At 46.3% G+C, this 144,179-nt stretch overlaps 1 protein-coding gene and 1 long non-coding RNA gene across 4 annotated transcripts in view; one reads left to right on the forward strand and one right to left on the reverse strand.

Moving 5' to 3' along the window:
* The window catches only part of LOC134523918 (uncharacterized), a 14,061-nt gene extending 8,055 nt beyond the window's left edge, over nt 1–6,006 (forward strand). For both annotated transcript variants that reach the window (XR_010073439.1, XR_010073438.1), the window contains exon 3: nt 2,384–6,006. This is a non-coding gene — a long non-coding RNA (uncharacterized LOC134523918). The remainder of the gene's footprint in view (nt 1–2,383) is intronic.
* An 11,942-nt stretch (nt 6,007–17,948) lies between these two features.
* BRINP1 (BMP/retinoic acid inducible neural specific 1) lies at nt 17,949–108,773 on the reverse strand. 2 transcript variants are annotated; one of them, XM_063353068.1, is made up of 9 exons: nt 108,402–108,773; nt 82,733–82,777; nt 79,333–79,600; nt 46,554–46,744; nt 41,209–41,378; nt 39,783–39,888; nt 32,336–32,572; nt 26,602–26,824; nt 17,949–20,284 (listed from the first exon to the last, which is right to left on the reverse strand). In XM_063353068.1, the coding sequence occupies exons 3-9, from the start codon at nt 79,548–79,550 to the stop codon at nt 19,144–19,146; spliced, it is 2,286 nt and encodes a 761-aa protein (XP_063209138.1). In that variant the 5' UTR covers nt 79,551–79,600; nt 82,733–82,777; nt 108,402–108,773; the 3' UTR covers nt 17,949–19,143. The 2 variants fall into 2 exon arrangements, with proteins under 2 accessions (XP_063209138.1, XP_063209136.1); XM_063353066.1 differs by lacking the exon at nt 82,733–82,777.
* Nucleotides 108,774–144,179: the final 35,406 nt, after the last annotated feature.

Here is a 144,179-nt window from a genome sequence, read left to right on the forward strand (position 1 = left end):
AAGATACTCACTATCTCAATATCGGCCCTAGCGAAACGTGTATTATCCATTTGTCCTTGAAACCAGCCATCCCCTTGCGAAGTGATTAAAGTAGTCTTGTGCCGGGTGAACCGTGCACATCTTTTTTTTTTTCTCCAGCTCCCCCCAAAACATATCATCCCCCCTGCCTTCCTACTAGTCACGACAGAGCTCCTTCCTTGCAATTTATTACGTTTGCGCTCATTTATTTTCCTTCAGACAGTCTTTGAGACAACTGCGTCCAGTGACCTCTGGCAAAGGAATGGGAATAGCGCACACTTTTATCCTGGCACTAGGCAGCAGCGGTGACAAATCGGTTTACTTTTCTGCCTGACACTGGGGGTTGTGAGGAGGGAAAGGGGGGGTTTAGTACCCTGGACTTAGGCATCTGAAATATGCTTTGTAATCTCTCCTCTCTGATGTTACTTAAAATACGTATTTGGGCTTGTCTGTTACTATCTGGGAATGCGGAAAGTTTTGCCTGAATGGATGGAAACTTCTGGTGGGAAATAAACTTGTTATCGTGATATGCTGGGATTTTTTTTTATTATTTCAACAGCTAAATATACATGGTCGGTTGTGCATGGATGTATTCAGCTATGCTAGGAAAAGGAACAGCAGACACATGCACAACCACACTTTCCAGCACGAAAATATCCAGCCGTTTACCAGCGAAAAGAGATTAGGAGGTGTGCGCAGCCACAAGCACTTCTCAAAGCCTGGGGGAACATTCTGGAAAGAAAGTACTTTTCCCACTTCACTCCTCCTAAAGCGAGCAGAAATAGCCCAGCAGATGGGGGACTCTGGGCGATTCTGGGCGATTCTCCTAAGTGCAAAGTGATAATAACGCTGATTTTGGTTTCATTATTGCGTGTTTTGCTAGCACCCCTCCTGCCCCCCCAGCGCACATTCCCCCACGGGCCTTTGGGGGGTGCCCAGCAGGATGGCACAGGAGCTAAAGCAATGGAGATAACTTGTGTGGAGTTCGAAATACTGACGCCTTTTGCAAAGCCTGTAAGATCTACTGGCAGAAAGCGCTCCCTAACAGCTGGGTGTCGTTGCCTTTATTATATTCCTCATTGATTTAAAAATCAAGGAGAGGTTATAGCACTTGAGGACTTTTCCGTAAGTCCGCATCGCCATTCCTGAAAGGATACTTGTATGTTTGACTGTTCATCTGCCGTTCTGGCTGGGCTACTTGCCGTTGTTCTGAGGATGACCCACGCGGCATACCGTTCATCACAGTTCAGCGCACCATCAGGACGGCGTTTTCCCTGTTCCCGTGTTGCTGCTCCTGACCTCAAAGGGACGATCTCGATGCGGCCCCCTCAGAAAAACCGCCTTTTGTGTTCCCTCCTCCGCTTTCTTTTTTGTGGCTGATGTTATCTTGTGTTATCTTAATTACACGCTTTAAGGATGCCTGCTGCACAGATCATTGATGGAGTTTGATGTTTGTTAATATCACGTTGCGTTATGAAAATCTGGTACATTAAGACCTTGGTGTCTTTCCAAATTATTCTGAAGATATAAAAAACTTAATAAGCAATCCACTTTAACTAATGCAGACTAATAGGTTGAGAAGGGGGGGGGGGGGGAGTTTGGAAACGTGTTTGTTTGAGGGGCTGTAAGTAAAACGATTTAAAGAGCCCTTGATCAGGACTTGCTATTCAAGGTCAAGATTTAGTGTCAAAATTCGGGTTAGTACTGGGGGGGGGTAGTAGGTATCAATTTGTGGTCAAATCAAGTCAACCTACACGCTTGTATTTAATTTTTCCCCAACCAGCAATTTGTCTTTAAACGCAAACACTTAGCTAAATCAGGTGCAGATGGTTGTTTTTATCAAATGAATGCTGTTTTATCACTTTAAAAGCTTTTGTTTTTAGTCAAGTGAAGGAAGTGGGCAGCACTCCCTTGTTTTTGAAAGAAGAAGAGCATATGCTTTTTAATTTGAAATGTAGCACTAATAGCATTATCCACAGGAGGATAGGCTGTGCTATTGTGGATTGTGGATAATGCATTTATGCTCAAATATCCTTTATTCCCTCCTGAGTGAAAGAATTTAACAGCATATTGTATTACCATGCCATGGAGAATATCGTTTACTCCGAGAGTGACTTTTTTGATGGTATCAACTCTGGTTTTGTTTTTGTTTTGTTAATTTTTAGGGAAATTCTTGATGAATTTGCAATGTTCCTATAACACTGTGTTGAAAAAAAACAAACCCCAACCTACCATGAACAACGAAAAAGTACTGTCGAGGGGAGATCTGGAGATAATGCAGACAAGAGCCAGAGACAGTTTCAAAAATAGCTTTACTGACACGTCCTTTTTTTTTTTTTTTTTTTTCCCCCCCTGCATTTCTCAGTCTCTGCTCTCTTCTCACCAGAAGTTGGTGCTCATGCTACAACGGTGCCAAGCCGGGGATGCAACGAGAGAGAAGCAGGCTTGAGACAAGCCAACTCAGTCCACTTGTGACTTTCTGTAGCAGACTCCTTTTCCCCAGGGCGGTAAGACAAATGGTTTAATAACCCAGAATGCTGTGCTCTTTGCTTCAGCAAAGTTGACTCTCTGCATTCAACCTTATTCACAGGTATCTCCAACAACCTCCTGGGAAAATGCTGAACAAACGGAGATCACGGCTTGGAGGCCCAGGGCTGGCCTTGCATTGTTTGCTTTTTATTGTGAGGCTTATCTTGCTGTGTCATATGGTTAAAAACTGGAGCCTTGGCTCCAAGATAGCGGTGAGAAGGCAAGAAAAGCTCGTGCGCATTTGTCTTCAGGTCAGTTTTATAAATGAATGTACTGATGCCGCCCTCAACAAAAATGCAAGGGAGAAACTATGAGCAAGAGAGAACAAGTCCTAACTTCTTTTCTGTCGTGTGTTTTTCTGGAAATGAAAAAATTTGAACACTGCTCGCAAGCTCTCTCACCAGAGAACTGGCTGCACTCCAACAACCGTGTGAAGTGCTGGACTTCCACTCCGGGACGGCGAGCACGGCCGTAGCTAGCCTAGCTGGAGGTACATTCGGAAAACGAAACCAGGTTTTATACTCAGTTCCCATCTGTCCCAGGATCTTGGGATGTCCTAGTAGTGTCAGGGACAGAAAGCCAAGCCTGTTAGAGATATCGAAATAGAATCAGGTGACGAAGGATGAGAAGCTCAGAAGGCTCCACAGGGTGCAATGTCCAAGTGGGGTGGCAAAGGAGAGGGAAGAGGTTTTTGAAAGCAAGCTGGACTCTAAGTGCTTACCCACCACTTAGTAGGAAGAAACACGAAAAGAATTCCTGCTGTTTCCCAGGAGAATTCACTGAGGCCACAGCTTGAACCTGAGCTGACTCACCGATGGGCAGCAATTACTTCAGACCTGTTTCGGACAAGACAGAAGGTCCATCCTGCAGCTCCACTCACAGGATCACAGAGCAGCGGTGGTGTGGTGTTCATCGCAGTGCTTTATTGTGAAGCGTGGTAATATCTGGGTCTTCTTCAGCAACATGAAGATTACTTTTACTCAGTTTTAGCCATGTAAAAGTGTAGATGTCTAAGCCAGTGATCTAACCCTTCTCTACAGGCTGTGAAGAGAACGGGAGACATCTCCAGAGAGTGAGTCACTTCTTCCTATGTACAGTGTCTAAAGTGGGTGGGATGATTCATCCTCCAAAGGTAACAGTCTCTCTTTCTATGGCTTACATGACTAGTTTCAACTGAAAGCCTAACTTTTTGGTGTCAGAAATTAGCCATCTTCACTGTTACCCACATTTGTCTCAAGTTATTTTCAAAATGCAGAGCGAGGTGAGAAGGCTTACTTCTCAGTAGATGGCCCCTTCACAGGAGCGTTTTGTGCTTTCTCCTGGGATCTGCACATCTTGGTCCTTCGGAAATGGCACTGAAATGGTTTGCTCAAGTTTCATGGAGTCAGAGAAAATAAAGTCTGTTGGAAACATAAAGAGAAGCCACTTGACCCATCCCAAATCCACAGGCAGAAGGCTGCGGTTACGTTTTGTTTTCCTTAATGTTTCCTCCTTTCAACAATATCTTCCAAGTCAGTAAGAAAATTTCAGTTGTCTTCAATGGGCTTTCATCCAAGCCTGCAGAGAGAGCAATAGAGAAAATTCAGTTGCAGAGGCAAATCGAAAGAGGGGAAAGGTAATGACACGAGAGAGCTAAAAGACGTAATCGTGAGAGGGGGGAGAGAGGGAAACAAAGAGAGGTGCTTTAAAGATTGAGAACTGCAGGAACACAGAGACATCGCTCGGTGGAGAGGAGATCTGGGCAAGGGGAGAGGGACAAACTCATACCCTTGAAATACGCATCTCTCCAACACTGCGGCATCACTTCCATTTGAAAATGCCTAACTGCTCTTCAGTTTAATCATTGCTGCACTTCTGGGTATAAGACGAATAATTAAGCCTGGGAGTAGAATACAGCAAGTGTTAATAGGGCAGAAGGTACTGCAAAGTCCTTATGAAAAGCTGCGCTTGCAGCACAAAGTGGCTGCTGTTCTCTGCATCCCCAATCACAAAGTGAGGAGCTTGAAAGTACTAAATTAAATGAAGTGCGTCTGTATCCATTCCGCTGGACTTTTTTTCCCCTGCGTTTGATAACTGTTGCTTGCTAAATAATACCCCATCTCTAGCGAAGGAGGAAAAATATAATTCTAAATCTCCCTTCCAAATCAAACCAAGGACGGACATCCTGCACGGCCTTCCGAGCCTACCCCTGCGGACTCCCACAAGCTTAGTCTTCTCCCTTACATAAGTCAATATTTAAAGAAAATGTCTGGTGCCTTAGAGACGATTCAGTCTGAAGCGGCACTGTTGTGGAGCTCGTCCTCTTTGATGAGTTCAAGATTGCTTCCTGTTGCTTTCAGACAAAAAAAAAATGAAGAAATAAATACCCACTTCAGACCACGAGAGGCAACAATTAAACAATGTCTGAGACAACACTGGGCCAGCTACGCTGCCCAGACACCTTGAAGTGCTGGAGTTTGCACATAGCTAGCTATGCGAGAGAAGACGCAGCAAGGAAATGCTGGAACTGGAACAAGATGCAGCCGTTTATCCACGTACGACGCCAGTTACTGCAGTTTGCTGCTCTGTCTGCTGTTTCCCCCTCAATCTTAAGTGTCTCTCCTCCCCAGAGCACACTTCTTCCTCCGACTGTGGACCACCAGGACAAAACAGAAGCGGCTCAAAAGGGAGCAGTTCGCATTTGAAGCATCCGAAACCTGTTTGTGGACGGCGTGCAAGGAGCGGTGTTCATTCCTGCGGGAGATCAGACTGGGCGTCACGCTAAACAGCGAATGCAGAGCTCCTCTTTCAGGGCTTCGTTTTCCGCGTGCACCCAATTAAACAGAGCCGTATAAACTAATCAAATTAGGCTGGGGAGGAAGAAAGACAGATTGTTATTTTTAAATACTTGGGAGACCTTTGGGAATGGGAGGTCATAAAGGTAAAGAGGGAGGTCAATAAATAGAAAGGAGGAAATTATTTTTAACCATTGCAGATAAGGTATTTTTAGAGCAATCACCTGAAGGCTCCCTGAACTACACAGAATGATAAGCACCGCTCACCACGGCAGCAGTAATGGGAGCTGAGCTGCAGCCTGGCTCAGACCCACGTTCCCTTGCTTCTTTCAAGTGAGTTTTCAATGTAATGATTATTTTTTTTTTCCTTTTTCTCCCACCTCCTGTCTTTACTGCCATCACTGAGGGTACCTCAGAGAGTCTGGCTCTCCTATGGACATTTGAGGAGGTTTTCAGTTGCTGCTAAGTGGGTATTTTTCCCCCTCTGTGGTTTGTTTTTCATCCTTTTCTTTCGCCTGCCCTCCTCTCACCTCCGCGCTCCGTGGAAGAGATGAAGAGCCGAGCCTCCACAGGCAAGCCGGTGTGAAGAGAAACCAGAGGTTGACTTCCAAAAGGGCTGGGGGACCTGGGGGCCGGGGGGAGACATCTCTGGCTCAAACACCGTCGAGGGATGCCACAGGCAGGGCACGGGCCAGGGGTGCTGCCCCATCCGAGTCCTTTGCAACAAGGAGGCAGCAGACGCAGGCAGAGCTGCCCGAGGAGTCTCCGTGCGTCCGTCTGCGGTGGGAGGGAGGGACACCGCTGGATTTCTTATTTCCCTTTAGGCCCTTTTTGCACACTATCCCACACAGTTTCACCAATTATCTATATCACACTTTGTCAGCAAGGAGACAGGATCAACACCTTCGTTTTTCATAGCCTGGACAATGGTCCAGGAAAATTTAGGCGAAGGAAAACACCTTCGGACCAGGATAAATTTAGGATATGCCTCCCACGGACATTCCCCACTAATGCTGCAGACAAAAGCATGGGAGGCACTGACCATACTGTGTAGAAAAAAAATCTCTACTCTTCTTAGAAAGGGCTAGATCTTCAAGATGATTCAGCATAAATAAGGCTGTGCCATAATGCGTAAGCTGTGAATTTAAAACAGATGTTTTCAATGGCAAGAGAAGATGTCTGAGTGTCTTCCTAAACCTGAATTAGTATTTTTCCCTCCTGGATGCCAAGCTTTTGAATGTGTCAGTATGTTGACACGTTGCCACAATTTGGGGAAAACAGCCGTTTTGGAGCCATCTTCCTATCTGCTGTCTTAAGTCGATCGTCTTACTGCACCTTCCCCGGCCACTCCTCTGCCTTCCTGTTTTTCCAGAGCGAGGGCAACGAGAAGGGATTTTTTCTTTCTTTCAAGGATCAAAGCAAAACAGAGACGATGCCAAATGATAAATATTTGACTTTGAAACATGAAAAAGAGGAGGAAGAGCAGCATCAAAGGAATAAATCTCTTGGGATGTCCTGTAGTCTGAATGTACATTTTGTATTGCTAAGACAGGAGTTGTGGATGCAGTGTGTGAAGATGTGGGTTTTACAAGAAAATAGAATCAGCCAGGAGACCTCTGGGAAATCACAGAACGTGTGTACACTTTATGGTTTGTATAAAATTAAATGGTTTTTTTTTCTTAGAGATATTGATCCTTGTTCTTTTATTATTATTATTATTATTATTTATTTTCCACCCTTATTTCATTGTCCATATCCCTGTCTTTCAGGTCCCTTGTTTGAACTGGTCCTATTTATGTGAAACAGGTTGATAACTCTCAGCTCTTCTGTCTTTTGCTCTCAATAATTATAGGTCTCCTAGGAAAGCTGGCCTTCAGTAGAAATTTTGTAAAGGTTTTGAAACATTTTATTAGAAAAGATTTGGATCCTGCACAATTATCAGTTCTGAAAGGTGCTTTGCCCACCTCCTCCAGTGGAAGTGCTATTGATCATCTCACAAAAGGAAGGAATGTACTTACAGAGAGAAAAGTTGAGGTCTGGTTACTTTTTCAACATCAATGACAAAATTGCATCTAATGTTCACCTCATTCACCTTAACTCCACTGGTCTGCACTAATTAAGGTGGAGCAAGCAGTGCCGGTTAATAAAGAACACTGTAATTCAGCTTATGCTGGCCAGTGATTGCAACAAGAGAAAAAAACCCAATAACTGATTCAAAAGATGGGCTTTGATTAACAGAAATATCTGGGGCTTTTGTTCACTGATTGTACAGCACACCCTGTAAAACCCTGCCACTAGAAATGGCTTAGATGTAAGACTCAAAATACCTTCTCTCCCTTTTAAGTGGGGCTCTAACTTGCAAAGTCCTGCTTTAAAATATTGCAGATGGTCACCACAATTCTGCCTTCTATTTTGTAAAAACACCGTTCTACTTGGCCATATGTACCGCCGTATTGCTCCAAGGTCTTATACCCAGGGCAATCACGTCCCACCCGACAGCTGACTCCTTTTGGAACAATCACCTTGTTCCCCTGTAAGTCAAACACCAGTGCAGTTTACAGAATATTTTGATCCTGGGACTATTTTAGATACCCACGTGTATAACAAGTTTGGTTCTCTCTATCCAGGACAGTTCTTCACCACTATCAGAACAGACTTTGCTCCTTCACATCACTACCTGCCGTCCTCACAGCGTGTCCTGCAGTAGAAGCCTGTTCTCTGTGCCGTGCTAACAGAGCTGCAACACAACTCCTTTGCTACCTCTGGCACTTTGAGGTGAAAAAAATATACACACGGAATAATTTTCTGGGGAGGTGGGTAGCCACACAAGGGCAAGAGACAACCTGGGTGCTGCGTGATGCCTTGCCCTCACGGCTGATTCCCTCTATGGAGGGAGCCACGGTAAGTGGGAGAGACGCCAGCTTTGGCAGACTGGCCTGAAGATCAGGGTGGGAGCTGCGTCACGTGGAGCAAACCCACGGGCTTCTCACACCCCAGCCCCGTCTGAGTCCTCGCATTACAGCCGTGCAGGCAGGAGACAGTGTAATCAGGGATCACTCCTTCCTCCGGGGCCACTCAGGAGCAGTAAGAAAGGTCTACGTGTACTCAGTGAGGCCAAGTTTTCACACCCCATTAGCCCAGATGTGATGAACTTGACTTCCCATAACTAGCTCTGCTGATAGAGCTGACCAATTTTTTTTCCCCCCAGCTGAACAGTTTTCTCTTACAGAAATGTGAATTCAGCAAAATATAATTTTTGTTGACATTTTTAATGGGAAATTATTGAAACACTTCATTTCCATTTTAGCATTTGGCCAGTTCTGTCTCATCTGGCATGAAATCCGGGAGAGAAGCCCTTGCCTCTTTCAATCATTTACCAGTTTCCCTTCAAGAAGGCTGTCCTGAGATTCCTGAGCTGGAATATGATGGGATGCTGCCTTTCACTCTAAACTTTGAGAATGGCACTTTCCATTTAACTTCATAACTTTCCTTCTCAGAATGAAAACATTGTTCCAGAAAGCTGCATTTCCAGGGGGGAAAGGTGTCTCACACCAGCTGAATCATAGAAAGGATGGTTTGACTCCAGACTTTTAAAGAATTAACAGTTGCCGCAACAGGACTCCCTCTTATGCAGCCAAGGCGGTGCAGAGAGGAGTTGGTACAGGGAGCCCTGCGTGGTTTAGGCTTTTTATAGTGACAGATTTCTTTGCATAATGCATTTTGGGTGAAGCTTCAGGTTTATTTTGTACTTATCTGATGTCAGGAAAGTATATATTAAGTCTTCAAAAAAAAAAAAAAGGCAGGTTTTTTAATCAGCTTATTACAGCCTTCTATGTATAATAAAGGAGTTATATGGCAGTAAACCTGGAATCCTGCAGGAGTTTGTTGTAAAGTGACAGATTCAGGTCAGAGCTGTTAATGAACAGCCAGATTGATGTGTGATGCATAACGATGGGAGAAATGGCATTATTGTTTTATAGGAGAGTGCAGAAAGGTAGGATATGCCAGGTTCATTAGAACAACTGGGTACCCTGGAGTTTAATACCGTGCCTCTGGCCAATCCCTGATATTTCAGAGAAACTACAGCTATTCTACAACCGGTGAATAAAGTAGGCACACGTTACACGTGGTTTTGGCTCCTTAGCTTCCTTCACACCAGCAGGAAACCCTAAATTTCCCTGTTGACTCTTGCTTTGTAGGTACAGACTTTGAAGACCACTGAAATGAGCTGGGTATGACCCAAACAGTGCTGTAAGAAGCCCATTTTTTTTCTTCCTTTGTTTCTGCCACTGACTATGTGACCACAGGGAACTCATTCAACATCTATTTCTAGCGTCTTCCTTGTTTTAAACAAATACTTTTTGGAGTATGAGTTTCTCATGCCCATGTCATCTAGTTGGCTTTTATACCATTTCTTGTTCTAAATTTGCTGGTCTTTATTTTCATTAAGTGGATCCTATAATAAATGCGCAAGTAATGCTGACCTGAAGGAAATGGTGTTCACCTTATAAAGAATATCGGAGAGATAAAAAAACACTTTATGAGTGGGAATATATGCAGAGTGGCAAAAGAATCATAGAATCATAGAGTAGTATGGGTGGGAAGGAACCTTTAAAGGTCATCTAGTCCAACCCCCCTGCAATGAACTGGGCCATCTTCAAATAGATCATGTTGCTCAGAGCCCAGTCCAACCTGACCATGAATGTTTCCAGGGATGGGGCATCTCCCGCCTCTCTGGGCAGCCTGGGGCAGTGTTGCACTATCCTCATTGTAAAAAATTTCTTCCTCGTATCTAGTCTAAATCTACCCTCTTTTAGTTTAAAAGCATCACCCCTTGTCCTGTCGCAAAAGGCCCTGCTAAAGAGTTTGTCCCCATCTTTCCTGTAGGCCCCCTTTAAGTATTGAAAGGCCACCATAAGGCCTCCCCAGACCCGTCTCTTCTCCAGGCTGAAAAAGCAATGGCTCCTGTTCAACATTTCCTGGGAAGAGAGGGCAGCAAAAAACCACCCTAAAAAAACAGATGAAGGACTGGTCCACCTTCATGGGACTGACCCTTGAAAACCCCCTGGGAACTTCAGCGGGTGCCACATGCATCTTCCTCTTAATTAGTGCTCTTCTGAGAAGCTATTTGAAACCAGATCTCCTTTTTACTATGTCTCAGTGAAATGCCAGCTCCTCTGGGGTCTTCGTGCATGACTGAGGTCCCCCAGTGCTTCATCAGGGATATTAATTCTCATTAAGCAGTGATGCAATTGGTGTGCATGTGGACACACGTTGTGCACTTCACTGGCTGCTCCAGAGGGCAATGTAAGTGTTCATCTGGGTCTAAAAGGCTCCGCGTGTGCTCCATCGCAGCTGCCTAGGCTTACCGAACCCAACCCAGCCACTGAGAGTAAAAAAGGAACTCAGGCTAAAAAGTTGGGTTTTGATCTTAGGACTCCTGGGCCTTGACAGTCCTGAGATCTGGGATTCCCCCAGAGCCCAACACGCATTACCAGTTATTGAGAACTCTCAAGTCGAGCCAGAAAAATATATGGACGTGATCTTAACTCATATGGTTTTGAATAGTCCCTTTGACTTTCATGCACCTGCCCGCACACATGCAGACACAGTATTGCGATCCACCATGCTCAGCACCTTGCAGGACTGAGCCCTTCGGTAATCCTTCTAAACCCAAGTCTATTGACTTTCAAAGCAGCCCGCGAGGGTTTCTTATCTACATTCCCTGAACAAGCTGCTAGCTTAGGCTGAGCCTTTTTGCATTAGTCTTCAACCAGAGTTGATTTTGAGCAATGAACACGATTAGATTTTCATATCAAGAGAGACTGAAATTATGGAGATAGTTCCCATGTATCAGGAGTGAACTCCCTCCATGGAGTAGCTTGTAAAAACACAAAAAGATCAGAATTAGTGCCTAAATCCAGTCCAGCCAATATCCAGGTTTTGCTTTCTCATCCTGGAATGAATCTTAACAGAACCCTGAGTCTAAATGTCTTAGGGAAGTTTGAAAACCAGATCTCAGTAGTTAGATGCGTGACATTTGTATAATATGATCCTGTCATCACATTGCAGAACAAGATTCAGTCCTAAATTACACCACAGCCCAACTCAGGGAGATGCTGCACGCTGTCAAGAAGCCTGCCCCAGAAAACAGACTGAAATAAGAATTGCTTCATCTTTAGAAAATTTCTTTTACAGGCTTCTCTGCACCAAAACCAGGCAAAGGCAGTTCTTTCGGGCTTGACCTAAGCATTTGGGATGTCACAAGTCTGAAAGAAAATCCACATTGTGGTAGCACAGCATTATACGTCTTTCTCAAAGTCCCTATCAATGCATGTAAGAGTGGGACACTCAGACACCAGGGACTGTCGGTGGGAATAAAAGCACACCTGGAATAACCCTTCCTGCCCTGTCATCTCTCCTCCTCTTCATAGAATGGTCAGTCTTAAGACCGAGACTTGAGACAGACTCTGGTCCCGGTTCGGTGCAGGTTTTGCCATAGCAAGCCAGTCTCCGACCATCTTGGGCTTCCCTTTCCCACCTGTAAAAGTCAGGCCAGCCCTAAACTGCTCATGTCCATGGGAGTGACAAGCTTCTATCAGTTCTGTGTATGCCCAGGACCAAACGCGACGAGATCTGGCTTGCAATCAAGACTTCAGAATATAGATTGATAGATATCTATTAAGGAGTTAAAAGATATCTAATATAAATGTATCAAAACTTAACTAAATACATACCCATACGTAGAAATACAAAAGGTATAAGTTGTGTTTCTCTCTTCCCGATGTCACATGAACTCTCCTGGCTTCCTCACTTGAATTTAGCAGCATCATAATCCAGGCGCTCTATCCTCTTCCTGGCAGCGGCTTTGAGAACTCTTGACCTTCAGCTCCCCTCGGCACACCCTGTTCAAGGAGATCTGTGAGCGCCTTGGAAAACCATCCCAGTTGAATTTCTTTTTCCTGTTTAGACACATCGATGTTCTCGACAACGTGACTGACTATTAAAAAACAGGGCCAGCTCAGATACTCAAAAACTACTATCTATCCCACGCGTTTCAATCGGAAAATCTAGACTTTAAATTTCTCTTTTTTAGACCTTTTCTTAGAATTTTAAACTTTTTCTTAGAATTTTAGACCTAAATTTCAGTCAAAATAAGTCAGTTAGTTAGACATTTTCTACCGGAAGCTGTTATGTTGTTGAAAACTAAGGCATCTCACAGCAATTTATCACTGGCAAAAGCATCCCTAATAAACAGAATGAGTCCGCGTGCTTTTCCCGTTCCATTTTGCTTCTTTGGTTGGTTCAATTTGGTTGACTTTTTCTGTGGCATTAAAATATTATTTTAAGCTGCACTTACATGATGTGTGTTATGTATAATATCTAACAGGCTGGTTTTGTTCGTTACTGAGCCAAAACTGAAAAGAGGAGATGATGAGACACAAGGTAGGTTTGGGGAGAGAAGGGAGTCCTCCCTGAGCGGTGAGGTCAGTAATGCAATTTCTTTTGTGCCTGCCTATATCTGTTCAGGGTCACCTAAGCAGATCTCGCTCCTCCACAGGTTCTACTGCCGTGATTATTTTTTCTAGCAATACCTTTTGCAGTTCTCCTGGGGAGGGACCCATGGCTTGTTTTTTCGAGGTCTCTACGCAAGGTCAAATTTGCTTCTTGTCTGAAAAGCGAGTACTGGAGGCCAACAGGAACCACGCAGTGATTGCGCTGCTGTACAGATAAACAATAAGGACGTGGACACAAAATAGTGGACCTGGGGCTGTTCCTGTAGATGTCTTTAATAACCCTAAAAGCCATTAAGATGTTTAGCTAGCTACATCCCACCTCACGTGTCCTGCAAAACGTAATCTAGCTCAGACCGGGAAGATATTCCCCTTGGGAGACCCAGTCTCACCACAGTGTCCGGTGGTATCTGTTCGTGTTTATCCGAGCAGCCGCAGAGTCGGTAGGCTGGGGAGTACCGCTGCTCGCCTCTTTTCTTGTGGTCGGGATTCACATGGACAGTCCTGTATTTGGGAAGGTTTGTTTTGCAAGGGTTATAGACCGGTACCGTTTGTTTGTGTGTTTTTTTCTTGCTACACAAAAGGAAAGTCCTGTTTGTACCAAGCACCCGTCTTTTGTCAGTTGAAAATTCAGGAGGAAGGACTGAAATTTCCAACAAGGTTTTTATAGAGCTATTAGTACTCGCTGTTTTCCATCGTTATTTCATTTACAGAAGAAGAATAATCCTGATGACGTTAAGAGAAGGTAGTTTTAGATTATGGAAAAAAAAGATTACTGGAAGAAGTCACAAAGAAAATATGAAGGGGTGTTAATTGAAATGTGAATTAGAAAAAGTATCTTGGACAAGAAGGTCTATAATCTGACTGGGTCCAGCATGTCTACTGTGCAATTTCAAACTTTCCAGGATAGAAAGAACATGGAAATATCTCCCTCGTGACCTCCTTATGCCTTATCTCATCTATATCCTTTCTGCCTCTCCCCTGACACACACCACTGGCCAACCTCCTCTTCTTCAGATAAGAAACCTAGTCCTTGGGCCATGTTTTCCTTTCAACAAGCACCTGGGTAGACTCGTCAAGGAAGGCCCTTTAGCTGGAGGCAGGAGCACACAGTCTGGATTGCCACTCAGCACTTCTCCTCCAGCACTGGGAAATGAGCAGCCAGGCTGAGGATCTTGCTACACCCTGGTGCAGGAGATGCCATCTGCCAAATGTCCTCCTGAGTGGTGTTTTAGCAAGTGGGCTAAAAAGAACATCCTGTACGTGGCAGCTGAAGTCCGTCACAGCTGTCACAGGAACATACGCACGCAGCCTGGGCTGGAGGTGGATTCTGGCTCTGGAGGGAGGCTGGGCAAGTGGCCAATAAGCCTCCCTTACTTGCCCATGTTTCCCTTTGGAGAAAGGGATTCCTGGCTTAGTGTGGTCAGCGATGGCTCTGGGGAGCAGGACAGCTCCAGAGAGCATTGGCATTCACTCATCCCAGGTGCAGCTCAGTCACAGAGATGCTAACTCCATTAATTGAGTTTGCCAGGGCCTTGTGGCCAGCGTTGATTTCTTTGAGGTCGCTGGCATGAGTCCCACTGGCTCAAAAAGCAGCAGATCTCCTGGGTTCTTTTATGCAAAAGCAAACAAGCTTCCTGGGAAGAGGGAAATAAGTGTGGAAATTGTCTCCATCCTTTATTTACTTCCCTGCCTTCTGCCCTTGTCGCCCCCTTCCCCTAACTTGGCCACGCACCGCCCATGCCTCCAAGAAGACATTTCGGCTCCAGGATGGTGGTGGTTGGAGCTGTGGAGGGGTCACTGGGCCTGTGCCCTTTGCCTCTGAGGAGGGCAAAGCTGCTGAGGTCCAGATTCTTCCTGATGATTTCATGTGATAGCTAATTAATGGCCTCCCCACGTTTCCATGGCAACTCCATGCTGTGCTCTTAGCCCTGATCCAAATGGGCATTCTGTACACTTCTGAAGCTGTAGCATCAGCATATTAATAAGACTTGCTGACGTCCTTTGCTTTCTGCCACATCGGCTGGTTAAGTCTAAATTAGAATAACTTAAAAAAAGCACATTTCTTAGTAAGCTCCCAGTGCATTCTCTCATGTGACTTGAAGTAACTGATCCCAGAAGTCTTCTGCATTTGAGGGGAAGAAGCAGGTAGATTCTGCTCTACCTGCCGCTTTTTGCCGTGCTTTGCCTTTGGGACACCTGGCATCTGGTTTTTCTTTTTTTTCTCTGGGTTATTTGGAAGCTCCAGCTTTCATGCAGTCCCCAGTTTAATTGCAACAAGTATCTACGATGCTTTGGTAGGACCTTCTCTGCGTTAGCTGAGCTGGGCAATCTTATGGATTGCTCCCTAACTCCTTCTTCTACAGGGGAAGATGAGCTTCATTCTCATACAGTCGGAGAATGATTACTTATATTTCAAAGTAGGAAGGTCCCTTTTATCATTAAACTCTATAACAATACCTACTGATCATGCAATTTAGTGAATGTAGTTTTATGGGTGAAAGGATTCTCTGGGCCCTGCCTAATTCTCCTCTATTAATTACCCTCCGTTCTACTCATTGTCTTGTTAAACAGCTTTTTCTGACCAAGTAGAAGACTTGGACTTAATTTCCTCATAAGCCCATTGACACCACTGTAGGACTGGGGTGGCCTCTCTGGGGTGGTATGAACTACTTTCTCTTATCCAGACAGAAGTTTCCCAGATGGCTCCACATTTTCTATTGCCTGCAGAACAAATACCCTAAAACAAACCTGTGGGATTTGGTTCTGAATCTGGGTGTTTCAGGCTGACCCCTTACCTGGGGAAGGGCCTATGGGACTGAGCAGTGAAAGCAGAGCATGTGCCCTGTCTGTGGCAGACGTTTGTTTTCCAGCATCAACAGCAGAGTGTAGCACGGTCCAGGCCACATTTGGTTGAGTTGTTTGGTTTGTTTTTTTCCTTTTTCTCTCTGACATAAACTTTGAGCCCAAAATGCTGGCTGAGCTGCCCAGATAGCTTCATTTTCCCCTACCCTGAAGGACAAGGAAATTTATTCTTCACATTTTGGCTTCATTCCATCACAAAATTTTACCTAGCCATGTTGCAACATGACGGCAGGTGGTTGCGTCGATATGCCATCATAGCCTGGTGCCACGTTGCACCACCAGGTACTCCCAAGGTAAGTTCCATACACTGACAGCATATCTATGCCAAACTTCCTTCCAGCTCCCTACGCTGGTTTTCTACATTCCAGCTTCACCGCTCCCAGCCACGGTGGAAATGCTAGCTCACGTTGGACAATGCCTCTCTAACTCCGTGGCCGTCTCCCATTGCTTGGGTCTGAACCGGACAGCAGTGATTTAATGTTCTCTTGGCGCCCAATGTCTTGCTTAAGGTTTGTGGTGTTGCCCCCCTTGCTGAAGCCCAGTAATACGGGGGGCTGACCATCCCAAGGCATCGTCGAAGATACATGACAGCAATTGATTTGATCCCTAACAGTCCCACAAATACAGGTCAAGATTTGGCTAACGTGTTGCTAGTTACCCACGAGATCTGAGATCTAATTGCAACTTCTTTGGCTTCTGGTCACTAGAGCTGGATACTTATCTCATAGGAAAGCAATTTATCGAATTAATTTCACTTTGTGTTAGCACATTCACTACTCCCGGCCATGAACAAATCCCACCATTGAATGCAGACTGCATCTCAGGCTGTAGGTTGCTCATAAGCAGTATTCAGTATTTTTAGAGCAATAACTATCGTTCTTTTCAGTGTCAGCTCTTTGGGTCATACATGTAAATTAAATAGTACATTTCTATTCCCTGCTTGGATGGATGTAACTGTCAGGAACATTATTTCTAGTCATAATTACAAATCTGACATTCATTTCCCATGAATACTCTCTACTATTTGCTTGAAACTAACTTCCATGCATACTATTGCTGGTGAATTTTCTCTTATCAGAAAGCTGACACAGGAATGTCACAACTGTAAAGAAACCTCTTTGAATGGTGGGGCCGGACCTCTACTACACAAAGCAAAGACCAATCACATGAAATATAAACACATGATCAAACTGGGAAAAGTAGGTAACCTTGCACCATCTTGCATGGGCTGACCAGTAAAGATAGAGAGAGATCTTAATGCAAGTTAAGGAAGACACAGAGTTACTACTAACAGAAATTGATGGACGTCCCTAGGAACATCTTTGTCGTTTAATTTACCGAGCTCTTGTTCAGCTGCATGCACTTCCCCACCTTTTGGTAGGCAGACAGGAATGGGCGCGTGTTTTTGTAGCTAGGACTCCTTTTTGTTTTCTTACTAACTCACCAGAGAGTTTCTCTTAGGCCATCAATTGCCAGTTCAGCAGGAGAGTTCAGTGAATGCATATTTTCCTTAAGGTATCTAATTCCTTCTCAACCAAATCCACACAAATTAAGCTAAACCTGAAGCCAGGCTTAATTGTCTAAGTCCCTGGTGTCACATGAATAACACCACGATGCATTTAGCTCTTTCCAGCAGAACTGGTATTATTCTCAGAATCTGAGTCAAAGTCTCCCAATAAGAAATTCAAAATTTCTACAAGAACTGTTTTGAACTTGATTGAATCAACACGTTAAATCTTGAGCCAGGTATGAGTCTCGGACTTTGGGTCAGGACTGTCCCTCCTGCTCAGGCCCGTTTTTCCCCAGGATACTCCTCCAGCTCTAGAAGCCGGCAGGATTAGATTTATTTCTCCTATCTAGGAAGGCAGAAACTCTAGTTTCTCACTAGCACTTCTCACAATCAACTTCAGCTAAAACCCAATGAGATTAAGAGAAACACCCCAGTACTCACCTCCCGCTGTGTTCAGGCCTCATCACCCAGCTCAGTTGATCCTACCTCCACACATTCCATTCAATGTATTTTTTTTTAAATCCAGACACACATGAACACACACACACACACACACACTCCACAAAATTCTACCCACCTTTTAGTTATTTTTTTGATAATTCAAACTCAGGGCAGATTTCGTTATCGTGCTTTTCCCTCCCACCCCTCCCTTTTACTACTTTTGTGGGTATTTTAATAAAATTTTCTCATCTGTTTTCTGTAATTATTTTTTTTTTTGCGGACAAAGCAAGTGTAAGTGAAACAAGGATATTATTCACAGCCACAGAAACATACAAAAGTAAAAGGATTTTTTCCTCCCCCAAAGAACAAAATGGGCATGTGTACCCCTCAGTGTTTCGGGTTTCCTTGGAAACGTGTTTTCTTGCATCGTGCTTTGGTTTTTGTGGTGACGAGGGTTCGCCAGTGTTATCGGGAAACCCAGAACCTGAGGCAAAAAGCCAAACTCAGGTTTGCCTTTAAGTCTAGGTTTATCAAAGTGGCATATGATTTTGGCTTTCTCTGTGTTAGGGACTCTGGTGAAGTACCTTAAAGATGAGCGACGCTGGATCTACAGGTGCTGACCCTCAAGGCGTTAACCTCTGACATGGCTGAAGGCAACAGCAGTCTGATGCAGGGCATGGACTCCAGCTCAGGAAAGCCACCAAAGGAACCTGACACGTCCCATTCTTCAGCAAGTGCTGAGACTCTACCTCTGGTGAAAAGTCTTCCAAGGTGGAAATCCCAAAGTGAAGACACCTGAGACCTGCACCCACCCACACCCCCCCTCTTACGTGTCTTCTCACCAAAAGGGAATTGGTTTCACTCTCAAAGGAGACTGCCATCACCTTCTGTCCTCCAGCAAAGCTCAGCACAGGCTGTGTGAATAACTCAACGTAAAGCTGGCATAAATCTCAACAGAAGAAATATCTTTTATCTTTAACCATTTACTCCCACTATAGGAATAATGGCGGTTCTTTTACATTTACAGATAACTCTTATTTGTTTGTTTGCTTTGATTTTTTTTTTTTTTTGTCTCTTTGTCTTGGCACCTGCATAGCAGAAAACTTTACAGTTCATTACAGAAGTTTGCCCCTCTCTCTGCTCCTCCCTTTATTTACTCCACTGCCCCTGAGGACTAGCAAGCGACACCCCCAAGGTCAAGAGAGAGTAAGGTGTTACCCTTTTATGACGGATTATAGAAATAACAAACATGCCTGACAGTTTTATACAGCTGCTAGAACGGGTTTAGTTTTCAACAAATGAAGAATTTCCTCTTTTTTTTCTCTTTTGTATATTAATTACATTTTACAAATCTTGTTTTTCCCCCCTTTCTTTACTTTCCCCCCACTTTTCTTTCTTTCTTTTTATTTTTTTTCTCTTTTTTTTTTTTTTCTCTTTTATTTTTTTTACAGCAAAAGGATCAATCACCAACATGTCCACTGAAAAGTCCGGGTTAGCAGAGTTTGGCTGTCATCTGGTCCGACTGTTTGAGGATCTCGGTGTTGTACAGGTCTAGAGCGTGGTTCACGCGGATGATCTCGCTGTTGGTGAGTTTCAGGCGGTGCTTGAGCATACAAGAGAACAGATCCAGCTGGGGCTTCCCTGGGGCCACGGGAGGCGCCAGTCTATTGATTCGGTCCCGAATATCCAGCAGCAAGAGCATGACGGAGGAGGAAGAATAGAACTGCCCACCTTGCGTGTACGACTGGTTGACCTGCTGCACAGCACTGCGCAGTAGGTCAGCATTAAAACGCAGGCTGTAGCCGTACACCTGCACGTCTGAGATCTTGATGTAGAACTGACGCTTGGTGGGGTCAGAAAGGTCCACGGGCCCTTGGCCAGTCTCATTACGCAGCAGGGAGGGCAGCCGAGTCCGGCTGCGTAGGTAGATGTGGACAGTCTCGAAAAAGGTTTTCCACCGGTTGCCCAGTAGCAGGGTCCAGTTGTAGCACTGGCTGTTTTGGAGGCGGATTTTCTCCCAGCGCGGGTAGCCGTACTCCCCAAAGGGCATGTTCCAGCCCTCAGAGTGACTCCCGCTGAACGGGTTGACGTAGACAAAGAACATAGGGTCCAGGCTGCTGTTGCGCATCTGACAGATTCGCATGGAGATCCCGATCACCATGTGGATGAAGTCCATCCGGTTCTTGTTGCTCTTCAAGGTGAGGGACATGCGTTTGCGCCACCTGGGATCAAAGAAGGTGTCCAGGCGGATCTCGTTGCTGATGAAGGTGGTGTGCACATACAGGCGAGAGTCCATTTTCTGCAGCAGGTACTTCAGCTCTAGGTCCTGGAAGTCCAAGTCCGTCTCAAAGCTGATGAACTGCTCGCTCCGCTCCGAGTCTACGTTCTGAGGCTCGCAGCGACCCCGGTAAAGCTTATAGCCCTTGTTGCATGAGCCGCAGAGAGAGATGTTGGCCAGGCTGCACATGGCACAGCTGTTGTTGCCCCCGATGATGCAGGGGATGGGGCGCTGGCACAGGCTGGTGCCACCATGGCAAACGCAGCTCCGTTGGCTTTCCAGAAAGGTCCCCCAGAACCCATTCTCATTGCAGTAGAGCAGGGACTGGACCCGAGTAAGCCATTCCTGTATTGTCCTGTGGGTAGGAAGAAGAAAGCATTAGCGTTGTAGAGCCTCAAAGTGTCTTTGGTGTTGGCATCTTACTGGAGCCACAGCGTTTTCAGGGATATATCTGAGACAGAGCTCTCAGAACATTTGTGTCCTGCCATGGCACCTGGGAGCTATTCCAGTCTATTTCTAGACTGAATCTTTCTTATGCTGTTTACTCCTTTGGTGGAGAACAAAAGCCCTCTAAGAAATAGCTAGATGGTAGGATCAATTGTCTGAAGCCTCTCTCCACGCTGTTCTAGGAGCTGAGACTGGCACAGTCTTCTGCCAAGGATCCCATCAGTGCCACAGTGACAAAGTTCAACCATGGGAATGGAGCTGATAAAGCCACGCCAGCGGCGGGGGTGCTATCAGACATCGCGGGTCGGCATAACTTCTAGGCTAGCAGGAGAAAACTCTTTTCCATGTCACTGGCAATTCCCCCCCACTCTCCAAAACCAGACCTGTAATGGGATGGGGCAAAGCCAGGAGTAACCTCTGCTTATGGTGCAGAGCACAATAACAGCAGAAAAGAGGGTGGAAGTCAGGGTGCATAGAGGCGAACCTGCTAGAACAGCTTCTCCTTTAAAAAATCTGCGGCTAATTAACCTCCTTTTACAGCCTTTCCCCTTAACAAGCAGCCACACTTGCCCATTCCCAAGCCCCACCACTCTCATAATTGCTATATCAGCACCCTCACCTCCACGTCCTGCAGCCCTGGAACGACTCCTAATGAATGACACCGTAACCCATGTTTGCTTTTCGGATAACCCACTTTTGCAATGTTGCCCTGCTGCCCCCTCTTCCCCCCCTGCCCCGGGGAAATCTCAGCACAGCGACTCCTTTCTCAGCGGCCTTCGGCAGAACGCCTTGTTCAGCCGCCTGCTCCCTCCCCTCCGCCTCCCCCCCCAGCTAATGAATACTTCATTGTCTCCTCTGGGCAAAAAGTTCTCGGTAGCGCTGCAGCGAGAGGACTGGCTAATGACAAATTAGGATTCAGTCCCTGTAGAACGGGAGGAGTGATTATGGACAGAGGCTCTCAGAGCTGGATTAGTGAAATTCATGGCACCTGCATCGCCTGACCTCCGAATAATCATTAAGCTGTAGGCTGTATCAAAGAAGGCATTAAATGATACAGCAGCAAAGAACAGCAAGATGATTAGGGGGAGGGAGAGAGTGGAGGGATGAGAGTACGAAACAGAGGAAAGCGCTGGAAGGAAAGAAATAATCAAGGAGCAGAAGCAGAAAGGCTAGAGGAGGAAAGAAGGGGAAAATGTGCAGGTAAAAGGAAAAATGAGAGAGAAATGCAGTGGGCAGGAAGAATAGGGATGGAGAAAAGGGAAAACTGAAACAACAGCGACAACCGAAAGACAGAGGACAGGCAGGAATGAAAAGAAGTAGGAAGAAACTGAGTGAAAGGAGGAGAAAAAAAAAAAAGAGACAGAGCGAGGCAAAAGGAAGTGCATTAGCAGGAAAATTCTGAAGTCTTGGATGTGGGAAGAGACAATTTTCACGTTCCTCCTGTGGTATGGGGCGACAGCGTCTCTTTCCCCTGTTCACAGCTACCAGGAGCTCTCCTGCCAGTGGAAATGACAAGGTTGGCTTGGGAGCAAGGCAGTGACCTCTATAAATACGTGCCATAGAGGGAGATGGTGACAGCCCTGGTCTCTAGAAAAAGTGCACCGGGCTCCTCCTGGTTTCCAGGACAGCTCTGTTTGGGAGGGAGGGGACAGCACAGCACAGCACAGCGTGACTCGTGACTGCAAAACATGTTGCTGACAGCAACAAGCACTCTCAAAACCATCCCCTGGGGACCGAGTCTGCCTTCTGCTCAGAAGTGAATTTTTCCTGGCTTTTTCAGCAAGACATATATTTTTTTACCCCATCTGAAGCCTTGGGATTCCTGTTTAGAAAGCCAGCCAAGTGCACTTGAATTTAGCAAGGCTCCCAGATTCCGGGTTTCAATCTCCCTCAGGGGCTGTGAGTCCACCTTCATTCCTCCGTGCACCTCCTTGAAAGCTTCTTTCTTTACTTCTAACCACGAACCTAAGCATGAAGCCGAGGGATGATGAGCAAGTGGAGGATGGGCTAAAACGGAAGCATCCCCCCAGTATACGCCCACTGGCTGCTGGGTTCACTGGGCTGGGGGAACTGCTGACGGGAAGCACAGGGCTCCTGCAGGCTGCCTCTTCCCGCGACTGGGCTTGATGACAGCGATGAAAATCAGAGGTTGCTTTGGAGGGAGTTATCTCCTGCAGCCCCAAACTTTGTCCCTGGCTCCCGCTGTAATTTCTACCAAGACAAGGACAGGGAGAAGCCCCGTGGCACAAAGAAAATGAAGGGCTGAGGCAGCAGGCTGGTGGCAGATAGGTGGGAAATGTCCAGCTCCACCACGTATCGTCTCAGCATCCCTACCCCTGTCCATGAGGTGAGGACGTTATTTCCCTGATTTCCACAGCTCTCTCCGTGGTCACGTTTGTAGCTTTTTGCGGGACTGGGCTTCCAGATGAGGTGGTAACGGTTGCCCGTAGGACTAAAGGTGGTTTCTGGGGTGGTTTCCTCATGCACAGAATTCCCAGCGTATTTGTGCAGTGCTGGCTCGATGCTTTACACGGGTTTGACACACTGAGAATGCCATTGAGTTCACGGGATAAAGACTGCCAGGCTACACAGCAGGGGACATGATAAAAATTAGCCAGATGACCATATCCTGGCTGTCTTAGGTGTGATCTGTCTTAGGAAAAAAAAAAATAATAAAAATGCAATCCTTCCATCCTTCTCTTTTACTAACAGTCGGCAGAGCAAAACGAGAAAGGTGTCTCATCTGATATCTTGCAATCGAAACTAGTAATTTTCCCATTCTGCGGATCAACTTTGTAGAGGAAGGGTGGGAGATCAGGAGAAAGAGGGTTGGTTTTCTGGGGGGGGGGGGGATGCGCGTATATGTCTTAGCATTCAGCAGAGACACAAGTAGGACCAAAAAAAAAAAAAAAAAGGAAAAAAAGAAGGCTACCCACCATCTGCTGATGGCAGCAATAAAGGACGTAATTAAATGAAAATGCAGAATCCGGGGCAGAGCTGGGCATCGGCTACAAACGTGACAATGGGAAGTGTGATAGAGAGGGGAAATGCGGTATAAATTACCCCATTTTGTCTCGCAACTGGGCCAGGATGAGAATATACGCAGGACCAGTCACAGCCCTTCAGCTGACGGGAGGCAACTTCTTAAAACACCCCCCCTGCGATGGCTCAGGCTCGGGCGAATGGAACCCAGAGATGTCAGGGCCCAAGGAGGCTGAAAAAACCCATTGTTTAAAAGCTGAAAGCCAGTAGCAGAGCAGCCATTAGTTTCCATTTTAATTATTTTTCTCTTTCATTAAGGAGTCATAGTTTATCTTTCTCCCTCTTAATATCACCGCAGAAGTTATTTTGCCTGGTGTTTGCTACCTCTGCCAGTTGAAAGTATTAAGTACCGGAGCATGTGAAATTAAAAAAAGGAAAACTATGTCTCCAAAGGTCACTGTCAAGCAATTTTGCATGCAACTTTAATATCTTCCACTCCAAACTAAAATGAGAATAAAAATGACAGCCAGGCAAGGCTGTGAGTGAGAGAGATTTCGCGGGGTTTTCCTGCTGTCGTGACGGGGGGCGCGCAGTCCCCTGGCGGCGCTGGGCGCTGGGCACCGGGTGATCAGGCAGAGCTGTTTCGCCACTTCAGACCCATCTCTTGTGACAAAAATACCCCATGTTTTACAGGACGGCGTTGGGCGTTCAGATCAGAAACGGAGGTCAGGTTATACAGAAAGGTGATGAATAATTTTCTTTCCTCCTGACTTGTCATCTTTTCAGGATTAATCAGCGCGGGGGAGGGGAAGAGGCTGCTGGGTGTCCCTTGAGACAAAGACACAGCCTTGTTGTGGATGGTGTCTGAGATGATTAGAGAGCCATACCAAAGCAAAAACCAACCAAACCAAACAAAAACACCCAAACAATCAAACCCACAATCCAGCAGGGCAGATTTTTTTTTTTTTTTTTCAATTGCAAGAAAAGAGGTAGGGAATTAACAAGGTCTCCTTTGCAAACTCGTCTTTCACTTTCCAACCAGCCCTAGCTGCTGTGGAGGTACTTTTGGGCTTTTGGTATGCAACAGCAAAGTAAAAAATGCTATTTTTATTCTCAGCAGCTGCGAGATGTATTCTTAACTAATGACAATTTGGCTGGAGCCCAGAACATGTATTCCCCCCCCGCTCCTCCTTTGGATGTTATTTATATTTTCCATCCAGAGGTTTAAAATGCAACTATAGGTACTCATTCAACGTTGAAGCTTTAACAACCGAGGAGTGCTTTCTTTTTCAAACCAATGAACCTGCCTGCAAAGAGGTGGTTTTTAAGCAAAAGCAGTGCAGAGCAAATATATATATAAAAATATATATATATTTTTTTTTTTTTCCTTCTTAGCAATTGCAAAAAGTCATGGAGAATCACCCTAATTGCCAAAATCCCTACTCTTTCTTTCTTTTGGAAACACCACCTCTTCCTTTCCCTGAGGACAATCAACAGCAGCCCTATTTCTTTTTTTTTTTTTTTTTACATTGCTTTGGAATATATAAAGTAGGCTTACTATTACGTGTATTAAAGAGAGAGGCTTGCTCTTAATAGAACCTTTCCATCCTTTCAAAGCCACTGGCATGCTTGATAAGCGTCTGTCGTTCTGTACAGTAACAATTAGAAAATTAGAGTATTTCCGAGCCCCGTAAAAGCAGGATGAAATGCACACCTTCTTCCACTGCACATCTGTCTACCCAGCCCCTCCCCTGCCTCGCTACAAACGCGGAATGACAAATAAGAAAAGAAATGATAATATGCCTGGTGGTGTTGACTTAAACAAATCAAGCACATCAGTCAGTTAAAAACCCAGCTGCCATCATCCCATTTTGCCCTCCTTCCCCCAGATTTTATAGTATTAGTCGGAGGCTTCCCTTCTGCGTGGCTGACTTTTTAAAATAGACGAGAAATGCTAAAGATGTATTTCTCGCAGTGCTTTGCAGCAACATGGTTGGCTGGGTATTTGCTCGCTGCTGCTTCACTTCGTTGTTGTGGTGGTTGTGGCACAACTCAAACTAATGCCTGGACACGCTTGTGACTCCTCCACCAGTTGGCTTCTTCGTAGCAGCTCCGCCAATTGGCAGGAACGGGCCAATTTTAGGAAGTTCTCCAGACTTTTTTTTTCATAATCTCTTAAACTTAATAGATATTTCACCTCATCCCTACTAAGGCCATCAAGTCTTTGTCCAGAAACATGAGATTTCTTGGTAATTAAAGAGATGTTAAGCCCTGGAAGAGTTTGCTGAGCTGCAGAGTAGCGAAATGAAAACGCAGTGTGCTCTCAAGGGGCTGGATGATAACAGGAGACAGCAGCCAATCAGTTTATTTCCTCTTGAGACTAAATATTTAGGTAATGAAGGAGGTGAAAAAAACAGTTCCTCTACAAATATTAACTTGGTCTGACCCTTCCATGAGGAGCAGGGAAGAAAAGGCACTTGGACTCATTTTTTCAGTGCCACTTCACCCCAGACAAAGTAGAAAGAAACGGCAAGAAATGTTTATTAAATTCGATGGATGCAAGCCTCCAAAAATGATTGGAAGCTAACTTAAACTCAGCCGTAGGTCAGGGCTGAAAGGAGCCAGCAGGAGGTGACTATTGGATATCAATAGCTGCTGTAGCTGTAATGGAAAATCTGCTCTCCCCATCCGTAATACTACTGCTGGGCTTCTGGTCAGTGCGGGTGTGCAGGTTCACTCCGCGTCTCGTAGAAGAGAGGTGATCTATTCCAAGGGAAACTAAAGCTTCTCTCTCTCACTCTGGCTTTATTCATTGAGGAGCACAACTCAAAAATGGGCTGAAGCATCTTGTGCTCCATATGGCCACTTTAACAGCAAATAGAAGCTTAAAGCTAGCCTCTGGTACGCGATGCAGGATCGTTTAAAAAGCAGCTTAGTCTGCTTGGCTGTCTGATGCCAGCCCTGCCATAGTCTGCAGAACACTCCAGAATAAGTTGGGTGCCCTTCACCTGGGTAGGTAAGACCACACAGAAAGGATGGGAACGTGCTTAGGTATGGTATAAGGGTTACTTACGCCTCCAGAAATTTCAGCCCACTCCCAAACTTCACCATTTTCCCCCAAACCTCCATGTTAGCACGCCCCATACCCAAACACTCAGGCTGCTGGGTTTAGGTCCAAGGCCAGGCTCAGCTCCACCAGCCACCCATCCCAACACACCCAGCCCCAACGAAGGATGAAGGTACCTTTCTCTAGGCAGCTGGTGGTTAGGATTGTGCCGACACCGGACACTGAGGCCAAAGAGTTTGCGGGCAGTGCGCTGGATCTTCTGGCGCTGGGCTTCCAGGGAGCTCTGCAGCAGCTTGTAGCGGTTCTGCAGATCCCAGTCGTTCCCCCAGTGCTGGTGGATGCTCCCAATGGTCAGGAAGTGGTTGCTAGGTAGCCTTTTCATGAAGGATTTAAACTCATCTGGAACACAGAAAAAACATGGAGAAATACAGACGTTTCTAAACTATAACAAAGTTACGAAGCTTTTCATTAGGAGGATGGAGAAACGGCGGTGATGTACGAGGCCATCAGTGCGCTGCTAAAGGAAGGTGATGTCCATTAATTCACTGGTCTGTCATTCTGCCCCGGGAAGCTCAGTAATTCCATGGCTGTTGCTGCTCCCATATGGGAAATGAAACCCGGAGAGTATTGGGGTGAAACAATCCGGTTAATGTGTACAGGGTAGAGAAAAAAAGAGAGCAAATTCCCTGCAGCACGGGTTATGAACAAAACGCGGGGAGTTGTAATCATTGTCTGCTAAAGAGTTCTCATTTAAATTGTTTTTCAGCTGCTCCTAAAATGCCTTTTGTTGTTGAACTCAAATCACTTTGGCTGTGTTGTTAAAAAAAAAAAAAAAAAGACTAAAAAAAAGCTTTAAAAAAATCCCCAGAGGAAGGGTTTGGATTGCGTTAAAATGCCCTGCTTTCTCATTTTTTAAAAAGAGCATTCTGATTCTTTTTTTCTCATTTAACTTCATTTGAAGTTAAATGAGTTGCTTTATGTAACTATGAAAATAAAGTAAAATAGTTTGCAGGGCTAAAGTCAGAACAAAATGTGTCAATTTTAGCCAAAGGAAAAAAATCTAATTGATCCAAAAATATGTTGTTAAATGTTGTTTTGCGATCACTTTATTTCCATTTGATTTTGTTTGATAATGAAAAAAACATTATGTAGGGTTTGAGGTTTTTTCATCACAAAACAGAAAATCTGGTACTGTTTCTGTTTATGACCACCCCTTTCCTCCTCACTGAGAAGTAGAGTTTGCTTAGACTCTGATTGCCGGGCTGGGACATCCTCATATGGAAAAAACAGATGGTTCCAACTTTCTCAGTAGAAAATAACCCAATTTTTGATAACAGAAAAACTGCGTTTGACACGCTGAGACCTTCAGAAATGCAAGGAGTGAGCCAACAAAACCCCCATAAAGTGCAATAAAGACAAGAACAAAGCTCTGTACCAGGGCAAGAACAACCCCAACAACAACATCAGTGTAGACTTGGAAAGAATAACAGCTGCTAGAAAGGCCCTGGGGGTTACGGTGGGCACCATGCTGAAGGTGGGTCAACACTATGTTCTCACTGGAAACAAGACCAACTGCATATTGGGCTAAATCTGGTAGGTCGGGGAAGTTAACGTTCACCTCTTCTTGGCACTATTGGGGCTGCACCTGCATTTCTCTGCCCAGCTTTAGGGACACCCAATTAAAGATGACTGTTGGGGAGGGCGCAGCTGAGGGCTACCAAGGTGGTCAAGTGCCTGGAGCCCAAGACCTGCAAGGTCAGGTGGAGGGAGCTGCATTTGTTTAATCTGGTGGAGAAGGGGCCAAGGGGCAATCTAATTACTGCCTACAACTGCTTAAAAGGTACTTACAAATTCGAAGGAGAGAAACTCTTCTTATTAGAGACAGATGATATAACAAGGAGTAATAGACAGTTTGCAGCTTGAGAAGTTCAAATGATTTATTGAAAAGCTTCTTCACTTGGAGGTAATGCAGCACTGGAACACGCTGCCCGGAGACGCAGAAGAATCTCTCCTTTTAGACTCTGCTAAACAAAACCACGGCCGACCTGATCTAGGGTTGGTGGTAGTTCTGCTTCTAGAGGGAGCTGGACGAAAGCCCTGCCGTAAACCCCACAAGGTATCCAACAAGAAATGCAGACATCCTTTGCTGTAAGTTATCTACATTATTTTTCTTCCTTTCCTTATTTTTTTTTTAATTCCTTCACCCCATTTTCAGAAGGAAGAGGACAATAGGGAAAAAAAAAAAAGGCAAAAAATGAAATCTTGTAAAGGCTGATATCTTTTCAAATAAAAGAAGTAATCCATAGAACCATTGGAGAAAATCAGACCAGATCATTTACAACCTATTCTACAAAGCTTATATATATTTGCATAACAGATTTCCTATTATTCAGCAACTTGCAGTTCATGCTTAACTGCCTAACAAAGAATATCTGTGCATTAGTCAGTACCATCATTACATAGACGATAAATGGATGTTCATGTCCTACTCATCACATGGTGAAACCGAGCACCTAATAAAAATAATTATCACCATTGCACTACCAAGATCCACGGGACATCTGCTTGTTTCCTTTCTTCCCCAAAGATAACGGAGAGATTTTTTTTTTTTTTAATCATCTCTCAGGTTTTCACTCCATTTGTAATGCTGCTTTCAGCGCCCTTCTCCTCCCCAAAAATGATTCTCTCCTGTTCAGTGGTCCTCTGAAACTATCATCATGTATAATTGCTTCTGTTGACCATGCTGATTACTCCTGGTACCTTTCAGCAGTAAAAGCCTTGCATTTGCTTCCCGCCCCTTATAAATCAATTTCCTCAAAAGCCTGTTTGTGCAAAAGACCAAGCTTTTTTTTTTTTTTTTTTCTTTCCCCCCTCTGATGATGAATGTGCTACATTTTTCATAGAGACGGGCAAGGGAGACATTTCAGTGCAGTGTGCACATTTTGATACTGCAGTGCAACGTTGGGGGAAAAACAAATGAGCAAAATAAAAGCTGGATGGGTTTGGGTTTGGGGGTTTTTTTGTTGTTGTTTTTTTTTTTGTTTTTTTTTTTTTTAAAAAAAGGGGGTGAAAAAATACTTTGCAAAAAGAATAGCTGCTTCATTATTTATTTATAACTATCCCTGGAGGCCCCAACTTAGACTATGGCTGCGTGGCGCTAAGCCTTGTATCTTCCTGGGAATGGGTCGTTCTTAACCCCGAGAACTTCCAAGCGACTAATGAGGCTGTCTGCGTTTGGTTTTATTTTATTTATCTGCAGAGAAAATGTTGATGGGGGCTAGGACTACATCTCCCATAATGCAAAGTGCCCCCCCCGCCTTTTTTGCAGAGTCACCCCGTCCCTGCAGGCTGTCCCCTGGCAATGACTCGTCACCGCAGGTGGGCACCGGGCAGAGGGTCCAGCCTCTGGAGAAGAATGGTGGCATCCCAGCGACACGGCCATGTCAAACAAGCTTTTTTCAAAGATGAAACATTCACTTCTCCGGTGCTCGTGTTTGCAGTTAAAAAGAAATACCACATTTTCATCAGAAAGCGATAGTACTGAAAAAAAAAAACCAACCAAAAAACAACCCACCCACCACCCCCCCATGACTTTTAATCAAAAGGCTGTTCTAAGATCCAGAATCACAGTCCGGACACAGAATTTTTTGGCCAGCCAGACTAAAACGCCAAGAACCAGGCAGCATTATTTTTCTCAATTTACACATGAGCAATGGAGCACAGGACTACGAGAGCGCTCCTGAGCTGAATTAAAGCAGCATCGGCTCACCGCGGCCTCCTTGACTTTGAAGATGCTCTCCCAAATCACACCAACTCTTGATTTGCCCCACGTGATATTTTTATTTTTTTTTTTCAAATTGACCTAGGAATCCAACCCAGATCAGAAACAGAATATAGATCTTTTAGGCTATCAGCAGCTTCCTGTGCAAATGGTATTTGCTTTCAGAGCACTCGTGCGCCTTTCAGCCCACTTTATTGGAAAAACCTTCAGATGTCATTAGAGATTTCCTTCCTGCTGTTCATTATGGAGAAAATCCTCTAGTTATTGGGAATATTTATTAAAACAAAGCAGCAAAATACTAATACTACACGCTTTTGTGATAGCAACTTTCATTTCAAAGGATAAGTTCACGCATGATGCAACAAAGTGATGAATGAGATGCAGCAGCTTCAAACATAAAGATAATCACTCCATCTAGCCCCGAAAAGCCTCCAGGCCTGGGTGGAATATGGCTACAGCACAGCCGAGAACTGCACTGCAATATGTCACTTTAACACGGCAAATGAAAAACACCTTCCTCTGTCGAAATCTCAAGGGAAGGGAGACTGAATATAATTATCTACCACAGTCTTTGCTTAGATCAAGCGCAACAAGTACAGAACGTAACAGTAAAACAATCACTGTGGGACTGTAATTCTTCTCTCTCCACAGGGCTCTCACCTTCTAAGTGCCTGGGTTAGATCCCCTGGGAGTGTACGGGGGTTTGATGAGTGGTGGCCAACGTGTGGCTCTTGAGCATCTTGTGTGAAGATCCTCTGCCAGAACTAGCAACTAGTAACACTTAACTAGCGGCAGAGCTGTGCCGGCAGGCCCTGCCAGTAATCCTAGTTTGAGTAGTGCTGAGCTAGCAGAAGCCTCTGAAACCCACGTTTCAGGTTTGCCCCGGTGTGCCCACCTCATCCATGAATGTATAGAAACTTCCAGAAAGCCACTGACCTTTTCAGCTACTGACCTGCTTCTGGAACTGCCCCAGCCTTGTGGCTCCCCACAGTATATGGGGGGGTTCTCGTCAAGATGGTCATCAGCCTTGGGCCATTAACTACCATCTGACCTCGCTCAGCTGAGCACCAAGTTGACAGGGTGAGTTGGACATAAGAACCTGTGCAACAGGAGACACACCAGCAGGGTCCACATACTGAAGCAAGCAGCAGTCCTCAACAGCCCGTTGAGGAAACATCGTAGGCTGCTTCGTTTCAATCATTAAGGGGATCTTCAACATGAAGAAAAGAATTGATGCTGGGAAGACTTCTGAAGAAGAATTCTTCAGTGCCTTGAATGAAGCTAGACGGTCCTTTCCTCATGTTTTTCTTTCCTAACATGGAGACCTGGACAGTTATGACAATAACCATTAAAGAAAACGTGTTGGAAAGCAACTGGCTAACACTAAGAGAGGAGAGGCAGCGCAGGGATGAGTTCTTGCTTAAGTTCTGCTTCGTGCCCGTGTGGCTGCAGGGTAGGCAGACCACTTCCTAAAGGCAAGGATGTAACTGCACTGATAATATTGCTCTCTCTCCTACCTCAAGCCCTTGAGAGTGATGTTGCACACCTACTATGGGTGTTACCAGCATCAGTGTGGAACAAACTCTGCTGGCACCTCCAGCGTCACACTGGGAGAAAGTGAAGGGAGAAGAGAAATATTCACACCAGCAGACATCGGCACTGTAGGAGAAAAGTCATTTTCCCTCCTCCTCTCTATCTCAAATGAGGTGTCATCTGGCCTGGGCTCTCTCTCTGTGAATTGCCTTTCACCAAAGCAGAATAAATCATTCATGCAAATCTGAAAAGCAATTTCTGCATCATTCATATTGTGGAAGTTTCTCTGTAGAACTATTAAAGACAGCTTCTGAGCTGGTTTAGTATGAAAAATCAGATTTTTAATCAAACAAACTCTTCCATGGAAAATGTTCCCTTATACACAGAATTACGTGTGGTGTATGCTTTTGTCTGTACGTACATAGAGAAAAAAAGGCACTCCCTTAAGACTAAGATCACATTTTTGGATTCAATACCCTCTATTGTTTAATCCAAACTGGAACGTTATATTCAGGGAAGAAAGGATTCTTAACTGGTATAATCTGACACATTTTGTTTGAAATAAATCAATCGGAAAATACGTTTTGCTCAGTTACCTGAATTCTCCAGATCTTTATAGGCTTCTGTCCAGGTCTTGGCCATGTTCGCTAGTGTGTACTCCATGATCTGGATGTCGGTGATGGGGCAGTTGCACTGCGGGAACTCCTCGGCACACTGGCAGCCGCACTGGCTGTTCCGGCAGATGTACTCCCCCTCCCCATTGCACATGATGTAACTCAAGGCAGACTGGACAAACTTCTCTTGTAAATACTGAGGGAAGATGATCTGGAGACCTGGCGGGGAAACAAGAGACAGGGATGTAGCGGGGGGAGGAGGAAAAAAAAAAAAAAAAAAAAAGAAAAGAAGTAATTTCAGGTATCTCTTCTTCTTTTCAAAACCTGTTTCATTAACAGCTTGGGAAAGTGATGCTGAGGAATTAAGAGCTGCTGGGAGATTTCTCTCGGAGCTGTCATGAGTCAGGAAGGTGGGGTATAAATTTCATGCCTCCAGTGCAAGTGGCGAGTTACCTGAGAGCATCTGCTCTGAGAGAAGGGTGACAAGTTAAGCCCCCTTCCCAACACCCAGTGCATCCCCTTCATCCCAGACCTGGATCCCAATACAGCAGACAGCACCTGAAACCAAAGCCTCCCTTATTCCCAGGTGTGAGGTTTTGATTTGGGGGTTATTGGGTTGTTTGGGGGTTTTTTGATACTCTGCAACCAAGTGCTAGTTCAGAGGTGATGAGCATTATCCTGTTCTGAGCTGTTTTGAGAGAAAATAAATAGGTTTGGTGCCACAGAAGCAAGGAAACCACACACTGCAAGAGAAAAAAAGAGAGGAAAGAAAACAGAAGAAAGGAAAATAATGCGAGGAAGAATTTATAAAAGAGTCTTGCAGAGTTAAGTGCCCAGTTCCCACAGTATAAATACAGGAGCTGGGTACCTGAGTCTTTTCAGCTCGCTCCCTGCTAGGAAGGCTACTTGCCAAATCCTATAAAAGTGCAAATGGATTTAGTGCCAATGATTTCAGTAGTGCTCTGAAGATTTACATTAGCTGAGAGATCTAGCCCCGTGTCTCTTTCTCCGTAGCAGGCATTTGTGTACCCATCCTTCGGCGCAGGCATTAGCGTTGGTGTACGCTTGCTCGGGTACCAGAGGACATCCCAACAGTTAGCGTTTGCCCTGTGTACAGTGTACATGTTTTTCCATCCTGTCCTGGGTGGAACCTGTCTCTGGGCTCCCTACTGATGTCCCTGAGGATTCACAGCTGTTTTCTTCTACCTGGCGAGTCCTGCTTGTCAGACTGGGTCAGCATCAGCGGCGCGGGAGGCAGAGAGGACAGTAACTCCGAGCCAGGCTGTCGCGGGAAGCCCGGCCCGCTCGCCTTGCTCATAAACGGCCCAGGGATTTCGGAGCGGCAGATAAAGGAGTTTATGGCTTGAACAGCAGCGCTGAACTCCAGTGTAATGAAGGCGCGCGGGTCAATTACCCATCTGTTTGTGTTTCTATTGTGCTGAATTACTGTATCCGCGGCTGACAGCTCATTGGAGTGGAATGAAAATAAGACAATAATTCAGAGGATGGGAGCGTGCAGGAAGGGCAGGAAGGGCTGTGACTCCTTTCAGGAGTTCAGGCCCATCTCCGCCATGGGTCATGTTCACCTCAGGCAAGAGAAAAGCGGCAGGCAGTGCCCTAGGGACCCCCATTACCCTTTTGCTTTTGGTTCCACAGAGACACCTCCAGCCTTGACAAGGTCCCTCTGGAAGACCAAGTCTGGGGGGGATGAGGAGGGTGTTGAAGGCACGGGGGCCTCTGTCTCCTCTCCCCTCCTGCCATTGCCAGGGCACAGTCTGAGAGCACCATGCCCGGTGGCAGCGAGCTGCCCCCTTGCCTGCCCTAATTCACAGCCGAGCGAGAGCAGGGGCAGCCTCCAGGCAGGATGAACGCAGAGCAACCTTCAGCTGGAAAAGATGCTTGTGACCCTTGCGCAAGGCAGGATTTCAAGCCCGGCGTTTGGAGGCACTACGCCTGCACAGATCCTGCTGCCTTTTCTGCAGTGCTGCTGTGGGGAAGGCAGGGAACGTGCAAGGAGCTGAACACAGTCTACAGCATCCCTGGAACAGCTCCAAACTACTCTGATGAGGATCAGCATTTTGAGGTCCCTTTGGTCTTTCCTGAGATGTTTCTTGATAAGAAGCTCAGCTTTCCTCCCGTTGTCTTCAGGAAGGACCGAAGTTCAGTCTCTTGTAGGGATTTATCTGAAACAACTATCACAGAGGAATGGTCCCTTTTCAGGCCTTCACACCGACATTAGGGATGGTCCCACCTGCCAGACTCCAAGACTTTCCTTCAGGATGGAAAGAAGTGCAGCGTTACTGCAGGACTGAGATCCCCAAAATGGGCTTGGAGAGCCTGAAGGCTGCTGTACTCACTGAGCTTGTGAGCACACAGGAGAAGCGGGCTGGACTTCTTGATGTGCACTGACCCTGTTTATTCATGGTCCAAGTCCCATGAATAAATCTTTCCACTCTCTGCTTCGCGGAGGAGCAGCCTGCCCTGGTTGCTCCTCCAACCTTTGAATACGAGGCCCAAATACCTGCAGGCTCTTCAGCTCACCATATTTTCTCTTTGAATTTTAACTTGGATAACAGCACCGACACGCTGTCTGGTCCCAGATACTGGCTTTGGAGACTTTTTTCTGGAGGGGAGAGGGGTTAAAAAAGCAACTAAAGTTTCAGGGAAAACACTTCTGATCGCAAGGAACATCCGTTGTGTACCTCAGCACATGCAGAAACGGGAATACCCTGCCATCCCCAACACTTAACCCGGTCCCGTCCTGCGCTACAGACTGCCTCATGTGCACGTTTGCTTTTTGTCCGTAAAACTCATGGTTTCTAAAAACATTTACAGGATAACCTTCTCTTGTAAGAAATAATCTCATGTTTAGGAGGTAATCAGATCCCCTGTACACTTAGCACCAATTCAACAAAACACTTTTATAAATACTTAACTGCAGTCAGGTAAGCGGTTCTGCTGGAATCCAAGCAGTTAATTGCAGCATTTAACAAGCAGCACATACTCAAGTAAGTGCTTAGACTAAGAAGAAGTGACACTCAAATCCAGCTACTCATTGAAACACGAGTGCGTACACCAAATGCAAAGCCCTAACTTTAAAACTGCAAACACGCTGTAGGGATTACATGTGACTTCCTCGTGGAAGAAATCTGTTTTAGGGTTACTGAAATACAACCATGCCGGCTTTCACATCTGTACTTTGGCATACATATATATAAACACCCACACGTTTAGCATCACACCCAGACACGGGCAGATTGATATCGATATTTTTGGTTTTGTATTGAGCATCCTGGTGACCAGATCCCACCAAGTACTGGGCCAGTAGCATCTCACTCAGTCCTGGTACCCTCCTCCATCAATCATATAGTAGTTCTGTATCATGCCCAGTGACTAAATATTGCTGAAATTGAATCTATTACAGCTGTCAGTAAAGCACAGGTGGGATCAATCATTTTTAAGGTAAGCTTTATAAGCATGAAATTGTAAGAAGGCCATTCTGGTTGGGGCAGCTGCTCTGGGTGTTTCGGTTGCCACCTTTAAAGCAGGAAAGTTGCAGTCCCAAGGACCGTAAGAGCACACCGGCCCCACAGAGCAGCTTGCAGCCGGCCGCGCTGGCTGGGAAAGCCCTGCTGCCAGCCGTGACCTTCACGAAACATCCCAAGATGCTCTTTTGTTCTCTAAGAATTTTCTTTGAATACTGCAAACATCATAAAAAAAAAAAATTAAAAAAAAATTGATCTTTCAGTTTTGTCTACTGATAAAGCAACCTCATGTCAGCAGCCAAGCAAGGGGGCAACCTGCTCTTAAAAACCGAGATATTGGATAATTTTCATGGGGTGAACAACTCAATCCAAGGCAGGGTAGAGCAAGGAATGGGTTCATCCTCCACAGAAGCCTCAGAAGCGGATAATACGTGCAGGAGGTAAGTTTGCTGGTGACAAGCGCTAGGGAGAATATCTTAGTTTTGGAGGTACCTTATTGATCAGAAGGAGGAATTCTGCCACTCCGTAAAGCATAAAGCTCCTCTTTAAAAATGAAGAGCAGCATAGATTCGGTGTAAGTTTGTCTTAGATAACTACAGGCAGAATATGAAGAGTCTGACATGGGAACATGTCCTTAATTCACCTAGAAAAACTATTAGAGAGAGATGTTTGGATTTGGACTGTATATAAAAGGCTTCCCGCATTAAAAGAGGTAAATTTCCCCAGCTCTAAATTAGAGCTATTTGAAACATTTTCCGCAGAAGAGTTCTCTGTTGAAAATGCAGTTTCATTGAAGCATTTTGTGAGAGCATGTTGACTCCAAAAGCACTTCTTACAGGGAAAGGTCTAAATGCATATTTTGTACTTCCTCATTTTGTTTCACTGGAAAGCTGAAATGTTCTGTGCTGTCATTACTGCTCTGCCCATCTCGGCAGAGGCTTTAATATTAATTGTAATGTAAATGTGAATATTCTATTGCCATATTTGAGGTAACAAACTACCTACTATGCAATATTTCCTGTTTAATGTCACAATGTTTAGAATAGCACAGAAGGATTTTACCTTATTGAAATAGTGCCATGTTGCAATATTGACATATACTGTCACACTGCCCAAGAGGATATGTCTCTGGAATTTTAATTTCCCGAAACTTTTCAAAATGTTGGGGTTTTCCACTCAAATTTTCCAATTACAGCCTAGGACACTTTTCCAGGGAACACAAATTCCCGTTGCCCACTAGACTGCTGTAGAGCTGTTAGCATCTTCCCCTCCCGTCCTCTGGTTTACTCCTTTTCCAGGCAGCTCAAGCATTAGACGCGCTGGAGACAGAGGCAGGGAAAGGGATGGTTTTGTGCTGGTGGAAGGGACAGGAGGATATGAAATACAAATAAGTGCGGTCACCCATGAGATCCTGGCCCACAACAGGATCTCCCCAGTCCCACGAGGGGAGGCTGCATCACCACACAGCCCTCCCCAGGCACAGGACAGGGAACCTGCCCCCAGGTCGTGCAAGGAAAAAGGGAAACCTTCTGAGCTGCTGTTATAAATGTACCTGTACAGGTACCCCTGTGCAGGCGTCTGACACAGATACACACGCTGGGTCCACAGGGATACTGGTTAGTGATGCTTTTCTCACCACAAAAGACATTGAGGTGCTGGAGCGGGTCCAGAGAAAGGCAACGGGAGCTGGTGAGGGGTCTGGAGCACAAGCCTTGTGAGGAGCGGCTGAGGGAGCTGGGGGTGTTCAGCCTGGAGAAGAGGAAGCTGAGGGGAGACCTTCTCGCTCTCTACAACCCCCTGAAAGGAGGGAGTAGCCGGGGGGGGTCGGTCTCTGCTCCCAAGGAACAGGCGATGGGACAAGAGGAAACAGCCTCAAGTTGCACCAGGGGAGGTTTAGATTGGATTTTAGGAAAAATTTTTACACTGAAAGGGTTATTAAAGCATTGGAGCAGGCTGCCCAGGGCAGTGGTGGAATCACCATCCCTGGAGGTGTTTAACAGACGGGCAGACACAGAGCTCAGAGATATGGTTTAGTGACAGTTTTTGTCAGAGTTAGGTTGATGGTTGGACTGGATGATCTGAAAGGTCCCTTCCAACCTGGGCGATTCTATGTTTCTACGGACACCCAGCGCTGTGCATGCATCCAGGTCCTCCCCTAAATCTCCGGACTGGCTGACCTTCCCAAAACCTACATGCAGGCATGAAGGTAGCTTAAGCTCTGGGTCCAGCCATTGCATCTCCTAAAGGGCACGTCTTTGAAACCATGACTCTCAGGGCTGGGCAGCAACAAGCAAGTTCAGACACAGAAATTCTCCCTGTCACAAAGATGCTGCTCTTTTATTGAGCTGGCCTCGGAGACAGAGTGACACGAAGGTAGTAACATGGATTTCTGTCAGCAGCTCATGCTCGGCTGCTAATCAGATCAGAGGAGACTCGGTCACGATCCATTACCTGCAGCCCTGTGACTAATTCCTAATGAGGTCTCTCAGAGCACAGGAAGGATCCTGGGTAATTATCCCAAGAACCACACTCCAGATTAGGCGGAAAACACTCAGGTGTAACTTTAAAGGTCACTTTGTTCTGTTAGGAGGAGCTCTTACCTTCCTCCCTTCCCTCACTGTCGCCCTTGGCTTGGGTCTGGCTTCTCCCTGCACTGGGTTATGCCATGAACCTCCATGAAACCCACGTGTGGTTGATCCCTGAGGTCCTATGTCTGCTCCCATCAGAAGTCACAGCCCCATCCACCTTACATCCCCTCTCTTTCCTAATTTTTCCCTCTTCCTCCACCTCCTTCCCCCTCCCAAGCATCTTGCTTTTTCTCTTCTCTTGTAGGATCAGATCTCCAGTAGAGATCTGTTGATTTACCTACTTACCAGTTTGTCCGCCTATAAACTGAGCTGTGTGCTTATTTAGCTCTTTACCTAGTTATCTGATGTGTCATCCTTGGGTTTTCATTACCAGCAGTCATCATCACAATATATAAAAAGCCTCAAATTGTTTATTGTTAATTAGTTAAGAACCAGAACTGAGTGACTTAGATAATCACTGGAATAGTGAAAACAACCTGCCTATTATTTTTAAAGGCAAATAATAACAATAATAATATATCCACAACATGACTCAGTAAATGAAACCCAGTTTCCGTGAAACCAAGATTAAAACAGCACATGCCAAATTATACTCAAAGCGGAAGATGTAACGTAGCCCATTCATCTGAAAAATTAAAATTTGTGCAAGTACAAGGATTCCAGAAATAAAACCATCTGGGCAAATGAGCAATTAAATCCCACATTTCCTTATTTTGTCAAAAACTTGGGAATAACCTTAGTAAATTACACACCCAGTGAATTTCGTCCTTCTACTGAAGCTGACTTCTTGCTAACCAGCATGTATTTATTTATTAATTCAGTCATGACCTCTATCTGTTGACTTCTGGACTAGTTCCTCATCTGGGACTGAAGCCATGGCTTCCAGCATCCAAATAAAACCTCTGTGACTTTTCCCAAAGATTACGGTCATTAGAGAGTCCCAAAAGATGATCTGCAAACCTCTTACGCATATCAGCAATTTGGGAGGGACCGAGAGACGTGGACAGAATGCCCCTTCAATATTAATGGAAAAGGTCACGTTTATTTATATCAGTGTATGTACAACACACAGAAGGCCATCAAAATTCAATGGTAGGGTGTGCCCAGACACTTCACTGGTGTCCAGTCTGCAGTGCCTTGCACCTTTAGCTCGGTCCCTGTCAAGCCCTGGCTCTGCTGCGCATCATATGAAGCCACCAGAAGCCACCGGTCCTGCTCCAGGGAACTAACAGCGAAGAAGGCAATCACAGCAAACAGAGGAGGGTAAAAGGCTAGAAAAAAGGCCACCCCTCTCTCATTTCATCCCCACCCTCCTCCATTCCCTCTGTTACCACCTCCCCCATTCCTGTGCCCTACCTTGCAGGTGGAGTTTGCTCTCAGTGCTTTGCAGAAGGACAGAACTCACAGAGTCCAGATTGTCGTAGCTGTTACAGCCCAGGGGGCCAGTCCGAGTTTCTGTTACCTGTGGAGGATGTAGAAAAGAGAGAGTGTCGCCGTCGATGGCAGCATCACATCTTCCCCAAGCACGTTCAGACTTTGTAATATAATAACCCCTTGTCACCAGCTGATGCAATCCAAAATAGCTGATGCAATCCAAAACGCATCTTCCCTAATTGGGCAAAAATGCCCCACACTGGACAGACACGGCTAATGTTTGGCACACTCACAAGCCAAAAAGAGAGAGTGAACCGTATCTGCTTTCTTTATGGCACTGCATGTTATTTCGGGCTTGGCAATGAGGTCCTGCAGATTGATGTTTCTCATAGAGGATCTCCATTGGAGAACATCAGAAGCCAGTAGAGAAATTATTCCCTGGCTTCTCTTATTGGAAAGCAAGATACAGAGATGGATTGCCAGCCCACAATGGTGCCTAGTGCTCCCACAACATATGTGCACGCCATCCTTGTGCTGAGGATAGATGGAGGCACAGATGACCTGCAGTGCTGTTGCTGCGGTTGTTGCTGTTGGTTTCCAGCCATGGAGGAGAGCTGCCCTTCCTGAATTCACAAAGGGTGATTATCTGCTGTCACTGTTTCAATATCTCAATTCGATTTCCCATCCAGAAGGGAACAGACTCAGCCATGAGACACCACAGAACAATAACAAGAGCTGAAACCTTTCAGAAATGGCTAACAATGACGACTCCATCCACATCGCCTTCCCTGGAGTGAACTCTGCAACAATAAAATCCCTCCCCAGTATATGATGATTGCTTTCAGAGAAGGCAGCCTTTGTCTGCAGAGCCATTTTCCCCTATTTTGTATGCTCTGAGCAGCTCCCCTTCCTTCCTGCTGCAACCCCCAAGCTGCCTCTCAGCCTGTTTCATTCCAGATGCCACACTGAGTTTTTCACCTTTTCTTGTAGTAAATTCAGCTGAGAGATGTTTAACAGTCTTACACCCAACAAGAGGCAAATACTTCTGGGATGCACGGGGTTGTCCACTTCCTTCCTGCCTTCCCCTTCCAAACTCCATTGCTGATCTGGATTTATCTGTTCCCTCTCTCCCTTCCAGAGGTCACTGCCACACATTGGGGAAGTCTCCTATCCAACCTAGCCATCACACTGAATGCCCACCTCTTTTCAGATTTCACTGGCCCTGGGGAAATCAATTCTTCAGTAAGGTCTGCAAGAGAACAATTTACCCTGAGAAACCAGTGCAGAAACAAAACAACTTGTGATGAAAACAGACATCGCCCTGGACTGGCAAAGTCCTGCCTCAAGTCCCTAAGGCGTTGGTACGGACACGCAATCTTCTTTCTCTTCCCAAGGCAAGATACAGTACCTTGATTGCTCCGGTAGAGATCTGGATCTCATGGAGTCTCCTCATGGTGCCATCACGGTCTACAAAGTAGGAGGAAGCGAGCTGGTGCAATGCTTCTACGCTCTGGGTAGCGTTTCCTGACTTTCTGTCGAGGCGGCTTTTGTCCATATACATGGTCAAGGCCTCCTCTCCTGCATCAGAAAAAAAAAAAAAAGGAGATTTCAGTAAGGCCCAGGAGGCTACCACAGAGGGTCATCTTAACAGGAACACACGATGTCACACGTCGCACCTAAGGAAAGAAAAGTCTGACACCTAAAATACTCTTAAATGAACCCACCCTTCCTCACCGGTGCCAGAATCCCAGTGCAGTGTACGTGACCCTCCTTCTCTATTCATCCAGAAGGGCCAGCTCCACCGCACTTGTAGATCAGCTCCGCTGAATTGAGCGGATAACATTTCGGACATTTATTAGCCAGCACAGCTTTACCACAACTGTTGGAAAGGATTCAGACCATTTGCCCCACTTGAGGAATGCTTTTCTCTCCGTGGGCAGTACCTCTGGAACGACGCATACCTGACAGAGAAGCTGCCACTTTCATGCAGTCGTGCCTGACTTGATTTCTAGAAGGAACAAATGACGATTTAAGCTGCAAATAGGTGGGTACAGAGGACAAACAAATGCCAGTTGTACCTCTTTAGCTTCCAGTGACCATGGTATGAGTAAGGGCAGGGGGGCGAGTGAAGGAGAGCAATCAGAGGAAAAAGCAAATGCAAAAGTGAAGTTAAACCAACCACCCTTTCTGCCTTCCCCCCAGTCTCATTCAGGGAAAATCTTTCATCAGAAAACATTGTGCAAGGTAAAGGACGAGAGGTGATTTTGAGCCAGTAATCACAGAGAATCTGGGAGCGAAGCAGTTAAAACCCGGTAGCAGCAAACATCCTAGCACTAGCAGAAACCTGACTCTAACAAAAGAGATACAAAAAGGACATGAAACTAAGAATTAATATTTACCTAAAAAGTTCAATTTGTGCTCTACGAACCAGCTTAAAATCCAGTTCCTTTCTGAACACAAGGCTGGCATTGCAGGAGGAGTAAAAAGGTAGGATACTCTCCTGCATGCTTAACATCTGAAATTCTGATTTTAATTGATGAAGAGAAGAGACGCCTAGGAATGCGCCATTCCTACATAGCTCTCTTAATGAGAAGGATAGTACTTGTTCTGATTTGATAGATGAACCTCTGATGAATACATTGCCTCCGGCAATGATAGCATGGTCCAGAAAAATGCACCACCACTTTTTACACCAAGAAATATTTTGCTCTCCAGCATTTTTGCCTTTTTTTTTTTTGTGAGAACAAGCACTTATTTTTGTTTAAAATTTGTATTAGCTGACATCGTTTGATTTGTCCAAATAATTTCTTTTATTGCATACATGCATAAAAGAAAACAAATCTCAGTAAGCCCTCCCCCTTGCTTTCCCTGGAAATTTTCCAGCTTTTATCTGGAAGCCAAAATGCCTGAAAACAAAACAAAAATATTCTGGCCGAAAATCAAAATATTTTTATTAGATTTCAGTGTTTCAAGCGATTGGTATGTTGACGATTGAGCTTTTGGCTTTCAGATGAAAAACTGAAGTGTTGTAGTGGAAAGAAGATACTTTTCATCAAAAGAATTGATCAGTTGAAATCTTTTAATTGGCTTCATGGGAGCGAAGTGGAGAAGTTCGGCATGTAAAACTTTCTCTCTTTAATATTTTGTTAAAAATAACATACTACCCGTTGACCACGATCAAAGTTGCAGTGCTAACAGTACCGTCATTGTTACTTCTCACAAAAACTCCTTCCCTGGAAAGTGACCAGCTTTGATTTCCTTTATCACCATCAACATTATTATGCGTTGAGCGGCATGAGGAGACCTTGGCAGGGATCAAGGCTCTGTCACATCAGGCTCTATCCACACAAACAGCAGAAAGATGGTTCCTGTCCCAGAGGATTTAAACCCCACGTATATGATGAGACACAACAGTTGTATACAGCAAACAGCCGGCGAAGCACAAGGTAACGAGATGACTGTGATTAGTGCGAGAAACAGCGGTCACCGCACACCAGATGCCTGGCTGCTGTCAATGCATTTTCAGGTTTCAGCTTTGAGGCAAGTTTTACAGGGGGGTTTGAAGGAAGGTCAGGCTTTGTGAATTTTCATGAGGTGACTTGTTTGCCACCGAAAGGACGTCTGCATGGGAGTTAGCCAAGAGGCTTGGAGGAAGATAGGCTGGATCGGCCTGAAAAACTTGTATTTTGAGCCAAAAGTTTAGCATCTCTCATGTAATGGCAGTATTTATCTGCACAGAGATGCAGCAGACATAAGCGATGCTTTGCCTCCATTTCACAAGGCTGTGAAAGGAGAGAGAAGACCTGGGATTGTTCTTCCCTTAGCTACAATTCTCAGAGCAACCTGTGGGATCCAACTATCAACTCTTCCTCAATTCCACCAGTAACTGGAAAAACCACTTCTTTTCTGGGAAAAGAATATCATGCCTTCTTTCAATACCCAAGGCACAAAAATCAGGACTTTTTCAGTCCAGACCAGTTCATTTTAGTAGAGGAACACCGAAACTGGAGATCCCTTGGACAGAGAGCAAGCAGGAAGCGTGGGCTGAACTGCATCAGACAATAACACTGGTTTCAGATCACCGGGAGATCCACCATTAGCTTTTGGTCCTCAGACAACACGAAGGAGGCAACGAGCAGCTCCCAGACATCAGAAACCTGTGCTGTAAGGGCAGTAAGGACCAGTGATTTCCCCACGAAAGCTGTCATTTCTTCCTCCCTGAGGCGTTTGGACCTCTCCATTGGGAAGAAGAGGAAGAAAACAGGAAAGTAAAGCCCAAGATATTTGATACTTCCCCCGAGGGACAAATACTGTCCCTAGGAGCGAAGGATGCTGAGCAGAAATAGTGTTGCTGGAAACCTGTTCTGTGTACATGTGTGCAGACCTGGAAAAGCACAGCATCCCCACGGAGAGTGCGCATGAGAAAGCAACCCTTAGATCAAGAGAGGTTAATAGACTTTTGCTGCATTATTAAGTCTTAATTTCTCGTTTATTAAGCGGATGCTATGTTCAAAGTTGCCTTTCCTTCAGGGCTTTGCCTGCAAATTGGCTCTCAGCTCTGTGTGCTCCATCCCGCAGCGTGGATGCCCTCAAAATGACCCTTCGCCAATCCCTTTGTCAGGACTAAACTGGAGCAGAGCTGGGTTTTTTTTTTTTTTTTATTAGGCTCCAGGGGGACCCGGCTGCTCTGTAGGTTGAAAGGCACCAGAGCTGTTCCCCATGTGGCCAGGTGTGAAAATAGCTGCTGCATTCAGGTGGGCTGGCCCGATCCATCACCCAGCCTCCCGGGGTCCGTGCGACAGCTGGCCTTTAAAAGCAAAACAATTTCCTGTGTGTTTGTCACTTGTTTGCAACCTAGTAAGACAGCAGGCTAAGTCCACAAACCGCTGTAATGCAAAGCGGAATTCTTGTAACTTTTCTGAGGAGACCCGAGGCCTCGGGAGAGCCAGGGTGCCAGGACATGCACGCTTTTACATCCCAGTTGTCTTGTTTAGCCCACAGACTGTGATCAGAGCGCGTCCTACTTGCATAATGCATGCTCAGCTTCATCGGCATTTTCTCGGGGACTGCCATTGCCAAGATAAATCCTTCTTTTCTCCCCCACCATTGCTCACCATGCTCGGGGCTGGTGGAGCATTTAGCACTCCTCTCCAACACCAGTTCTTCTTATACGAGCCTCTGCATATTTAAAATTGTTGCGTTGTAAAAATCAGGAGAAGAAACAAGCCCCTGTGAATAATTCACAACCTCACCCAGGCAAAATTAAAAATATATTTTGCCATCAAAGGTCTTATTTTGAATTTCCACAGATCTAAGTAGCAAGAAGCAAAAAAAGCCTATCAATGGAACTTAAAGTAAACCCACAAAAAAACAACCTCTCAACATTTTGCTGGATTCTTACTTGGCTGGCTTAGGCTCTGTAAAATATGGTTCTGAAAAGCAATTTCCTCAACAAAAAGGAGCGTATCTTTACACAGGTTTCATTAAGGCCTGATGCAGGCAGTCACTCGCACTCTTCAGTGCATGGAAACCTGCTTTCTCTCACATTTCTTGCGGACGGAGCAGACGGTTTGAATGCCTGGACTGGAAGCGCAGCCCGAGGTTCTTTGAAGGACATTTGCCACACGAGAGGCCATTTGACTTCACTGGAATCACGCCAATTTACCTACCACCTCATTTGTGCATGAATCATATGCACACATCTAATCTCATCTACGTCTCATCCAAGTGTCTGCAGAACGCTTTGGGAACAGACAGATGGCCAGAAATTCCTCAAAGTTCAGTACAAACTTCACAATGTGGCAAGGCTGGAGGTCAGATACATTAGAAGAAGCAACAGCAACAAACTCTGTACTCAAATTAAGACCCTTTACCACTGCAGAATCTCTTACAGATAGCAGTTCTTGAAAGAAAAGTATTTAAATGCACACCCGAAGGGTAGAAAGAGTACAGAGATGGGGAAAAAAAAAAAAAAAAAAAAGATCAGCAGCAGATATCAAGAGGAGCTGCTGATTTTCACTGCTCCTGTTTTCAATACTGAGTACTTGAATTGTTTAAGCAGCACCAACAGCAGTGCACGCACATGGATTAATGGCCCTACAATACTCTGTCTTATGCCATCACTGACATATTCTTCTTGCACACGCAAACCTCTCTGCAGTCCTTGCGTGTACATTTTGAATTTTACTTAACTATTGTTTTTTTTCCAAAAGTCTACTCCACGTTACTGCTTTCACTTAAGCATTCAGCACAGGCCTTTCTGGCCGCCTCTTTGCTGCTCTAACTCCTTGAACTCCCTTTCCCTGAAGCTCTTTAAAATTCCTCTAGTTCCAGAAAGAGAGGACGTCTTTTTCCTCCTGCATTTGGTTTCATTCTGAAAAAAAAAAAAGAGGGATCAACACACTCTATTGTCAAATTAAGGACAGAGGCGCAGGAATGACAGACAGGCTCCCCAGCTAAATGAAGCATGTTTATCTTGACGCACACGGGTAGACACATGCGGTTGTCAGAGGAGCACAGGTACCACAGATGCCGAGCTCGCACGCATTGCGCTGTGAATTCATTTCCAAAGGCTATTCGTACTCTGGGGATTTTCACACCATCTGATGACGAGACAGGCTGTAGCTGGGGTGAGCTGCAGCCTGGCTCTACACGACTGGCCAGCCTCCAACACAACGTGGCCAAGGTTTGGAGGTGCCATCACCACCCCACCACTGCCACCCGCAGAAAAAACCAGCCCCAGTTGCCACCTACCTCCCAGGGTGGCAGAGATGAGGATGTGGGTGCCGTACTTTTTGATGATGGTATCAATGAACTGCTGCGTGGTGGGTCTCCTGCCCAGGAGGCGGATGCTCCTCTGAAACTCAGGCATCAGGGGCAGTGGATTGTGGAGCAGGTCCCTCCGCTCGATGGCTGTGTTCCTCACCTTCCAACGGGCAAACTCCCTATGCGACAACACAGGAACACAACAGGGGTGAGGCTTCAAATCCGGAGGGGCAGGGAGAGCCACCAAGGGCAGGGAAGGAGGATGGAGAAGGGGACAATCCTGTTGGACACCCCCACATGGATGCAGACGTGAGGCCACAAGGCTGGACAGAAGGGGAGGGGGAGGAGAAGAGGAAAAGCGAGACATTACTGCACAATAACAACACACTTTGAGGATCAGGGTCTGGGCTGACGAGGAGGCAGTGTCAGAGTCTCCAGAGGTGCCTGGCAGAGGGCTGCATTTCCCTACGGAGAAAGCAGCCCAGTCCTTTCACCCTCTCACGCTTTGGGATTTTACACTTCTCCATAAAGCAGGAAATTCTGGTTTCTGTCAGCAAAAGAGCTGGTCAGTCAGACCGACTGTAGATGCAGACCAGCCTGGTCATTGCTATGTCCCCGTGTCCACAAGCCTTCCTTGTGGCTACTGCTTTTGCAAAGCAAGGCTGAAGGAAACACACTATCTCCAAACATCTTAATCTTTCAGCACCGGGGAATACAGAAAAGATCATTTTGAAAAACAATACGCTTGATAAGCCATCTAGAAGGATCGATTCAGATATAAGCAGAGGCCAGGATGAAAATGGAGGTTCTGTTTGTTTTCTTTCCTTTTTTTTCTTTTTTTAAAAAAAAACCCCAAACTATAAAGTGATTTTCAAATCCCTTCCTTTAAACTGATACCAACCGGGGAAAAAAATAAAGCTAATGTTTGCAAAAGCAGCGCTTTGCTGCGGGTATCCATTTTGAAACAACGCAGAGGGAAATGCCTAGAGAAGACCCTGCACACCTGCGATCTAAACATCAGGCCTCTGAAATACATCACCAGCTGAGCACCTAAGATATGAGAAACCTATCAATGTCCTTTGAAACAATATTGAGCGAGGCCTTCTAAAAAGAAAGGATATTATTTATAACTACTCTCCTACGACGCACCTGCACTATCTTAAGCTATCTCCCAGCTAATCAAGTCACAAGTTTCTCTGTCACTTTTCATTCATTTATGCCTCTAACTCAGGTTTAAGACCAAAATTTCATTTAAATAATAGGAAAGACAATACCTGGCACCGAGACGGCACTTTCTATCAATGTGTGTCAGCCAGCACCAGCAATCCCACTTTGCCGGTAGAGAACCTGACGTGCAGGCAGATTTAGGAGATGCTGTACGTCAGTTGTAAAGCCAAGATCACAAACCAGGTTGATTCTATACCCGGTCCGCTTCATCTGTGTTAGGTTATTTTTACTTAATGCAGTTATCCGTTTATTTATTTTGATTGCACCCCATCACAACACCCCAGGCTGCCTAACAGCAGTTGCGTTCATTAAAATAGCAAAGTACCAGCTTTTAACTTCGAAATATCTCATTACACCTGAGCTAGTGCCCCCTCTGTAGCTCCCAGGCTTTCACAAGCCAAGTAAAAGTGTCAAAACAAAACACCCCTCTTAACACACCCTAAGAGTCATTAGTGTCAAACCTTAAAATCCCCAGAAATATAGGTCTTTCTTAGAAAAAAAAAAAACAACTCTGCCAAAAGGCAGAAAAAAATAAATCCTAAACACAACTCCAAAAGACCTCTATACCAGGATCTTAATACCAGGAGTGGAAAAAACAGGCCACTGACTCCAAAGGTTGGATAACGAGTACATTACCAATATCCATATATTCACTGCATGGAACAGAATATAGATTTTGTTTTTCTTCTGTCCCAGACTAGCATAAAAGTGTAGTGTTTAGTATCTGTGGAAGAGATATGTTTGGGTGTCCCACAGTTGATTTTAATGATAGAAAAGCCTTAAAAGTAAAGACAAATAGCTTCTCTCTGACATACAGAGAGAGGTTGCTCTCATCATTCTCGATTAGAGTGGCAGTGCCAAACCTCGCTATAGAAAGAAATCCCCTTTGTGTGAAGAAGGAACGGTCCCTTCAGCAGTTACGCTACACGGGAAGATGCAGACCTGGATGCTGAAAGACAGGCAAAGGTTTATAATAAATAGAGATTCTCATGTTCCTATCATAAAGATCATAACTAGCGAGCATAGGAAAAATGCCATCTGTGCTTCCTCTCCAAAGAGACAATTATTACTTCCTGTAAAACTCAGGTACACTTTTGCTCTCAGATTACTGTTTCCTGCAACCATTATCAATAAAGTCAGGAGGGACTAGAGCCCTCCAGAGCCAGCGTGTCCTCAGAAAGGGCTAGGGGAATGCCTGAAGTTCCCCAACAAAGTACAGAAAGCTCGCTTTTGTTACCGTCAGGTTACCTGTTCCAAAGCAAAGACCACGGGGTCGAAATGCACAACTGTTCAAGCAGGGCCCTATTGACATATCAACACCCACACCCTGGGAGCGCCTCCATTCACTGTGTGGAGATGGGCAGGGCAAACAGTTACGATTAGGACCACACGCTGGAAAGTGGTTGGCAATAAAGATGGGAGAAGGTAGGAACAGAAATCAAAAGTTCGGTAGAGTGTTCAAAGGGAAAGTGGATTCATTTTTTTTTTTTTTTACATCAGGTCCAACATCATCTCGTGACACCACTGGCAGGAGGCAAAAGGAGGAGTTTAAAAGAAATCATTGCTATATCTTCAACTTTGCTTGCTGCCACAGGACAGTTCCAGTCACAAATCATAGAATCGGTTGGGTTGAAAGGGACCTTCAAAGGCCATCTAGTCCCACCCCCTGCAGTGAGCAGGGACATCTTTAAGGAGGGACATCAGGTTGCTCAGAGCCTCATCCAGCCTGGCCTTGAATGTCTCCAGGGACGGGGCCTCCACCACCTCTCTGGGCAACCTGGGCCAGTGTCTCACCACCCTCAGTGTAAAGAACTTCTTCCTCATGGCTAATCTAACCCTGCCCTGCTCTAGTTTAAAACCACTGTCCCTCATCCTATCGCTACAATCATGCGGGTGGCAAGACCTAAGCAGAATCCACATCTAAAACTTCATAGCCAAGGAGACTTTTTTCACTCAGTTCTCACCCATGCTACCCCTCCCCAGGGCTTCCTACTCCCAGGGCATATCATCGATGTGGAAGCCCAGTTCTATTATACTCTCCAAATGCTTGGATGTGTGGCTTTCATAGCTGATGAGAAAAGCTGAGCAAATACGTTATGATGAATAATTTATGCAACTAACGTAGATGTTTATCTTCTGCTCATAGAATATCCATGAGCCAGTTGCAATTCCCTCTAATTTATGCATTATTTGAATTTACTTAGTGACATTTTTCAAGCTTTTTTTTTTTTTAAGGTTTTGCGTAGTATTTGGCTGTATTCTCTCTTTGTGTGCTGTTGATTGGCTGTGACTGGTCACGCAAATGATACAGGATTGTTAAGCTGATAAATGACCACAAATACATTTTAAACTTGGCTTCTGCTGTTCCAGAATATTTTACATTGAAAGCAACCCCTTAAATGCTAGCAATCTTCCGTGCAACCTATAGAACTCTGTGCTGCAAGATACACCTAAGGCCAAGATTGTGGTACAGTTTTAGAAAATAGGCCTAATATTAATGGATAGGCGCTAGTGAGATCACTCAGAATTATTGAGGTGATTTAAAAAAAAAAAAAAAAAAAAAAAAGAGATTTGCAGGGAACAGTATAGCTCCGGCCTTAGGGAATGATCCAGCCTGTAACTCCTGAAGTCTGTGACAAAACACCTCTAAGAACAGGTTTTCAATTTGTTTTCAGTGTTAGACTTACTTGCATTTTCTGCAGAAGCTAAAACTGAATCCATGGCACTGGGCTAAGTAAGCATACTCTTGCCTGTTTGTCACCACTGAATCCTTGAATCTTTGGAGGATCTACCAAGGCCTTGCATTCATGGATGTGTGCAAAAGGACACTGAAATCTTTCCTCCCAGAAATCCTTCTTGGATGCCATTTCACTGATCATCGCTCCTCAGAACCACCAGTAACAGCACAGTGCCAGTGCCGCTGCCTGGAAAGCACAGGTGAGGCCTCTACAGGTCTCGAGGCACTTCATAAAAGAGAAATATTGCACTGTTACTTGCTTATTTTCCAGGTGGAAAAGTTGCAAAGACTTGACGAGGATTATGATGGCACCCCACGACAGGTTAAGGATTATTGCAGAGTCTTCTGACCCTCGGGGGAAATCCCTAACAAGGACCTGAACTTCTGCTGGTGGGGAAGCTTTTAAGGGCTTCGGAATGATGATAAACCTCTTAGCAAGGAGGAGGAAGAGTCTGTATCCCTGATGCAGAGACGGGATAAGGAGAAACTATGACCTAACGTCTGAGTAGTGCGGGAGAGGCACTTGTTTATGCTCTAATGTCTCGCCAGCGTAGACAGCCCATGCTAATGTGGAGCGTACCCAGGAAAATGCCTGCCAGGTCAGCGGAGAGGAGTCTGCTCCCTAATGCCTGGTGAAAGCACTGAAGAGCCCACTCTTCTAATGGCTGGAAGGGGTAGGAAGTGCTAATGCCTAAAGGGGGAAGGGAGGCGAGAGGAAACATAGGGATGAAGTACCACCGCAGGGAGGCAGATAGGCATATTTCAGGCCTTCCTCCCTGTCACAGAAAGGGGATACATTTCATTTGTATACGTCTATATCTGAGAAAATACTTGGCCCTTCAGAGTTTGCGTTAATGAGCTCGCTCTCAAGGCCAGGCATGTCAGAGGCAGAGGGAGCCGCTAGGGATGTCTCAGTGCTCATTAGCACTATGACCCCCCCAGGGAAACAGAAAAAAGGGGGGAAAAAATGCTGAAGAGGGAGAAAAAGTCAAAAGCCTGGAATGGGTACATCACCCAGACCCCCCACTGCACCAGCAGAGAGACTAGGAGAATCCAAGGGCGTGAGATCTCTACCCAGGGAGAGAAGTCTGAAAGAGAGAGGCCGTCGGAGCAAATTAAATCCCCCATCTTCAAATGGCCAAGACAACCAAAGGACGTGAGTGAAGAAACAAGTTCAGCACAGACCTCGGGGGCTGGCGCTTGAAACCAAAAAGAAATTAAATGCATTTAAACAACGATCAAGACAGAGTCTGTTTGAAAAAAAGAAAAGAAAAAAAAAGCAGAGCAGGAAGACGCTGAACAAAAAGGCTTTAACTGTCATGCTAACTGGAATCCCAGCACCTCCTGCTGCTGGCTATATTGCCTTCAGGGCAGTTAGAGCATCCCGCTCGCAGGGCACGCTCAGCAAACAGGACCAGCCCCACCACTCCCTGGCAACTGGGCAAGGAGAGGGCAGCAGCTCCTTCTTCTTCAGCGGCTCTTTATCCGTTTTATAGATCACAGCTCAAAAGCCACCAACTGCTCCCACAGGTGATGAGCAGACAGAGCTTTTCCAAAGGCAACACCCTCTTCGGTAACAGCAAGACACAAGCATTGCTTAATGTCCTCTACCTGGCATATTGCACACATTATCGACTCTGGTGTCGGTAGGATCCCCAGTCAGGGACAGAGAGCTCCTAGAGACTTCTTGCTCTCTTGGATTTTGGTGTTTATACAACGGCATCTGCCTAGACACGTCTCTGCCCCTTGTTTTCATCCAAGCACCTCACAATCGTTAAGAGAGACATTTTTGGACACCCCTAATGTATGCTGCAGACATTAGAATCATAGAATCATAGAATTGTTGAGGTTGGAAGGGACCTTTAAGATCATCGAGTCAAGGGGACATTAGATTTTAGCTGCCAAAATGAGTATGAAGTGAAACAGCAGATTTGAGGCCTTGCCTAGGTAAAAAACAAGTTTTGTATTAGCATCAGGAACTCAGCCCAAAGTCCTCCAGAATCCTCCCAGATGCTCATACAGCAGAGATGTTGGTTTAGCGTTTTTTTTTTTTTTTTTTTTTTGTCTTTCCTTTTCTCAGCCTAATTGTCCCAGTCACGGGCTGCACAAAGTAATAGTTATCTTCAGTCCTCAGGGTGATAGCTCTTCCAGGTTGCTGTGTGCCCTTGACTCTGCAAACAATGCCACGAGGGCAGGACACGAGCATGACAACAGCACTATAATGCTTATCTTTTACTGCCAGATCTGGCTTAATGCGAGTCTGGACAGGCTATCTGTGATTATGGTGGGGTCAGGGATGTTTTATTTCTAGTCTGTGCCCTCAAAATGCCAGACAGCCCCAGGCTGAGCAGCGCAATATTCCTTTAGCAGTTTCCTCTGCAGCTTGGTCTCTTCTCTATCTAGGCCAGCATGAAGAAGTCAGTCTTCAAAGCGGAGCTTTTCAAAGGACCTACAAGAATTAGTTCCCTGTGAGGGTTTGGCACTCATCCCCCCTAATCTATTTAAGAAAACTCTAGTCTATAGATTCAAACTAGTTCCAAATTAGGCAGAGGATGAAGCTCTGCCATAAGAAAGAGAGGAAGAAAATACACAAAAATCTAATTCCAGAGAAGTATGAAAGAGAAATGGCTTAAACTGAAAGTCTGACAGCCTTTTGCATAACAACCAGGCAAGCAGACAGGCTGACATGTGACAGCTGGCAGGTGAATAAGATACATAAATTGACTATTGATCTATTGATAAACGGTGTGCTGCCTGCAGCAGTTTTATTCCCATAGAGGCATCTACCTGGATAGGACTGAACCCAAGGAGAAGACCATCAGTATGTGTGGATCATTCAACAGAATCGTACGGCAGAAATAAGCAGCGCTGTTGGACTACTTACTCCTTTACCTGTCTCCACAGGACAATGGAAAGATCTTCTGTTGCTTTTTCCTTGGTCTGTACTTTGGCCACGTGCTTGGTGTTGGCTGAGGTGTCTGAGGCCTCAACTACTTCCCCTTTTCTGGGCAATCATTTCAGCCTGGTGGATTTTCCCCATTACAAATAGAGTTTTGTTTTCATCGCTCTGATATTTTTCTCAAAAAAATTAAATTGTGACAGGGTTGAAAACTTGGAGGCTTTCTTTGTGGAAGGAGAGGGAGGTAAACAATAGGTCCAGAATGACATGAAGCTTGCAAGAAGCAAAAAGAAAGAAAATTACTTCAAAGTCAGGTGGATTTCATGTGACCTTGAAAGTGCCTTGGTAAACAGATTGTTCCAGCACTGAATTAAAAACCAATCAGACAGACATGACTCTGAGTCTTGTGTTCTCTCTTAGGATGGGACTACACTTGGGTCTCTTAGGAGGCAACGTGTAATTGTTGGGTGCTGAAAAGATTGATTTGTTTGAAAAAAAGATGAAGCCGGAATGCATTCATTACTAGACAGTCAAAGCAGACTGATTCAGCATAGGTAAGTACAAGTTAAAAGGCAGGTCATTAAATTTGGTTGTTACTACGTTTGCTTATTATTAAATTTGATCGTGGCCAGGACACGGCTATGATTCCTAGCTCTGACTTCAAATCTAACCACAGCTACCACTGCAATCAGACAATCACGAGCAAACATGGCAGAGCAGGTTACTGCCACCTCAGCTGAATGGGGTGACCTCCAGGTTACATGTTTGTGCATCCTCAGATATCACATTAGTAACTTCTAAACTTCTTCAACACAGAGTAAACTCACCAGCAACCTTCATCTGTCATCTATTGCTCTGATCCCACATCTCACCCCAGTCAGCTGCTACAATTCCCTTTCATCACGCCCATCCGGTTACACTGCAAACCGTTTGTGGGACATTTATTCCACTCAACTTTCCCCATAAAGTTATTTGTGCAGGTTTCACTGCAAACAGCGTGCACCTCGGGCACTAGAGATACCCTTTCCAACACCAGCCTACTTAAGCCTTGTCCACCCTGCAGACTTGCTCGTAAGTAGTTCCCATTACTGTTAACACCATTTCAGCTGTTTTCAGCATTGGGCTGACGGCGCTTCTTCTAAGCCACTACAATTTACACAGTGGTTGATACTAGCTGCTAGAAGCCGGAGTGACATCTCTACAAGGGCTTCCAGCATTGTTAGCACTGCTGCAGCTTAACAAACATTATCAACAATAGGAAAGTGTTCTGTTCTGTTGCTGTGTTCTTCCTAAAAGGTTACCTAAACCAGACATGGTTTATTAAGCTACTGAGGAAGCTATTCTAATAGGCTGCAGGGTCCTGTGCTCCAAGCACTGGAACGGACAATGTAGACACCCTTTCCTTCACTATGAATTACGATAAAAATCACAAGAGATGCAGGCAGACCAACTCTCCAGCAGAAAACCTGAGGTAGCCTAGAGAAACTCATCTACAAAACAGGCATTTTGAGTTCTACAGTTATGATTACAATATTATTTTTCATAGCATGGTCTGCCAGATTTATGTTTCTATGAGTTTGACCTCAAATTCAGGCTCAAGCAGATCCTGGGAAGTCAAGGAGCTTTCAAGAAGATGCTTTCAAAGAAGAGCACTTTTCAAGCAACAGATGGAAACATCCGAGTCATTGAAGGAATTTTAGATAGTCTTGAGGAAACCTGGGATATTGAGGACAATTTTAGGTTCTCTTCTCCACAATTCTTCCAATTCTCTTCTTGTATGCTCCTTTACTCAACACGTAATCCTTCTCCAGACAGCTGCTGGCATACATCAGCCAATTAGACTTAGCCAGTAACAGGTTGGAAGGGAAGCTAAGACACAGGATGGTGAGACAATTAACTAAGGCTGTATAGGAACACGGGGTAGAGACAGGAAAAGGCCCCAGATTGTTCAGTCCTGTGCTGTAGCAACTGAAAAAAACCCACAACTAACAACAAAACACACCTTTTCACACTGAAGCATTTGTGAATGCTCTAGTAGGTTAGAGGATTAAACTCTTGATGAAGTCCCTCATAGAGTACATGAAAGTATTTAAATCTGTTACTTTTGAAAGCAAGCTTGAAATGGAAGACAGGCAGACAGATTTTAATTTATGAGCAGATAACAAACGGCCCAGGGGAAGACTGGCCCACGCTAAGCCATGGTGAGCACTCTTTACTCCATGGAGCTCCTCAGCTCCTCCTAGGCCTGCCCTGCCCCAAAATTCACCCTCTAGACTGGGTCACAGTTGCCTACCAGTGCTCATACGAGCACAACAGCATGAATCAAAGGCTGTAACAAGAACATAGCTTGGAACAAGTCATTTCATTAAATTGCACTTGCTTCATTTCCTGAAGATATAGGTATGTGGACTACAGGGGTTTTTTTCCTAATTTTAGCTGTAGCAAGCTGATAACCTCAGCCTGTGACACCACAGCCCCAAGCTTTGCTCTTTACTTATCATGATTCACAGTTAACTCAGATGAAAAAACTGTGAGAAATGTGGACTTGAACCTTAATTTCCCATGTTACGGGCAAGGGTACCTGGCTGCTGCACTACTGGCAACTTAACCATGGTATCTGCCAGTGCTGGGAAAGCAAGTACTGGAAATTTATCCTTGATTGCCCGTTTTTTGAGAAAAAAAAAGCACAAAATTTTCTCCAACCCAGCATGCAACCATGTTTCAAAACTTGAACTGTTAGAAAATGGAGCCATCACCCACCCCCACCCGGTCAGTTGTGCCACTTAATTGGCAAAGGCTCCAATTCACCATTGCAGGAGGGAAAAAAAAGTGATGTTCAAATGCAAAGCTCCTCCTGCCTCCTACACCCAGCTGTGCCCTCAAGGCAGCCCTGGCAGAGCCACCTGGGCACAGCCACCACACTTGTGGGCTTGGCAAGAACAGGCAGTGATGGGCAAGCTGTCCCCTCTCACCCACCCCCTCGCCCCTGAGTCATTCTCAGCTGATGGGGACACTAGCAATCATGTAAGGTGGGTGTGGGTTGGCAGCTTGGATGCCTAAAGACAGCCAGTTGGCAAAGCCACCTGCTTACATCAGGGATCTCTTGCCACAGGCCTGGCTTTTGTCCGGGTTAAGTGAAGTGAAGGGGGTCCATACCCCTCCCCACCAGGGAACAGCCTTCAGATGGAAGAGGGTGCTCCAGGCTTGCATGTAGGGAATATGTAGGGAAACAGGACGTAGGGACCAATCGCTGTCTGCTCCTAAAAGCATACCCAGACCCAAGACACGGCCACCAACCTCAGAATAATCCCGGAGATGCGATGAGGACTGGCATCCTTCACTACCCAAGCCATTGCAGGAAGCATTCACGAGTACATGGAGGAGGTATGAGAGTACAAGTGAACAAAGTATGTTTTGTCATCATAAAAATAAAACCACCCTCCCCTCCCATACTGGTCCTTGCTACTTTATTCCTATAGCGTTATGTGACATTATTTCCTCCAAGTCGGTTTAGGAGAAAACGGTGGTTCCTCCTCACGGCTCCTCAGGACGCCCATTTCTGCGCCTTCACCCCAAGAGCTGTGGCTCAACACCCCTTTGGTTTCCAAGCTCTGCTGTTGGGTTCAGGCCACTCGCCGAGGTTTGCTATTTTAACAGTGACATTCAGCAGGCAGGGATCTACACGGTGGCTGTATGCAGAGACCGTCCCCTCTCAGCACAGGATTCAGAGGGTATCTGGGCCTGAAATCACTAGCAAAAGGCATAAAAAGTGAGAGGTGAAGGGCTAAGAAAAATTAGGCTGCAGAGTAGAGCTGCAGCAAAATTCAAGCCATCCATAATCAGAGACATTTGTGCTTTGTTCAAGATTAAGGGGAAAAAAAAAACCAAAACCTGTCCCAAAAAGCCTGTGACATTTCAGAATTACGGTAAAATTGAAGAAATTTTCTCTAGGAAAAAGGTGACCCATTTCCTCAGACTACATCCCTCTTTAGTAAAAAAAACACTGAACACAAGCAGTGAGAAAACCTTGAACATTCCCTGTTTGCTCCAAAATCTCATTTCAACAAAAATCAGTTTTGATGTATTTAATTTTCATTCCTAGTCATGCCATTTAAAACTCAGACATGTTTTGATGGAGGAAATAAAAAGACTACAATAAAATAAAAATTCACAAACCCTTGAAGAAAGGCAATGTTTTCTGCATGCTGCAAAGTGGGCCTGGAATAAAGAGACAGCCATGCTTTTCATGCAACATTTCATAAAGGAAAAGCTTTATTTTTGTCCTGTCCTATCCAGGGAACAGAGACTCGTGAATGCAAGTGCTTTTGTTTTCTGGGATCTGTTTGCGAAGCTTTGAAGCACTGGGTTATTCAGGCATGTGCTTCGCAATTTCCCAATCATGAGTCATGTTTCCTTTAGCTGTTATTTCTGACTTTGATACATGGATCTCAAAGCACTTTTGAACAAATGTGTCACTGTAAGAGAGCGAAGCTACGGCAGCAAGAGATGAACAACTTTTCCAAGGAAGAGGTCTAGCATGCAGCACAGCCATGAACAAAACTAACCCAGAGCTGGAGCCAGGACAAAACATTTCTCCATCAGGGACTAAAGTTGGTAGATTCATAGAATGATTTACATTGGAGAAGACCCTTAAGATCATCAAGTCCAACCATTAACATAACACTATCAGATGGGGGGGTCATGGCCAAACTTACTGCCGATTTTGCCAGCGCCAATAAACTGTCCTGCCCAGGGCACACTGCTCCCAGCATCGTACTCCATCGTGCTTTGGGTGGCAGTGGCAATGTGCAAACACAACCCCACATCGACCACAGAGAAGAGAAGCAAGGGCAGAAGTACATGTCTCCAAATCACCACTGCATGTAAATTCCCAAATCCCAGCCCTTCGGGGAGGACACAAGAGCCCCAAGCTTCCAAACATGGAGTGGAGTGAGCTGGAGTCACACCGCAAGGAGGGGGTTGGACCTGTTCTATAGCAAGAGTGAGAGGGATCAAATGCACACCCATAGCATTTATCTTCTACAAAGTAATAGGGCCCCAAAGGCTGTGAAATTAATCTAATGAAACGCAAACCACTTCCTTCGGGAAGGTTACGTTGACTGCCAACTCTGTTGTGTTCAGATCAGCAAAGAAGAACGTGCTGGATGGTCTGGGAGAGAAGGCTGAAGACCTCTAAGGCCTCCAGCAATGCTAGCTGTACCGCTTCAGGTGGTGTCTGTCTGAATTCTTGCAATTTTATGAATATACCATAGCCAGATGATACAGGAGACTGTTTTAGTGTAAAAAGGACCACCAGAGCGCTTCCTTAGCTCACCAAGCTTCAAGCACACCTAATATAGCTGAGAGGGGTTGTTATACACATGCTGTGGGCATAAGATCTGCAGAGTGTGGTGGAGGGAGGGAGTTCAGTAGAAGGGCAGGACATGCAAACTGCTAATTGCCCCGCAATGCGCACAGAGCCCCCAAAACACCCATCTGCATGAATCGCTTAGTTCAGCTGCAAAGAAAAACCCACTCACGTGCTAAGGTCCAGATGTAAAACTCAGGTCCTGGAGAACTTAAATGCAAAAACCTCCTCGACTCCAGTGCAGGCAGCATCCAGCCCCAACACCCCACAGGTCTCTGAGCATCGAAATCCAGGGTGTGGGACAGAGGGCTGGAGCCAAGCCCTGCTGCTGAGCAAAGGGCACAATCCTCTTCCCCAAACACAGGGGTCCTGCCTCTGGGGCAGCTGCAAAGATTTATACCCTCACCTTTCAAGGCCTATTTAGGGGGAAAGAGAAGTCAGCTGTGTGGGGAGGGTTGGCTTTTTTTTTTTGTTTATTTTGGTTTTTTGTTTGTTTGGGTTTTGTTTTTGGTTTTTGTTTGGTTTTTTTTGTTTCTTTCTTTTTCTTTTTCCTTTTTTTTCTTTTTTCCTCTTCTTCCTTACAAGGGTGTTTGTTTTGGTTTGGTTTTTTTTTTGTTTGTTTGTTTTTTGAGAGGGGGGGGTTCTTTTTTTTTAAGTTTAGTAGGGAGTGAAATAGAGGGTGGAGGGCTTGCTCTTCTGTAAGGGCTCTTATGTCTTTGCTTTGTGCTTTTATTGTGTCTCAGGAGTCCTTTGCTGAGTCTGGGTGGGACCTTCCATGGGGTTGGCTCTTCCCCTTTCGTCTGCGCCGCTTTCTCTCAGGAGAGGCTTTTGTGTTTGTGCTAAGTTTAAAGCCAGGATCAATCTGAGGCAAGGAACGGGAAACTGAGTCTGGGGGGATCAGATGCGGCAGAAAAGCTAAGGAGAAAACCTCCCCTCATGGCCGTTTCACTGGGCAAAGTAAAATCACCAGCTAAACCCATACACATGGCTGAGTAAGGGATTATGTGCTATTGCACATCTGAGCCTCTGCTGAGAAATAATGAACCGGACCCCAGAATTTCGAAGCACATGCATATGTATATATTTATCTACTGAACAAAACAACAATATCTGCAATGCTTTTTATTTGCCTTCTGGGTTTTGAGATTTACAGACTCACATTTTCCGGCTTTTCTGTGCAATCCTAAAAGGCAGCCTATTCTTATTTTTTAAATGGAAGTTGTGAGTTATACAATAATATGACTCGAGCCTGGAGTACTTAAAGAAGACATGAAAAAAGCCAGTACGAATCCCCCAAACTCTTACAAATAATGGGGGGGGGTGGGGGGATAAATAAATAAATAAGTCTGTGCAGCCTGGTAGAGAGGTGGTCCCAATGTTTCCTACCACTGACGAGAAATCTCTCAACTCCCAGTGCCCGAGCAAGCGTCAGGAAGACGGGGACAGGTCAAAGCCTGCCCCGTTGCCATGGGTAGTCATCCCTTGGGGTACAGCCTCTCCTGGACGTGGGTACGCTGCCGGATTAGCTGAGCTGCTGCTCAGCCCCGCAGGATGCTTTTTTAGCACTCCCCGCCATGCCCAGGCACTCCTTCTTCTTCTCTCTCCTGCTCTTTGCTGGAGTCGCTTCCCCTCCTCGTGCTTCCCAGCCCTCCTTTCTCTTTTCCTCTCTCCCCCAGCTGTTGCGTTGTGCTGAGCAGCACAGATTTAGGGTCCTGCACACCCTATTCTTGTGGCAGGAGGCAGAACCTGACATAAACTACAACTTGTCCAGGGCAGGGGCTGTTACAAACCTTGTGGTGGGGGGGAGAGGAGTCCTAAAACTGCCTGCAGTGGGAGGAATCGATTATACGGCCCAGTGCAAGAGCAGCACCCAGAGGCCCGCACAATAAGTGCATGTTTATCGGACTCAAATACCGTCTCTGCAGCAGACCTGTTTGTCCCTGCCCCTCGCACTGTTGCTCTCAAAGCCCAGCTGCTGGCGAATTTGCCGATCTCCAGTTATAAGAAGCAGCGACTCCATGCTAAGGCGTCTTTTTGCAGCTCTGATGTTGCTCCTGGTTGAACTTACTCCCCCCCAGGAGATGTACTGGGTATTCCCGCGGCCCCCCGCCTCGTCCCCCCGCTGCCCGTCTCCCCTCGCCCCGCTTCTCCCCATCTTCGGAAGGGCAGGTGGTGGCTGTATTTAAAGCTTCAATCTTCCTGGGCACCGAACCGTTACAGGCAGCGCGCTCATCAGCAGCGCCGAGTTTCACTGACTGATTGTTTTCTGATTCTGTTTGGCATTTTATCCTGGTGGCATAGAAAACTTATTATAAAATCATGTTTGTGTTCCATAGATTATATCTGTGGCTGACTGCGGCGGGAGTGCGAAGCATGACAGAGGGAGTCGGAGGGACACGGCTGACGAAAGCCCCTGCCAAGGTGACAGGGGCCAAGCTGCAGCGCAGTCACGGTGTCTGCAGAGATGAAAATAGGAGCCCCTTGATCAGCCCCAGGGTTATCCTGGGGGTAAGTTTAGCCGTCGCAATTCTCCCGATCAGATCCGTGCCACACGCCACAAATAAATGTTCAAAGCGCAGATTAGTTTTCTATTAGATGACTGCAACAGTCCCTGCTGCTATTAAAAAATCTGTTAGTCTTTCCCCCGGATAGCCCCAGGCTAGAGCCTGCCATCCGGTCACACCTGTATCCATTCCAACAGTCTGTGGTAGAACTAGGGAGAATTATTATTTAGGTTTTCAGTTGTCGCTTGGGCTCTGGGAGCAGCCCCGGCCTGGGAGATGCAGTCTGCAAAGAGACCGCCCCTACTGTCCTGGAGGTTTAGGACTGTAATTCTTCAAATAGCGAAGTGCCGTGCCTGGCGGAGCGGGAGATGGGACACTGTGACCCTGGAGGATTCCTTGGGTTGTGATACCAGATGCTGAAGCCTCTCTGTCCTTTCACCGTTCCTCCATGTCAGCCCAAAAAAATGGTGTCCTGCGAGATCAGCTGGGCATGGCAGCAGAAGAGACACTCTTGAGTTGCGTACGCCACAAAAATAAAGCCAACCCTTTTCTAACCATGCTTTTTTTCCACCTTCCTCCTAGCTACATTTCCTGAACGCCTCCCAGCAGTGCCCAGAGCAGTATGATTAGGATCAGATGGGTGGCATTCAACCCTCCTTCCCCTGGCCTCCCCTGGAGAGAGCTAAACACGTGGACTTGTGTTTTGTCGGCTGCTTGACACAAACATCCCAAAACCAGAAAGGTGTCCACAGGAAAAGGTCAAGTAGGAAAACACAGTAACACCTTTGAGAAACAACTAGACACGGCTTGTTGGAGAGGTGGAAAAATGTTCCAGCCTCCCTCTCTCCAGAGTTGTTTCTGGTCTCTAAAACATGCATTTCAGGAGGGGGCTCCTCTATTTTCCCCATCCCTGAGCACAGACAGATCTGCCGGATTCTCCTGCCCACTTCCGCTGCTCGGCTAAGAGCCATCGGTCCCCCCTCCTTCACACGTTGTGGATGCTGGTGGTGCAAGAGGCTTCACATCAGTGGGGCTGGCCATCTGGAACAACCGTCATGTATCTCTCCATCTCACTGACTCTGTTCCATTTCAGTCTCAGCTGAAGTTGTGTCTTTTTTCCCTCCTCCCTTGCCTGTGACTCTCTTATTTTCTCCCTCATACTGTCTCTGCTGCTATTTATGATTTATTCTCTGTAACTGTCCTACTTAATGCTGCAGAATGGTTGGGAAGGTGGTTTCTGTGGATGATGTTGTAGAAAGCAAAGGGGTCCTGTCCCTTACCCATCCCAATGGAGCTGACTAAATGCATCCCAGCATTGTGGGAGATGGAAATCTCACACCAGCACCCTGGACTCTTTGCTGCCCAATACAGTCAGGAGCACAGCGTGACATGGCCACAGTGCCTTGGAGAAACTGGAGATGCTTACGGGGACTTTTGGCTAAAGCAAACAGCTTTCAGGATCAGACCGGGGGCTCCTCCCCTCGCAGTGAGCTCAGGGCATCACCTTACTCCTAAAGGACCGAATTCCCTTTTCCTGGAGGAGCAGCATGGGATGTTACCCATGCCATCGTACAGTCTTCATCCAGGGTGGAGGAGCACGCTCTCAAGAGCCCATGGGTCCTACGGTCTCACCATTTCTGGAAACCCTGGGATCTGCAGGAGTCAGAGCAGCAAAACACGATGAGTCTGTGAGGCTTCTTCCTACATTGGGATTTTTTATCACGCGAACGCCACGCTGCAGCTGGTTCTGGGAAGGCCTCTGCCCACACACTAAATAAATTCTGGTGCGGTGCGCTGCTTCTCTATGGAAACCGTACCCTGCATTTCTCTCTATAGGATTTTTCTCATTTCAGGCTCCATAATAAATTAACGAGAAGATGTTTTCTTTACACCAACCATAGGAGAGACTCTTTTCTGTACTCGATTAATCTTTAGTGATCTATATTAAATATTTATCTGAAGAAACGAGGCCTGTATTGCAGCAACATTTTCTATTATGAGACTTTATCATATCAAAAGATATTTTCCTGGCGCTGACTCCTTCGCATATACCCAGCCAGAATTTCCGATGGAAGGGCAACCTTTTTTTTTTTTTTTCTTTCTCTCCCAGTGACCTTTTCCCTCCATAACAAGCTGCTGATATGTTAGAATTTACTGGGTTATAAACATTTTTTATCGAGTAGGAGGAAGCTGGGTGATTTGGCACCAGCTTCCCTAATAAAACCCAGGGGAGAGGCTGTGATGTTTGACACCAATAAAGGCATGGAAGAAGCTGCAGCCTTCTGGGATGCTGGTCACGAATGACAAGGGGAGTCAGCGAGTGTCAGTCACGTAGCTTCGCTCTGCTGAGGCGCTTTTGGGAGGAGGCCAGCTTGCTGGCATGGCAGAGAGAGCTGGGAGGGACCTGGTAAAGGGCTCCTCTGTTCTTCCCCAGCGTTACCGAAATTGTGGGATCTATCACATGGAGCAGGGAGCTGGGACTCCTAAACCCTCTTTTCCCGCAACTGGGGAGGTGGAGAGACACTAAACAGTTGAGATATCTAAGAAGGGATGAGGACCTGCGCTGATCCTACAAGAACATGGAGAACTCCGACCATAGTTTGATCTTGAGTCAGTGATCGAATTTCCCCACCTGAGACAGGCATTGGCCATAGATAAACAGAATTAAAACTGGTTTTATTGAGGTGGTGTCAAAAAGAAGCCCAGGCGCAGGACTCTGCTTGTGGTGCCAGGTGCTGCACAACAATGCGGCAAAAAAGATGGTGAGGGTTCCCCAAGCGCTCACAACCTCAAACGTCTCTGCCTCCCAAGGGAGCAGTGATTTAAACTGGTCAATAACTAACTCATTCCACAAAAGCCTGAATAAATCATCTGATGACTAGATATACACACATTATAAATGTTTAGTTCGGATAATATATGACTGAGCTGTTATTTTGACAAATAGCTAGTGAATAATATATTTGATGAACTGCATAATATTTTACTAATGATTAATTTATTCATTCGAAACAAACAAACAAAACCCAGCCTTTTCCTCAGCTATTATAAGGAATCCTACGTAATGGCTGCAAAGTGCTTTGAGATCCCTGGATGAGCTGTGTGTGTTATTCCTCCTTTTATCATTGCGTATTTCTAGTGATTTATTACCGGGGATAATAAATCCATGGCTTCTGTTATGGATGGCCTCATTTAAGATTGTGACAGATCCTGCTCAAAAGCTCCTGGTTTTATAATGCCCGCTACAGAAATTTGGCACTTAGATAGTTAAGTACCCACACAAAGTGCTTAAATACCTTTCTTAAGCCTGGACCGAGCTTATCTGAAACTTCATCTGCCTCTTCTGGCTGGAGACAGAAGCGTGGTGCTTGGGGACGGTTTCGGTGGTTGGGGACGGTTTCGGTAGGGCTAGTTACTGCAAGACGGCAGTCTATGAGATTCAGTCGAGGATGGCCCTGGCTGTAGTTCTCCCTTTCCCTCACTCCTAATCCCATTCAGAAATATAATTTCTGTGAGTTCACAGAGAAGATAAAGGACTAAAGAGCAAGAGCGCTTCCTCAGAGCTTTTCTGCAAAGGCGGACTGATTGATTACAGATCGGACGCTGCTCCAACTTCTTTTCCTAAATGAAAAATTGAGAGCTCTTAAAAATTGAATAAAATATGCCGTTCTAAGAAGGATTTCCACTGGCATGAGCACAATAAGAGGCAGTAGTGAGTTGCTCAATATTTCTGTGTGCACTGGCTAATCCTTTACTACTCAGTCCCTTTGCACTGTCCCCGTGGCACCTGATGATAACTCATCTGTAATTGGTAAGGGCTTCAGTTTTGTGTCTCCAGACAAAGCTGAAATCGCTCACGTTTGGGAGAGCTCTGACTTCAGTTGCAGCTCGAGCTGTCCAGGAGATTATTCCTTTTTGTAACTACTTTCAGGGCTGCAGAATCTGGCTTTGTTCCATGCTGGAAGAATCTGGAACAGCTTGTAATGTTTTCACTAGACAAAATTTTGTCAAAATAGCTCATTTCTTACATCGCTCTCTTTTGCCACAGTCACTAGTGACCAGAGAGGCCAGGACTTCAAAAATGCTTTGTATCCAATTCATCAGCCCGGAACACTATGTTACTAACAAAACAAAGCGTTTTGACAAAACCTTTACTTTGGAGAAAATATTTTTCTAGCTCACTGAGACAATTTTATTGCATCTAAAATGCAAAGACTTTGCCATCCTGCCATTTGCCTTCCACCATCCTTGTAGAAGTACCCAGACCTGCTCCCCTTGGTGTGCACAATCCCCACCACTACGAGTGAAAATCCCACCCCCGTGGTACAAACACTAGCAAGACTGTGACAGAGAGCCAGGCTACCTCTAGTCCAGCAGCAGAGAGCAGCTCTGCATATAAAGTCTTCACCTTCGGGTGCTCACCCACAATCGTACAGGAGACAATCACCAGTGGAGTTCATATGCTCATGGAGGTTTGGAGCCTCTTCCAAACTCTTGGTTCCTCCTTTTTATATGCTAGAAGAGCTGGTAGGACTTTTTCTGTCCCCTATTATAGAGCCATTTCATAGGAAAGTGTTCTCAGCTTTCCTTTAATCCACTATAGACCATGCAAGATGCTTCAGCCATCCCAATATCTACGTGCACCTCAAACATCAGCGTCATGTCAGAGGCAGGTATGAGGCTCTGGAACAGCTACAAGCATGACGTGCTCTGCTGGCTCCCGACCTCTTCAGCGTGCATGATTTGTACACGGAATGTGGACAGCCCGAGTCAACGCGTATGTGGAAGGCAAGGCCACCACTTAAGGGTGACAGTGGCAATTCCCCTTCATCTTACCACAGGAGCATCCCTGTTTTGGTGTGTGTGCAACTGTTCCGGGAATAAAGTTCCCCTGGGTGGTGCATATACCTCACAGAAACATTGGAACAACATCCGAAGGCTTTTTTCCCCTTTCAGATTAATTGAATTCATCTGAGATTATCAAACGATTAGCAAAACGTCCCTTCTGCCATTGCTAACTTATTCGCACGTGCCTGTTCGTTTTGCAGCCTTGTGCTAGGATGGAAGACTCCAGAATATATTTCTCTTCGGGTTTGCAATGCTATTGCTCTGTGGCTTGTTTTCCCTGCTTATGCATGCAGACGAGATTTACTATTATGAATTGCCCCACAAAACTACCTTCAAACTCAAATTTAATAACCTAAGTATTATGAAGATCAATATTATGGCTATTCTCATTCATATGATTAGCACTAATATAATTTGGGGAAATATTTATGCTGCAGTAGTGACTAGAGACCTGGATTAAGAGGAGATCCTCAGCATCTATACAGAAGAAAAGACACTATTCTCTCCAGCTGTGTACTGAAGTGCAATACTCAATCTCTGAGTCTCCACGGGTTTGGATATTTTATGTAAGTTATCTAATAAGATAACAAACCAGCCTTACAATCCCTACAGCCATATTGCTAACTGTTTGAAAATCATGAGTCAGGCTCCAAAAAAGAATTAAGAGATTGGTTTTAAAATTCATGAGACTTTTAAAATCTGATAAACTTCAGGGTTTTTTTCCTCTTCCTTTTTGCCTTCTGCTTTCTGAGTGTGTAGGAGTCGTATTATCAAGTTTTCCTCTGCAATTATGAGGGCCGTAAACTTACTTTAAAAATTGAGTTGAGACTCTTACATAATCAGAGGACTCTCAAAGTGGGGGCTTTGAAGAGACACTAAATAGTCTTGAGATACAGTTCGTCATGCGAGTCGGCAACACTCGCCTGCTGAATCGGTACGGCACGGATTTCAAATACCAAATACTCCCAAGAAACAGTCGGCAGTCTTTTATGGGTGGGAGGGGGTGAATTTGAGACTTTCCCAGTCTGCGCATGAATGGGGGGGGGGGGGGGGGGGGTAAGGGGGGGAAAAGAGGGGGAAGGAAGACAAAACGCAAGGAGAACGTATTAGTCTGGTGGGGATTATTCATTTAGCTTTAACCAGAGACGGAGCTAACAACCTTCTTTTCTTATTCCTGCCTCTCCTGCTTGCTCTTCACCACGCAACAGGCGGTTCTGCCTGTGTACCACGCTCTCTTACTAGCCTTACCCGGGCTGTGCGCCTGCACTCCCCAGGGACAGCCCCAGACATTTGGAGGGGAGTAAAAAGTAATGCTCTTTCTGGGTTTTTGCTCAAGAGCTGGAAGCTAACACCGAAATATTTAACGCTGAATACTCAATAGGCAGGTTTTCCTTTGCTGAGCGGGAAAGGACCAGACTGAAAGAAAGGGGAGGAAAAGCCAAATGAGGTTGGGCGGCGACACAGGGATAATGAAAACGCCTTTGCACTCCCAACACAGTGCTCGGTTTCACCATGTCCTCTCTTCCACCTCCAGGTAGGTGTGGGGTGGCATGGTCCCTCACTGGTCAGCGTTCGCATCCTCATCCAAGCTGAATCCCCTGAGGGCGCTGCGACAGTCCGCTACGGAAATCCGTGCTCAAGCCCAGTCTGCGCTCCAGCAGACCTGCCAGTCCCCGCCAGCCCGTGAAACCGCAGCTTGCAAAGGGGCGCTTCCGTCGCAGAAACAACAAGATCTCTAGCCACATCAGCAGGGGCTGATGAATCAGCGTGTCAGGATGAATGCAAGAGCTATTACTAAGTCAATCAGAGCATATTTGAGCCTCCAGACCCTGGTATGCTTGCTGAGAGCTATCAAATAAGGTTCTTCTGCAATGAACTTTGCCAAAGGTCTGTCCCTGGAAGATGGAGGGCATCCAGAGACTTCTCCTTAACTGGTCTCTAAAGTGTCTAGTTGCTCCCTGCCCTTGCTAAAACTGACGGCAGGAGAAAACACAGCGTGGGTTTTCGGGCCAGCAGGTGTTGCAGGCTTGCAGGCCACACGGGCGTAACAAAGGAGTCCCTTCAGTGTGAGCTAAGGAGCTCCAGGAGGCAAAAAAACTCCTGCCATAATCCCAGAGCAGAGAATTTCCATGGTGCTGCCTAGCAAGTGCTGCGCACCATCGGCACAACTCAGCCCGCAGGGACACAGTGGCAGTTGGCTGGCTCTTCCCACCTCCAGACGATGGCCGTGCACACGCAGAGGCTGCGTGAGTGTAAAATTTGGCCCTGCAAGGCTGCACGAGAGCCACGTACAGCAAGGGAGGGCATCTTGGTGTAATTCTGCCATGGCACAGCTTTTATGGAAACTCCCTTCTCCAAGCAAACGCGTTCATTGCAAGCAGAAGCACAAGCGGGCCTGACCTGATTGGGAATTTGATGTAATGTCTTCCTCTCCCGGCTGCTTACCCCTCTGCTGGGAGCCGTCTGCACATTAAAGCAGATGTTGGTTGCACTCGGGTCATGTTTCCAAGCTTTCTTTTGCAGTCATAAGGGCTAGAGCAGCTTCCCTCCCTCCCCACACTTGTTTCTTAATTAAAGCTTAAATTCTGATGTCGTCACATGACTGTAGGAGCAGAGCCCCAGGCAGGCATTTAGTGCTCTGTGTTGTCAGCGGGGCTTTGATTTAGAAGCATAGCAGACACTTTAGAGAATCCCATCCCTCCGCTGCGCCCCAGCCTGGCCCCGCTCGCAGCTGCCGCTGTCAGACCTCAAGGCTTGTCCTTCAGGTCGGAGGCTTTCCCACGCCGCAGAGGATGGAGAGGATGAGGAGGATCTCCGTCCTGTTGAAACGGCGTGGTTGGAGAGCCAGGAAGCTGCGAGGAGTCTGGCAGGGAGGAAGAGGAGGAGGAGGAGGAAGCCCCTGCAGAGTGCCTCCAGTCCAGGCAGCTCGGTGGATGCAGCTCCCGTCCCTACCCCTCTTCTCCCCTCCCTCTCAGCATTTCTCACCTGATGGGATGTGTTTAACCAGCAAAAATGACTGCCTGGGGCAGGGAACCTCGCTGCAGGTTCCTGTAAATACTTCGTGGCCGCTGGGTTAGTGGCAGAAAGCTGCAGGTGTGAAATCAGGTCTGATCACACAGAGCTTCCAGGCTTGGTCACCAGAGAAGGGCAACGGAGCTGGTGAGGGGTCTGGAGCACAAGCCTTGTGAGGAGCGGCTGAGGGAGCTGGGGGTGTTCAGCCTGGAGAAGAGGAGGCTGAGGGGAGACCTTCTCGCTCTCTACAACCCCCTGAAAGGAGGGGGTAGCCAGGGGGTGTCAGTCTCTGCTCCCAAGGAACAGGCGATAGGACAAGAGGAAATGGCCTCAAGTTGCGCCAGAGGAGGCTTAGGATGGATATTAGGAAAAATTTCTTCACCGAAAGGGTCATCAAGCACTGGAACAGGCTGCCCAGGGAAGTGGTGGAGTCACTATCGCTGCAGGTATTTAAAAGACGAGCAGACGTGGTGCTGAGGGACATAAGTTAGTGGTAACTTGGCAGTGCTGGGTTAACGGTTGGACTGGATGATCTTAAAGGTCTCTTCCAACCAAAACGATTCTATGAACAGCATCCCTAGTGCACAGACCGGCTGGCAGAACACTCCCTAAATGCTGCCATTCCCCAGGAGCAGCCCAGGTACCACCTCCCAGGCTCTCCGGAGGAGAAGCCGAGGCTGCGCCACGCTGCCGTTGTGCTGCGTCAGCTCCTTCGCCGGGCGCACGTGTGCTGCAGCACACGGAGGAACCGCCGGCTCCACACGAGCATATTTGATTTCACGCTGCCTGGAGAAGAGATCCTGGCACAAAGGGCTGACCCAGACTCTTCTCCCTCCCCGCTGCAGGCAAAGCTGATGCCTGGGTTTCTTTTCAGATGTGTCCTGGGGTTCTGTACCTGCACTTAGTAGTTAAACACGGGAAACCAGCCTGGATGTCTCCGACTGCCCCAGTGGGACTCATCTTGTTCCATTTACAGCGGCTGGTGGGTGGCAATCAGCAAAAAAGAAGGGAAAAAAAATACTTTCTAGAACCCAAGGGAAACATTAGAAGGATCCAGAAATAGAAAAACCCCTATAATAGGTACAGTCATGCCATCTCCCAGTGCTACTGGTGCCAGAACAAAATTATTCCGTGCATCTAACTTTTTTTTTTTTTAGATGTAACAGCTTCTCTGCTGAAATAAGCATCTGCCTGATTTAAAAGCAGAATTAATAGTCTGCTCACCAAAAAAAAAAAACCAAAAAAAAAAAAAGTGAAGAGTGAAGGCTTCTCCTTGGCCTGTTAGTTTTTAAAATATGCTCACAAGCCACTGGACCGTAGTCTGCTGGTCTGAAGAAATCTGAGAGGAACGTGCAGAGTCACTGCAGCTGCGGCGTGCTGGGGAGCATCCCTGGGATTGCTGCTGGGCACAGCCCGCCACTCTTCATGCCAGGGGGAAAGGAACACCCCCCACCGAGGAAGGTCTCCGAGGGGACTGCGTAGACAGCCCCCTCCTGGCCCAGCAGGATGCGGATCTCTTCGGAAAGGTTCAGTGACTAAAAATATTAGCCCATGCTGCTTTCTGGGATGCGTTGGCTAAAATATTTCGTTCCGGCTTCGGAAAGGGAATTTTTGCGCTTGGGCGTGCGATTCTGCAGAGCTGGGCTGACGCTCAGCCGCTCCAGCGCAGAGCTTAGCCGGGTCAGCAGACAGGGCAACCAGTTAGCGATACGCCTTGCCAGGCACACAGCTCACGCGCAGCGCCTCCCTCCAGAGGAACTGGCCTGCCCTAACCACAAGCACCCTATCAGAAGCTGAACTTATCAACTGCGCTGCTTCCCCGCCGTTCCCTACGGCCTGGGCACCCCGAGATGAGGGTTTGCCCTTCCCCAAAGCTTGGCCAGGTGTTCTATTCCCCTGTCTCTGAGCGCATCAAAGGCTGGCGCCATTTATCCTTCCAGTTGCCCTCCGTTCTCAAGGATATCAAAGAGAAGGAGAGGTGTGTCCTTCTGTCAAGCCCTGCAGCTGCCAGGGATGTTCGCAAGCCCTCGCCATCTGAATCCGAACGCAGCCAGAGCAGCTGCTCCTCCGGCCCCGACGAGGGCCAAGCTCAGCCCAGCGCTCCCAGGACTAAGTGCTGCACAGCTCGGCCGGAGCCGTTCCCCGCCATCCCCCTCTCCTGCCTTCATTCTGCTTATGCAAATACATTAAAAGCTTCCCATGTGCAGGGAGACGCATTATGCAGGGAATGTAACAACACTGGTCCCTGAACTGCATGAAGAATGAGGGTTGTGGCTAAAGGAGAGGCTACGTGATGGAATCAGCTGGTTTACGCCCATCGCTGGATGGCTCCTGTTTGCCAGGCGGCTGCGTTAGGGCTGGTGAGACAGGAATGTAAATTGTGGCTCTCTTGTAAAGTTGCAGAAACTCGTAGTAATGTCATTTCCAGATTAACATTTACATTGAAGAGAACACTAGAAGGCTTCATTGTTTACATGCACTATGGAAATAGATTTAAATTTTTGGTTTACACACATTTATTTACAAGGCATTTACTGATTACAAACCAATGTACATCACTCGTTTACATGCATAATGTAAACTATGGAGATTTCGTATTTTTTGCCGTGCAATGCTGCACGGATTTCCATTGCTCATTCCACGCAGAGGCAAGAGCCTCCTTTCATCTCAGCTCCCTCTGTCCTTCAACTGCTGCGTTGCCTCTCCTAAAAAAGCCTTGCCTCTGCCTGGAAAACATAAAAGTTGATGTCCCCTTTAAACAGATAGCATAAAAACCTAATAGGAAAACCTTGTCAGCAGAACTTCAGCACGACTAAAGAAGCCAAAGCAAAGATTAAAAAGCCTAACGGTGCCTATCAATTTGTACCAGTGCAAAGCATCACCTTAATGCTGTTTGAGAAGAACCTTCACGGTGCCGTTTTGGATGCTTGAGGCATCCAAACAACTAGAACAGGACTGAAAACTTGCCAGGATGTGAGAGAGGAGCCAGGACCGCACCCGGGTTGTGCAGTTTGTCTCTAGTCAGTAGCACCCAGGTCTCGGCATCCAGCTTCGATTTGAGCAAGCGTGAGCCTGCCCACGGCGAAGCCGCCATCCTGCTGCTCCTCTTGGCTGCGCCTCCCTTGCCCAGTGGTGCTGGGGAAATCATTGTTATTTTTATTAATCCTAAAATGCTAAAAGCTGAACCCAAGGAAAGTCAAAGGCTGAACCCTGGGGAATTTTAAGATTTCAAAGTCTCAGAGTGAAAAATAAGGACAGTCCGTCTTTGGTTTTTTTTCTCCTTCCCTATTTCAAGGACATAAAAACTACTTGCAAATTCAACATAAATTGAATGAGCAAGCTGAAGAGCAAACAGCTAGACAAAATACACTCAAAATAAAAATGTTTCCCTTTTGACATCTTTTAAGTGTCATTGGTTGACCTCGTCTTTTGAGATAAACTGTTACGCCTTAAACATTGAAGAGAAAAAAGTTTTTCACTGGATTAATAAAATGAAAACAAACAGCAAAGCTTAAGCCTTTCATTGAGCCTAAAATGAAATGTTTTGATCTTTTTCCTTTTTACTGAAAAGTTGAACAAACATCCATTTCAGATCAGCCCATTTTGAATGTTATTTTTTTGTTCCAGACAACCAGTGAACCACAAAATCAATTATTTGTACAGCTCTAGTGACCAGTAGATTAAATTCAATGCAGTAGAGAGACAGCAAAAGGAGTCAATGAGGAGTGGAGAGATGGGAGTAGAATAAGGAACTGAAAAAAATGGTAGAAGCCGCTCTAATAGATCTTGTCTCTGCCAAAACTTAGCATGCGTTTTCACAACCACTTTAATACAACTTTAATCCACATTGCTGCTGAAAACAGCCGTCTCGCCAGTCCCCTTAGTCCCCTTCCTGCCTCCATCCGCACGGTCCTGTCCCTTTACTATCACCTGAACGTACAACGAACGAGACCGGAAAAGTGATCTTGTTGAAAATTAATATTTTTTTTCATTATTTTTTTTTTTTTTTGCCAGATAAGTTTTCTGCCCCATCAGTTCCTCAGTTTTGGAAATCACGGGTTTGCGTGAAACCTGCCTGGAAGGTCTGGTCAGGAAAGGCAAAAACTTCTGTAAGAGAAGCTGCTAAAAAACAGTCATAGAAACTTCACATTCACTAGCCGGATTGTCCAAGTCCGGTGCCTGAAGGTAGGAGTTACATCCTGCTTTTCCTTAGAAATAATAACAGCTCACAATGGTCCCGGCCAGCCAGCCCGGGCAAGCAGCCGTATAAGCCCTGGTGCTGCGTCTGCAGGTCCTGGGGCAGTGGGCAATGCTGGATATACTAGAATAGGTTCTCCGCCCAATAAATCAGTGAATTTTCCTTGAGGTCAACAGCTTCACATATTTATGCCACGGAGAATCTGGCTCATTGTTTTTAATTTGTGGTGCCATAAAACTTTTGAAAGTTTTGTTGAGAACGATTTTTTTTTCTCAAATTTTTATATATATATTTTTTTTTTTTCCTCTAAGGGAAAATTTGAGCAGCAGAACAGCATATGCACTTCTAAGTCAGTTGTAGCTCGTGCTACGTGCACAGCCAAGATCTTCGCTTCTTGATAATTTTCTTGTTTGCCGAGGGAATGACACGTTTAGAGAGCACATAGCTGCTCAGATTTGTGGGTTTTCTAGGACTAAATAAAAACCTCTAGCGTGGCCAAATGTATTCAGCAGTGCAAATCCCTTTATGAGCACCCAGTTTAGTGTCCACTCTGAATGGGAGAAACAGGGAAATCACAGAAATGTTCGTTAGACGGGACCCTGGGGGTCCCTAATCCAACCTCCCACCCGAAGGAGGACAATCACCAGCTCTGAGCACATCAGCTGTGGCTTTGTACAGCCTTGGAAACCACCAAGGGTGGAGATACCCCTCGCCTCTCCATTGACCTGTCCCAGACGGGCACTGCCCTCCTGAAAAAATGACTTTTGGAGGGGGCGAGGGGAAAATCAGCTTTTTTTTCCCCAGGCGCCATCCCAACCATTTTACAGCTAGCTTGTGCAGCCAGTTACTCACAACCTTTCCTGTCTCAGGAGCTGTATTTCCTCTTTATACATCCAGGGACCTTACTGTAACGAGTGTACGTAAGCAATCAGTTTTGTCCTGTCACTCTGCAGGCGGAGGGATGCTGCTTTGTTGTCGCATCCCCCATTACGTTTTGAATCTGTCGGTGCATTTTAACCAGAGTTGGCAGAGGTCTCAGAAGTATTCTGTACTTGCAGGTTTCATGAAATTAGGCAGCCTCTAAACGGTCCCGCTGCAGGAGAAGTTGCAAGGCGAGCAGATCTCTCTTCTATACCCCAGGGTTTCCCCACTCTCTTACACAGAGAGCCAGATTTCCCTGTCCTTACTGTCATTTCAGAAAATGGAATTAAACTCCCACACGTGGAAAATCCACATTTCTTCTTGTACATGCACATTCCCCTTCCAGCCCTCTGTGACCATCCACTTTACATTGCTGCCGTCCCTTACGTCCAAACGCCTTGCAGCTTTTAATTAAGTCTGCCCAGCAACGCAGAGCAGACAGACGCTGTCGCCTCCCATCCTCGGGGGCGTGGGGAGGGAACCGAGGTATGGCGAAGTGAGTTTACCCACAGCCATACCGTGAGCCCAGGGCAAAAATACAGCTGCTGCCTGCGTTACCTCTCTGCCGGTCTAACCGAGAGTGTCCCTCTTCCCAAGGCGGGGTGTCCTGTCCCTCCTCTGCTGTAGGAAAACTGGCAGTGCCAGCCTGTCTACCCGGCCGGACGAGACCCTCTTTGCCTCCCGTGTCTCACTTCTGGCATCGAACAACAAAGCCTCGTTGTCTTTTTTTCTAGAAAAGATTCCTTTTTCTAGAACTTGCTTAAGCTGCGCAGCATCGTTAGCGAAATGCCGCTGTTTCAGGGCTTCTGCCTGGCTATTTGCATAGTGTATTCCAGTGCTCAGTCTACTGTTTCCTTTGCTTTGCCTGGTAGCTAAATAATCAGTTTCTGGGAGAAAAAAAAAGAAAAAAAAAAAAAAAAAAGGACAACACAACAATATACTTCAAAGAAGTGGACTGAAGCTGTTAACTCCTGAATTCTGGTAACAGGAAGGTTTTCTGGTCTGAGCAGTGCCCTAGTCCCAAAGCCAAGCTGAGCTTCATCTGTTTTCCAGCCTTCGTGCAGAACCTCGTACCCAAGGCTCTCATGGCTAGGAACGACAACAAGGATAGTGATAATGAATATTCAGACATCCCACAAACCACTCTCAGCATCTGCTATCCTATCTGCATTAGCATCAGAGTGCACAGATAATGATCAAAGCAGCATTTTCCTGCCAGAGGCCCCCCTAAACCAGCCTTATTAGTATGAATCGATGCTGATTAATGTGCTTCCTTAACGCAATTGTATCTACCCCTACTGTCCATGATTTAATAGAAAACATCTCCCCCTTCGCTTGCCTTCCCACTAATATCGTGTGCAAGGTGCAAACCTTGACTGAGGGTACCGGGAAAATCAGTGGTTCAAGTTTCGCAAGAAAGAGGCCTAAAATCTGCTAAAATGCAATATACAGAAGGAGGGAATGAGCCTTTGGAGACTGGAACAGCGAACTGCCGTTCCGTGCTAGGATGGTAGGCTGGGATTCAGGCATCCTAGGAAGAGATATCGGCAGCTCTGCTGTTGTACAGCGATTCTGCTTATGCAGTGTATAAAATAGCCTTGCTCACTAAAACAGGCTCTTTGCTTGCTGCTGACAGACTTCTGGCCGCTCTGATGGAAAGAGGAGCGTTGCATGTTTTATTTTGGTGGTGCTTCCTTTTTAGCATCACCTGTAAAAAGGAGAAGATGCTGCATTTTGCCTTACGCTGCTGCGTTGCTTTGGCAGTGGCTTTATCTCGGTGGGTTTTCAATGTAAATGACACGGTCCTAACGCGCTGTGTCCATGCTCCTGCACAGCAAGACACTGGGGAAATCACCACTAAAGAGGCGACAGCATTTCAATTAGGGACGGGTGAGGTCCTCTCGCCCGATTTCACATCCACTCCAAATCCTTGGTCGCTGTGGCTGGTTTGAGGTCTGCTGCTACTGGCCTTAGGAGAAGAGCAGTTGTCGGGTCAAACCTCACCCAACAAAGTCACAAGTGCCCCAAGGAACTGTCTGACCGAGGGACAAAGAACAAACCAGCCAACCAAAAGAAGTGTGAGAGAAAAGGAACATTGGAAGAGAAGACTACACAGAAAACTCCCATGCTCCAAATCAGCTGCTTTTCTAAGGAAAGGAGCAATATCCTTAATGTAGAATATGTGCCTCCCTTGGGCTAGTCTAGTGCAAAGAGCAATTGAGAGACATCATTTGGGAGGAAAGAGGCTTCTGTGTTGGAATTAAACAGCTGACAAAATCCCAACAGCTTCACAGATTCTCGAAGTCAATTTAAGGAGCCCACAAAATGAGATTTTACCCCTGTGGGTTTCAGTAAAATGATATGTTCTGGAGGATGTGTGTGCTCGGAGTCCAGCTCTTAACTGCGAGAATTGGTTGTGGCTCCGCTAATTCACCAGAGCTAGGCTGGTTTTGATACTCCTTAAATAATGCATGGGCCCAATTTTTAAGTGACCGGTTCTGCCAACGGGGCCAGATATTAAAAGCAAACAACCCTCCAACATCTCGCCAGCCTCCCACCTAATGGCTCCATCTGCTCTGCCGAAGCACACGGGGTTTCCTCTCCTCCTCAGCTGACCGCAGGTGGAGCAGAAGTCACTCCCAGAGCCTGTGTTTCCAAAGTGCTGAGCTCCCAGCAGCTCAAACCATGACACACACGGCTGAGACATCCTCACCCCAGCTTTTCCATCATTTCCCCAAGCCCTCAGCTCCCTCCTCCAGCTTAGTGCGCGGTATTTGGCCATGAGATGCCTCCCTAGGTGCCCTCACAGCCTTCCCATGTCTCTCTAAACTCTCTCCCTAACAACTTCTACTGGACTTTGTCTCATCTCCATTTTCTTTTGTGGACTTTGTCTCATCTCCATTTTCTTTTGTGAATAATGACTTCTCCAGCGTCATGACCATCTGCAAGACCCTTCTCAGACACCTCCCATGCACGCAGAATTCTGCTGCCCATTTTCTCCCATGTTGGAAGAAGGAGGACATAGTGTCCTCCCCATGCTACAAGTGGCTTTCCTAAGTGCTTTGGCAATAGCCAGCAGAAATTGAGAAAAACAGATCCATTTCCGCTTCCCATATATAAAGTTCATCCTGAACCAAGATAAGCCTTCAAATTCTTACCAGTCTCCTACAAAACAAAGGGGAGTTTGTTCCTCGCCCCATAGCAGATAAAACTAGAAATCACAGGCTTCGCATACAAACAAGATTTTAGCTCCTTTATAAAAGCGGGGACAGCAAAGTCGTGGCGCAGGCTGCCGGCTCTGGGTGTGAATTCTCCGTCACGGGAAACCTTTCAGGAGAGGTTGCCCACGAACCTCTGTCAGATGTGACACAGGTACGTCTGAGTCTGCCTTGGGGAAGGGGCATGGATTAAATGACCTCTCAAGGTCCTTCCAGACCCGTTTCTCCGTGATTCTTAGAGACAGGATCCCAGGCTTGATGGATCTCTGGCCTGACCTACAGTGACAGTTCTTAGATGTGTCTGAACACATACATCGCATGCATTTCTCTCCCACTAGGGCCCCTGTAGACTGCTGCGGTGGCGTTCAGGGCTGAATAGGTCTTTAGCAAAGGGCAGAGCCACTGCCAGGGGCGTTGCGTGGGGCAGAGATTTGCAGTCTCCACGAGGGCAGGAGGCGAGCTGGGGATATCCACAACCAGGAAGAAAGTCTTTTTGAAAAAGGCATGTTTTCTCTGCTCCTCTGTGCAAGCAAAGACAGTGAGACATCCTCAGTGGAAGCGTGGCAGTGTAATTTCTAGGTTTTGGGGCTGTCTTCCCCCTGAGCCATTTCGAATGAAGAGGACAAGCCAGGGCAATACCTTCAACCCATGCTAACCTGCCCTTGCTCTGCGGGCTGCTGCGAGGGGAGGGGACGCTGCACTCCCTGGAGGCCCCCGGACGGGCACAACTCATTTTTCTTCCCCGCACACAGGTGATGTCTCACACGTCGCTGTGACTCTGCAAGTGCTTTTGGCTCTCTGCCCATGGGCGCACGCTGCCTGCGCGCACATGGTTTCCCTGCTCCCCCCGCCCCCCGGTCACCGTGTGCGTGCATCCGCGTGCGTGTTGCCAGTAGGATCTTCACCAGTACTTCCCTACCCACCAGTTTGCATGGTTGTGTTTGCAAGTGTCTCTCCGAAACACAACCGGACCATATAATTACGTAAATGCGCACATGCCTAGGAGAGTTTTGCAGTCTCTTTGGGGTTTAGTGCAAATCTCATGACACTCGCTGGCTTATTCCCCTTCACTCCAAAGCGCTTGCTGCTTTAATGGGAGGCTCGTATGAGCACCCCAGCTTTTCATGTTAAAACGAAAAGAGAGACGGGTGTTTCTGAATATCACAGCTGGCAAGAAGAGCTTGAAACAAGCCAGAACAAAGGCTTCAAAACCTAGAAGGTAAAGGAAAATCTGAATTCTGCCTATTCTCTGTCGTTTTTTAATTGGAAGACTTTTAAACCAAGATCACAGTTCTGGGGGGCAAGTTCAACTCATACACGGGAGACAATCTGCAAGGTCTGTGGTAGGCAGTACACAGCTAAGACTCATGCACAGCAGTGTGAGAACTGCCGTACTGATGCGTGTCTTGCCATCTTTATGTCTCTTCTTGCCCGCGTGAACCTTGCGCTACTGGCAGTTCAGCTTGCTACAGAGGCCTGGTCTGCCCAAAGGTACACTGATTTGAAAAACATACCCGTGAACCCGCCTGTGAACTTCTCTGTCACCACAAATGAAGTCCACCCACACCCTTTGTCCCTTTTTATCTCCATCTATGTCGTGCACATTGCCGTGGTACCGCAGTGCCTTCATCTCACTATCAGAGCACTACACGAGTCTTTGAAGCAATTTGTGTTGCCAGCTGAGGACCACGAAGAACCAAAGAAGCGTTTCCAGGTGGAATGGGGACAATGATGCGTCTCCCATTAACTACAAGCCTTGAGCCCACGGGAACTGGCTGAGTTCCCACCACCTAACAACTTAGCCAAGCTACAGGTGCTGTAGGAAACCAACATACCTGTATATTTTATATCTGGTTGTAAATCCTTGACGATGTCTTTCCACAAAGGATAAGTAGCTCCGTGAGTGGTGGAAAGGCCCCCTGTCTGAAATAAGCCAATCAAATTCCTTGGAGACATGTTGGTTGGTAGCAGCTGGGTCCTGGTGGGAGGGCTGTACTAGTATATGGTCCCATATAAACAGGAGGTAGAGGAACTCAACAAGCCTCCAGTTCATGCTTTTCTGTCTGCCTTTTTCCTCTCATTCTTGCTCCATTCTGTGGAGTCCTGTTGAAAAAGAGAGGGAAGAGGAGGAAGGAAGGAGAGAGAGAGAGAGAGAAATGGAGGGGAGGAGAGGGAGGAGGGAGAGAAAGAGAGAGTTTAAAAATGGGAATTGCTTTGATCCTTTGACAACTGTCTCTCAGGGTGAAAACAGACATGAAAAATCAAGTTTTAAAAGACTTCAGTCTGCCTGTGTTACAACTTAGAGTATTTGGCAGCGTTTTATTCATGTACCTAAGTGGTGCCTTTAACCTCCTGAGCATATACCACCTTTGAAATAACCAGGTCCTGACCTGAGACATCCTCACCCCAGCTTTTCCATCATTTCCCTCGTGAAGTTCTCCGCAGTGCCGCAAAGGCGAGTGAAGGCTGGGCGCAGAAGGTGGCCGCACCCTAGGCTACAATTACCCCTTTATTGTCCCTTTAATGCTGTGCCAGAGAAACGTGTCTTCTGCTTTCATGTCTCTCTGATGATCTGTGATCCATACTCCATGCAACCTGAGCAATCTATAAAGACCCAGCTCTTACTTTAAAGTGTTGCCAAAAAAGAAATAAAACAAAATAATTACCCGGGCTTCAGTGACGAGCACATGCGGACACACAGACGCACGCGCGCGCACACACGTGCACGCACACACACGACTATGAAATCCTGCCAAACTTTGCAAGATAAAAATCACCTCAACCTGCTTTCCTGCCTGGGTGTTTGGGAGGTGTGTGTCTGGCGGGGGGGGGGACACGACAGGGTCTGTTGCTATTTCCATGACAGTAGGACCTGGAGGCTCGTCCCAAGATCAAGGCTCTGCAGGGCGACACACTGAACATGCATATTCAGCGGAGGAGATTTACTAGGGAGCTTAAGGGGATGCTTCACGCCACCTGGTGCAGGGCACGCTGTCGCTCGCGTGATGGGAGAGCGGCTGTCCTGCTGCACCCCCCACCACCCCCATCAAACCATGGCTGGGGACAGCCCTGCTACCAGCCAACTCCTCTCCCCGATGCGTTTAACGGCTAAACAGGCAAGACATATGATGAGTGGGAAGGGAAACAGAGGGGTGAAACGCCTTGCCAAAGGTTACGCAGCAAGCCGCGGATACAGCTGGAAGAGAGCCCTCGTCTCCTGACTCCCATTTCCAGCGTTTCAGCCATTAGATCATCCGCCTCCGCAGTCATGCTGTTGGCGCGATGCCCCTCTCCGAACGAAGCCGCGTGCTCCGTTGGTGGCAGGTGAGCAGCTTGCTTAGCTGGCACCCTGCGCCTGGCGTGGACCCCCCTCCCCTTCTGCTTCCTACCCGCAACGTGGCTGCAGCAGCAGCCCGGCATGTTGGGTTGTGTTCCTCATCCCTGGGACCTGCTGATGCTGCTCAGAAAAAGTCCTCTCCATAGGCGGGATGCGTTCCTCCTCCTGCCCACCTCCTGTCCATCTGGCTGCCTTGCTGAGTTTTGGGGAAGACGTGCCAACGCGGCGGGCATGCCTGGGCCGGCAGAGCGATCTTGAGGATGCATCTTCCCCCTCCCCGCTCTGGGAGCACAAGCCTGGCCAAAAAGTTGTCCTCAGGACAGGTGATACCCACCCATTTTTGCAGAATATAGGGTGTGTGTATATATATAGAATATATATTATTTTTGCAGAATATAGTGCAAATATATATATAGTATATATATTATACATATAATGTATATCATATATACAAAATATATATATCAAATATATATAAATATATATATAAAATATATATAAAAATATATGTAGAAAAATACATATATAATATATATAGTTGCAGAATATAGTGCAGAGAAACTGTAGCAAATCTTTAAAGGAAGAGAAATTAGGCTATGCAGAGCTCGGCAAAGTGAGATTTAGTGTCAGGCTTCTTTGTACATCTCCAAAACCCCTTCTGCTTTTGGGTCTGAGTCCACCACAAGCACTTTAAAAGCCTGTAATTCCCAGAGAGACAAGGTCCCACTAACAGTATAGGAGAGGCCAAACCAAGGTGTGCCGGAGGTGCCGCGCACGGTCGCAGCGCTGCGTGTGAACGTGAGACCTTGGCTGGTGTGAGCAGCGTAGCAGAGACCAGAGGGCGCCGGCATTGGCGCTCAGCGTGGTCTCCTCGGCTCCAGGAGCTCTCGCGGGGAGCACGGCCGGGCTGCAGCCCATGGCAGGGAGCGCGGGTGTCTCCTGCGCGGGTGGGTCGAAGGGGGGAGTGCGACGGGGAGCGCGCAAGTGCCGGGTGCGTGTGCGCGGCGCAGCGCGTGGGCGTCCGCACGTGTGCGCAGCATGTGTTCGTGGAGCGGCAGTCAGCTCCACAGCACTTGACAAAACCGAGTTGTGTAAGTCTGGTTAAAAATGACAGTCAGCTGTTGCATTACACCAAGAAATGAAAGGAAAAAAAAAAAATAAAAAAAAAAATTAAGTATGGGAAAGTCAACCAATGTTCGCCTTTTCTGTTGGGCACATATAAACTTCTTTGCCATTGAAGATAGAATATTACTGTTATTAAACATAATGGTACCTGCAGCTGCTGACTGAGGAGGTTGTTCCTGGAGGCTTGTATTTAATATTAGCCTTCACCACTGACTCCTACTTCACCCATCAACGTGGCAGTTCTCGGTGCTTTAGTCCCTCGCCTCTCAGAAAGGACTGGTTCTACTTTACCTTAAAAAACTGGGGTTTGGGGAGTTCCTAGTCCCACACTGAGAGGAACAGAGCATATTCCAAGTGGGCTACAGCACATCTCTGCTTCCACTCATGGTGGTCATGAACCTGAGCTGAATACTGGGAAATGCTCCCAGCTATGTCCCTCCCTCAATGTTTCCAGACTCCAGTGCAGGGGCTTGTTTCTCTCCTGCTCCTCCATCCAGGCTGCTTCTCCGCGTTCCTGCTCTTTGCAGCCCTGCGGTGTCCCAGCACAGCAAGCAGCTGCAAACTCAGCGTATTTGCCATCAGACGGGCATGCAGATTTGCTGCTGATAACAATCGGTCGTTCTGTACACATTGTTCAAACTCGCTTGGTTGTCTGTTCATTAAACTCATCCATAACTAATTCCTTCATCAGCCAGCCTGGATCAGTTTCCCTTTAAACATTGCACTTTCTATTGAATTTCTATTGCAAAGAGAGGACGGGAACTTTTACATACCAAAGCGGAGCGACGGCTCGCCTCCCGTTCCCAGCACAGTGCGAACTGAAACATGAGAAGAGCCAAATGAAATGGGTTTCAGAGAAATCCCAGTGTGTCCTCGCACACGTGAGCCTCGTACATCGGGGAAATATCAGCTTATAAAAGAGAGGAGATATTCACTAATTCCCCCCACGCACCTCCTCATCCTCCCTTCCTTTGCTTTTAGCTCAGAGGTAGAGTCAGGATGGTTAGAGTTGTGATGGCTCTTAACCAAGGGTTAAGACACGGGGAGAAGATGCCTGGAGATGACTAGAAGGAATGGACACATCTCCACTCGAAGCTGGCTGGATCAGTGCTGAGAGCAGGGAATGGTGCCCGAGGCAACGCAGGATGGTAGAGCGCAATTGGGTCTAGACAACTATCACACCATCAACTTTAATTTTTTAGTAGTATCTTTTTCCCCCCTGTAGCTGCTGTAGAGATGTTGTTTCGCATTAAAGATTAATACACACCACGGGGCTGGTCCCCATGGAAGCTATAAAGCTTACTAAAGTGGGATTATTTTGTGTCTAAGGCAATATTGTGAGGTGCATTCAATCTAACTCCTAACAAGTCTGAATCTGAAATTAATTTGTTAGGTGTCTTTATGGGGCTTCACTGATGTAAGATATGTTCTGGGGATTTTGCTAAAGGGATGGGGGAAGAAGGGGCAGGGAGGCAATATCTCCAAGAATATAGCCCTTGGATAGGAGACCCAAGACCAACTAAAAGCTAAATCTGGCACAGAAGAAATCTCTGCACTAAAGGGGAGGCTTGGGGCAATGGGTTTTGATCCAGGAATCCAGCATTCTGCTCAATTCTGCCCCAGATTTCCTCTATGATCTTGGGCGGTGCCCTTACCTGCTTTTTTGCCTCACTTTCCAGTTATCAGCACGGAGACACTATACTGTTTATTTGACTTATCTGTTTGACTACTTGGACCGTGAACTTGTTGGAGAGGCCATTTTCTGGTTATAGCACCTGGGAAAACACAGTCCTGCTGCCCACATGGCTCAATAGGTGTCCCTATCCTATAAGCAACAAATGGCAACCACCTCAAGGTGTCGGCGAGCTTTGTAACGCAGCCGTTAAAAAAATCCAAGCTACAAAGCCCATTTCCACTCAGGAGCGCTACAGAGCACTGCAGTTCTCTGGGTCCTTCTGATTGACGTCAGCAAACGTGATCGTGCAATTGTCACATCTGTTAATAAACGTAATGGGTGGGTGAGCCACGACGTAGGCTGGAGGTCACAGTAAATAAGTACTGGGAGAAGGAAAACGTTAGATATACCGATTTTGAGACACGTTACGGTCAGCTTCCAGCATTGTCCATCACGAAGGCACATCCATCAGTGCAAATGGAGATTTCTGTCACAAGCCCTTCTAGTCTGTTAGGTGGTTTAAGACGGCCTTATTCTAATCTGAATTCAGCCTGGAACATTAAATGTTCCTTGTCTTACGAGTCTTCAGGATTCTTGGAGGAAAAATAGGCAAGTGCTTTCTGTAAAGTGCAAGTTGTATTTGAATGTACACTTAATTTCATCGTGATTGATATCTGTGTGTTAATTATATTCTATTTTAGGCAATACCTCTGCTGTCACAAGGCAGCGCCTTTTATCCAAGGAGTTCAAATTGAATTAGAGACATTAATTAAAGCTCTCAGCACTCTAGTAAGGCAGGTAAGTGCTGTTACTCCCATTGTTTCTTGAAATAAGAAGAAAGGAATAAAGCTGGGTGTCTACTTAGCCACTTAAAAGGTAATTTTTATACAGTGGGATAGCTCAGAGTGACAGATTTTGCACAAAATTATATTGCGAGGCCTGTTTTGTACGAGGGCGGACGAGTAGCCCCGGATCCCTGCTATAAACGGGAAAGCAGAATGTGGGAGCTCTGCCTCTCTGTTGCTTGCTGTAAACATTCCACTACTCCTCTGCCTCCCGGGATTTTTCTACCTCTCTTCTAACCGCTGTACCTTTCATTTATCCCTTCTATTAGATTCAAATTGATCTCGCACACATCCCTTCTGTTTTCTCACGCTCATTGTTGTAAACTATTTCCATCAGAAATGCAGACTCAGGAAAGAGAAATTACTGAACACATTATTTGCAGCAAAGAAATAAGTCCCCTATCTCTTTAAGCTTCATGCACCAATAATTCTTTCTTGTGTCCCACATTTGGTTCTTGGCAGGTTGAGAGAGGTTTCTGCCTGCTGCCATTTACCAGAGGGAAGAGGCTAACAATTGCTATTTGTATCTGAAACACTTCTCTTCTGCAGCAACTTCACACGCTGCTTTAGGATGCTGATAAATTAGTAAAAGTCTGAAGTGTCAAGGGAGAGATGAAACAGCTTATGTTAGTTTAGAGCTCGACCCTGTAAAGCGACGAACGTCTGACCTCATTTCAGCAAACAGCTTAAGTGTATCCTTAATTTTAAGTATGGGAGACACTCTCCTAGGTTGTACTCAACTATCCCCGCTTTGAGCGAGCTGCGCGCTCCCATTCCTGTGCACAGGTAACTACTGCCCTGCGCCGTTAGGATTTAACTCGTGTTAAGTCTCCGGGTGCAACTGGAGCAATAACGTTTACGTCCTGCACCTAATTCAGAGCTGGCCCATGAAAGCGCTGGAAGGCGGTTACCGCCCTGAAGCAGCTTTAGCTGTCCTTTGGAAACGCTGGCCGCCACTCCAGCCGAGCCGAGGACGTCTTCTGTGTGTCAGGGCCAGGGGAAAACAGGGAACGTGGCTGGAAGGGGACGGGGAATCCAATTTGTCCGGGTTTCTTAAGTCATATGAACTTCTGTGAATAAAGTCGAGCCCTGGGAAACCAGAATTTGGCCATTTCTACCCTAGATGTCTTTATAGCTCAAACTGCAGAGGCTGTTGTCTGACTAGACTCAGGGATGGAGCTGCAGTTCAGCAGTGGCTCTGACTATCTGGATGACTGTGGCATGCAACATCCTAAAATCCCAACTGATTGCAAAGCTATTTCTTTATGCAAGTGGGATTTCTCCATTTCAGACAGGGATGGGCGAACTCCTCACCAAACTTTTGTAATTCTGCACTGATCAGTGTCTAAATTTGCACTTATTCGTTAACCATTTCAGTTTAAAATACGCACGAGTGGTTAGACCTGAGGGATATTCATCAGCTGAAGCATTTTTGGGCGAGGAAAGGCAAGGAGGGAGGGTGAGAAATACCTCTCCAAAAATACCAGCACAGTCCACAAATTCTTTTGCCAAATTGTTCATGCTGAAAAAAATAATGATTGGGAGATGTCAGTCTTTTGGTTGTGAGAGCACCAAGGGGAAATATTTCCAAATCTCCATTTGAAACTACGAGAGCTTTTTCTTTTCCTCCTTTTGATTTGTCTTCCCAGCCTCTTAAAAGAGAACAGTGATAAAAATATTTCTTTTGACCCCAAATGACTTAGAGGAGAAAAGGTTTTTTTTTCCTTTTGGGTTTGTCAACACTTTGCTTACAACTTGTCAGAATATTCGGTGAACCAAAACCACCCTACAAATCCTTCGTTATTAATGCAGTTCAACCAGCAGCCTAAAGGGAGCAGGTCTTGTGCAGCAACTCTAATTACTCCCTGCCTATAGCGAGGCGAGAAGCACACTGCTAACAACGAGGTACCTGTTTTCAGCTCGTTTGTCCCCGTGCTTCAGCTAATTATAAACTCCTGGTGTTATTATGATAAGGATGAGAGGCGGCTTGAAACCGAAGAACTGTGGCAGGCGTGCTACCTCCATCGAGTCACAACATCAGGTGGCGCTGGACAGAATTAAACTCCATTAGCCCCCATCATAAACCTACTAGCCAAGGTGCCAAAGCCACCACTCTGAAATCCAGCATCCACAGACACTTGGTTCAGGGCTCTACTTAGAAAGGGGATCCATCTAACCGCGCTCAATAGATTGAGAACCGAATTAAAAGGACCTTCTGCAGATTCACATAGATACGTGGTGAAGTATCACATTTTGAGGACAGTCCTGCAGAATCTGAGACCGGAACGGTGTCGTGCTAGGTGCTGTACGGACAGAAACCAGAAAGGCGGTCCATGCCCCAAAAAGCTTACAATCTAATTAGAAGACCAAGGACACCAGATGGCCAGGGACAGATGGGGGAACGCAAGGGAACAGTGAGATAATACCGCTCAGCGGGCTGCGGAGCAGTGGTGTCAGCACACCAGCAGCCCTACTGTTGGCAAGATTTTGATAGCTATTGTCATAAATGAGAGTTATAAATAGGGAGGCTGGATAATGAGCTAGCTTTGTAGATGTTTGTGAGGAACTCCTCTCATTTGTGAAGTGGCAGAGATAGAATGAATATAGATGATAATAATAATGATAAATTGCACTTTTCTGAGTTGCTTATTAAAAAAAAATATGGTGGGTGGTGAGCAGTGATTTCTATTAAACACCGCCCTGAACTTGACATTATTCCTGGTATTATTAAATTATTGTCCAAGCTAGTCCACTTCCCCATAATTTCATTCTAAGTTACACAAAAATGCAGCTCTGTCTTCTCAGTATTTATACACCTCATATCAAAGTCCAGTAATCTCATAAGTGTTAATAGGTTTTTATCCTTGCAGTAGCTTTAGGAGATCGGGAAATGCTGTTTCTCCTATTCTGCAGAATGGGAACTGAGACACAGGGTTGATTAATGGCTTGTCCCAGATCATTTCATAACTGCTTCAGGAATTCAACCCAAATCTCTTAAGTCTCAGCTCAGTGCTACATCTCCTTGCCGTACCCTTCCTACGCACCTTCATGCTACTATTCCAGAATTAGCTAAGACTTGCCACAGAGCTGCTTAGAATTTTTTTGGATTGCTCATTTTATGTCAGAAAAATGCCAATTCATCAGAGGCAAAACGCTTTGTAGAAATTTGTTGATTTAAGGGGGAAAAAAAAAAAGGCATTTTGATAAAGTCAGCTTTTCTTTGGAACAGAATGTGTCGAGTGTTCTGTTTGGAAAGGATCGGTTCAAGATTGTGTTTTGTTTTTCATTACATGTTGAGTAATATACATTAAAAATCAAAATGAAGTGTTTTCTTAAACAGCATGTTTTGACTGAGCCAAAATAAATTTTGTAATTTATGCACAAAAGAAAATGTCCAAATTCATTTAATACTTTTCTTGCCTTTTGGAACAACAAACACCTGCAAACCATGCGCAAGAGACTGAACAAAAATAATACTATTCCCTGCAATTTTTTACTGGGAATTTGAGAAAGACAGTAACCTGAAAATCAAGTTCAGAGAGGCCTGTGTGAGAGTCAAGAAACCCTGGTTTTTGCTTTCCTGCCTGTTCCATTCTGGGTGCCAATCTTGCCTTTCTAACGTATTCCATTGCAACAATTTGGACCTGGAAGCAACAAGCTTGAAGGAAAAAAAAAAATCAATGCCAAAACTGCCCCGAAGAGCAATAATGTAACTTTCAATCCAAAAGGTCAACTGTTATCCCACACCTGGCATTCTTTACGATATTTTTTTTGTTGTTCTGAAGTTCATTCCTGGGCAGGGACTTTACCACCACAGTCACACGGAGCGATCCCGCTCCACGCGGTTTGGGAAATGCAAGTTAACACTGCTTATTTTGGTATGCTAGGAAGCTGAGGTTACCTGATGATCCTTGCAAATGATTTATTTTCCTGTTTTTCTTGTCCCTCGGAAAGGAGCTCAGCTTTTGACCTGGGTCTTTTGTGTTCCTCAGCCCTTACCAGAGGAGCAGAAGGGGTTAAAATCCACAGGCCGTTGCTTCTCCTGGTACAGCTCCTGCTGCTTGGATAATGACAGCCCTGCCTGCCAGGATAAAAAGCACCATTTAACTCAGCGCTTCTTATGGGCACCAGGTTCCGCCACCATTCGGGCTGGATGAAGCCAAGGGAGCCGGGGGCAGCTGAAGAGGGGAGGGAAAAGGGACCCCGAGTTGTCAGCGGCTGCCAGTTCTGACCCAGGGCGGATCCGCCTCTCTTATCACGCTGAACGGATGAAGAATTTGCTGTGGCCGGAAAAATCTCCCCCTGCGTGCAGCCACGCTGGCTCCTTGCAGCCACTGCCTTAGAGCAACAGTCCTGCCAGGCCCCTCCGGAGGTGGTGGGACCTCCCAAGGACACCACGGCTCAGCCTTCTGCGGAGGAGCAGAGCTGCAATTAGAACCAGGGTGGGGGTAACTGGTCACCGACATGGGCTTGATACCCCTGCGACTGCCTGAGAGATGATGCCCAGTGGCTGAGAGACGTGTTACACGAATCGCGTGCCAATGTAAGTGTTTAGGGAGGATTCCTTTAGTGCATAGGACGCTGGTCTGAGGCTGAAAACGCCCAGGTTCAGCTCCTTTTACCACCCTGACTCCCCATACAGGGGAAATTATATACACGCTAATGCACAGGCGCTTAAGTTCAGGCTAGAAATGCGAGACAGAATGTGTAATAGCCCCAAATAACACCATTTTATCAGCAGATTCTGAAAGAGAAGCCAGAAATCTTGAGTGGAGGTCTCCCGCTCTAAGCATGCATCTACGCAGGCTCTGCAGTCGCAGGTTCTGCTGGAAGGTCTATTGAAGTCAATGAGCCTTGGGTTGGATCTCATTGCAAAAAGATAATCAAATATCATATTAACTCTTAATTCGGAACAGCATATTAAATTAGAAGCTCAAATTAACCTGAAACTGCATTTATATAATGAGAAAATTTAAAATCTGTGTATCGTGAAGGTGGGCGAACTCCTAGCCAAAGCTGTTCTCACCAGCCTTGAATCTCAGAGCCAACCAACCTGAAGCGCTGCATTTCAGCCTATTCCCTAAGCCCTAAGCCTGGGATTTCCACCGAGACAGAAGGATGTGTGGAAAATAAAGCCATCTCCTACTTACAAGTATTAATCTGTCAAACACAGAGGGCTGTTACTAGCTAGACCCCAACCAATGCCAAGAACTGAAAAATCCCAGAGGATATTATGAGTCTGCACTGGCATCTGACCATCACAAATAGCCTCTTCCATCAGCCACACAGATTTCCAAAAATATGAAGGAATCTAGTCCTTGCTGGGATTAGCGTCCAAAACCACTCGGCTCTGAGCATCTCGAACATTAAAGCAGGTTGGTACCCAAGTTTAAGGCCACCTCTAGCTGTGAGTTTTATTTATTTCCTTCTTTGAGACTGTTCTGCTCTGTGCTAAATCCATCTCCTGACCACCTGGAGCGTTTGCGAGTCTTGGCTGTGATGCTTGTCTGTTTAGATAGACTGTAAGTAGAGCTGGTCAAAAAATTTTGACAGAACAGTTTTTCGCAGGAAAACGCAGTTCTCTTGAAATCGAAACGTTGCATGAGAACATGTCAATTCTGACAAACTTTTTTATGTTTAAAGTGTCAAAACAAATCAGTTTGATTTTCTCTCTTCATTTCAGTTATGCTGAAATGTTTCATTTTGAGGAGATAAACACATTATTTTAATGTTGTTTCAATTAATTTGTTTTGACATTTTTACATATTCTGTATTGTATTGATATAAGTTTAAAATATACTATATATTGCATAAAATATTTGATGGTGTTTTATTTATTATATGTATTATCATCATACGATGCTAAATATTTCCCATAGCATTTGAGTGCCTCAGCACCACAGAAACAGAAGATATTGGTGGTCTCAAATTGTTATTGCTTTTGAATTTTTAGGCCATAAGAGCTTTGTGGGAGCGTGGTTCTCATTCGAACTGGAGCTTAAAAAAAAACAATCACGAATCAAAAGGCGAGAATTTCCCAAGGAAATAGCACGTCCATTTTCCAAGCAGCTCTGGCAGCTCAGTGACTGCGTAGCGCAGCTCCACTCCGCTCTGCACATCAGAAAACCAACTTCTCTGCTCGTTTAAAAAAAAAAAAAAAGAAAAAAAAAAGAGAGAGAAAAAAAGAAAATGCAGATCTTCCAGGGTGAAATTTATGTGAAATGTTTTCATGAGCATCAGGGATTTAAAAGTCTGAATACCATTGACCTCCTGGGGCCTTTGACTTCCAAACCACTTATGTACTTTTAAAAGATATATTCCACCTCCTTCTTGGAAGTCTACCTGAATTATTATTATTTTTTTTTTTAACTTCTTTTAAACCATATTTTCGCTCCTCCGTGCAGAGCGGAGGGGAACTGCTACCCGTGAATTTGCGCCGTGAAGTCTGTGTAGGTGGTGGTAAAAGTAGGTTGAAAGAAAGGGCAAGGCAAGTGGCAAGAGGGAAGGAGAGACCGGCAGCGCGGAGCAGAGCTTGTAATGAGGCAACTCTATTGATTCTTCATTTCATGGATGAAAATGTCCCCAACGGCTCCCGTGCGTTCGCTGCAGTTCGATAAGAGACGGAGGGCAGCGGGTGTCGGTGGCGGGGTCTGCGCGGCGAGAGGACGGAGAGCCCATTTCCCGTGTACGCGCGGGGAACAACATACACAAAGGCAGGGCCGGAATACAAAACTCGGCGTGACGGCGGAGGGAGCAGGAGGCAGAGCATGGCCATGCATGACCACCCTCCTTTCCCTTCTCCTCCCTTCCATCGGGCCAAAAAAAAGGCGTAAAGAGGTGGCAAGGGCTGCTCCGTCCCATCGCAAGGCCGCCAGCATCCCTCGGAGAGAGGGCTGAGTCTTCGCAGGGGGGAGCACGGTGTTTTGTGCAATGGGAATAAAAAGGAGAAGCATCCCCAATCTTTGGAGGTTTATTTAAAATAAGGGGGGGGGACACGGGATGGGACTTTTCCGTCTGCTTTTCCTCTTACAGGGACGTGTCTCTACCGCCCGGCGCTGCAGGTTGAAATCTGCATTCCCCCACGCAGCTGCTCCAAGCGCACCTCTGCATGCAGATCCGCCTGGTGATCCGCTGTTGCTCCAGCTGGCCTGTCACTACGGATTACAGCTCTTTGCTAATAGCGAGGACAGCTCTAGTCTGAGACCTCCATTAAAAAGCTGACGTTTCCACCTCCCCGCCCCACAAACGGCTCCATCCCCGCCGACGTTTCTGTACGCGTGGCCCCGTCTCTGGGGTGGGCAGGGAGCAAAGAGCCTCCATTTGTTCCTGTGTTAGGCAACAACGGAACAAGTTGAAGGCAGGAAAAGATGCCCGAGGATGATACATTTTGAAAACTCTGGATTATTTACTGGAAAGTTGATCTTCTCCCCTTGTCGTCAGCACATCCGTAATATTGGAGCCCCATCCCTCTGTCAGCAATGGTAAAACTGAGCACTGAATTACCCCCTGGAAGAGTCCGTGAGGAGAACGCTTCGTTACTCCGAGCCATACTGTGGAGTCTCTTTGGAAAGGAGCAATGCTCCTGCAGGGAGAGATTGCCCATCCATGCCAGACGCTGCAAATCATTAGCCCTTCATTGCCAGAGGATTTGAAGGCTCCTGACAGATCAAAAAGAACTGGCGTGGACACTTGACCTTTCTCCATTGCCGGGAGGAAAGCACTGACCAGGAAGACTAGCACACGCTCTACTAGGCTCTACAAAGGGAGGGAAGAGGGTCTGGAAGAATTCAGAGCTATTTGTAAAACAAACACTGCTGCTTCAGCACAACCTGTGCAGTTGGCCGGCGTTGCCATCACTCATGGGCATGCTGAAGGGGCGACTTCCAGTTTGGCACGTGCCAGATGCCATCACAACTCCTCCTGCTCCAAAGGGGACATTCAGAATGAACGCTCAGAAGACTTTCTTGTGGATGCTGAAAGATTTACGCCTTTGCAGGCTGGGAACAGGACAGGACAGGCTGAAACGTAGTTTTTAGTTTCATTGGCACAGTGTCCCTCCGAAGGGAGCGAGCAGTCCCCTCCACCAGCATGCACGCAGCTGACTCCTGCTGGATTGTCCCCACTGCACGATAGATCCCACATGCCTCTGCAGCCTCCCAAAGTGGCTCTGTCTGAAAGCAATCCGGAGCAGGCGTCACATTTGTTTCTTCAACAGCCTGACTCCCAGAAAGATCCCGTGCAATCAGCTGGCCAAATCCAAATCTGAAAAACACCTCCATCACTGGTCATGATTAATTAATTCTGCTTTGACATTCCCCAGGGCACCTAGCAGCTAGTCAGAGCTGCTGGAGAAAGAGATGCTGTTGGGGAAAAGGAATAAACAGACTTTCCTCAACTGCAGCCATGGAATTAGATAATGAATAGCTAGCTAGCTAAATAATTTTCTCTGAGTGGTAGATCAAATGCAGAACAGGAATACAGCTAGCTGGCTTATCCCTGTGAAATCAAAGGTGTTTGGAAGGAGTTTCCAAAGAAAGAAGGGTATTAAGAGTCTACTGTGCTCATGAAGACATAGCCCGAAGTTATCTATCATGTCTAACGTGACTGTTTACAATGACAGGCAGCTATTCTTGGACATTTTATTCTTGGTATAATATTCTTGGACCAAAGCAGCTCAAGGAAGCTCCCTGCTAATTTACATGTCCCTCTTCTCCCTCCTCCTGCCTGGATTGCAGGCTAGACAACACCTCTGCTCCCACGGCATCAGCACGGTTTCCCCCCACCGGCTGTTGTGTGCTTGGCCTGTATTCCTCGGGGAGATACAGCTAGCAGCCCAAAGTATGGATTCTTCAGCCGCTTCTCCTATCTGACCCTTAAACACCTCTTCTCTCTAAATCCATACGCTCTGTCCAGATTTGTCCATTAACCACACAGCAGAGGCTCCAGTGACAAAAATGTTATCCTGCAGGACTTGAGGAAGTCGGCGGGAGTTCCGGCAGCATCCCGGATTCAGGTACCAACCCTGTGATGTGCACTGTACCTAGCAGATGGCGGTCTAATCCCTGCCAGCACGCAATGCCCGGTGTGCAGAGAGCACCCGTAACCCCTGTCTGATTGAATATGCATATTCACATCTGATTTTACTGGAGCGCTAGAAGTCCCTGGGTACAAACTCATCCAGATGAATCAAGTGTGAGATGCCCACGTTTGAGGTCCTGTCACAGCAAAGAGGAGAAATCTGCTGGTTCCTCTTTACCCACACATCTCCCAGTCGTGAAAGTCTTGGATCTCCTTTCATCCCCTGCATCCCGGAGGATACAGGTCCCACCCTTCAGATACCCTCATGCTCTCCTCCTTAGACGTTCAGTTTGGACCCTGCTCCCGTTGCACTGAGGGTTTCTGAGCGTGGAGCTGGCTCCTCTGCCTTCCTGCACACCTTCACCCGGCGTCTGGAATCAGTTCCGATCACTCCCTTCCCTCCCTTTTTGCCACCCTTCCCCTTCACCCACCTTGCTCCTTTTCTTTACCGGTGGCAGCGGGCACAGCCAGGACACGTTATTAATACTTGCCACCTCGTTAGCAATCTTCTACAGGAGGAGCAGAGGAGGAGAAAAGAGGAAAGCGTGCAAAAATGGAGAGTAAGGGAAGTTGAATTAAAGGAAGAGTAACAAAGAATTGAAGGTGTGAATGAGAAAGTGCAGCAGTAGAAGTAGTATGAGAAAAATCCAATGGGTGAGAAAGAGATTTGTAATTAATCCGGAGCCTAGTGAGGGGGCAGGGGAATGGAAGTTGAGACCGCACGCTTCCCTGTGTGCTTCTGCTACTGATTTACTCTGTGACTTCAGAGAAATCTTTTTATTTTCTCCTTTTATCTCCCACTGCTCTGTACCCTTTGAGTATCTGTTATTTGAGGTACGAATTGTCTTTATCCGTGTGTAGCATTAAAGGAAACTGCAGTCATAGGCACTAAAGATGCGAGACATTTTTAACACATACTAAAATTAGGCACAAAAAAGTGCTTGGGGATTGACTGACAATGTTTATTAATTCAGCTTGAATCCATTAGATCGTTACTGTCAAAAAATGTGATGAGAAAAATTTAAAAGAATCAAAGTACATGACTGCATTATTTCTTAACTTAAATGCTTCATATTGAAATGTTTACAAAGTGGATCTAGGGGGAAATGAAAAAAAAAAACCAAACAAAAGTGAAATAATACAGGTATGAAAAAAAGCTATGCATTTCTGCAAAATTTAAAGTTTTTAAGTGATATTTTATTTTCCTTTCCTTCTAGTCCTATGTATAAAAAAGTCTTTTCATTCTTCCCCCCCATTATGTCTGAATTGCTGAAATTAATTTTTCCCCCTTCATTTTTTGTTTCAGAAGCAAACAGACAAAAAAAAAAAAAAAAGAAAGAAAAGAAAAATCATTATTCCCTTATCCCTACGAGGAATTACAATAACTGTCTGTCAGATCTTCATAACAACATGAGGGATCTCAGCAAGGCTGAGTTTCTCTGAGTTTCGTAAGCTGATGACTTTCAGAGTCCTTTGCTCTCTTCTAGTCTAAACCTGCATTCAACAGAGAACTTGGAAGTAAAATAATTAGATTTACAGAAAAATAAATGAGCAAATCCTTGTATCAAAAATGAGAAAAAAAGTTCCCAGGAAATAATCTGAGAGAGACTGGATTTAACTTTTTCCATTAGAAATTGCCACCTACTGCTGGGGTTTTTTTAAGGCAGTCACAGCATCTCTTTTTGCCCTCTGTTTCTCTGAGTTCTTTCTTTTTGTTTCATGTGGTTCTCCTTTTTTTTTTTTTTTAAAGCACCACCATCTCTAACCTGTAGCCAAATAGCCATGAGGTCCCTACAGAAAATTGCAACGTGTGATGTCCAAGCGCGTCTGACGTTAAGCAAAAAAAAATAATAATAAAAAATAAAAAAAATAAGAAAAGCACAGCTCCCTGCGATCAGCCACCCCCGATTCAAACCACCGCGGTGGGCTCTGAACGAGACAGAGACACACGGGGATGGGAACGGCGCGTAGCGGGGATCCTGCTCCTCGGGCACCGTCTGGCAGCCGTTCCTCTGTCTGATCTGGGGAGCACAGGGCCCTGCTCCCAGCCACCCGCTGGCAGTCTCAGTCCCAGCGGTATTTAGGGAAGCATCACCTGCTTAGCTTCCCGCATCCAGCGGATTCCAGGAAAATTAGGCACATATATAGGAGTTAAGCGTCTAAATATCTCTGGGTGCTTCCACATTGTCAAAGAACTTGGCTCCTGGGTTCCTTAGCTATAGAAACTGCATTTGTATTAGTTTGCTTCCACTAAGAAGAAACCCAGTTCTGGGTATGTTTTGCTTTAGTAACATCAGTCGTGGGCAACATGAGCAGGCACAAACCCTCCAACAGCTTCTTGTCATCTTCCACAGTCCTCCAGCTCTGTCCCAGAAACCACTGCATGATCGAACCCTACGTGTGCACACAAAACTCATCCAGAGCATTTTACTGCAAAAATACTGCAATATTGAGCTGGAAATCAGCCCTCATATCCTTTCAAGCGCCTAGAATTTTAAAATCGCACATAAAAATAAAACCCAGAGCGTATCCCAGCTCTCCTGTTGATTTTCCCCGGCTCCAAATCTTATTTATGGAGGACTGCAGACGAGCAGTAACGCTGCGCAAGGGCAGCAGGGTGTCTGTCTGTCCCCAGCCCTTCTGTCCAGGTCTATGATGGCACCTGAGGGAGGGTCATGCCCCCCAGCATCATGGAATCATAGAATTGCTGAGGTTGGAAGGGACCTTTAAGATCATCAAGTCCAACCATTAACTTACCCTGACAAAAAACACTTCTAAACCATGTCCCTAAGCACCACATCTACCTTCTTTTTAAACACCTCCAGGGATGGTGAATCCACCACCTCCCTGGGCAGCCTATTCCAATGTTTAATAACCCTTTCAGTGAAAAAATGTTTCCTAATATCCAGTCTAAACCTCCCCTGACATAACTTGAACCTGTTTCCTTTTGTCCTATCGCTTGTCACCAGGGAGAAGAGGTCAGCCCCCATCTCTCTACAACCTCCTTTCAGGTAGCTGTAGAGGGGGATAAGGTCTCCCCTCAGCCTCCTCTTCTCCAGGCTAAACAACCCCAGCTCCCTCAGTCGTTCCTCATAAGGTTTGTCCTCCAGACCCCTCACCAGCTTTGTAGCCCTTCTCTGGACACGCTCCAACACCTCAATGTCCTTCAAATCAAAGGATCAAAGGAGTGTCCCCGTTATCTGGGACACAAAGGGTTTGGGGACTGGACTGCACTGGTCTCGAGGCTCTGCAGAAGAGCTCCCTTGGAGGAGCAGCAGTGAGGAAAAAAAATAAAATGCCATGGACAAAATTTCTGTCTTGCAACTTGAAAAAAAGCAGAGTAATGAGAAGCACTGCAGGAGAATCCACTGCCGGGACGGACTTATCAGCCTCTTTTGCTCTTCTTTTTAATGTAAGCAGCTTTATCATTAATTGCTATTTACTGCAAATGCTGAAGTTGGTAAAAAGCCTAATTTGCTGCACCAAAACAGCAAGTCGCGATTCAGGCTCGTTAAAGCACGATGCACGTGTGTGTGTGTGTGTGTTTGTATGTGTGTATATATGTGTGTGTATGTATGTATATATGTGTGCATGCTGTGTAAGTAAAAGCCCCATCTCTCTATGCAAGGGAGGGAAAGAGATGCAATTAGCATATTCTTCCCTTGTATATTCCAGTAAAAGGCCAACTTCATTAGTGGTCTTAGGCAACGAGAAGAGAAATTAATTCAGGCCAGACTCCTAAACGCCGAGCCATTTTGCTGGGGTGGAGGGGAGTTAGATGCAAACCAGTGCTGCTTTTGCCCAACACTGGAAATGTAAAGACTCAGTGCTGCTGAATATCAGTTTTGGAGGGGCTACGTTTCCTGAGGACATGGGTTGCTGAATTCTTAAAAAAAAAGAGCTGATTTTTTTCCTCAAGCCAAACTTGGAGCCGAGTTCCCCGAGTGGTTCACATCCAGCGTGTGAACTGGAGGGCTCAGAGCCGCAGCGCTGCCTGTAAGAAATTCAGCTTCTCTGCATGGAAACACATGCATTTAAAAAGCTCTTCTGAAAGATATCAGCCTAAGTGACCTGCCCAAGGTCATATATAACACGTCGGTGACAGCGTCGGGATTGAACTATCTTGCTACGGTGCTGCTTTATTCACACAGCGCTCTTGCATCCCAAAACAGCCGCTGCTCCCGGTCCGCTGCTGCCTTCCACTCCTTATCACAGTCTCCTTAGAGACACATCTGTCCTGTGCTCCGCAAACCATAATGTACCTATAGTCTTTTATTCACTATCTGTCACCACGCAGTTTTATTACACATCCCTGAATTATCCAGCCTAGTCTACAATTTGCTTATTCCTGCCAGCCGTTCTCCCTTTCGACCCTCGCCTCACCTTTCAGCCTTGTCAGTGCTTTAAGGCTTCCAGGTACGTGAAATGCAGGGACAATTCTGATTCCCTGGGGAAAACCCAGCAGAATTTCACTGAGGCCAGTCTGCAGGTCTCTTTCTCTCGCTTCTCTCTTTTTTTTTTTTTAATGCAGATGGTTAGAAATCAGGAACTAGCACTGGTCTCTGCAGTCACATTTGAACCGATCCTTCAAGAATACTAACTCACCACTGCCATTTTAAGGCTCTGATCCCCATTCTTGCCGTCTATAAAATTTTATTCCCATCTCTTCTCCGCTCCCTTTCACCAGAAATCAATCTTCCAGTAACATAGGTAAACTGTAATCCTACCTCATAGCTATTTTTCTTTTTGCATGCATCTTTCTCATGCATTTTGCAGAACGAAAGCTCCCTTGTCCGTCCCTCCCCTTTCCAGCCAAGCCCGTAGGCACAGTAATCATCACACCCACACCCCACCTCATCTGCAAATTTGCACCTGCCCGTCACGTCTCTCCCTTGTTTGCAATCCAGGAAGCGAAGGAACCCTTCGCCCCGATGTGGCAGTTTGTCTCAGCATTCGCACTTGCCTTGCCCGTGGACTTTGTGTTCCTACCTGCCAGCTCTCCCCCCCTCCCCAGTCCCCCATCTGTCTCAGCACTTTATTCCATCTAGAGCATATTCACAGAATCACAGAATGGTTTGGGTTGGAAGGGACCTTAAAGCCCATCCAGTCCCACCCCTGCCCTGGGCAGGGACACCTCCCACCAGCCCAGGTTGCTCCAAGCCCCGTCCAACCTGGCCTTGAACCCCTCCAGGGATGGGGCAGCCACAGCTTCTCTGGGCAACCTGGGCCAGGGGCTCACCACCCTCGCAGTAAAGAAGTTTTTCCTGATAGCCAAGCTAAATCTACCCTCTGTCAATTTGAGGCCATTACCCCGTGTCCTATCGTTACACTCCCTTCTTTCCTCACAGCCATCAGCTTTTCATCCTTCCCACCTTTCTCAAGGAAACGCAGTTTTATTATCTGCCTCGGCCCTGGTGCAGCTGATGGTGGAAGGGAAGTGTCCTCTCTGCTCACCTGGTGATGCTGTTAGCCCCTGGACAAGTGGCCCTCAGAAAGTGTCACCTGCTGAAGCTGAACACCCCTCTCTGTAGACAACAGCCTGTTCTCTCTTCACCCAAACATCTGTCTATGGCAACAGGAAAAAAAAATGGCTGCTATGGGAGGAAGAGTGTGGAGAAAGGCAGGTTCCTCTTTCCTCCCACCAACGTGGTGCCAGTGATGGTGGAAGAACGCGGGCATGATGCAGGATTGCGCCCAGCGCGCAGCAGACAGGCTGGACCTCCATCTGGGGGGGAGCCTTGGGACCCTCTGGTGCTGTGGCACTGGAGAGAACACGTGGGGAGAGGAGATGGGACACGGACACTAATGGGCTCCTTAAGTGACCTCTCTCCGCTCTGCCACTCCTGCCAGGCTAGTTCAGTTAAATCTCTAGGTGCACCCAGGCGTTCATCTCTGCTGCAGCCTTCCTGCGTAAGCTTGGGCAAATTCTTTAAGGTGACATTTTACAAACACCTGGGAGGCTGATTTCCCAACTGTTCAGCATATCCCACCGCGATATTTAGGGCCCTGTTTTCTGAAACGTTCCCTTGCCTTGCCACCGACTACTTTCAAAACCTGTCAAGGCCAACCCCGAGCTCCCATTCCTGCAAACTGAAATGCTTCCACTGCCTCTAATAGGATTTGGATTGATCCTCAAGCCTCGTGCTGCGCTCGCTCTGGTACAGAGCAGAGGTGACGGCATTCCCCGTGTCTTTTCCCCCTCCTCTGCCTAGACTGCGGGCCCTGGAGGGCAGGGAGCTTGTGTCTGTGGAGTACCCAGCCCCGGGAGGCTCCGGGCTGAGCTGAGCTCTGCTCCATCCTGCAGATAACGGCGGTGATAGAGGAAACCGAAATGTGCAGCTCAGGGTCATTGCTGCTGCTTATAACCACACATTTTATGTCCTACTTCAATATCTACTGTAATCAGTGAAATTACTTTTGTGAGAGTTGACACAGAAGAAGAGATTGTTGGATTGATATTCTGTCTGGCATTGATGAAAACCTTTTTATAATACCTTAATCCAGCACCCACAGAAGCAATTTGCTAATCTCTTGCTGACTTAGCTTCTAGCGGGATCGACCATATCCAGTCATATTACCTGGCCGACCATATTATGTTCTTTCGATGCAGACGGAAAATGTCCTTCCTGACCCCAGAAGATGGTCAGCTTTTGCTTTGAAGCACGAGATCTGATTACCATTGTCCTAGATTGCAGGGCTGCAAATGCTGTTAATTGCTCCAAAGTTACGTAGCCTTTTACACTTCAAATCCATCCAGACTTTCATCTCCGCGACATCCTACAGCAGGGAATTGGGTAGCTTCACCATGCACTGAAGAAAGGACTATTTCCTTTTAATTTGCTTTAAAAGTTGTGCCCTTTAATTTTGATGTGCCCCCTTGTTCTTGTATCATCAAAGCATTAAAATGTTTCTGATCACTTTTCATTCTAACCTTCAGCTACTTTTGTACTGGAACCCAAACGTCCCTTCTTACTCCTAGCTTTCCCAGACTAAATAAACTATTATTTCTGAGCTTTCCGTATTTAACTTGTTAATATTTGTAAAGCAATTTAAAATATATTAATACGGTTCAATTATAATATCACTTCTATTTTCCATCCTTCCTTTTAATGTCTCAAGTATCCATCTAATTTGCCATCAATCTCCATTGATTCTCCCTCTGATGATATGTTAGGCTTTATAATATCCCGGGGAATATTTCTTCTGCCTTCCTGACCAGCATTTTGGAACTAAGCAGCTGAACTCCGGCGGATCATAAACATGATTCACTCGGCACTCGGCATGGGTATGGATTTGCCGCTGCTTAGGCTTTGATCCTGGAAATAGATTTCATTATGTCCACGGGACTGTAATTAAAAATGTGTCAGTGTGATTGGGATTGCAGGATCGGGCCCGTTGCAGTCATGACTGCACTGGCTCAGCGACACTTGGGCCCACCTTTGAGAGCAAGCCCATATTTGATAATTCTTTGAGCAATGTCTGAGCACTCGCTGACATCTCCTGCAGAAGCGGGGCCTGCGTGCCGTTTAGACCAGGGGTACGGACTGAAGTCTGTCCAGTCGCAAACAGGGCAGAGATGGGCCACGAGAAATGCTCGTGCACTCCTCCTCATCCTCTGGAAAGTCGGGGACGCCCAAGGAAATTATGTGGTAGCGGATCTAAAAAAATGCCCCCAAAAATCGCAGCCAAATCCCAAACTTTTGCACACAACTCATAACTAATTCCATTACTGCAGAATATTGTGAAAACCAAAAGCACAAAGGGACTCAATAAAGCAATAGCCATACCCACCAGACCTAGGCGTCCCGGTGACACTGCACATGACAGCCCTGAGGCAACTGCTGACTTTGCATGTCCCCGAACAGCCGAAAGCTTATCCCAGTACTGATAGCGCGCATCCATGCCTTTCTGATCCTTCCAGTGTCCTACTGTTTTGGTTAGGCCACTTTTCAGTTTTTTCCCAGTCTTAACAAGGCCCGATCCGGCTCCATCACCAAACCATATCACTCCTTCCTCCATGTCATCAGCAAATACGCCCAGCAACGCATCCAGTTCTAATCACTGTATTTATCATTAACTCTTCTCCCCCAAGAAGCAAATAAGAAGATTGATACATGTGTATCTCTAAATGCACAAAAAAGAACATCAAAATACTGATGAGAACTTAAATTACCGCTATTAGGTTACTTGAAGTCGTCGCCATATAAATATTTTGGGAGAATCCTAACTGGTGGTTTTTCCCTGGTTGATTAGATTTATCTGTTCACTGGCCTAAAATATGGTACAGCAACCCACCATCATTTTCAAATACTTCACAGTTCTTTTTTTTCGGAGAGTGGAAATGGCAGATAAACACATTATCAGCATTCCCAGGCATAAAACAGCGAAGCCTGGAGTTGTTTTGCAGAAACAACTCTGAATTTGGACGACGTGACACAAGCAATTCTAGAAATAGCTGCTGGTCTTAAGGCTACGTTACATGTATCCTCGTTGCTGCTTTTTAATCTCTGTTCACCATTTTAGCACGAACATTACGCTGCCTTTGCTAGTCCTTTCCTTTGACTTTCTTGGTATCTCTCAAGCGTTCTTCAGTCTCACCTTGCACCTCCTAAAGCTCTCCCGGCGCCCTCAAAACCCACCTTTGATTTTTGCCTGCAAACCTCCCACAGCACAGAGCGGTGCAAGAAACGCCTGGAATAACTCTGGCATCCTCATATTCTAGGCAAGGAGGTGGCCTGAGCCAGGAGGGACCCGTAGCCACATATGTACCCCAGCATATGTCTGAGGGCTTCGCTTACCCGCTCGCCATCTGTACCTGCTTGAAGAGCAGTCACATGCTGAAAGCAGCCTGGCTGCTCCGGCACTCACTCATAGCCTGCCTCACTGCTGGTTATTCCACCGATCCCAGAAGTCCAGCAAAAGATTCGCACTTGCTCATCCTGGTTCTCCCGCCTGCCCTGAATCGCCAGCCTCCTCCCTAGGGTCACAGTTCCTTTCCCTCCATCCTTCATTGGGTAGTCTTAGCTTCTTCGTGCTTTTCTAATTATTGCTCTGAACTATTGAACAAACTTCTTTTATTTATTCTTCTGGTCCCGGCAGCCACACCTGGAACGCAGTGCCTGCACAAGGCAATGGTTTTAAAGCTCGCCCTCCCCGTCTTCCACCCTGCTTAGCAAGTCGGCGTCCAGGACTTGCAAGGATAAATTACCGCAAAGGTCTCCGGTGTTAGCAATGTGTCTGACAACCTCATACGCAGCTCCAGCAGGGTAAAGAGATGGCTAAATGGGATCGGTTGTGCCGACTCAGGACTTCTGGCCGAAACTGCATCCAAAATCGTGATGGACACAGCAGAGTCCAGAGCGCAGGGCCAGGCTCTAAATCACACTCTAAATCAAACCCTAAGAAAGAGATCCTCACTCACCGTGAAGCCAGTTTACTCCCCTGACTTCGACAGGCTGTGATGATTTACAGCAAGATGTTCCAAGCTTTTCACAGGTACGCGCTGTGCAACGTAGTTGGGCTGTAGTATGCATAGATATAAAAATCCAAGCTGTAAGAAGACCTATCCTAAGGCTCCAGGCTTTATCTTCTATAAACACCAGGTGAAAGAACGTGCTTTCTATCAGGACAGCCATGAGACAGGTGCCACGCATGAAGAGACTGCAAGAACCAGAGCTACTCTGCTGGAAATGGGGCACTACAGGAGAATGGATGGGAGTGGGAGAGCTCCCTCTGCTCCTATATTCTGATTTCCAACAAAAAGCCCCAGAGAAAATTGGGTTTTTTTCTGGAGCTTCTCTTATGCTCGAGAACCTCTCATAGCTTGGTTTGCAAGCTTTTGTGTCATTGCTTGGTATGTGTCAGCCCAGCGCTGACTTTGTCGTAATTTGTGAACCTGTGGGAGGAGAGATGTCACTGTGATGGCAACCCTCCGATGAACAGTGCCCGCCGCTAACACACGGAGAGAATTCCTTCTAGGGCTTGAAAGCTGTACTGGTGCTCCTGGCACCTGAGTTTCCACCGCTGCCCAGCATTTCTATCACCAGTATAAACAGTGAACAACAACAGTATATGTCTGGCAAAGGCTATTCACTCCGTCCTCCTCTGGAGGCCACCATTTGAAGCTGTTTCAGATTGTTTGCTCCGATCAGTTGCTGCTGCTCTGACTTACTGTTCTTTCGATTGCCAGCGTACGAGGCGATCCATCAGCAGTGCAACTAGTTGTTTTGGCTTTTTTTCTGAAATAGGAGCAGGGAATCGTGTGGAGGAGAGTTCAAGCATTAGGGAACGCTATGTCAAGGCCTAGGGAGATGCCATCACGGGAGGCGCAGGGGCACTGGTGCTGCCATGGGTACCGCTCGCACCCGGCACCGTGCTCCGAACGGGCCTGTCAGCAGGCACAGCAACAGCCTTGTGCACAGCTAAGCTCTGTCTGCTGCGCCTTGTAGGCAACAATAAAATGGATGTAGAGCACATGACTTCAGAAGAACAAACAGCAAAAATAAATAAGCGTCTTTCTCTCCCCTGACGCTGCTTGCAGGTCCTGCCTCAAGGCTGCGAGAAAACAGCTCGCTGAGCGGGGGGCTGCAAAGGCTGAGACATGTTGTATTACACTCCCAGACCCACCACAGAGGGAACCCTGGGCCTGACTCTTCGCTCCTTTTCAAAATGACACGTTTATGCCCAAGTTATGCCACCTTCACTTACGATCCGATCCAGCATCCCTGAAGTAAACTTGAGCCCTTCAGTTGTCTTCAGCTCAGCCTAAATCAGCTGCTCCTCTGATTTCTGCTCTTTCTCCCGTTCCTCCTCCCACTAGTCCTAGCGCTTTTTCTTCCCTAAAACAGTACAGCTTAGCTTGGCAAGTCAGCAACAGCCTACGCCTACTCTCAAACCCTGGTGAATGTCACCTCATTTGTCTAGTCCTGCTCTGCCCATGTTTGACTCTCTCCAGACAGAAGAACCCAGTAGATATATCCAAGTTTCTCCCCCAGGCCTTTCTGCTTGATGATATTTCCCTTTTTCCACACCGATTACAAGCCGCAGCCTGCTGCAGCCCTGGCCAGCCGAGCTCTGGTCCCAGCAGGTCGGCAGGACGTGGCAGCGCAGAGGCGCAGCGAGCAGGGAAAAAACCTCCTCTGGCATCCAAGAACCCCCTGGGGTATCACATAGAGCCGGGAGGAGATGCTCTGCCCTGGCTCAGCTCAGCACCATTCGGTAGCTCAGCATCCTGCTCCAGGCGGCAGCCATCTTCCAGGCAAGAGGAAGAACCGCAGGATCAGGCCACGGTCCACGGGTTTATTTAGAAGCCAGGTCTCTCTGTGCATGGAAATCCTCTGTGTGGCCTGGAAGGAAACGGGCCAAGGTCCTTACGATTGTTAAAAATCTCGTGATACTTTTGCAAGAGGGATGGTGTAAATCAAAGCAGAGGGCACAAGCTACCTAACTCCGGGTAATTTATATTCTGCCTCACTAAGTTCATCTCTGCACTTTCAATGCATGAAGTGATTTTTCACTTCCCCTGTAGTATTTCCTGGCACGGAAAAGCTGCTGGGCTCTGTCCCAGAAGTAGCTGCATTTCATCACCGGCTAAAAGATTCCTGCATGTAGCGGGGCCAGATCCTCAGCAGAAACTCCCGCCCGCCCCAGCGGGTTTGCGGCGGGGAAGGATCCAACCCAAGCCCCCATTCAGCTGCACCTGGGCTCCTTGGAGAAGAGAGCCCTGTTGTTATTTATCGGCCGCCCCCCCTCCCGCCCCCGTATTATGATTCGCGCTCGGCTCCAGCTCCGCCAGGCCGGGGCAGGCGCGGGGGGGGACGGACGGGACGATGCGGGGGGAGGCGGGCGATCCCCGCCCCCCCCCCCCCCCCCCGCCGCCTCGCTCGGCTCCGCGCCGCTCCGCGCCCCGCCGCGCACGGCCGCTGCGTGGAGCCACAGCGCCCCCTCCTGGGGCAGGGCGGCGCCGCCGGCCCCGCGGCCGCGGAGGGGCTGCGCGCTGGCGCAGCGGGGCGCGGAGCGTGGGGGTGTCCCTCCCTGCTTTTCCATCTACTCGTGGCGTGCCTCGGGCTGCTTTTGGGGCCCTTCGCCCTCGTTTCTGCTGCTTAGCGATTTTTAAATTTTTCAATTATTTTTTTCCTGCCTTCTTAACGTCTCTGCATCAGCTGTAAACAGCGTGTGGACAGAGTGCCCTGGATACACTCTAGAAATGCCCATCCGTTCCGGGAGGTGGGCAAGGAGACGGGTACGGATGCGGTGGTTCTCGGCTGGAGTCTGTTCCTGCAGCGCTTCCCTGAGCCACGCACTCCAGGCAGGCGGTGGGACTTCTGCCGGAGCAAAGATGGAAGGATTTGGCTTTGAACTATTTCTGTTACGCAGACAACAATGATTATTGTCTGCTGGCAGACCTATTCCCGTGTAGCATTCAGCATCAGCCTTACACGTAGTCCCAGTGTAGTAAACAGTGGAGGTGAGGAGGGAACACGGATATACTCTGCGTCATCACTTTTGGGACACCTTTTACCTATATGCGAGCCAATTCACCATACACATTCCTGCTCTCCAAAGTTTTAACACAGACTTTAATCAGCCTCATTCTATTCCTGCTCCTGGAGGGCCGCACAGTCTCCTCACTAGGCCCTATGGCAAGAGGGGAAGGGGAGGAAGGTCAGAGGGGGATGTTGATTAAACACATCGACCACCAGTGACATCATCTCCCCTGCGCAAACCGTGCCGTTTGTGAGGGAAGGGGCTTGCAAAGGTACAGGAGTGTTTGTACCCTAAGGATGGGAGGGTTTTGCTCTGAACCAGGGTAAGACTGAAGTGGAGCCTTGCACCGCGTGTATTTTACCTCCAGAGGCATGTATGGTGGTTTTGTTCACGTACACACTCACCCATGGAAAAAAAAGCAACGTAACTAGCAGAGCACTTCGCCTGCTCACAGGCTCCAGCTCTTGATCAGAGAGAGCATGATGGGTATGGGATTGCCACTGCTCCCCCCCAGCCGTTCCCCTGCTCCCCCGTCTGCTGCTCCTCTGCCTTTCCAGCAGTGAAATCATTACCGAGTCCTGAGAACATGCAAAGAGCAGTAAAACAAATGTAGACGCACAAAACGTAGTGAGCTTTTTCTGCTGAGTTGCAAAGGGCTTTGGAGTCAGACAAACCCCAAATCAATGCCTGGAACTAACTAAAAGGGAGAAGACTGCGCTGGAGGAACAAACCACCTACTGAGAGACCTGCAAAGAAGACAGCGTGTGTACGCTCCTGTGAGCATCTGAATGTTTGATTCGCATAATAAGAATATCAATGCAGTTATTTCTGCACGTTACGGTGTGTGTTCGTGTGTGGATGAAGTCTGCGTGTCTGAGTGCGGGGGAAATGCGGGGCTGCATAGCTTGACTAGGTGCTCGCATCCATGTGAGAGCGAGACCAAGATGCTGTATTTAAGCATGGGGTGGACTGTGCGAGTCCGACAGCATGTGTTTTGTGTGCTTAGCGTGTACATGCATGCGAGGGAGACCACGACTGCTTGTCTACGTGGTGTGTGGGAGGGAGAGAGCCTGGGTTTGTCTGTCTGTCACTCACAAGCAGATCTGATCAATCTTTTTCCTTTATAAGGAATTAAAAAAAACCCAACCAAATCCTTCCATATTTCTTACACCAGAGTCTCATCTCCTCTTTGCTCACTACCTCCTCCTCTCACCACCCCCCAAATACTTCTCTACAACTCTTGGGAAAGCAGCTTTGGTGCCATTAACAAATTATTATTATGCACCCAGATGAGCAGCCAGAGTAAAGCGTGAAGGACCCTTCTGTCCTACCTAGTGCAGATGTCAATCACCAGGCTAAATTCATATGTTAAGACTGCCAGCGTTTCATCTGCTGCTTGTTTCTCTCCACGAAGAGGAGACTGCACCTAAGAAGTGACACCCCCTCCCCTTCCCCACTCCCAAGTGAAAGCGCGCAGGGACTCCCCAAAGCCAAAACACGCAGTCACATCTCAGCCCTCCTCTCTTTGGATCATCGCTGGGTCTGTAGACCCAGGCTGTGCTGGACCTCGGGGATGATGTAATGGCGAGGAGATGCCCTCTGTCCCCCTATTCCCCACGGACCGCAAAAGGCGAAGTTATGCTCCACACCAGCCTCGCAAGCAGCGCTGAGACCCAAGCCGGAGAAAACCAACCTCCTTGCGCTGCCCCCCCCGCCCCCCGCCATCGCTGCCCTCCGCCGGCTCTGCCGCTGTCTCCCAGTCCCCACTAGAAGTAGAGGCAATCAGCCCAGTGTGGGATTCAAGGCGACAGACTTTCCTTTTCCTCCCCGATTTGCTTGTCACTTGCGAAAACGGAGCAGTGGATTAAGTGGAGATGACACCATCTCCTCGGGGACGGTCTGTCCGTCCGTCCGTCCGTCCCCCCCTGCTCTGGGATGTATCGATACTCCGGAATACAGATGGAGCCTGGCTGCCTCCCACCCCCACCCTCCACCCCCGCCACGCCGCCAGCCCAGCCGAGCCGGGGGCTGAACCCCAATTGCCGGGCATCCTCCAGGGGCTGCGTCTCTCCCCAGCAGGAGCCAGTGCTCCCAGTGCTCCCAGTACCAGCCAATCTCGGCCCCACGCTCACCACACACAACCGCTAACCGGGCTGCAGGACTCCTGCCATCCAACAATCCCCCCCACCCACCCCCGCTAACTCCGTGCTGGGGTGCGAGGCGGAGGCAAACGCCGGGGCGGAGGGGGGCCGGGGGCGCGTTACACAACGCGGCCGAGGCAGGACGGGGGGAGCCCGGCGGGCGCCCGCAGCCGGCGCCGGGGCAGGAGCATCGCTGCAGCCGCAGCGCTCGCCTTACCTGATGCTAATGTCCCTCTCTGGCGGAGATCTGGTCGCCCGTGGGTTTTATTCGGCTCGGTAGGAACTTGTGGGAGAGCTTCTCTGTCCAGCTCGCATACTGGGTGCTGGGCTGATAATGCAGGCGTGAAAATCCTGGGGCTCTAGCAGTCCTTTTCATGCTCAGACAGAAAATCCCCTTCCTTGATCCAGATCGCGGGCATTAAGGGCAGAGGCAAAAAAAAAAAAAAAATCCTTTTTTTTTTCCCCCTCTTTCTTTTCCTTTTTCTTGCCTTTTCCCCCCCCCTTCCCTTATTCCTGTGCCCCCCCTTCTCTTCTGCTGCTCAGTTCGTAGCCATCGGGGGAAGGAGCAAAGGCAGCAGGGAGAATGGAGAGGGGGTTAGAAATAAAAATGAAAAGGGCTCCAGGAGGGAAGCGAGAGGCTGGGCTTACCACCGGGGGAGGGGCTTGGAGCGGTCTGGAGAGGATGAATGGGGAAGAGGAAAGCAGGGAGGAGCCCCAGCCTGGCCATTTTATTCTAAGAAGTGTTTTGTACATAATTAGGAAAAAGCGGGGTGGGGGGGTGGGGTGGGGAGGAGGGACTTAAGCTCCGGCCAGACGGAGCCTGGGCCGTGGGAAGGGAGGATGAGACAGGGAAGGGCCGCTGGACGGGGCTGTGGGGGGATCTAAACTTGTCCGCCCCTCGGATTTGGGGAGGAAACTGCAGCGGGACTGGTTGAGATTCCAGGCAGCACCCATCCATTTAATATATATATATTTTTTTTCGCCTTCCACCCCCACTTCCTATTTTCTCCTCACCGGAGCCAGGCAGCAGCGGGGCTCGATCCGCCGAGTGGGGAGCTGATAGCGGGGGGGGAGGGCGTGGGGGGGTGGCAGGCTGTCCCCCAGCCTGACTCCACCCTGGGGGGGGGTCATACCCCCCTCGGAGGGGGGAAGGAGAGCCGTGTGTCTCCCCCAAGCCCGGCCGTGCGGGCGCGGTTCAGCACCGCGGACAGCGGCGGGCGGGGGGCGCACCGGGCCCGGAGCTCCGCGGGGGCTCCGCGCCGCTCCGCGCCGCAGCGGCTGCCCCCGCCGCCTCGGCCCGGCCTCCGAGGCTGGCAGCGGACGAGCCCAGCCCGGCCGCCCCGGGAGGCAGCGGGAAGCCGACTGAGCTCCCGGCGCCTCCCGGCCTGGCTGGGTCCGCTCGGCAGGGCGGGCCGAAGTCCCCCGCGCTGGGCTCGGGGATGGAGGTGGGGGGTGCCTCAAGGGCATGACCCACCCAGACACGTCGCAGCAGCTCAGCAAAGGCAACCCAGCGTAGGAAGAGCATTTGACAATTCCTGCCTTTGTGTGGGGTTTCTAGCCAGGGAGCCCAGACAAGTAAGTGACTGGCTGCGTTGTGCTGGCAGAAGGCAAAAAATCAGCCCCCTTGGGTAGGGTATATGGGGCAAGGAGGGCAATGGGAGATACCTGCCTTCCACCCCCCTTCTCTGGCCTACAAGGACACACTGTCCTTCTCTCACCCATCCCCTGTGGGCTACATAACATTGTCTTAAGCTAAATCTTCAGCAAATCTTTCCTAAGCAGAATTAGAAGCTGTTTGGTTAAACTCCAGGCTGTTCCGATAGGGCTGAAGCTTAGCTTATCTCAGTTACAGTGTACCCAAAGCTCCTGAGTCTTACTTTTTTCCAAGTGACTGTTCAGCTGCAAAGCACACTTCCTGGTAAGCCACCCCTGATTCTGTCACATTGGCTCAACTAAAAGGCTGAAATGATTCTCACAGATTCCCCTGATACAAGACCACAGACAAATGGCTTAGACCATGGCAGGGCAGAGTGAGGGATCCAGTCTTATACAGAACATATATCTGCAAAGCACTTGTCTAAACAAATAAATGATGTTTGGGGTTATCATTAGTGTGTTCTTTCATTGCTGCTCTTGGCATTTACCAGAAATAGAAAAGGAATCCTTCTGTCCTACATGAGGTTGTTTGAAATCAAAGCAAAGGCTGCATGAACAAGCGCTGTAGTCACATGGGATTTACTGATTCAACTAATGCAACAATACTGGGTGTCTTCCCTCACTACACCTGGGAAGGCTATTGGGTGAATGGGTCTAGCAGGACCTGGCACCACCCAGCCCGATATTTCATATTCCTGTGAAGAAGAAGTGAGAGAGAACAAGTGAGATGATACTCTTCAGGCACCCAAAGGTCTCACAGACCTAGAGAACAACTCAAATATTCTCTACAAGGTAACACCTTATTCTAGAAAGTCAGAGTCAACAAACTCTTGGGACTGGTGTCCTGCCTGGAAATAAGAATTGCTATCAATATCACAAAAATATAAGAGAAGGAAAACATAAAGCAAATAGTTTTGTTCATCATTTTCCTGTCCCAGAATATTTTCTCTCTTTTCCCCCCAATTGATACACTCACTATTGCCGCCTCTTTCCCAAAAGCTTTTACTTTCTCTGTATCAAAAGAGGATTATTTGGTGCATTGAGTATTCAACATGTTCTCTTACAGTATTGTTGTGTTCAATGAGCTTTGCTCATCTGAATGGACACTCACTGCATAGTCCACTGGTTTAATTTGCTGCTTTGGAAACCTAAGCAGGTTACAGCATATTTAGCTATGTGTCTGTTCTTATGTGTCAAAGATAAGGTTTCTGGATGCCATTTTTAAAAACAAAATTATTTCACTTCAGTAGCTTTCTCTTTTCAGTGGTCTCTTCTTTTTAGTCTTGGATATTTCAACTCACCTTCTCCCTGCAATGAACAAAGCCTTTACCTTCACCCCAAATCAGCAAAGCTCCATTGAACAAGAATTTTTATTTCTCCTCTTTTTTTGGACTTTTTTTTTGGACTCTTTTTTTTTTTTTTTTGAGTTATTAACCATTTTGCATGTCCGGTCCTCACTTTTTCCCCCCCCTCTTTCAACAGTCATCTTAAAAGTCATCTTAAAAGCAAAATTTGGATTTTTTTTTTTTAATTGGAATATTGTTCACATGAAGAAAATAGAAACTAGTCAATCGAGGGAGGATATGAAGGAGAATAGAAATTCACATCATACATGACGTAAAAAGAGAGTCTTCCATTTGCAAGCACTACCCAAAAAAATTATGGTAGTGGCAGGATGAGGAAACAGTAATTCGAACTATCTATTAGAAGTTTAGGAAGGCATTACATGAAACTGAGATCTAGGAAGCAGAGAAAAGTGCCCGTGTTATTCACTTGTCAGCTGTCACAAAAACGGGCTAATGAGTTGGTGTGGGTTAACTGCAGTATGCAACTAAACACTACACAGCCCCTCGCTCACTCGCCTCCACCCCCCAGCCCAATGGGATGGAGGAAAGGACGAGTAAAAGCAAGAAAACTTGGGGGTCAAGAGAAAAATTGTTAATAACCGAAGTAGCAGTAGAAGATGAGAAAAAGAAAACAAAACAAGTGATGCAAAGGCAATCACTCACCACCTCCCACGGGCAGACCAGTACTGAGCTGGTTCCCAAGTAAAAGATGCCTAGCCTAAATAAAATCCCCCTTTTTTCCCTTTTTGTTGCTGAGCAGGATGTTATACGGCATGGAATATCTCTTTGGTTAGCTCAGGTCATCCACCTGGTTGTGTCTCCTCCCAACCTCTCACACAGCCCCTAATCTACCTACTGGGGGAGCAGAGTGAGAAACAGAGAAGGCCTTGATGCTGCGCAAACACCGTTCAGCAACAGCTGAAACATCAGCCTGTAAACAGCATTGTTTTGGTCACAAATCTAAAACACAGAACCACATGAGCTACTATAAAGGAAATTAACTCCATCCCAGCCAGTCCAGTACAAAGTGCCATTATCTAGTGCAATAGGAGCTGCCAACTCCATACGGTGAATATTTCATTTCTGTTTGTGATTCTATAGCAAAAGCTCACTTCAGAGTCCCATGAGCTGGTGAAGATAATCAGACCCTACTCTGAGTTCTTCTCATGCTACAGGCAAACTACTTCTTTCCACATATCCTGTTGTGCTGCTCTCCTTGAGGATGCAGAATGTATTCTTGCCAAGGTTTTGCAGACTTCATTGTTTATTACAGGCTAAAAATGGATTAAACTTGCTTTGTGAGCAGTGTATTGATATTCTGGTGCTCTCCTGGTCTCTTGTGAAATGTATTTCCTCTTTCTCCTCTGCAAACAATATCACAGCAAGTAGTGATCTTATTTAAACTGTGCTTTCTGTTGGTCGCGGAGATACCCAGCTCCTGAGCACCAACCACATTCATTTGCTGTTGGTATCCCTTAACACGTGGCTGGGTGCCTCCCTGTTCACAAAGCAGGATGGGTGATACGAAGGGCTGCGTGACCAGGCAAATACCAGGCTGTTTTGATGGACAGTGGGAAGAAGTCTGGGAGTGGGCTCAAGGGCCAGGGCTAAGAGGCAAGGAGCCAGCAGGGACTGTTTCCACCACCCCCAATGCAGAATTAAAGGTCTACAGTCAAGGCTTGAGCAGGGGCTGGGGGGAAGGCTGGAACCCCACTGCCAAGCTAAGCAAAAAAGTTGGCAGGTCCCAGCAGAGGTGGAAAGAAATTATTGGGAATTGTTTGGTTTTGGTTTGTTTGTTTTTTTTTTTTTTCTCAAAGGAGTTTCTGATAGTTGGTTCCTCTGCCTTAAACCGGATCATCCTCAGTGCAGCTCTAGAAGCCTGAAAGACACTGAACTCACTAAAATTTCCAAGCAGGTGCTTCGCCGTCTTTGCACTGCTCCTAAATTTACATATCCCAAATTTATCTTTTGACAAACCTCCCTTTCCAGCATCAAACTAACAAAGGAAGAAACGCCACAGCTTCAAAATTGCACTTCAGCTGTCCTAGGCACTCACCTTCTCAGGACACTTGTTCTGAGCACAGTGAGCTTCTGGGGGTTACGGAATGAGATTTTCAGTCTCCTGAGATCTAGCTTTCTGATTAGCTTTTTTTAGTATTTTTCCTGCTGGTCTTGGGTAGGAAGCAGATGTCTTGTGAAAAAGAAATAATAGTGGTTTGTCTCTCATTGAAGATTAAAATAAGACAGCAGCGACTATAAGGTCAGTTCTAGGAAAACATAGTGGGCAGAAAGAACAGTGAGAACTGTTTCCCAGCTCAGAAGGTTGTTTCCCAACTGTCATTGATATGAAGGTTCCTGGCCGAGTCTAACTGATGCAAAATTAATGATTTGATCCATTGAATTCACGGGGAATTAGAACAGGCCAGGCGTTTGGCCTCAGGTATTTGTCTAAATATTCTCTCCAGTTAACAGAAAGGGGTAATTTTAACTCTACGGGTGTAACCTTCCTGTTAGCTTAGACGCTGTCTTTGACATGGGACGAATTTCCCTCTGAAATTAGCACTCTTCGCGTTGACTCGAAAGGGAACCAAATCAGCAGCTTAGAATGAGTTCCTAGATTTTAGAGGGATGAAGCTGGAGGAGTTGAATACTTTCCTCTAGAGCATGCTGAGGTGCACGGAAGAGCAAGCAAATGAACCCATATCTGCTGATTTTCCCATCTTAGTCACAAATCCATCCTCTTTATTAGCAGTCTTTCATATTCACTATTGTCACTATTGTCTGGTACCAAGTACAAGTCATCAGTATTCATCACCTGCAGCTTAGTTTCCTTCTGAACTTGGTCGAAGGCTTTCAAAAGGGAACTACTTGTAACTCCCAACCCATCATGAGCTGTACACTGCACAGAAGGCTTCAAGCCTCACTCTGCCTCTATCCGCAATCACTCAGCACTTCAGACCACTCAAAAAAATGTTGGTAGATGAAACCTGCACGCAGTCAAATGCAGGGACTAGAATGTTCAATTGAGCTTTTTTTCTTTATTCCTCACTCCAACGTATCCGTGTTCTTGCATCTGTTTCACATCTCTCAGAGCCCCAAAAATGTTCGTTGCAAAGGAGATGGCAGAGACACTCATATCTCTTGATGTTTATGCAGCAAAAAAAAAAAAAAAAAGAGAAAGAGATATCTTAGCTTGATTAACAGGAGTTGCTGGAGGAGGTGGACAGCCACTGCCATCTGTAGTCTTTCTAAGCTAATTTTGAAGTATGTCAATGAGAGCCAGAGGGTCAGTGCTTCTTTTCTGATTTACCCAAGAGAAGCCGGAGCACATCTAGCAGGGCTGTGCTGAGGTCGTACAATCAGATGTCAGCACAGAATAACGGTACCACCCACAGCGTGAAGTCAAGTCATAACATGTATACACATCCGATGGCATGACTCTTAAATTGATGCTGATATATTGTAGCTGTATGGGCATTTTTTTTTTTTTCCACCTTCTGGCAGGGATGGCACAAGACTGTTTCATCTTTGCCTTTCTGGATTACAAATAACGACCAAGCCACCTGGCTACCTGCCACACAACAAAGGGGGGAAATTCCATTTTACGGAGCCCAAAGATCCCTATCACCAGGGCAGGGAGTCCAGCACTTCCCAATAGATTCATGCAACCAAATTGCACTTTTTCATCAACGGTAATCTAGGTCAGAATGGACTATCACCATTATCTTTGCACAAACCAATATACCTGGCAAGTATTGAATATAGGAGGAGAAGTAAGAAGTAATTTATTTTTTTTTTTCCCCTGGGTATCATTTATTATTTATTTGGGAGAAAATTTGAATTTGAATCACTAAGGAATGACATGTTTTAGAGCATGCTGCTACTCTGAGATAACCGCGCTTTGCCTCAGGTATGCAGTGAGTCACAGGGTTGATAGCTGGTGCGTGCCAGCACCCTGAGAAGTGGGGTTATTGTTACCATACAGTAACCACATGCCTTGAGCAGGGTTATTTCTCATATACAACAAGGACTTTTCATCTTGTTAAGAAAAAGTTGATGCGATCGATTTTCAGGAGCTATGTTGAAAAGCCTATGCCTAAGTGCTATACACAGGGCATAAACACAGCCCTTCAGGCTGTTCTGATCAGTGGTCAGAGCAGGAAAGGACAAATCAAAATATTCACAACTCTGTTTTCAGAAACACGGTCAAGTAAACCAAGAACCTGTCCAGGTGTCTAGGACCGAGATCTTTGCGTTTTGTGTGAAACACAGATGCCAGACTGTTTCGGTGTAGTTTTTACGCCACTGTTTCCCAAGCAGCATGTTCAAGAGTGTGTATAAAAACTCCATTTTGTTTATTTTATTTGGATGCTTCCCAAAGCAAAGATTGCTACTTACTCTGTGTATGCACACCTCTCCCTGAGCAGTCCTGAACTCAGCTGCTACCTTTCCCTGCTAATGGGATTATTACTGACAGGGAACTTTGCCTACATGCTTCTTCACCTCCTGCTGGCCACACACGCTCCGGTACCAGCATGTTCCAACTTTCCATACCAAACACTTCATTCACTGCATTTCTTCTGGAGCAGGTTGAACACTAGACAAATTCAGACTCGGGGACTCTACAGGTTCTTATTTCCTATCTTTTCCCCTCTTGGTATCCATTTGTCCATGGCAGCTCTGAACCAGCCCAGATGCCTCCTCTACAGCACTGTCATCCCCAACGTCCCAGTGCTGTTATGGTAGATTCATACCTGGGGTTCAGTCTTTAGAGCAGACACTGTTTCTTGGTTGCCAGCAATGAATTCTGCACACAGACACTCAAGGCAACTTAAAGAGCTGTGGCTGTCAGGTGTTCTTTACGTAGTTCAAGCTTTTCTTTTGCTTGTGACACCTTCTCCAGAAATAAGCATCTCTCTTCCTTGCTAGTTTTAGACCATTTCCCTCCAAGCCAGTCAACATTTAACTCTTCCCATGTTTCTTGAGGAGAATCACCCAGTGGACCTCTGTGATCTATCGCATAAAACGTGCAGGACCAACTCGGACACCTGGTTTCTATGTTTGGCTCTGCTGCTGGATGGACACAGAATCTCAAAGGGATCACTTTACTCCACTTCTGCTTCTGTCCATGTAATACAACTCATAATACACCAATTTAACGCCCTCGTCATGTCAGGATTATCGTTGTTTGTATAACTTTCACCTAGAAGCCAAAAATGAGCTAACTGCCGTTACCCACCCCGTTTTTGTCTACACAAGAGCATGAACGTAGCAAAGTATTAGGGTATTTGTGGGACATGTTAGTATTGAGGACATCATGGTTTGCACCTACGCCTCCGCTTCCGCATTTAGCCACACTAGCAAGACTAAGCCATCACAGGAACGTTATCACACTCTATCAAAGCCTCATTTGGCCTTGTAGATCATCCTGAGGGGAGTTATAAGGCTTGCCTCACAGACCCCACTGTTGCAACAAGTGAAATCAAAAGGAAGCAGTAGTCACTCTGTTGTTCGCCCTGTTGTTTATGAGGGGGATGTAGAAAGAGTATGTTTTACACAAAACCTAAGGCAGAACTGGGACAAACCCAGAAACTCCAAGCCTCAGTTATACACCTTTAATCTCCCAATCACCCATCCTTACACATGCACTGACAAGAAAACACTATATAGGGGCAAAGTACTTATTTTTATTCTCTTTCTTTGCTGCTTCACCAATAGTCGATCAATATTGTCATTAAAGCTCTGAAAATAGGTTCAGTTGGTTAATCTGCACCTTGAGTACAACACAGAGAGAAAGGAAAACAAAAACCCCTCAATCATGTTGCTCTTCCACAGCCATCACCAGTCCCTTTGTTTGGAAAAAAGGACACATCCATGGATGTCTCTCACAAACGAGAAGGCACATGGGCCTGGGTTTTCAATAGGTACTTGGAGCCCAGGAGATATTTCTTACCAGCGACAATTTGCAGGTAGGTCAGATTTAGAGGATGAACTGACTGAGGTATCCTTTAAATAGCTGGCTTATTGTATACTTAGTGTATTCCTTTAACAGGCTTATGCTATCATTAAGTCTTCTATGGAAGAAGGGAGCCATTGTGCCAGTGTAACACCGACCTAATTAGCTTTGCTGAGGATTTATTTAACAGGTTTATTCTAACAAGTTTATTCTTTAAACGTCTGATAACTGATTTGTTATAACTCTTTTTAATGAGTCTCTGTCCTCCTCTGTTGGGTTTAATTCTCTTTGCTGCTGCTCAGTACGGTTTTGCATCTACATAGAAGGCTGATTGTACTGTGTTTAGGCTTTGAAAAGCTTTACTCTTATAGGGGATATTCATTTCAGTGTACCGGAGTAGGTGGATGTACCTATATTCATGTGAATAAGAATGTGTGGAAGAAGGAATTTTTTTTGTATTACATTTCAGTACAGTGCCTTTCATCCCAGTGAGGCCCAAACAGTCTTACAAACGGTCATGTTCAACTCCCCTTGCGGAAGGAAATATTGATTCCAAGCAGGTTTCTAATCAGACCCATAGACAAAGCTCCCAATTGGTGCATTCACCAATGAAATGGTAGGTGGAGAATCGTGTACACGATAACCTCAAATATGGTGTGATCCCGCTTCACATCCACAGCACCTGAGGTTCCCTTGGGTGACAGGGTGAGATGCTCCCTAGACTTTTACATGGGTAATATGTTCAGACATAGGGTTATGCTGAAGGTGAGATAGATTCCAATACTCTGACTGGGCAAAGTATTCTATTACAGTCTCTTTTCCTGAGAAAGGGTAGCGTATGTCAGAATGTGCTTAAATGCACACTTAGCTGCTTTCTATAGTTCCAAACACCTCTCTTCTGAAGGTGCTTGAACATAAAATTAGCTTCACTCTAATGAGAGACAGCTTCTATCTAACTTCTTCAGGTAAGGAAACTTAAGCAAGAGCTGCCAGAGCATTAATCAGAATTGCCCCGTGGATCACTGGAGTAGACTTTAGCTTTCCCAGCCCAGTTCTGTGATCTCAGGCTTTGTGCTCTCCACACAAGAAGAGACATCAGTTTGTTACAGACTAAAAGGAGAGGGGGGAAAAAAGCTCCTATTTTTAGGCCAAAAATATATTATTGTTCTTCAGACTCAAATAATAGGAATTAATAATACATAATTTGATTAATATTTAAGCATTATTTATGTATTATACATAACTATAACTAGGAGATATGGTTAATGGGGTTTGACCCACGTTGTTATACTATGTACCACTTGATTCAGATCTTAGTGGACAAACTCCTCTTTTGACGAACTTATTCACAGTCACATTCAACTCGGATGTGCCTCAGCTACAGGGAGCAGCGTGACATTGATGTCTGGTGGCAGAATGTGGTGTCATCTTTAGAATGTTATTTTGCACAGCAAAGGGAAAAGAAGGTTCAGGGACAAGTCAACACTTCTGCCTCATAGAAGCTGTGAATCTGCTGTAAGAATGAAGTAACATCTCTGCAGAAAGGGAGGCGGGAGTGTAGGTATATGTCTGTGTGCACACAGGGAGACAGAAAGCCTCAGTCTTCTAGATTTATTTCATAACGCATTTAGGATAAGGTGTAGATATTCTTATCATTTTTATAGATGAGAACCTGACAGATTGAGGGGACTTATCCGTAAAGTAACATAGAAAAGATGTGTCCAGACAGCAAATTGAACTGTTGCTTCCAAAATAGCAAGCCTGTTTCCTAACCCCTGGATCAACCTTCTTCTAATGGAAGCTTTCAGTCCACAGTGCCTCAAAATCCATGATATATCATCAGAAATAAGCGAAGAATTAACTAACATGGTTTGTGTATAAAGGAAGTGTAGAGGCCCTGGAGATAAGGGGTTGTTCCTCTCTTCACCACCTCATCTCTGCCAGTGTTTCTTTTGAAGGTCTACTAGCAAAGGTTTTACCATTTAAGTGAAAAGGAAAAAAAAATAAAAATAAAAATTATTCTCCACCAAAATTTTACTAGAGAGTTCTCAACATAGAGGGAAATATTTCCACCACGTGATGATACCTCTGCTTCCTGCTACTAAACTTTTCCACCCCTTGGAGTCCAAATGGGGAAACACCTCTAATAATAGAGGGCTCCAAGAGCAATCCATCAAAAACATGGTTTCCCCAAACAGGCCACATTCACAGGAGACAAAGCGTACCTTCTCAGCACTCATAGACATACAAACCAACCGATACCTACAGAATAGAGACAGACGTACATTCCCTGATGAAATGTTTTTTCATTCAAAAGTGTCAGTCTTTTGACACCAAACTTTGCAGGAAGTAAGTTCTTGTTTCAACAAAACTTATTGGTCATGGGATTTTACTTGCAGTAAAAACAAAGAGAAAGAAACTTTCAGTCTAGCACCATGGGATGTGCAGGTGAGCCCAGGAGGTCAGAGTCTGGGACTCTGGCTTGGGTCTGTCTTGGTCCTCACCTGATCTCCCTGGGGTCTTTGCCCAAGTACAGAGCAGAGCGCTCCCTGAAGCGGAGTTTGTAGGAAAGGACGTTGTGGCCAGCCTTATGGGTTTCTCATTCCTCCCATCCCCCTGTGCTCAACCCTCTGTCCTACAGAGTGATACAGAGGGTAGGCATAGCAAAGAGGAAATAAAATGAATAAAAATAATCACAGTTCCGGAGCTCTTTGACACACAGAGGGAAATGCAGATGCTGGGAATGCAGCGTGACTTCTGTCCGTCTCCTCTCTCTAAACCCCAGGCAGGGCCTGGCATTGAGGAATGACCACATTCTGCTTCTGGACCAACATCCATATCCACAGCCATAGCCCTTTCCCTTGCAGACAACATATTACAGAACTAACTTGAGACAGGACAAGGAGAAGGGCTCTGAAGACAATAGTCCCACCCCATCATCACCAGCTCACTCAGTGCTTTTCACTTCTGTGACTCAGCTGTGATAAAAATTGATTTCCATTTTAGCCAAAGCCTGACCTTAGTTAGTAACAGTACAGTTTGTGCAGACACCATGGACTGAGGATTTGGTTTAACATTTCTGATTAAGAGGGAAACCTCATCCCCATGGGTCTCCAGTTTCACTGGTAGTCTTTAAGACTAAATCACTACCATTAAAAAAAAAGCCCCTTCCACCACTGTGGCTCCCCAAATGTCACCATTTATTTCCATCCTGCCACCTGCAGTTTTGCGTGACTGCAGGACAGTGCCTTTGCGTAGTGAATGGTGACTGTCCGAGCTGACCTCCATAGGCTTAGATCTTATCTACCCATGGCAGCAAGGCAGGCTTCTACCAATCAGCTTCTGTTCTCTTTGCAGGGATAATAAAAAGAGATATACCTTCACTCCCCACCAGTTTAACACAGTTGTTTAATACAGTAATTCTGTGAGAATGTGCATGTTGTGAATGACTTACTGTTATTACATGCATTTAGGGCAGCCTGAAGATTCAAAAACAGAGATAAAAGTGCTATTATCCAAAGGACCCCTTTGCCCACAACAATGTTTATGAAAATCATTTCGTTCTCTTGCAATTTGATTTTCCATTTTATTAAACTGTAAAGCATTTTTAAAAGGAGAGTGGAAATACATTTGCTTGCTAGAGCCACCTCAATCAGATCAGGAGAGGGCATGGGATAACCTCACCAATTTCTCTGCTACCTTCTGAGGAGAACCATGGTCTTGGAAATAAAGCAGTAGGACTTAACCGATACAGCTATTTTCTGCCAACTGGTGGTAGGGTACCAGAGAGGCTTAGAAACCGGGCTGTAAAGGTGGAAAACTACTCTGGCAGGTGTTTGAACATGGGTACCAATTTCAATTATCACAGCTCCACCACTTGAGCAACACCCAGTGTGACTCAGAACAGTTACTTTCACTTTTGCACGGCAGGAGACTGGGGAAAAACTCCTTTTTCCCATTTCCCCCCCACACCTCTATTTCAGAGAAAGGCTTGTATTACGCTCCGAGTTGTCGTTATAAGCTCTGTGCATATGGAGCTTCAGCTTACTGAAGCTCCATGATGTCAAGGCTTTGTCCATTTGCTTCAGTTTGATTACATGAGAATTGCTTCCTTCATTTGGCTAAAAATGAAATAGGTTATCCATACCTCATCACACCAGTAGGAAAAAAAAAAATCTTACTTAGCAAAAGAGAGGGCACACTCCACTCTTCCAAATCCTTTTGTTACTGTTGACTTTGAAAGCCTTGTATTCTTAAGTCATTGGTGTTACCTTGGAGAACAGACTCTTCATTTTAGAATGTTCTGGATTCCAAAAAACTCTTCTGACTATTCAGACATGAAGATCCTCAGACCAGGTATGTCGCTACTTATGTGTCTGAGCATCCCCTAATACAACAGCCTCGATCTTTGCAAGAGTTCTGAATTGCTCTCATATTGTGGTTAATGGCAGTGTTTCCCTGATTTTTCACTGGAGTAATTTCATCAGTTGCTACATGAAACAAGGAGAATGTTCCTAAGGCTTCTTAATGGATGTTCTTTCTGCCTTTTGAAGGTTAGTCAGAGCAGGCAAACACATCAATATCACCCCACCTGGCATACTCGATATTGTCAAGCTACCAGTTTTGGAAGGCTGAGCTGTGCAGAAATGCTTGCAAAAGTGTAGAAGTAACATTTTTTGCCATTATTCTTCTCATTAATGGTTGGTTAATGATGGACCCTAACTTCTGCATAATTTCTCTGACCGCTGCGCTTCCAGTGACAGAGTAAAGGAGTTGAAAGGGAAGTGCTGTTAGAAAATAGTATAGAAAAAAATAGTATGGATAGATAGAAAATACTATATCCTGCTAGAAAAAGAATGGTGATACAGCAGGTCTGTTCAGCCTTCAGAAGGGAAAGCTCCAGGAGGAAATCCATTCATTGACACCACTTCCATGTTGCTCAGTACTGATAAGTTTACGCATTAAAAAAAATTACAACATTTTTCTCTACAATCTGTATAAGGTACTTTCTGTAAAATACAAACTTAAACAGAAAACGGTGTTTTATTTGACTTCTATTTTCTGATCCTTCACAATGGTCACAGAAGACATTTTATAATTTTTCTCCTATGAAAACTTGATTCTTAAAGTAAGTAGCTGAAAGATGAATTATCCAAATTATAATGACACCTGGATCTGCGTCTTTCAGAAAGTAATTGATATTATGAGATTTATAATAACCCAGTTAAAATAATATCAGTGCACATTACTGAGGAATTCCATTTTTTCCGTATTTTGTCAGCATGCCTTTTGGTAAACCTTGCACCTTTCAACACTCTGTAAATAACGCAAGTTCTCAGATTTTCCCTTTTAGGTGGTCCATCCTCCTTTCCGACTCCATCCTCAGGCTCCAGCAAACACTGCTGAGCGTTCCTAGGGGTTGCCTTGGTTCAGAGGTGGTGGCTTCCTTTTCTGCAAAGTTTATTTAAGAATTACTGTTGCGGGATAAACTTTGCACTGCTTTCTTGGGGATACGGAATTGCCAATATCCAGAGACTTTTAATTACTTTAAAATGTTGCCAGAGACTCCTTTTGTGATATGCAAACCTTTCACCCAGAGCCAAAGCCAAGTGAGTATATTCGTAACACTAATATGTTCACAATCCTATGTAATTTCAGTAGTGGGTGAGAAAGTCTGTGCTCTTTGCCTCAGAATTAAAAAAAAAAAAAATAAATTACAAAAGGATAGGATGACCTGTCAGCTAAGAAATAAGGTGTCCAATAGTAAAGGTCGTCCTCCTACTAAGCCGTAAAAGGGAAAGTGGCATTAACCCCTGTCCCAGGAAGCCACACGGTTCCTGGAGAGACCCCTCCCATGGAGACAGATGTAGAAGAACAATCCAGCCCAACTGGCTTTTCCACCCGCTGTATTTCCTAAGCGTTGATTAGATTCTGCAATCACAGATCAATTGATAATTTCATAAAACTAAGTGAATGGTTGTCAACACTGTAATCAGCCCAGTATGATATGTACGCATTGACCTTCAATCCCCTGCCCAGGAGTGTGTGTCAAAGATAAAATGCCTCTTCGAAATGCCTCTCCCTCCCACAGTCCCCAGGCTATTGCTCTTTATGGAATGAATAAGCATTTGCTTAATTGGTTACAACAAACAGAAATAAATAATAACAATACTCAGCCTGCCTCTAGTGACTCTGAGATGGCTGCACTGAGGAGGCTTTGCTCTACAGGTGGCCCTCAGGAAAGTTTATAAGCCTGATAGAAGGGAAAGCACGCACAGACTTTTAGATCCACAACTGAGGACTGTATTTTTCCTGTGCCTTAGTCAAGGGAGTGAAATGAAAAAAATCACAGAAAAGAGTTCCTCCATGCCTTTTCCACCTATACTCTGGAGCTGGCTGTCCTCTCTACTCCAGTTCCTCAGCGTGCTCTATGATGACATGACACAAGGCTATTTCCCTTCTCTGTTCTTCCTCTTCCCCCCCCACCATCTGCCTGGACCTATGTCTGTCCTTGATTTGAGTATCGATATTAGCCCAAGCATGAGAAGTGAGGCAGAGAAGTAAATTACTAACAGCTGCTCAGAAAAACAAACATGAAGTCTTTCGAAAACACCGGCGTATTTCTTATCCGCTTCCATTTGTTCACTATTTCACCCCAAATAAATGCAGTGATTCCTGTTTACTCATGTTTCTATGCATGCATATTTTTTTCCTGCAAGCAGTTTGCTACTCTTAAAGCTTGGTGAAGAATTTACAAGCCATATATAAACCCTCTTGCTGCTGCCAGAGTATTCCATGAACAGATTTTCATTTTCTGAAGCATCTTTCTTGGGGAAAACTGCTAGTACCACAACCCAGACTCCTCTAACAGATGCTCAGAAATGTTCACAAGCTGATCTGTACTGTGCAGAGACTGGTCACTTAAATCATAAGGTCCCATTGAACCTATTTCCGTATCAGATGATGGCTCCCAAACACTTGCAACTAGAGGCTCATAGAAAGTTTATACAAGTCCTCCTGAACCTTGAACTCAGCAAAACATGACTGTTTACCTTCACGTAGCCTGGGAGCGAGCGAAAAGAGAGCTGGCTACTTAGCAATTCCATCTGAGCTTCCCAGGAACCTTGTGTTGAACAACTGTTCCACAATTGCCTCTCTAATTGTGGAAAAAAAATAGAAACCTTTTGGACTTTGGCATAAACACGGCATGAAGTGTGAAATTAACCCATGTTGTACATCATTTGAAATGACCAGTCACATGCAGAGTCAAAATAATTAGCAAAATAATTAATAACCTGCTAAATAATTAGCACACAAAATTAGGTACAGACAAAAATGAGAGCCTAAGTAAGTGTGTTCCTTGAGTTTGGGTTGGAGTAAACGAGATCAGAATGTAAACTCCGTTTTAGCCCATCATTGCATGGCCTGGCTGCTGTGGCTCTGGGGTAACAGCTGTAGTGATGTAATGTGGGTCTTGATATTCTGTTGATTATATGCATCATGCCCCCCTGTTGATTAATATTGGGGGCAATTTCCTCTAACTTCTTTTCGTAGCATCTCTGCCCCTAACGACTTCTTCAGAAAAGGTAGAGTTTACTGTTCTTGAACCCCACCTCCAGAGACCAATGGTGGGCAGCCAGCACCATGCGTACAGAGGACATGCCCCATTGCTTTCATCATAACATTCTCACATACACCTTTAGAATCACATATTCAGGCCTGGATTTCCCCAACCAAGTTGTCTTTCTCTAGATAGATCATCAAACTACTTTGAGTGACACTTTTCACCTTAAGGTTGCTGTGGGAGGGGACAGAAGAAGCTAGATGACTTGGGACTTTCTACAGGAGGAAGGAACATACTCCCTGAAGAAAAATTTTTTTTTGACTGACTTCCACTGCTGAGAGTTGCACAAGAAAACGCTCATTTGCCAAAAATCAGAGGATACCATTCATCTGCATGATCAAGACCAGCAGTACTAGCTATGCGACATAAAGCCATAAGAATCCAGAGGCCTTCTTCAAAAAGTCAGTTGATGACCACCTGGTAGAAGGACATTTGCTCTGCATGCGTCACCTCAAAAATTGCAATAAACAAACAGCAGCCTTGCACGATTCCTTCGAGCCTCCCAACGAACCATTCATCACGGCCGGCATGGCAGCAGACAGGCTGGCTAAGTAGCACAATAAGCAAACACCGTCTCTCCCTCTCGGGGCGTCCTGGGCAGATCCTAGCGCACAGGCAGGTCTCCATCTGTGGTTGTGCTGAGCCAGGCCTCCCCTGGGTGGGTGCGGGGAGAGAAGCTTTGGCTGCATTTTTTCCCCCCCGAGGCTGATGTGATATATTAGGTGCAGGTGACACTCGGGTCAAGTGAGCACCTGTTCTCCTGAGGCCTCGGGGGAGTCTTACTAACATGGGAAGAATTTATTTTAACAGCTAGAAACTGGGGGAGATTATCACAGTACATTCTCTCCCTGGGAGTTGTAAACTGCTGGAATTCACTTCTCCCCTTTGGGACGCTGCAAAGAAAAGAGGAAGGATCTCTCTACCAGGACAGGAGGAAGGGCTTTATACTATAAAACTGGTCTCTGTGTTAGTTTTCTGTTTGGACTGTGACAGTCAATGGATATCCTTCGTCTGTTAACAATAGCAACCCCATCTCTCCACCAGGAAGCTGCAGTGAGCCCATTTTATTTTGTCCAAAAGGGTCTGTGAAATTTGTTAAGACAAGGGATGACTTCCATACAAAGACCTTTTGGGAAGCAGGGGCTAAAGCCATGGTCACGCCTATACATATTGAACACCTAATCTCAGTACATTTGTCTGATGCAAGATTAAAATAAAGGATTATTATCCTTGGCAGGCAACTGCAAAGGTTAGGCCCATTTACCTATTTCATCTGAGCGTACTAAGTCAAGATCTCTGCACCATTACCTACCCAGTCAGTCAAGAAAAATACCCCACATTATATGGGGAGATCTAAGAGAGAGTCCTACAGGTCATCAGTCTGGGTTCTAAGGAAAGCTGTGGCCTGTGTTTGTGCCCAGCTGATGGTGTTTTAATAGCTCATGTAAAATGAATTTTTTGGTCTTAGCCCAGGTTCCAGTGGCGGGACGTGTAGTGCACAAACCCAGACCGGGGTTAGCATCCTTAGAGAGACCATCAGGTCTAGGCTTAAGTAGTCCTGGGAGAAGTGTCTTGGACATAAGTCCCAGGGAGGAGGCTAAAATGGTGTATTTGGTCACATCAGAACACTGAACAGAATTTCTGATCTCTTTGTAGAAAGACAGAGCAGCAGGAAAAGGAAGCAAGGGGAAAAAATTTACTTTTCCCCCCCCCGACTTTTTTGTCTTTAAATTGTTGATTTTTAGCTCTATTTTGAAAATTACTTTCTTTTGAAATTTCCTTTGATGTTGTCTTACTCAGAATAGTTTTAGTGGTAAAAAAACCCAAAACACAATACTTTGTGACCGTAAAAGGAAGTAGTTTTGTTGTTCTGGTTTGGTTTTTTTTGCTTTTCAATTTGCTAAAAAAGCTGTTATTCACCAGCCCTGCTGGAATCGCCGCTCTTCTCTCACTCCTAGTGCTGGTACTACTGGCATCAATTCAGTAGATGAACAGAGGATTTCAGTCTTCTAAAGCTGCCAATCCTGCACCTTTCAAAAACACCAACTGCACTTTCTATGATAGCGACGAATTACAGTGCTAGCGCCGACGAAGCCTGCAAGCCCACAGACAGAGCCAGAAGCAGAATCCAGGGTGAGAAGCCTGAGCAGCTCCATGGAAATCAATCATGTACGTCTTGTTTTCCACAGGGGTCATTCAAACACATCCCAGTCTCTCCTGATCCCTAGATGTATGCATGAACCAGAAAAACAGCTCTTCCTCCTCAACAAGAAAACTCGGGATTTGGCCAAAGGACTTTGCTAAAAAGGCGGCAGTTACTAAAGCAAGCTTGCAGCAGCACGCCCCTTCTCTGTGCGCACAAAGACAGGGAGAGGGAAGGAGCAATGTTTCTCACAGTGTGACTTCTACCAGATGAACCTCTGCCTTTCTTGCCAAGTGTGTCCGGTTCGAAGGAGCAGCACCCTTCTGTCACCTGTGGCTGCCACTTCTTCAGCTGACTGACACTGTCTTGAAAGTGGCTGGCTTCCACTATGGAAAATAATCACTTCCAGTGACAGAGGCTCCTCCAGGAGGAGTCACTGTAAACAGAGGAAAGACTTTTATCCCCAGGATTCCTCACCAGCCAGCCAGCACTGGTCCTCTCATCTCGTGTGGTCCTGACTGCTCAGAAAAGAGATAATCCCCACGTACACCCAAAGACTTTCCTTAAGGCCATATCATCCCCCCACATTCCCATCCACGCATCCAACCATTCCATTGATGCTGAGAAGGGATAGCCGTGGTAATTAAAAGGTAGCAAAGCTCCACGTCTGCATGAATAGGGGACAAGTCAATACAGTTCAATCTGCTGCTGAATTGACTGCAATCAATTTCTCTTTCTGCCCATCCAAGGCTGCAGCTGTAAAGTACTCACAATCTGATCAATGGTGACCTTGAGAGCAATGAAGAGAGACAAAGCCACACTGCAAACAGAGGCAGAGATGGAGAGGAACCTTCAGAGCAAGCAGAAACAAAAGGGAAGGCAGAGCTTAACCCTCCTCTGGAGGAAGGCAGAGGTGCAGTTTGGACAGCTGGTGTCAGCCAGCAGGAGGGTGCCACAGGTGGCCGTGTGTCCTCTTTCATCAGCCTTCCAAAAAGGGCAGCAATCATCCATCCCACTGATTGGCTCTGTCATGAAGAAGACAGGGGTAAGGCAAGGAGTAGGATGGTTCTTGCCCAAAAGATTTTAGATACTGATGAGATATTACTACTCCCTATCTACCATCTCCATCCTGCAGGGAGGTCAGGGTGAGGAAATACTCAGAAGCTGGCGGTGCCGGGCATCCAAGGGAGCCCAGCATCTCCGCTTGGCTTTAGGATGAGCCTGTCCCCCTCAGATAGCTCCTGCAAAGTTGTCCAAAGAAATAAAACAAGACTGCACCTTAGCACTTTCCCTCCTCTCTCTCACACTTCTGGCCAGCTCTAACCTAACCCAATCACCAGTAATGAATTAATAATTAATCAATCACTACCTGATTTCATTTTCAGCTTGCAAGATGAGAAAAAAGAAATGAGATCTTAAAATAATACTCTGCAATGGGTTGTGTCTGTCTCTGGCAAATGCAATTTAACTGCCTTAATGAAATGCTAATTGGTAGAAAATATATATAAAAAACCGTCCTGAATACTACTCTAATTAAATTTCCTTTTTCCAGATCTACAAGGCAAAATGCTTAGTGCAGGAAGAACAGTAAACAGACTCAAAGGCTGTCCTTTTCAAGACACGGTAAAATTACAAATAACTGCACAAGGGTTCAGTGGGAATAACACCATTGTTGTTCCTAATTGTGTGTGTGGTGTGTGTGCACGTGGCACAGCTAAGTAAAAAATTATGTTTATAGAGAGCTGCCTGCTCCTTTGCTGATGGACTGGAGGCGCTGATCCAACAATTAAAGCATCATCTCAGTAATAGCCATAAATAAACAGGCAGCATCAGAACAGACTTGCAATAAAGATGATATTAAAAGCAGAACAAAATGAGAGGCAGCACTGAATGGGAAAGGGTGAAGTGTAAGTCACATTGATCTGCTCTTTCTTGCCGAGGATAAGGAAACAAGGAAGTGTCCTTACTGCGGGTCCCCAATACTCGGCAAAGCTGTTACAAAGGGAGAGGAAGACAAGTCTCTTCCAAGGTGTGGAAGATCTGTGAATGGCTTTTAGCCAGAAAAAGTGAAAAAAGGGAGTAAAGTGGACAGACCCAGGGCTGATTAGAAATTTTCCACAGGGACTTGTGCAGAGAAGCATTGATTTATCAAAATCCCAGCTTCTTGCAGGCCAGGGCCAGTTCTGACCCATCTTCTACCATTCATAAAAGTTTTGAATTATCAGAAGTGTGACACTGACAAAGTGCAAAGTTTCCAATTTCAAGTTGCAAGGGCTTTTCATGTAGAAATTGTAGTTCACTCCACTAAAAGAGTTTTAAAAAAACCAAACAACCAACCAACACCAAACCACAAAACAAGCACACAAGCGCAAACCACCCAATTACAAACACAAAGTGCCAGCTGACCTGACACAGATACTGGCCTCTCCCCACAAATTACTGACCTGGGAATGTCTCTGAAGTGAGAAGTCTTTGTGCTCTTTTGGAGAGAAAAAAAGCGCTGACACTCTGAAAACTCCCCCGAGCTGAGAGAGCAGTGTCCTCTCCATAATGGACACGCTTCAGCACAAACTCATCCTTGACATTGCCATCGGCAAAGCATTGCCTGCCTCTCCTACGCAGCATCAGGTTTCTCAAGCAAGACCCTAGCAACGTTGGTCGCTCAAGTCCAGCAGTCCACCCAGGCAGTAGGCATCACACACTCTATTACTATCTTTAAACCCAGCTTGTCAGCACAGCACCTTCCTAGAGACTTTAAATGCCTTTGCAAATAGCCTTTCCAGCTGAGTATAATTACCTTAATTAAAAGCCCACCTCATCCTTCTGACTGGAAAGGCTCATGTAATCGCTGTGTTTGTCTTAATGATCTCGTTAGCAGCAGGCTAGGAAAGTCCTGCAGCTCCTCTGCCAGTGGGTTGAGACCTGAATACTTACCATGGGGGAAGTCACACAGGTGTCTCTGCTCTGCTGGTGGGGTGGGTATTTGGGATAAGGTCTTGAGGCGCAGGAGGGCTGGCAGAGGTATCTCCGTGTTCTCTTCACAGTAAGCACCACTAATTTCTAGCTGCTTCTTTCCTTGATGGGATAAGAATGCCCCAAACCTCCAAAGACTGGGGTTGGGTGTGTCCTGATGCCATGTCAGGGTGAGAGGACATCTTGGCTATTGTCTATGGCTGGCTGAGGAACAGATAGCAAGATAGCAATGGCCATAAGAGAGCAGGAAATAACTTTTCTATGTGGTCTAGAGCAGCCAGGGATATTTTTTCATCTCTGGTCTAAACACAGCAATTCAGTTTTGTCTCTGCTTCCCAAGGAGCCCCTTACGGTTCATAGAAAGCAGAGAACAACCACTTTTGATATGCATCATACTTACTTTCTGTCCACTTCCCATGGCTACGTCTACGCAGAGCTAACCGCTTTCTCCCTCTAACCATTATCACCAGCCTCATGAAGTCCAGAAATAGGTTTGATCATTTATATTTCCTCTGTGTTAGCTAATGTGACTCCTGGACAGGAGATTATTCTGAAAAGGCCATTTCTGATCCCCACTCCCTAATCCTTATTCCACTGTTGGAGAAAATTTAATTGTTGAACAGATAGGATACCTCAGGTTTTGGGTTGTTGGCTGTTGGAAGACAAAATGAAGTAGCAGCGTAGTCGGGCTGGGTCTGGGAGAGGAGATCCTGGCTGCTTCTTCCTCCTCACTGGGTGTGCAGACACCAACACTACTTCTTTTTCCTTGCTGCCATGAAAATTGCCTTATTGAATTTTTAAATAAACTGTGCTGGTTGGAATATCTAAAGAGCCTTTGCACAGACCCTGACGGGATTTTTTTTTTTTTTTTTTTAAATTAAAAATCTTGGCCTCAGGCAAAATGGAAATGTCTTCAGATTTGCAATCAGTGCTCATGTAACATATCTGAAATGCAGTTTATAAACTGGTGATTTGATGGGATTTGTTCCTGGGGGCCGTAATGAATGGATTTGCAGAATCTCAGAGCCCAGGACGGCATGACACAAATTGCTACCGATGATCGTTACAAGGCACAAGGGGGGAATGGGAAAGAACAAGAAAAGAGCAATCCAGTTCTAATCGCTGAGTTGCGCATAGGAGTCACGTCGTCCTCTCCTTCCAACCTCCTCATCTTTATGTTTAACCCACCAAAATGTCCAGTTTGTGCCAAGGGCAACACCTTAAAAAAAAATTGCTCCCAAATGGAAAACTTCTGAGCCCCAAGACCAGCCACCCCTGTGCACTAAATTAATAACTATTAATAACTAAATACCTGCTGCTAGAGGCCGAATGGGAACCGTCACAAAGAACCCGTTGAGGAGAAAAAGTCTTGAACTTTGTCCTAAGGCAGCTCTCCCCACTCACTGAACTGCATCATCTGATTAGCTCAGGCCAAAGGGAAATCCTCCTGGAGGAAGGCCTGGGGAAGGAGAGAAAGCGGTGAGAAAAAATACCTTGCATGCTCTTTCCTCTCTCAAGAATACAACTCCAATGACCTTAACTAAGGGTTAAATAGATCACCAAGTCACTAATGTGCTTGGGTTAAGTAGGGAGAGAATACTGGAGGAAGGAGCCAGTGAGTGGTGGAAGAGGTGACTGGAGAGATGCAGTGGGGCCAGAGCTGTGTGTAGGAGAAGCGAATGATTGAGGTAATTTGATGAGGCCTCATCCAGAGCATGCAAAGACAAGTGGTGCAGAGATTCATCAGTCATTGCTAATGCAAGGCTAACGCAAGCTGGGAAAGCCATACATCATTGTGCAGAGCTGGGTCAGAATCAGACATTCGGGGATATTAGCTCTCGGGATGGAGCCTTTTGAGTGCAGCTCCTCCTCCTCTGTACCTCCACACCAGACTCAGTTGTCTCCTTATCCTTGTGGGATCATCTCACGTGGAACAAGCATGGAGGGAACATTCACCGTCCCCCTGGGCCACATAGGTCTCAGGTCCTGAAGCACTTCGGAATCGCACCATGCTGCAAACAATGTGCTGCCCTCACAGCTCTGTAATTCACACACAGATATGTCCTAAACAATTCCCTTGGTGTTTTTTCCAACGTGGCTAATCCAAAGGTACCACTGATCTCTCCCAGCCCACACTAGTTCAGTGTCAACCTTCTTTCCTCATCCCACCACGTTATGATGGTTTAACATATCACCTTGTGACACACAGCAGCATCCAGCAGAATGTGCGCTAGGAACTCTGCAGAAGGAATGCATCACACCTGAAACCAGGAAGAGCAAAAGAAGTGGAGCAAGCGGGTAGAAGTGCCTGTTGGAGCTGGTAGAGCCTGCATGCGTATCTCAAAAGGTTTGGAGCCTCAAGGCGTAGTCATTTCTTCACAGCTGAGTTCGCCTAAGGCTGATGCTGCATCACGGAGATGAAGCAGAAGGAGGAACAGGCTCATGGGCAGATTGTGCAATGCTTGTGGGGTCAAAAGTATAGGGGCTGCTGGGGTATCAGAGCTGAGCTGTAGGGCAGGGAGAGGAATGTGCTGTCGGGCTGAGAAGCTGCGTGCTGCTCTGGGAACGGGGGCAGGTCGGTGCAGAGCCGGGCTCCATAGTTTGGCCTGGGAAACATTGTTTTTGCTCTGCCTCTCCCCCCAAAACGGTAAATGATTCTTATCCATCATTATTATGTCACTGTGCATGGAAATGGCCTGAGGGCCCCGCGGAGGTCAGTGGGCTGATCCATAACAAGGCACCCAAAGATGAGCTGACTTCTTTCACACAGAAAAGGAGTGGGTGAGATCTTTTAATCTCTGGAGTCAGAATGAGTTTGAAGTCTTGGTAGCCTGAAACTGCAGTTTCCAGTATCCATCATTCTTCTAAATGCTTCTTAGGTTCTATTTGATGTGAGTGTCTCAGGGCTCTCTCAACCCAAACTGAAAATTCATTGAAAACTCTTTTAGATGGAGATAGGGCCAGCTTTAATATCTTCTTCACTTAAAAATATGGGGGGGAGGGGGTATGGCGATAGGTGCCATCCAAAGGATATCTCCTGTGCAAGGCAGAAAACAACAGTTCGCAACGTCTTTCTCGTTTTGCAGCTTAGCAAATTATGGGATCTAAAGGCTTTTTGTTTGCTTTGTCAATACATGGCAAAATGAAAGAAAAAGGTTTATAGCCTACTGAAAGACAAAGTTTCATTTGACCAAAAGAGATTGGGTTTATATATTTATTTTATTCATTTTGACTTTGCAGAGGACTTGAAATTTTAGTTTTGCGACTTGCTTCGGGATATGAACATTTTTTGAACTTAAAAAAGGTTTGCAGCCAGATAACCCAGCACAGCTGTACGACCCTAGAAAATCCAGGCCCTTTCTGTCGCCTTACCTCTCCCAAAAAATGTTGTGACAAACTGGCAAAAGGTCCCTACAGGCCCCTTGCCACCGCGTCTCAAAGCCTCTTTTGCTCTGGCTAAAGGGCTTGTGCCGTGGCCTGCTGTGGGAGCACCCAACTAGCTTCATCTCACGCTGCCAAGTGGTGCTTCAGGGCAGTTCAATGCCTCCCTGTGACACGTCCTTAGGAAATATTTTTTCTCGTGGTTGAATCCAGGACCTGTTTGTGTCTGATTGGCAACCCAGTGGCAAAATCCCTCGTGACTCACTGAAAGAGAGTGTAAACTGAAGAATCCCTTTACCTCACGGTAAAATTATCTTAAAACCTCAACACCACTCACAACTGGAGAAGATCCCACGACCCTGTGGCCGCGGGACCATCCTGAAGTTCAACCCCATGAGGTGCCGAATGGCAGCCACCTCTGACTTCCATGAGAAGGGAGGGTTCCCAGCACCAGCCTGGATAGGACTTTTTCTGGAGGGTGGAAGAGAGGAAAGGTAAATACATATGTGAGAGAGAGAGAGTGCAAATGAAAGGGAGAGAGACTATTGGAGGGCTTCGTCATTCCCCTGTCTAGAAGACATTTCTCCATTGACTCTATTTAAAGTCAGCCTCAGGCTTGTGGGCTTGGAGAGCTTTTAGCAGATGAAAGAACTCACTCATCAGGCAGAGGGTTTTTGATTTTTTTTTTCCCTCTCCCCAGCTCTCCCAGGTCTGTTTTAAAGCCATTTCAGCAATTGTTGAAAACTGTCAGATGCCTTTGACAGATCAGTACTTTACCGTGGAATTTGCATGGCCTGTTAGCCAATCAAAATGCAAATTGGGGATACATTTAAAACACAAGCCCCCAATTTGTCTTCGAAACGCTGCTGGAAAGTCATGAAAGCAATTTAGCTGTTCCTGGGACCGCACCTTGTCTTCAGTCTCAGATCTGGCAGAGCTGCTGGTTTTTGCCGGGCGGGAATGTGTGTGCGTGTAAGTGTGTGTGCACGCGCGCGCGCGTGTGTGTGTGTGTGTGTATGCTACAGGCGTTGTTTCCAAGCTGTGAGTATAAATCTTCCTCGCTGACTGAGTGAGATTTATGGCTCAGCCACGGGGCTCCTGGCACCTCCCAGCACAGCATCTCTCTTTCAGATCAGGGCAAGCTCGGGGACGGGGCGCGGGAAGAGGGACGGACGCTCGGGCTCTCCTTCTGCCCTGCTTCCCTTCTTCCCTTTTCCAGATGGCATCAGGGTTTAGTGACAGAGCAGAGGCTTGTGCCAACAGCTCACACTGCGGCAATAATGAGCACCATTTAATGAAGGTTGAGTCAACAAAAACATGCTTCCCTTTCAACAAATAAACACTTTTATTCCCCTCTCCTTGTTTTTCCCACTAGGAACTTTCTGCTAAGGGAAACTGCCAGATCAACATCGCAACAGATGAGCATCTGTGATTTACCTGCAGAAAAGGTAGTCAGCATCACGGTGACACAAGCCGTTGTGTCGCTGGCTGTACCTGTCCCTCAACCTGCCTCTGAGCACTTGCTCCCAGTCAGAGGTATTCCATCCGTCCCAGTCTGAGAACCCAGCCTGAGCCTGCCTTACTGGTTTTCTTTATTTTTCTAGTAGAAAACATTCCCCCCCAATACACACCTTTTAAACTTTCTGAAAGAAAAGGTCTACTTTGTCTGAAAACAATTTATTGCCCCTGAAAATATCCCTTCCCCCCATAATAATCCTCCAGTTCTGATTTAAAGCCACCTCCCAATAGTGGTTTGGGGGGGGTTGTTTTTAATGAGAACTCTAAACCCTGTACACAAGACAAAAAGCCTGACCAGCCCCTTCTTTAGCTGGAAATGACGTTGTTGCTTGCATGAAGATTTATCTATATTCTTTCTTAAATAGGTCTGGGGGTAAAAGGCCTTGTCATCTGTTACCTACCTGTGGAGTTACCTATTTATATCAGCTGTGCTGAACACTGGCATCCTGTTATGAACCATTTCTTACCCGCAGAGGCCCAGACCTGGGGATCTGCAGATTCTGCTGCACAGGACATTTCCTAGCATTACTCAAAGCACGAAGGTTTAGCTGGCAATGATCTTCCAGTGGACTGACTTCGCGCCAAAGAAAACTCTTTCACACCTTTCAGATTTGATTAATAAAATGAAATGGGTAAACCTTTACTGCAAGATTATTTGGAGTGATTTCTAAGTGTTCCCCCTCTGCAAATGGTTAGCTTTACGTTCCCCTCCTTCTTTTAACGCCTGGATTCTCCCTTTCCCTGCAGTCTGCCTCTTGTCTGGCTCACTGAGGCAGCCAGATGGTGTAATTTGCAGGTACCTCCACAGCACTTACTTGTCTGACATGCCTGAACTGATTGAAACATGCACAGAAACATTTGAAACCTCATTGAAGGGGTCTGGATAAAGTCCTGGAATGCGATAGATCGGGGAGACAGAGCAGGTACATTCACCCCTGAAGACTGCGCAGCACAAAAATCCAGGGGAAAGAGTCTGTGCCTGCCCGTCCGCACATGGAGATGAGATTGCCCGTATGCGGTTACCGTAGCTCTTTACAGGACTACTCTCCGTTAAATAACCACAGTACGGGTGCTCACGTAGCGTGTCTCACTGCACTCCTAAGTGGGTGTGTGTTCTAGTAAGTACCCACGACTCCCCCCGCTCTTGCGTGTCTCCACGCTATGTGTGCGTGTTTGACGTATACCCATTTCCTATAGAAAGGCCCGGCTGATGCAGCAGGTCCAGCAGGACGTGCCTGGCTGGCTGGTTCACAGACCACGCTTGGTTTTGAAGCCAGTGTGCCCGCAGAGAGCGTGTAAGCAGCAAAACGCAGATGTCCATGTGTGTAGGGGAGGTTTCTGCTTGCACGTACATCACTGCTCGCCACAGACAGCCTATGGGTAACAGCAGGGAGCCGAGCTGCACGACCGATGACCAAAATACCTGACGTTGGCTAGTTCCTGACAGTTTGAAGACAGTCACCTGCAAGAAAAGACACATTTCAGCCCTCTCGGAGAGTGCACGCAGATGCCCATGGGAGGAAGATGACTCGTACACCTTGAGGTCAACAGCACTCAAACACTGTGATTCAACGATTTCACCGTTTCCCTTATGCACCCGTGGCCTCAGTGACAGCTGGGCACTGTGGAAGTGTATGGAGAAAGGTGTGCAGAGAAAACGCACCTCTACCAATGGAGGTTTGAAAATATTTTCTTTCTTCTTGGCTTCCACCTGCTTTTTTCTTCGGGAGTATGTTGTCAGACATCACACAACTCTGGTAAAGGGCTCAGTGTGCATGATGCTGGGTCAGCATCAAGGAGACTGGGACCAGCGGGTGATGAGGCTTCTGGGAAGAGCTGCAGCAGAAACTGGGAGTGGAGCTTGTGGAGCCGCTTATGAAGCGCAGGTTGTATGGAACTGGGCTAAAATGCCTCCCAACACACGAGGACAGTTGGCACTCAATATCTGCATCAATACTTTCCAGGGGAAGACGTCTGCTGCCACTGAATAAGATCTCCTCTGGAAATATGCCTGTGAACAACAATATCTTTGCAGTCAGGGATATGAGAAAATAAACAAACACCTGGCAAGAACAGAACTGAATCAAACACTGATTTAAATGTGATAAGAAGACAATCAGGAAAAAAAAAAAAACAAACCAAAAACAACAATTTGCATTTTATTGCTGGACAAAAAAAGAATACGAAAGAACAAAACAAAAAAAAACTTTTCACCCTTCAGCTGGGGGCAGGAGGAGCTGAGCACGGGGACAAGACCCTTGTCGGGAAAGAGAAGTGTCTGGCTCGTGCGCAGCGCCCTGTTGTTGTGCGGGTACGAGGCGGCACCCTGTCAGCACTTTGCGAGAAGGAGCTCCATCTTTCTTTCTTACACGGCCTGACAGCATTTCAGAAGAGATTTATACAGGGACAGATCGGAATATCTGTCATAGCAAACCACCATGATCAAGAGAAATGAGGCACTGTGAGCCTCCGAGCTGGGACCTCACACTTCTTAGGGCAGAGGAGGTCTTGTTTCAGGAGAGGGGACAGCCATGGTGTCACTCGACAGCCCAGAGCGGAGGGTCCCTGGGCCACAGCAGTGCGAGGATGCACTCTGGCATTTATCTGGCTGCGTACAGGCATCCAGAGCTTACGGGTCTGCATCCCTGCAGGTTGGCGAGCCTGCCTTTACGATCAAGGCAGAGAACCTGTCACTTCTAGGGCCCAATTCATCTCGTTCTGAGGCAGACGTCTAAAACAAGTCAGATGAATTGTGCTGCGGAATTGCTTATTTCTCTTTCCCAACTATAAGGGGGAGTTTAGACAGCGAGCTTGGCTGAAGACAACTGCGCTGGAGCTGCTGAAAGTCAGAAGAGACGAATCCCAGCCCTAGTGTGCAGATGGGCCATCCCACAGGGTGTTGCCCACAGCCCCGTGAGCCCGTCGCTGGCTCCGTCCCCACCGCATCCCTCCCGCAGCTGAGGAGCAGCGGAGCATGCCTCTCCTGGGAAGCAGGCGGTAGAAAGGTCTGCAAGGAGCTGGGATACAGCCGTGTTATGAACAGCCTTAAAACGCGCTCGGAGCAACAACATTTTAGAATTTTTCCCTGATGGGTTTAAAGGAAAAAGTCAGGGGAACGTGTCGCCATTAGCATTAGGCAGCAAGTCCGCTTGGCTCGCCCCCTGAGCCGCTCTGCTGTGACAAAGCCATGGGAGCATTTTACAAGGACAAAGGTTGCTGGCTGGTGAACAGCAGCATATTAACATGGAAATGACAGCAATCCCCGTCAGAGCACGGTGCCCATGCAAATCTTTCTTAGGCTATTAGCAGTATGTGGAACGCGTCCTCAGACGCGGGACGCTTCTTTGCAGGCACCGACCGGGTGGCTGGTTCGCAGCCTCATCGTGCTGTATTGCCGGTCACGCTGGAGCATACCTACCATGCCGAATAACTGGGAGAAAAAAGAGGGGGGAAAAAAAGCAGATTGCAATTCAGACCCCTGCTTTCTTAGTGAAGCTCCTCCGGACCCCAGCTGTGGTGTAAATTGAGATTCCGCATGAATGCCGTTGCCTGCTTTCACTGCTCGTTGGGTGCAATTTACTTGTCTCGTCCGATTTACACTACGCACTCAGGTTTGGAGCACAAATATACAAGCTCATATAACTACGTGAGCATCTTCCTTCTGCCTCCCATCTCTCACACCGGCTCAGATCCATCAAATTCAGAGGAAGTGATTTTAATTTCAGTGATCTTCCTTTTCTCACCCAAAGCCCCACTGATTCCTGCGCTGAGGTCTCCTAACCTCAGCACTAGAGTTTTCCATTGGATTTCATTTTATCCTCTGATTTGAAGGGTTTAAGCGTGAATTAAGTGATACCTAGGCTTTGAGCACAGCCCCCCCCTTCCTAGGGGTGAATTTCAGCCTAAATGAAAAGCGCGTGCATTCGCAATGCACTCCCCAAGCATGAATAATTGTTCTCAGGGAGCTCCTTAACAACATACAATCTTCCGAGCAACAGGTTGCTTTACTAGGATTAACAACCTGGAGGAGAAGGATTAATATAATTGCTACTCCTAGGCAGAGCTGCGGAAAATAATCGCAATGAAGTTAAATAAAACCTTTGAAACCTGTCAGGGTGTTTTGCGGGGGGCGGGGGGGGGGGGCTTTTAAAAATTTATTTATTTATTTGTGCAAATCCTGCAGGAAGTGCCCTGACGTCAAACAGGATGTGCGAGCATTCGCCTTCTCCTCCCTATTTTTCAGAAAGGTTTTTAAGTTCAAGTCAAAACACGGGGTATTTTTAGAAAGCAACATCCTAACTGACCTTCCCCCAGCTCTGTTTCACGTTTCATTCCATAAAAATAAAAGAAGAGCTTTGTCAGACGAAAGGAAAAGTCCACCTAGCCCAGTATCATATGTTCAATAGTGGCCAAAAATTGCCACTAGGAAAGACTGTATAAAAAGGGCAAGTAAGTGGCAGTATTTCTCTCCTATTCTTTCGCAGCCTCCAGTGATCAGCAGCTCAGGGACTGCCTGAGTCAGGGGTGTTGTCTTTGGGTTTAATGCCCTTGAGGGATTTTTTTCTTCCATGAAGTATCTAACGGCTTCACAAAACGCACAGTTAAGCTGTAGAACTCTGTGTCTTGTGAATGCCAGAAGTTTACATGGGTTGAAAAAGTAAAGCGTGAAACCACATTACATTTCCACCTTCTGGATGTGCTATCAAACAAACACACCTTGACAACTCAGGAGACATCGTGACTTTGATACGTTCTTTTAATATTTTTTTTTTTTTAAATCCGTTTCTGGAATAAACACGTTCCACAGCAAATCTCGCAGGAACAGTGTTTTCCTGCAATCAGCGGCCCTGCTGAAAACAGCTTGTAGCCTCCTCCAACCCATCCGCGAGAGGACTGTTGTCAGGGCTGGTGCCTGATTAGAGCCAGATCAGATGTACTACAAGGTATTTGTTCTGCTGCCCAGAAGTGGAACATCAGGAGCCACTGGACTGTGACCAGTTGAATAATTTTCAACAAATACATGGAAATAAACATAATCATCTTTATCACATTAATCACAGCCTCACAGGAAACCTTCACCTGGATTTCAATGAATGCAGAGCCAGTTTGTTCATTATCCCCGGTTCCCTGGTGGCCCTGGGCAGCCAGAGCAGAATTCACCCTTGTGTAAGAGCCAGCACGAAGCCAAAGCATCACCTGAATGCCATTTCCATGGATCTGCAGGCTGAGCTCTTTGCATTTGTCCTCTGCAAGGTGATGGGGTGGTGAGGTCTTGTAGGATCTGAGGAGCCGGACACCACTAACGCCAAGAAGCAGAGCACCAAATCTGTGTTTCTTAAGCTTTTTCCACCCTGCAGGTATTTTTCTTCCCCGTCAGGCTGTCAAGACCCTCTGCGTGTTGCATAGGCGTTAATGAATAACCCCTTCACTTCTGTAGGGAGGTTATCAACTCCCACCAAACCTTCCCGCTCCAGGAAACTTGTTTTAAGATCTGCTTTTGCCACTACAGAAACAGCAGCGGAAAGTCAAGCCTGCTGGCTTCAAGAGGAACAGTGAGCCCCCACTTATGCAGCAAGCACCATGGGCTCTTTAAAGCCTTCCCAGTGCCAGGTTTAGTCTCTCTCTCTCTTCCCTCGCTCGCTTTTGTGCATGTTTTCCAAAGTCTGAACTTCTACTCTGAATTGCTTTTGATGCTGAACCTGTTACAAGTCTCTCCAGGTCAGATCCCCGTCCGTCTCCGCGGCTGTTGTTTTGAGCTCGCGCTGCTGACCGTGAGCACCGTCCCTCGGCAGCCCTTCCCTTCCAGCCCTGCCGCATATTTCAGATAACTTCAGATCCACGCAAACAGACCTCCTGCACAAGCAGCTGAAACCTTTTCAGCCTCAGCTTTGCCGAGAAGAGCCAGAGAGATGCCCCCTCGGGCGAAGTGAAAAGGGCCCAAGTAACGCTGTGATGACAGCACAGTAAAATTCCCTGGGCCCTAAATATTTTATCATCATAAAATAAACATAGATCTTCTCATCATGAAATATACATTAAAAAATGTTTAAACATGTTAATTATTAAACCAATATTGATTCATATTGGATGAAGCATTAACGGGTGGAGTTTGGAGGAGGAAAATTGGCAAATGTATTTAATGTCGAAAGAGCGCTTGCCACATATCAATATTCATCAGGCCTAACCACTAATAATCATAAAAGTGACAAGCCAGATTTATGGCTTCTGCGCGTGAAGGCAAGTCTGCACAACGGGACAAACTAAGATATTAAGATGGGAGGCACAAAAATTCAATTTTTTCTTTTTTTTTTTTCCCCCAGATCATCATTACGATTTTATGGATAACCTGGGGATTTGTGTGTGAGAGTCTGAGCAAACAGTGGGAAGACTTTTGTGAGTTTATTTCAGAGCGGGTTATCAGAAGGACATAATCAGATGCTCGTGATCATGACTGGGGCAAGGCTGTCTTCTGATGCAGGTGCCGCCCCAGTGCACAAGGAGTTAACTGCTGCTCATGTGCCCTCTCTTTGGACGTTTATTCAAAGAATCTTAAATGGATTTTCTGAAAGTGGGAGAGTGGGGAATGCATCATGTACCACCTTTAGCATTTGCGGGGTTGAAGGCGAAGCTTGAGTTGGGGAGTTTTATGGTGCAAGCCAGTTATTTTGATTGTGGGTTGTAAATATTCTCCCCAGAGGAGAATACCTTGCTCACTGTGTCTGCAGGAATTCTTTTGCAGCATTTTTTGCACTTCGTTAATATGTTGGGATCACAGTACAGGTAGAAAAGGAAGGTATGGGGGCCTGAAATTTCCGTTAATATGGGATACTTGATGGAGGTCTTTAATTTGGTTTAGTTTTAAGTGCAAATGTCCATACAAACCACTCAAGGAATCCTGATGTGAATACAGTCTGTTTCAGGATATTCCTGGCACTGTCGTCTGTGTATGTTGTTCGTTTCCCCCCTGACCTGGATTTTTTTTCCTTGATTTACCTCAAAGTGAATGGCTATACCAAGACTTTGCTCCTCAACCTACAGTACTGTCAGACTACGTGAATTCAATAGCATTTTTGCAATATGCTGGAGTCTGAAAGAACTGTAGAATTGCAGAGAGTTCATTGTATTTAAAACATTTTCTTGACAAGAGTGTCTCCTTTTCTGGTCTTTAAACAAAAAGCACAATGAGGTTCAGCGACTGTGTTCAAGGACTCCAGTTTAAATTTGTTCAGTCTACAAATCAAAAAAGAAATTTGTTTTCTTAACAGCCACCTCTGCAAACGCGGTATGGTACCAGAGAGTTAACAGGTGCTCTCTGTCTTGCATGCCAAATTAATTTAGTACTTCTTATCGCTGTGTTGCTTTGCAGGACTAATACAAGTTAGGGGCAGCAAAAGAATAGAAACCTTTTCTTCTGAGGTGGGGGGGTGGGGGGGGACTCATATGACTACTGATGGACAGAGTCATGCCAAGGAAAGTTAAATAAATCGTTCCTCTCCTTGCTGCAACTTGGTCTCAATGTCAGGGCTGGTACCTGGCTGAGCTGCTGCATAATTTACTGCAGATATATAAGTGCGTAAGCTGTGGCACGGAAGACAAGGGTGGGGAAAAAAAAGCACAGATGAACTGGACATTGTCACTCAATTGAGCAACTACAGGCCTGGAAATGGGCATCTTTTAGGTCTTTTAGGTCCCTTCCTTTACTCACCAGCCCTTATTGCCTTCAGAATAGAACTGGATTTTCTTTTTTCTCACTACAAAATATATGCCAATGAAACAGCAAATGTCAACCTTTTTCTCTGGGACGACGCGTTCAAAGGCCAAAACCTTTAACATCTGGCAGCTGTAGTATTCTGTTGAACAACAGCTTTATTGTCAATGCTTATCCGCCGGAGAAATGCTTCTGAGCCTATGCATAGAGATGATACACTAAATTGTCCATTTAATTTCCACTTACTGTGAGATTCGGCATACATTAAATAATATTTGATCATTAAAAGCATGTTTATGGACTCTAATATTGCTATCAGTGATATGTGACTAATACGTAGTAAAGTGCATTTTGTCACGATCGGTTGATTTCAGAGTAATTTGTCATTGGAAATTGTTAATCTGGGGGTTCTCAACCACTCTCTCCTAATGCAGCTCCAAAAGATGTGTCTGGAGGGAGTCTTGCTATCGTTGTGTCCTTGTGCAATGTCCCCACATAAAACATGGAGTGGAGTGATCTACTCATGGAGAGATCCACAGTATGGGACAGTCTATGGCACTGATTTCCTGAGTGTCGCTGGGGTCACTGGAAGCATCTGGGCAAGAACAGAGACTTCTAGTGCGAAGACCATTCATGTCTCTAGTCTCCATCTGGAAAACATGACCTATCTCAATCAAAGAGGAGCCAAAATTAAACTTTAAAAGGTGCACTATTAGCCTGATTTCCAAACACAATCATGGCCTGTGTTGGATATGAAAACGTAGAAGAACGCGTTCATCTACCTACTCCACTACACACTCCCATCCAATAACTTTTGAACTAATTGAACAGCTTTAATCAAATGTGATATAGAGATTTACAGCCTCAAAACCATTAAGTTCTCACAAGTTTCATGAAAAAGCTGATTCTGTTGGAGTTCTTAATTAACTACACACCCAGGAATTCAACGACAGGATACATATGCATGGAAAACGATCTTCATTTCCACTACTGATCACAGAACTAGCTGGCATCTTGATGGGATGTTCTCCCACTGGAAAACATCAATTTGTCAAAATCAAAACACGCTACAGGAACAAACACTGATTTCAGTAAAATTTCAATTGAAGACAGCTGTTTAGTCTGTGGAAAGAGAATATTTTGATCTTTTTCAGTCTTAAAGCACTGTCCTTCCCCTCAATGTATGTCATCCTTCTCACACACAACAACGACAACACCAACAATAACGAAGTCTGTGTATGTTGGGGGGAAAACTGTTGGAGATTTGTAAAAAATGATTCTCTTCAGAATTTTCCCATCATAGGTCATGGGAAAATGTTGACTTTTCAGTACACCTTAGGAAAAAAGGTTGAAAACTGGAATGCGCGCTGAAAGATAAATTCCAAGTTTTGACCAGAGCATTGAAAATTCCTTCAGAGTGAAAGGACCAGCTAACCAGTAGCTTTATCAACAGAAACTCCCTCTCAAAAGACCTTTTCTGTACCCAACTGTGCTATCCAGAGCAACGAGCAACTAAGTCTCCATCAATTATTTACCCACTGGACCCATATGACACCAGCAGTAATGCTCACCTAACAGAAGTGGTCAGAACATTTGGCATTCAGGCAGAAAGCAGAGCCAGGTACTACACCTCTCCTTGCCTTTATCTTTGGCTACCTAATACTCACATCCCACTGCCAAGCTGTTCGTC

Source organism: Chroicocephalus ridibundus, chromosome 15 (genome assembly GCF_963924245.1).
Source record: "Chroicocephalus ridibundus chromosome 15, bChrRid1.1, whole genome shotgun sequence".
NCBI classification, from domain to species: Eukaryota; Metazoa; Chordata; class Aves; order Charadriiformes; family Laridae; genus Chroicocephalus; species Chroicocephalus ridibundus.

What these genes read in the sequence shown, in the direction of transcription:
- BRINP1 (XM_063353066.1), bottom strand. Translation starts at nt 79,550, where the DNA reads ATGAACTGGAGGCTTGTTGAGTTCCTCTACCTCCTGTTTATATGGGAC. An exon ending in CATCTCTGCCACCCTGGGAG is followed by an intron (nt 41,379 to 46,553) that starts GTAGGTGGCAAC and finishes TTTCTGATGCAG; the next exon opens with GAGAGGAGGCCTTGACCATG. An exon ending in TCTCTACCGGAGCAATCAAG is followed by an intron (nt 39,889 to 41,208) that starts GTACTGTATCTT and finishes CATCCTCCACAG; the next exon opens with GTAACAGAAACTCGGACTGG.